Raw genomic sequence first — 144179 nt, forward strand, 5'->3', positions numbered from 1 at the left:
TTCACAAGTTTTGGTATCCTCCAATTAGATGATAAGCTACTTAAAGGCGTGTGCAGTGGCTCGTGCCTTTAATTGTAGCACTTTGGGAGGCTGAGGTGGACAGATAGCTTGAGTCCAGAAGTTTGAGACAAGCCTGGGTAACAAGGCAAAACCCCATCTCTACAAAAAAACAAACAACAACAACAACAACAAAATTAGCCGGGTATGGTGGTGCACGCCTGTAGTCCCAGCTACTTAGGGGGCTGAGGTGGGAGGACTTCTTGGGCCCAGGAAGTGGGGGCTGCAGTGAGCTGAGATCTCGCCACTGCATTCTAACCTGGGCAACAGAGAAAAACCCTGTCTCAAAAAAGTTAAAAAAAAAAAGTATTCCATTTTTCCTGTTTTCCTCCTGCACCTACATGGTAGATGCTCTAAATGTCCTGGTTTTGAAAAGTAACATAGTCAATATCCTTATGACTCAACATATACATTTTAGTGTTCTCTAAAGATTTTTCTAGAACCAATGTATGTTATTTATATAAACATGAATATTCTGCTAGCCCAATAAATCTTTTGGGTGTTTCGTATCAGAACTCATGAGCTGACTGTGTCCAAGCCACAGGACTGCAGATATTCATCCTGTGGGATTTTGACCTCAATGTCATAAACAAAATTTGGATCATTCTTCTTCTGATTTTTCTCAAAAAGTTCATCCATGATGCTCTTCCTTTTGGCAAGCTCCTTGTTATCTGGTAAGTTCAGGTCTTTTTCAGGATCAATGGTTGTTTCTGGTCGAATTTGTCCCATCGTTTCTGCCAAACTCTGCCCCGACAAGTAACCTCGTAAAATACTGGAAAGCTTCTCTAGATGCCTCAGGAATCCTTGTTATGGGTAATTCTCGTGTCATGGGTTATTCTTTAACTGTTCAGCCACTTGGGTGCAACCTGAAAACTTCAAAAACTTTTGAACTGGCAGAATGTGTGAGCGAATTCTCCCCTTAATCTCATTCTCGTAGATGAAGGCACTAGCTGGAGGCTAGAATCAGATCCCATACTTCCCGGCAGTGCACCTCATTCCCACACACACTTCAGAGGATATCAGAAGAAATCTGATGAAAATGCATAAGTTGCATAATGACTTCCTGCCTTGGAAAACTACAGAAAGGGCATCTTCTTCTGCAGACCAACATCTATACTGACAGGAAGGGGTTGCTCCCACCCAACAGCAATGCAAAGAGGAGCACCCAACAGCAATGCAAAGAGGAGCACTTTGAGGCTGGGCAGAGCCTGGTACTGCAGGAAGAGGCAATGGCCACAGTCCGGTGAACTCCCTGGAAGTAGAGGTGGGGCCGGCACAGGGCACCATATGCTGGCTCCCATGATGGCATGTGGGGATTCAGAGTCCTGAAGGGCACTGGTTGAGTTGTTTCCACAGCAACACCCAGGGCTCACCAAAATTCACCCGTTCTAGGTGTATAGCTCAATGAGTTTTGTGACAGTATACAGTACACAGTCACGCAACCACCACTTTCTATATTCAAGAAATAGAACGTGTCCATTCCTGGAAAAAGCCCCTTGTGCCTCTTAGCGGTCCTCCCTTCCCCTCTGCCCCCAGGCAGCCACCGCTCTGCTTTCCATCTCTATAGCTTTGCCTCCCCTGGAGAAGTGAAATCACACAATGAGACACTCTTTCACTTAGCAAAGTACTGCTGTGTGTCAGAATTGTGTTTCTTTTCACCTCTGGGTAATATTCCATTAATGGTTATACCATCATTTGTTTTTCTGCTCCTCAGTTGATAGACATTTGTGTGGTTTCCCATCTCTGGCTATCCTGAAGGAAGCTGCTACAAACATTTTGCATACGATTCTCTGTGTGTTCATTTCCTTTCATTTCTCTTGGATAAATACCTAGGAATAGGCTTGCTGGGTCATGTGTCAGTGCATGTTAAACTTTATAAGCAAATGCATAACTGTAAAAGTTATATAGAGGACACATGGCTATGCACATTTGAATCAAATCAAATAAAAACTTAAAGTCACTTCCTCAGTTGCAGTTACCACAGGTCAGGTGCTACTCACTAGCCACATGCAAATATATGTGGGAGAGCACAGCATGGAATATTTCCATCATCCTGGAAACTTCCATTAGACAGCATTGGTACAGAATTTAATACACTGGGTTTCAGAACAGAAACACTTGTATTGAGTTGGGCAAAGGATATTTCAAAAAGCCATGGATAGCCTTTCTCACTATTGTTTATATGAACAATAAGACCCTTGCCAAGTCTAGTTAAAAGAGGAAGCATCCCATCTTGTGTTAGCTTTGTGGAAAAAAATATTAGGAGCAGTCCAAGGACCAAAGCATCTGACAGCCTGAAGAAGTGATTCTTCATCCCGTTGCAGCTGGCTGTCCATGTGGGGAAACCACCCACAGAGACCCAATTTCCTCCAGACCTTGGCAAATTCCTGTCGACAGCTCTAAGACCCAAGGACTCCATACAATGGAGAGGGGGCTCTGCTCATGGCTGGGAAAATGCCAGGGGCCCCATGACAGGTGACATAATGAAATGATTGGAATCATTATCTCAGAAATAAGCTTTCTCCATTGCTTCTCAGATGGTGTCTTCACTCATCACTGATAAGAAAGGGCATGGAGCCCACCTGAGAGAGTGCAAGTCGCCCATCCACCTTCACACTTTCAAGGCTTCCAGTTCAGCATCCTTGACTCTCTTTATGGATGAAGACCTTAGGATTTGGCAAACAGAATTTTTTTTCTGACCATGGTGCAGATGGGCTTGTTTTACCTTGGCTTTTTCACATGCAGTTCCAATTTCCTGGCAGCTGGGCTATTGGTGAGGAATCGAGACCCAGGACAATCAGAAGCATTGACTGTGGGCATGGCTCAGTTTCTTGTGTGTGGTCTCGCTCAAGAAGGGAAGGCACATCACTACAGAAGGGTTTTTTGTTACCTCTAGGGCAATGTTGTGTTTTGTGAAAGAAAGTATTTTAACCACACATTTGAACAAAGCTGGCAAAACAATAGTTCCTCTTGTGGTCTTAGCCATTAATCTTCTTTTATGTAAGGAGAAAATCAGATGCCTTAATGATGTCATCATTTGGCCTGGAAAAGAACCAATGGACTTAAAGGACCCCATTGTTTCCCTGACACAGTGGTGGAAGAGAAAGAGGCATTTGCTTTTACTGTTCCAGAGAGAAGAGGGCACATCTGCAGCCCACCACCCATAAACACGCTGGAATCTCAACACTGGGAGGATTCGCCAGGAGGGCTTTGTGGACATAGTCCTTATTTCCACAGAGGCTCCCTCATCTGTCATCTGCTTTCTTTTCACCCCCCAAATAAAAAGAGCTCAAATTTGTTTATGGTAAGTCTAGTGGAAAGTCCCTTCCCACAACCCTTCCCTCTGTGGTTCCTTGGTGGAAAAGCAATAAAGCCATCTTCTGAGAGGTCAGGGAAAATGTGGGTGTGTTGTAGATACTTTGCAGGAAGAAGCTGAATGGTGTGATAAGCCCATTTTGTGGGAGGAGCGTAAGGGTTAAGTGCTGCCCTTCCAGGGCAATTCTGCAAAATTAAAATCTCCATGGACTTTCTGAGCAAGGGTTCCTTGGGTAAGGGGTGAGAAAGAGAAGATAGATGTGGCAGAAAAAGAGAGGGACACCAAATCAGACAGGAGACTCCCAGACACCCAACCAGATTTAACTCTGCGTGCACCAAAAGCTGCCTTGGTGGCAAAATGGCAGCTCACAAATGGCCCCATAGTGTGACTATTTATGTTCTATCTCTATGTGCCCTTGCAGAGACGATGTGACCAGCAGGGTTACATAATTGACTTTCAGTAGATTGATTGCAAAAGTGATCCCAATGTTTCACCCTTTCCTCCACTTGTGCCTTTTGCAATGTGACTTTGCACTCTTTCCTTCAAGAGTTGGAGTTCATTTCTGCATTCCTTGAATGGAACTGGTCTTTAGGCTTGCTTTAGCCAACAGAGTAGAGTGGAAGCGACTGAGTTCTGAGCCTAGGCCTCAAGATGTTTTGTACAATTCTGCTCTCTCACTTAGACCCTTGCCTCCACCATGAAAACAAGCCCAGGCTAAGTGGTTGGAGGGAGAGAGACTAAATGTATGTATGGAACAGAGAGCACTGAGTCTTCCTAGCTGAGACCAGGCTAGACCAGCTGTCATCCAGCCAGCTTACAGATGTACCCAGAAGTCCAGTGGAACTTGCCCAGGCAAACTCTAGGCTTGTAAGAAATCATGCATGATTGTTTATTTAAGCCGCTAACTTTTGGGGAGGTTTGTTACATAGCAGCAACTAACTGATAACTCTTTATAAGAGATATTGAGGGTAAAGAGATTATGGATGAGATAAAATCATGATAAAAGCCAAACTACAACAGCACTGGCTTGTGCATAAGCTGTGGATACCATGAAGCAGAGCCCTGGGGTGTGTCCTCCCAGGCTTGGGAACCAGCAGTTAGTGAGCTTGACTATGGCCCGCACCAGGATGGAAGAGGAGAGGGCTTTGGCCCTGGAATCTGACAGGAGCAGCAGGGAGGTCTAACTGCAAGGCACTCGAGCCTCTCCATTCAGCTTGGAAAAGAGCACTTTATTTAGATCCTTGACTCAATCAACTCCCATCTCTAAAGCCAGCACTCAGACTGCTGTGAAAGTGAGCAGTCTCCAGGTTCCCCTCAATCTGCAAACTGGATCATCATTAGCACTGGGCAATTTAAAGTTTACTGTAAGACTAACAACCATTTATTGAAACAGATGCAGACTATTAAACCACACCAATTAGAGAAAAGAGCTGTTAACATTTTGGTGAGCATCCTTCACACATCTCATAGTGTACAAACACACACATAGAGTTTTAATAAATGCAAACCTGAGATTCAAATTTATGCTTATTTTCCTAAAATTGAAAAATTGGGTGGGACTGGTGGCTCATGCCTATAATCCCAGCAATTCCAGAGGTTGAGGTGAAAGGATCACTTTAGCCCAGGAGTTGGAGACCAGACTGGGCAACACAGCAAGACCTCGTCTCTACAAATAACTTAACAAGTTAGCCAGGACCTCGTCGCTATAGATAATTTTTAAATTAGCCAGGAATGGTGACAGGTGCCTGTAGTCTCGAGTACTCAGGAGGCTGAGATGGGAGGATTGCTTGAGCCCAGGAGATTGAGGCTGCAGTGAGCCGTGATTGGGCCACTGCACTCCAGCCTAGTGACAGAGGGGGAGACCCCATCTCAAAAATAATACTAATAAAAATAAATAAAATAAAGTTGCAAAATATCCCATGCTTAATGTAGACAATTCAACCAACAAGAAACATCTAAAGTTAAATATGAACGTTCTCCTCCTCTCTGTAACTGTGAATTTCTTTCAGTGTATTCATTAAAGCATTGTTTCCTTTGTAATTTTGCTGTATGTTCTGTGTTCTAAAACACTCACTTGGTTTTCAGCTGCATCTATTTAACTACCAGTTAGTCCACCAAGTTCTTGTTTAGATTCTTATTACTGTTTTATTGTTTTTAATTTCCAAAAACCTGTTGACTATCTTCTTATTGATCATTTTCACTGCAATCTGTTCTTCTTTCATGAATGCAGTACTGATTCTTAAAATGTTCTACAGATATTAATTAGGCTTATAAAAATGTCTTTTTCTTTCTTGTGTGAACCACATTTCCTTGAAAACCATTTGCTATGCTTGCCGCTTTAAGCCAGTTGGTTTTCCTCAAATGTCTCATGATTCCTGTTGTGGGCTTTTATCTGTCAATGCAGATCTCAGTTTAATCAGTATTGGTAACTGTTGTGAGCATCTTTTGAAAATATGAAAGCCACTGCTTTGATTCTCTAGTTAGGTAGATCCCTGGCGTGCAAGCCTTGGCTGTGTGTTTGAGCGTGGGCTTACCCACGGCTGCAAGGAAAAGGTGAATATTTGCCATTAGAGACGTCTCTTTGGTTTGTATGGATAGAGAAGTAGCTGCTGGACTGGAGATTCTCTTTTGTGAAGGACGAAAGGTAGAAGTTATCTTGGAAGCAGAGTAGGTTAGTGTGTTTGGGGATCGCTTGCAGGGTGTGTTAACAGGCCACTCGCTGGGCACCACCTGCTCAGTTTCTGATTCAGGGAGTCTGGGGAAGGTCCTCAGAATGTGTCTTTCTTGTTTGCTTTTTGTTTGTTTGTTTTTTATTGTGATTTAAGTTCTAGGGTACATGTGCACAATGTGCAGGTTTGTTACATACGTATACATGTGCCATGTTGGTGTGCTGCACCCATTAACTCGACATTTACATTAGGTATATCTTCTAATGCTATCCCTCCCCCTCCCCCCACCCCACAACAGGCCCTGGTGTGTGATGTTCCCCTTCCCATGTCCAAGTGTTCTCATTGTTCAATTCCACCTATGAGTGAGAACATGCGGTGTTTGATTTTTTGTCCTTGCAATAGTTTGCTTTTTTTTTTTTGGAGACAGAGTTTCTCTCTTGTTGCCCAGGCTGGAGTGCAATGGCACGATCTTGGCTCACCACAACCTCTGCCTCCTGGGTTCAAGCAATTCTCCTGCCTCAGCCTCCCGAGTAGCTGGGATTACAGGCGTGTGCCACCATGCCCGGCTAATTTTGTATTTTTAGTAGAGACCGGGTTTCTCCATGTTGGTCAGGCTGGTCTCGAACTCCCGACCTCAGGTGATCCACCCTCCTCGGCTTCCAAAAGTGCTGGAATTACAGGCATGAGCCACCACGCCCAGCCTGTCTTTCTAACACACTTACAGTAGGTGCTGATGCTGCCGGTCCCAGAATGACAATCTGAGAAACACTGATTAGGGGACTGCACTGCTGTGCTAAAAACTTTTTGCTTTTTACTCCTCTGTGCTGAGGTGGTGGCAGGAAGCTGCCCATGGACAGGGCCAGTCGCCTGCATGGCCTTGATGCTCTCATGCAGTCCACAGACCTGCAGCACAGTCCTAGACCTTTCTAGAATCTGGCTGCCGACTCGTAGCCCCAGCCTGCTCCCTGCATTTGAGTTTGAGACGTTTCTGAGATTGTGTAGGAAAAAGTGGTCCACTCACTTTTCCTGCAGCCTCTGATGGCTGTGATTTGTTTCAGCTCTACTAAATTTCATCGCTGCTATCCTTTCTGCTTTGCATCATTCATAGATTTTCTCGAGTTACTGGTTACCCTCTCTTCTGGCACTGTGATGAGCTCCTTCTTTTTACCTTTTCATATGATAATTTCTAAACACACAAAAAGCAGAGAAAATAATATAATAAACTCCTGTGTACCCACCACTACATTTTAAAGGCTTTTGGTTTTTAAATATTTCTTCTGTCATTTAAATAAGATTTGGAGAGGGAGGCCAGTAAACCAAGAGTTCAGTCTGCCATCTGGACCTGGTATCACCCACTCCTTGTCATTTTAAAATATTACCATCTGAGCTTATTTATACATTTCCATTCTCAAAATACCCATCAACCCAGTTATTCGAGCTATGCTGTTTTTTCTAGAAAGTACTGCCCATGTCACACATGCAATTGCATTTCATGAATAGCCACAGATAAGCCCAACATCTGTAGCAATGGAGGCCACATGGATGTGACTAAGCAGAGTCTCCACTGTGGACCCCATGAGGCTTTAAGCCTTGAAGACACACGTGAGCCTCATCATGGATATTAGTAACTGCATTGTGGGAGGATAGTTTGTTCGTTTGTTTGTTTGTTTATAGATTCAACTTCTTCTTGTGTTTAGTCCATGCCTCCAGTTCTACTTTTCTCCTAGCTGCATATCCTTCCACCTGTCTCCAAATGGCAAGCCTCTGCTATACTTGGATAAACTTTCAGGTTATATTTGGATAAACTTTTAGGCATAAGGTGGAGATCAACAACGTTGACTTTCTTGAGAGTTAATGATATAGTTTGGCTGTGTCTCCACCCGAATCTCATCTTGAATTGTAGCTCCCATAATTCCACATGTCATGGGAGGGACCTGGTGGGAGGTAATTGAATCATGGGAACAGGTTTCTCCTGTGCTGTTCTCGTGATAGTGAATAAGTCTCATGAGATCTGATGGTTTTATAAAGGGAGTTCCCCTGCACATGTCCTCTTGTCTGCCACATAAGATGTGACTTTGCTCCTCCTTTGCCTTCCGCCGTGACTGTGAAGCCTCCCAGCCATGTGGAACTGTGAGTCTATTAAACCTCTTTTCCTTATAAATTACCCAGTCTCAGGTATGTCTCCATTAGCAGCATGGAAACAGACTAATAGAGTTAGTGTTGTTCTATATATATGAGAAACATACAGCTGGCAATAAAAATAGGACTTTAGAACAAAGGTTTCCCTACCTACTACTGTGTGCTGTTGGGCACAGTACTTAACCTCCCTAATTCTGGTTTCTCTCATCTGTTTTTTGTTTTTTGTTTTGTTTTGTTTTGTTTTTTGAGATGGAGTTTTGCTCTTATTGCCCAGGCTAGAGTGCAGTGGTGAAATCTCGGCTCACTGCGACCTCCGCCTTCCAGTTTCAAGGGGTTCTCCTGACTCAGCTTCCCAAGTCGCTGGGATTACAGGCACCCGCCACTAAGCCTAGCTAATTTTTTTGTGTTTTTAGTAGAGACCAGGTTTCGCCATGTTGGTCAGGCTGGTCTCAAACTGCTTACCTCGTGATCCACCTGCCTCAGCCTCCCAAAGTGCTGGGATTACAGGCATGAGCCACTGTGCCCGGCCCGCTCTCATCTGTTAAAGAGAAAGTGTCCACTTCATGGAATTATTGGGAGGATCATATATGATGATGTCATAAAATCTTGTGGGGTTCGACCTGGCACACAGTGGGAGCTCAACTCCCGTTAGCCTGGGCTTCCCACTGTGCAGTCACTGCTTTTCTGTGCTGGGTGAGATCGGTGGAGCCCAGGTAGGAATTGGAATTGTTAGGAAATTCTTCATGATGCAGTTGACCAAGGAAAAGGAAGACTTTGAAAGGTGTTTTTTCTGCATATACTGGTCAGAATTCTTTCAATTATAAATAACAGAGACCCAACTCATACTGGCTGAAGCCAACAAAAAGAACAGTGGCTCTGGCGCCTGAACTATCCAGAGGGACAGCTGGGGCCTGGGCTTGCTGGGTGTCAGCCCAGGTCTCTTTCTCTCTCCATTTCTCAGGACTGCTCTTCCTCCATTTTCAAGTAGGAGCTCACACGGTGTTGGGTTTATTTTTGGGCACAATCGATCTCACTGTCTGTGCTCCCTGAGGATCCCAGGATTCCATCAGAATCACAGTCAACAATTCCAGCAGAAACTCAGCTGCTTTTCCTAATAGTTTCAGCAACACCCTGGAGTTGGATGGCATCCCCCAGGCTTGGGCCATGTGCCTGTCTGTGGTGAGAAGAATGGATGCACTTATTAGTCAGGCCTGAGGCACACACCCCCATCCTAGAACTGACCAGCTCAAACCATAGAGACTGAGAGTGAAGGAGGGGCACTTCCCAAATGAAAACTGACATGCTCCAGTCAGCACAAAAAGGAACGGATATAAGGTAGGCAAACCCAGCAGATAAATGCCGCGCTAAAGAAGTGTGTTTTCCTTTGCATGGATATACCTGGCCCTAATTGAGGGTCATTTCGGTGGTAACCATTTCTCACCAGTCAAATATCTGTGTGAGTGTATCTGCGAGGGGAGCTGCCAGGTCAAAGTACCTCTGAATTTTAGATTAGACACATATTGCCAAATTACTCCCAACTCCTGCTCTTTTGAGTCTTAGCACTTTTGGTCTCTCCCTTCCTGACTGTGTTCTGTGATCACCTTGCCGGCTCTAGTGGGGATCTCTCCAAAAGAGTGCCTACTGATACCTCCACCTCGATTCTGTTCCAGGGCTCTGCTCTCCCCTGTTCCTTAAAGGTCAGAATTTGAAGCAGATTCCTATTGAGCTCAAAGCCCTTTCCCACTTCATGCCGAAGGATTGCTTCTCCCACTGCTTTCTGCTCCATCTGATAGATCACATTAGCAGCTAACAGTGGTCCTCAGCATGTGGGCTGGTCTCCAGACCCCGGGGCCCCGCCTGGAAAGCCTTCCCTGGGTGCAGATGGGCAGGGCACACCTGCTCCTGCTGTGGCTCACACATCCCCTCCTTGGCTCCTGTTCCCACTATCCTAGGTCCACACTGCCTGGTGGAGTGTCTGCCAGGCTGTGTATAGAGGGCTGGGAATTCGAAGGAGAAAGAACCTTCTGTGATGGCTACTCCCTGGGAGGCCATCAGCTGCCTCTGTGCCTCTCCTCCCCCTGTGGCCAGGAAGGACAGAGGTAGCCCAGAGGCAACTCAGTGTGCATGTGTGATCCAAGAAATGAGAGGGCACCCAGTGCCAGCCAGCCATTTCAAAGGGCTTCCCCAGCCAGCGACAGGAGTGGGACATATGTGTGAGTGAGTGTGTGTGTGTGGTGTGTGGGGTGTGTGTCTTTTCTCATGCATACACTTCTCCGGTTTTTGTATTCTACATCTTCCCTTCACTCCTCCCCACCTCACTCTCCCGGGCTGCCGGGATCATATCATTCTGTCCATGCGCTCTTTCCTCTCTGTGCTATAAAAAGTGTGTGTGCGCAGTCAAAAGCAGTGGTTTGCTGGTACGTGTTAACCAACCAGCTTCTTGGAGAGAAAAAAAAAAAAAAACTCTGATCAGCATTTGCCTATTTCTGTGGCCAATTTCAAGCTACGAACATGACATCACTCAACGTGGCGCTGGGAAGAAGTGCACACTGGTCGCCAGGGATTAGGATTTCCACCACACAGACGCACAGATGGAAATAATCTCATGGCCATTGATAATGTAAAATAAGCAAGAAGTGATGTCTTTTGGGTTTTATTACTTTGTTTTTAATATAATTTTATTTCCAAGTTTGTATACTTTCATTTTTAATATTGGTTGTGTTTAACAATCGCTTTGCAAAATTCCCAAAAAAGTCGCGTTCGCACCCGTGAGCCGGTAAAGCCAGTACACCACTGAATGGCTCCTGGAGGGAAGCAAAGGCCTGAGATTCATGGATTTTCTGACGCGTTTGTGCTCAACAGCTCCTCTTTTTTCTGTTCAGCCCTTTGCGGTGAGTGACTAGGCCTTGGCTGTGACATCCCACACCCCTATCTCAGCTCTGCACCGTTCCCAGGAGGTGTCCTGATTGTGGGTTATGGAGCCTTCTGGAGTGCTCTAAAATTAATGCCTCTGAGAATTGTTTTGAGTTTTTCCCCCAGAGCAAAACTGGGCCTTGATTCTAACATACAGATCTCTGCATGTTGTCATTACATCTCTTGGGTGCCTGGATCAAGAGCTATCTGTGTGCACTTTTACAAAAGAAAGCTAGAGCCGGCCTCTCTGGCTGCTGGGAATGGACTTACCTGAGACCAGCCTAGAAGCTCCTCAGCAGGGAGTAATTGGTGAAAAGATCCCAAATGAGTCTCTGGAAGGTCTTATTGTCTCACATAAACTCGCTATTTTCAACTTGCAATTAAAGAGCTAGAAGACCTCTTTCCACTGATTAGAGAAAACCTAGTTTTGGGGTTAAATCCAGCCAACCAATTTAAGTCTCCAAATTGGTTCAATTTGTAAATTTCTCAACAGTGGCCAAAATGAAAGTCAACAGTTGTGCGTGTAACACAACCCTCTCCATCCCTGTGGGCGGGCCTGCCGGTGTCAGGTGGTGAGAACTGACTTCCCCACAGTCCCACCTCTGTCCCTTGCTTCAGGATGTGGGCCGCCTGCTGCTCCTCATCCCTGCCTGTTCCATGCCTTCCCCTCTGATGCTTTTCAACACAGCACTCCAAGGAGCGGCTATCTACCAGGGGACACACAAGGGAGGAAACAAATGTGTTACCCCACCAACACTAACACACACACACACACACACACAAAACACAAATTCAGAGTCTGTGTTTTAGGAAACCTTTTAGCCACCCCATTTCTTGCCTTTCTGCCACCTGTTCATATGGATCCTGCACTGGCTGACTTAGCCAGCAGGAGCATCCTGCAGCAAGCTGCCCGTTGCATGTGAAGATGGTTATGCATCCCACATGGCATCTGGATTTGGGTGTGCATCAATCTGAGCAAAATCAATGGACAGTGCTTGGATTCTGACTTCATTTGATCTATTAAATAATTGCATCCCTTGGCACAAGGGTTATGCATGTTAATATACAATGATGTGTTTGCACCACCACCTGAGGAGCAGAGGAGCTGTTTCATGGGGAAACAATGCCAGGATAGGCCCCCCTCCCCATAGCGGGATTTCGCTAAGACCCCCGGCTTTGGCACAGGATGAGTTCCCTGGGAAGGCAGGAGGGGATCGATGCAAAGCCCTGGTGGAGGATGAGTCTCGAGCAGGTAATGAGCCTGAGAGCGTTCTGTTCTCCAGTAATATCCCAGGGGCACTTGGGCAGGCAGGCCACCCTTGAGCGGGGCAGGGTCAGCTCTTACAGTGGACCAGGAGGCATTGAAGGCAGTGCCACACTCCCAAGGTATACCAGCCAGTGATTTGCAACTGGCTCTCCTGAAGAGAAAAACACCCTGATGCGTGGTGTCTGCCAATTCCCTGGCATAAACACTCCCACCATGGCTGATTTCAAACTATCTGTGGACATTCCCTGAATGGCAGAGCTGCGAAGAAAAGTGCATGACCAGCTCGTCCAAGTGAGCTGCACAACACTCACTGACACTCTCCAGAGGGCTGTGCCCAGCCACATGGTCATCCGGGTTTTGGAAATGGTTGGAATGTGAGGACACCAAAGGCCCAAGTGGAGAGTGGAGGGCAGGCAGTGAGGGAGGTTAGGCCAGCCAGATGGCAAGAGGCCCCATGGGGCATTACGTGAACAGCCCTGTAATTCCCGTGTCTTTAGTGATGTCGCCACATTTATAACATGCCGAGGTGACTGCGTTATCGTAGAAAATAAAGGTAATATAGAAAATAGAGGTGACAGTGGCACACGCCTGCAGGCTGGTGTTGAGTCCAAGTTTAAGTATGGATGCAACCATGAGAAGAAAAGAGAGTGTGACAGAACAAAAGGTGTCATTGAGGCACAGCCGAATCGGCTGCACACGTGCTGTGTCATAGGCCTCTTGGAAGCACGTTACATTTTACAAAGACAAGTAACTAAATTCCTTTCTAAAGAGCCCAGACATAAATAACTGGAATTGCATGGATTGGCCGTTTGTTTATGGACTGATATTTTTCAATGATTTTAAAATAAAACTTCCCATAGAAATGCTTCACATTTCTAGAAAGGTAGCTTCTCATGGCCTTTGTCATGTATCCCCAAATTCACCATCTCCGTTGAGCTACAAACGTCTTCCTGGGATTTATGATTCAAGATGACATTTATTGAGCACCTGCTGTCTGTCAGGGGTACTGAACATGTTGATCCATTTAATACCACCACCGGTCAAAGTTGGTACTCTTCTCGTTTTGAGACCTCAGAGGCTTGGGCAGACAAGCAGATCCTCTCTCTGCTCTGAGCCCCAGGAGGCTGCCTGCACAACTGCAGCAACCTGGCCCTTGAACTTGGAGATTCGGCCAAGGGGATTGCCCAGCATGAGAGTAGGGGAGGCTGGGGTCTCTATCTCCTTGGCACCCTTCCTGCAGGTCCCTGTAGAAGCTATGGCCCTTGACCAAAGGCTGCTGCTCTTCTTGCCCTCTTCATCTGCCTCTTCTTCTTCCAGGTGTTGGTAGCTGCCCCCTCCCCTCATCCCACAGTGACCAGCAATGCTGTGAGCAGTCCCAGGGTACTGCTGTGAACCTTGTCATCTCCCTACACCCTGCCCAAACCTTTGTAAATAGGTCCTCCAATGTATACGTTTCCTATTAGAAATACGAATTTAGTACTTAAAAAACAACGTATTGTTTTACAGTTCTGGAGGTCAGAAGTCCAAAATCAGTGTCACTGGGCTGCACCCAAGGTGTGGGCAGGGCTGCTCTCCCTCTGGAGGCTCTTGGGAAGAATCTGTCTCTCACCTCCTCCAGCATCTAGATGCCATTCCTTGGCTCATGACCACATCACTCCAGTCTCCTCCAGGATCACATCACCTCCCCTTCTGTCTGTGGTCAAATCTCCCGCCACCCTCCTCCTTTAAGGACACTTGTGACTGCATTTAGGAACCACCAGGATAATCTAGGGTAATCTCCCCATCTCAAAATCCTTAATTGCATTGGCAGTCTTTGCCACATAAAGGAACATTTACAGATTCCAGGGATTAAGGCCTGATGTCTTTGGAGGTCATTATTCAGTCGACCACATTTATTATTTTAATTTGAGCATGCGATTTGCCTCCTGCTGGGACTTGATTGATGCAGCCTGGGTTACTACGTATGAAAGAACAGGAATTCAAACCATGCAAATAAGTTAATTTTGAGAACTTGCACTTGGTTTTATATGTTAATGACTTCCGAATTCATACCTCTGGTCCATTCCTTTTCTCTGAGTGCCAAGATCATATATCCAATTGACTATTTGATATTCTATTTACATGTTTCATAGGCACCTCGAGCTTGGGATGGCAAAACCAAACAGTTCTCTTTCCTATATCTCACCATGCTTCTCAGCAAATTGCACCATCCCACACTTGTTTGCTCAAGCTGGGAACCTGGACATCAACTCAGTGACCTCCAAGGCTCGGGGACCTCCCCACCACACCCACAGAACCACCCAGTGCTGCTTCCCTGTGGGTTCTTCCTTCACTGCATCACCGTGTCCCTGGAGGCCCTCCCTCCACAACAGATGTAGTATCTCTCTTCTCCCCATCTCTGCTGACACCAGTCTATTCCAAGGCACTAGTCGCTCACCCGGAGTGTAGCAATGGCCTCCTCAGTGACGACTTCCACTCCAGTCTCCTCTCTGGCACACTTGGTGCAGGAGCCACAGGGCCAAATACAACCCAGGCTGACTCACATCACCCCCACGTACAACCCTCCAATACACTTCAATTGCATTCTGGTTTTGCCCACTGCATCTTTTGCTAAGTTCCTTCCCACTTCTGCCCTCTCATTGATGTCTCCTATGCTTGGAATGCTCCTTCCTCCAACTCTTCTCCTATCTGGCTTGGTTATGATGTCTATGTCCTGTGCTTGACACAGTTCTGAACGTAGCAGAAAGCTACTGACTCTACCTCTTGATGGACTGAGCTACGACGTCACCTTGCAAAGGTGAGAACGCCAGGAGACATGAAGGATTGTGGCCGTGGGGAGACTCTACCACGTGGTGGACAATGGTGGAAACCAGGCTGACCCGGGGAAAGTGGCTCATGATCTTAGCAATGTCAAAACCAACATATCCACCACGTCCGAGTTCATCCGGAGCTGGCTGCCTACCCAGCCTGGGTCCCCATGAGAAGTTGTTACCGGTGGAGAGTAGTCTAGGTTCTTGGCATTTTGAACAAATAATTGGACAAAATGCACAAACAAAGCAAAGCAGGAAAAGCAGAGATTTATTTTAAATGAAAACACACTCCACAGGATGGAAATGCGCTGGAACAAGTAGCTCAAGAGCCTCCGTAACAGAATTTTCTGGGGTTTAAATACCCTCTAGGGGTTTCCCATTGGTTCACTTTATGCAAATGACATAGTGGCCCATGACCAGGATGACTGATTGCAGGAGGGTGCCAATCAGAATGAAGAGCAGGCCCACAACCAGTCTGATTGGTTGTGGGAGGGGACCAATCAGAATGAAGAGGAGGCCCACAGCCAGTCTGACTGGTTGCAGGAGGTGACCAATTAGAGGTACTTTCATTTTTCAACTGCCAGGCAGAAAAAGGAGGGATTGAAAACGGAGTAGTCTCTGATTTCCACTCAGCATGATTAGGCCTTAGGTTTCCTGCCTCCATATCCTATTCTCCTGCCTCAAAATGATGAGGCTGCTCCTCCTGGGATTGGAGGAGACTGGTTCACCAGGGAAAAGTCTGTGTCATTTCCCATGTGCCCCTACTCGAGTCATTGGAGGAGTGTTTTAATAAGGGGTTATGAAATTGTGACTGCTTGTCCCAGCATTCTTAGCTTGATGTTGAGATCCCTGCATCCCCTCCAGCGGCGGTGATGGACAGCGGGGAGAAGTAGTACAGATTCCCACTGTATGTCAGAAAAAAAGTCAAACTGGGAATGAGTCACAAAATAAAGATACATGCTGGACGATGCAAAGGCTCCCAGCACGAGCTTAATAAGTGTGGGGGAGCCTTCAAGAATGTGACTGTGATATGAAGCCACAGCCTGAAGCAGCGGCTGAGCACGTATTAAAAGGTCCAGCGTGCCTCCTTAACACTCACAGGGGCGGGCCCCAGGCAGGTCTGGGGCTGGGGAAGTACAGGGGCTGCTCATGGCTGGTGGGGCCCGATGCCCCCGGCTAGAGGACATGTCCTCTTTCTTTTTCCTTTTTTTTTTTTTTTTTTTTTTGAGATGGAGTCTTGCTCTGTCGTCCAGGCTGTAGTGCAGTGGTGCGATGTTGGCTCACCGCAACCTCCGCCTCCCGAGTTCAAGCAATTCTCCCGCCTTAGCCTTCCAAGTAGCTAGTCTTACAGGCGCTTGCCGCCACGCCCAGCTAATTTTTATATTTTTAGTAGAGACAGGGTTTCACCATGTTGGCAAGGCTGGTCTCAAACTCCTGACCTCAGGTGACCCGCTCGCCTCAGCCTCCCAAAGTGCTGGGATCACAGGCGTGAACCACCGCGTGAGACGCCACGCCCGGCCGGGCACGTCTGCTGTCTTGCTGTAATGTTACCATCAAGACCAGGAATAAGTCTTTGGATTTTTTTCCCTGTGGTTGGTCACTAGATGTCACTGCAGGAAAAAATCTGACCAGAAAACAAATGCAAGGGGAGAGATATTAATGTTTTGGAGCTCAAGGAAGTGGTTGCCTTGGCAACAGGGAGCACGTGAAAGAACTTCCTTTTCTGTGGAGTGCGTGCGGCTGCTGAGAGACGTTTCAGTTTGGTGCCCAAAGAGAACATGCCCACGGGAACTGGACGGGAACTGAAGCCAACTCATCCTGAGCCTGAATGAAACAGCAGGAGAAAAAGAGGGAGAGAGGATGGTAGGGGTGCTGCAGGGAGAGGGGGCGGAGAGAGAGAGAGAGAGACAGAGAGATACCAAAAGCACTTTGCACTGCATGAGAGACAACCCTGTGTTGCGTCTGAGCCCAAAATCCAAAGACGCTACTCCAGAATGAGGTTTTTCCGCTCCAGATGCTCGTTATCTTAATTAAGATGCTCTTTGTTAGTAAATTCAACCATATCTGCACAAATCCTCAGAAAGAGGAGAGCCTAGGAGACCCTGCATTCACCCATAAGTGGATTTTCCACGGACAGGGGAACGCCACGAACAGAAACCCGCAGGTAGAGAACCCTTAATAAGGGGAGAAGAAGGCAGGGAGCGGGCGTGGAGGCACAGGCTGGAGACTCCGGCGCTGGTCTCTCCGTGTTCTCTCTTCTGCTTCTTCCACTTTCTGTCTACACCTCTTTATGGAAAGGAGAGAGATTCTACCTCAAGATGTGGAAATGCGAGAGAAAATGGGAGAATGGAAAGCTAAGTGTTTTGATGCTCCACACCACCGTCTTGGGAATTTGATTTAAGTATTGACCAGCTAAGGAACTGCAAACCAGGCCAGTTGGGAAGGCTTGGACATGAAATCCTGTTCCCTGCAGATGCCGCAGCCTTCAGCAGAGTGACCCAGTGGAGGAGGAACCTCAGCCCCTCCCCGTCTCTGCTCTCCCTTTCCTTTCTCCTTTCTCTCCCATTTTCCAAGATGCCAGGGTCCTGGAATTGCCCTCTGACTTTCCAAAAATGTCCATTCCACACAGCTTTTCCTTCCTGCCTCCATCTGAGCTGGTTCCCTGAGCCCCACTGATCTTTGGATATTTGAAAAAACTCACAAGAGCCTAGAGGTGTAACTCATCCAGGGTATTCGTGTTTGAAGGGGCAGCTTCTTGTCCAAATGCATCTCCAATTGCTAGTCTGCATGCAAATAAGAGAGTGAGAAATTGCCAGACGGGACACCAACCAGCACTATCGAAACCAGGCACCCTCTCTCCAGCATGGTCTTGGGCAGGGCCCAGTACAGCAGGGTGGGCTAGATCAGGGAGGTTGGCTACGATCCCCAGCCTCGAATATGGGAGATGATGGAAGCACCCAGAGAGGTTGGTATCTCCTGGATGGTTCTCAAGGGGAGGCCACCAAGGAAACTGTACTCCTGAGAGATCAGAAGAAGTTACAAAAAGACAAAAGACATGGTCTGCTCAAAGCAAAGGTCCAGACTGTTCACCCATCCTGGGGTGCAGTGAATTGACCATATGGAGGCCATGCAGGAGTGATGGGCAGTGGATCCATGAGAGGCAGGAGGAGTTTCTCAGGTGGGGCACCACACACGGGCTCCTCCCAGCAAGAAGGGGCCCAGGAGCAGCCCAGCAAGCCCCTGAGAGCAGGCATCCAGGGTAAGCTCCCCAGTTTGGGGGACCTGACACCTCTTTTTGTCTATCTGTATTTTTATTCTTCTACAAGAAACATTTATTATTCATCTTATTTAACAAATGCAAAAGCATTATTTGGGCATGCTTTGCACACAGCAACATGCTGCTTTCCATCCTATTTCAAGGATCTGCTTTATCACATGCTTTCTTTATTACTAAATCCATATTAAGTACATTGAGTCAAGTGATGCATATTGGCTGTTGTTAAGACAGCATGTTTTAGGCTTTCTGTCAAACATGCATACATGCATGAGAACACAGTATGCACACAGGAGAAGCCTGCAGGCTGGCCATCAGGCCCGGCTCTCCATCTGCCACATTTCAGGGCACCCAGGAAAGAGTCAAACAAGAGAGCTGGCTCCCACCCGCGGGCTTCAGCTCTGCTGCCTCCCTGGCCTTGCAGGAACCTTCTCTCCATCGCGTGGCTGGCTGCTGCTGCCCGAGGCTCTCCACTCCTGCACACAGAGCAGGGACGGCAGTGCCTGGTGACATGCGGCACATGTTCGCCCACATTTGCTGTGAAGAGGAAATGCATCTTTGGATACTTGGCGCCAACTTCACCCATGCTAAAGCAACACGTGCAAATCAGGGAAAGATCCTGCTTTGGGATTATTGGCAAATGTCAATGCACTTGGCAATGCCTGCCTGGAAATATTAGTTCTCAAGCTTGTTTTGGTATGTTCCAGATTGCTCTCAAGGCCTGTATGGGGGCCACTTCCCCCAGCATGGTGGCTGGGCAGGATGTGCTGGCACAGTGTCTACCTGCGGAGAGACTGTCTTTCCACCACTTCCACTGTGGGTTGCTCCTTTCTACCCTGTCAGCACGTCTTGCTTGGCGCCCTGCCCGCTGTAGACCTGGTGACTGATGAGGTGACCCAGGGTCTGCTTTCCCGACCCCACATCAGTGGTTCTAGTGTGGTCTGTGGATCCACCGCGAAAGCACCCAGAGCTGTCAGACATGCAGTCTCAGGCCGCACCTCAGACCCTAGGAGTCTGAACCTGCATCTTAACAGCACCCTCTGAGGAACACCAGGGACACCAGAGGCTGGCACACGGTAGCCACCTATTTTCATGTGGCCCACAAGTAGAGAATGATCTTTACATTTTTTTTAACGATTGGGGAAAAAAAGAAGAAGAATATTTTGTGATATGTGAGAATTATATGAAATTTGAACTGCAATGTCCATCACTAAAGTTTGATTGGAACACAGCCACACTCATGCCTTTATATGTCTCTTGGCTGCTTTCACGCTCCAATGACAGAGCCGAGTAGTTGCAATAGACACCATAGGCAACCACACAGCCGGAGAGATTTACTGTCGGGTCCTTTACCGGAGAAGTTTCCCAACCCTTGACCAGTAGGCTTAGACCCCACAGACTCATCTCACCTTACTTCCCATGATATCCCAACGCTTGTTCTGGGGAAAATTAAAAATAGAGCCTCACTCTTCGGCTAGGTGCGGTGGCTTATGCCTATAATCCCAACACTTTGGGAGGTCGAGGTGGGCAGATAACCTGAGGTCAGGAGTTCAAGACCATCCTGACCAACACGGTGAAACCCCAACTCTACTAAAAATATAAAAATTACAAAGGGGTGGTGGCTCCTGTAGTCTCAGCTGCTCAGGAGGCTGAGGCTGGAGAATCGCTTGAACCCAGGAGGTGGAGGTTGCAGTGAGCCGAGATTGGGCCACTGTACTCCAGCCTGGGCAACAAGAGTGAAACTCCATCTCAAAAGAAAATAATACAGCTTCACTCTTTGACCTGCTTCCCACATCTGGCAACTTGTGTGACTTCCAACCATTTTCCTTGCTCTAACCCTGCACCCTCTCCTTGGACAGTCCAGAACCAAAACTGAAGCCTGTACCAGTTTCTCTCACCTGCCTCAATTTCTTTTCTATGCTCTGCTTGTAGCCTGGCCATCAGGACCACACAGTTGAGTGAGCCACTGGACTCTGTTCCAGTTGTTTCCTTTTTTGTTTTTTGTTTGTTTGTTTTTTGAGACAGAGTCTCGCTCTGTCACCCAGGCTGGAGTGCAGTGGCGTAATCTGGGCCCACTGGAATCTATGCCTTCCAGGTTCAAACAATTCTCCTGCCTCAGCTTCCTAAGAAGCTGGGATTGCAGGCATGAACCACCACACCCAGCTAATTTTTGTATTTTTAGTAGAGACGAGGTTTCGCCATGTTGGCGAGGCTGGTCTTGAACTCCTGACCTCAAGTGATCCTCCTGTCTCAGCCTCCCAAAGTGCTGGGATTACAGGAGTGAGCCATTGTGCCCTGCCTCTGTTCCTGTTTTATCTGTTCTTCGGGATTGCTCATCCGAGTGTCTGGACCAGGCCATCTTTGTGACTCCCGGCAGGTAGGGAGCCCAGCACAGAGAAGGCGCTCAATAACTTGTTTACTGAGTAAACGACAGAGTTAATGGGCCATATGTTGCCTGTTTCTGGGTGCTTTTCCAGTGGGCTCTGCACTGCCCAATGGAATGATTCACTGATGAATCGATTTTCCTTCAGAGATCCAAAATGCCTTGTCGATCTCATTTACCCATTTATTCTCCACAAATATATTAAGCATTGATGCTGTGCTGGTTTCTAGGGTTACAAAGATGAATTAAGATAGAAACCACCCCTTTATCATCTTGCAAATCAGTAGGAGAGGGAGGTACGTTGTAAATAGCCCTGATGCTGGCTCCTTTCTGCTTCTGCAAAGACTTCTCCCCGCTGCCAAGCATTTCTGGGAGTCCACGTGAGGTTCCGAACACATCCACTTCCAAGCTAAGGGATGGGGGCAGGTGTGGTCCTACTGTCACTCGGCTAGGTGTTCCTGGCACCAAGGTCCCTGCTATGGCTCAGGGCTAGGAAGAGCCATTTAGCAGGGCACAGCAGGGGCCTTGCCAGCCCTTGTGATTCAGCAGCTTTCTCCTGGAGGTTACTTGTGCCTGGGCTGCCTGATGGCCTGGAGTGGTGTGTTAGCTGGGCATGGTGGTGCCTGTATACACCCCATCATAGTACACGACATTGGAGAAGCGCTGTTGGGGTCCCAGTATGTCGCAGGGTTCAGCGATTGTTATGGGACGAATTATACTGCCTTAAAATTCATACATGGCAGTCCCAGCCGCCAGGACCTCAGAATGTGACCTTGTTTGGTTAGAGGGTCATTGCAGTTACAATCATCTCAGCTAGGAAGAAGCCATCCCAGAGTAGGGTGGGCCCTAATCCAATGTGACCGGGACCCTCTCCGGAGGACTCAGAGACACACGGGGTAGGGTGGGCCCTAATCCAATGTGACCCGGACCCTCTCCGGAGGTCACAGAGACACACGGGGTAGGGTGGGCCCTAATCCAATGTGACCGGGACCCTCTCCGGAGGACACAGAGACACACGGGGTAGGGTGGGCCCTAATCCAATGTGACCGGGATCCTCTCCGGAGGACACAGAGACTTACCTGAGGCGGGTGGGCCCCTAATCCAATGTGAGCCGGGATCCTCTCGAGGAACTACAGAGACACCACCCGGGGTAGGGTGGGCCCTAATCCAATGTGACCGGGATCCTCTCCGGAGGAGACAGAGACACACGGGGTAGGGTGGGCCCTAATCCAATGTGACCGGGATCCTATCCAGAGGACACAGAGACACACGGGGGATAGAAGAAAGCAGATGTAAAGAGACCCAGGGAGAAGACAGCTGTCGCAAGCCAAGGAAAGCCCTGGAACAGACCCTCCCTCACAGCCTCAGAAGGCACCAACCCCGGAGACACCTTGTAGCTGGACTTGAGTCTCCAGAACTGTGAGAGAATCAATGTCTGTTGTTCAAGTCACCCAGTTTGCAGCACTTTGCGGTAGCCTTAGCAGACTAATCCAACGACACCGCTCACTCAGGTGCACGTGTGGTCCTCTTCCGCCAGGATACTGCTTCAGGAGGAGCCCTTGTAGGCTCAGTTAACTTCCAGGATGCTGTTCTCAGAATCTCTCCTTCTTATGGACAGCCAAAATGCTGTCAGTGGGTCCAGCGCATCCTGCCTGGCTCCTTTCCCCTTAAGGGAAATTCTCTTCCTGTAGACTCTTTGGCCTCCTCTCCACCCACAGGTAGCTATGGAAGTCCATCCATTTGCCCTGTCAGTGGAGGTTAGGCTCATCCCCAGCAGAGGAAACAGCGTGAGCCTTATCCCAGGGTGGCCCTTAGCCCCCGTGCAGAGACAGCCCTGCCCCTTCCAGTCTGCTCCCTCATGCCAAGTCCTGGAAAACAGGCAGCTGAGGGGACAGCTCACACTGACAGCCCTGCCGCAGCACACAAAGGGCAAGCACAGTCAGAATGGAAGTGTGCTCAGGGTGCAGCATGGCACCGAGGAGGATGTGATGGCAAAGCCTCATGGAGGAGGTGGCAGACGAGCAGAAAGGGATTTGCAAGGTGTTTCGGAGGAGGCAAGAGCTGAGGCAGAATGTGCAGGAAAACAGCCCTTGTGGGTTTAAGAGCAGCTCAAGGAGCAGTGAGAGGCATTACAGAGGCTTTAAAGGGGGTTGGGGAAGACTGGATGGGGCCAGGAAGACAGCAGGGCCAGATGGGGAATGGCCACAGGGGTCATGATAAGCAGAGTAGACTCTGCTGCTTTCTCTGGAAACGGAGACCACTAGAGGGCTTGAAGAGGATGCCACATGACCGGAGAGGACTTCAGAAGGAGCGGCCTTGCAGAAACAGCAGTTATTTGAGTGCGCAGTATTGGCTTATGCTGCCAACCTCTTCCCTTTGCTTGGAATGTGTTTCTCCTCCTCAAACAACTGCATGAGCACACAGGCCACACGCACGCGTGCTCTCTCTCTCTCTCCTCACTTTCAGCCTGACAAACACTTTCTATTGTGAGGGCAAGAGTCACACCCTGGGAAAACCTCTTTGAAGTCCAGATTGAGCAGGGAAGTAGCTTCGTCTCTGAGTTTTAGCCTTCCCTCCTGTCAAATGGCATAATTGTCCCTGCTGTCTTGCCTACAGCGTGTTGTAAGGATAAAATCAGGTTAGAATATTGGATAACACCTTCTAAACTGCATTCAATATAAGGAGGGTCAGTGACCATGGTGATGATGATAGTGGTGAAGACGATGGTGAGTTGATGATAATGGTGGTGGTAATGGTGATGATGGTGATGGCGGTGATGGTGATAGTGATGGTAGTGGTGGTGATGGTGGTGATGGCGATGATAATGTTGATGGTGCTGATGGTGATGGTGATGATGATGGTGTTTATGTGATGATGATGATGGCAGTGACGGTGGTGGTGATGGTGATAGTGATGGTGATGATGGTGATGAGTGATGATGATGATGATGGTGGTGGTAATGATGGTAAATAAATTAATAAATGTCATGTCATAAAGTAATGTCGTGTCGTAAAGACATAAATAAATGTCGATATTCGTAATAATAATGTCGCAATGTCGTAAATAAAGTAATCGTATCATGTCGTAATGTCGTAATAAAATGTCGTAATAAATAATAATGTCGTAAAGATAAATTAATCATTAATGTCACTTATTAATGGCATAATAATATCCCTTAATGTCGTGGTAAACAATAAATAATAAAGTAATGTCGTAAATAAATGTCATCGTAATAATAAATGTCGTAAAGATAAATATCGTAATAATGCGTCTTTTCGTAATGTCATCTCGTAAATGTCGTAATGTAAAGTAATATTGATGGTGATAGTGACGACAATGGTGATGATGGTGATGGTGAGGATAATGGTGATGGTGATGATGAATGGTTTATGGTGATGATGATGATGATGATGATGGTGATGGTGACGATGGTGATAGTGATGATGATAGTGATGACGGTGATAGTGATGATGGTGATGGTGGTCATGGTGGTGGTGATGATAATGGTGATGTGGTGGTCGTGGTGACAGTGATCATTGTGATAGTGGTGATGGCGATGGTGACAATGGTGAGGTGATAATGCAGAGGACTGTCTTTTTCTTCCTGCAAGGTGGTTTAGAAACCCTATGGTTTCTATCTTGCTTCATCTCTTGGAGGAGCACTTAATTTGTCATCCAAAGTGAGTCAGTTTGTGAGTGCTATTAACATTTACACCAGGACAATGATGCATGAACAGCCTTCAATTGCATTTTACACTTCACCACTACTGCAACAAACTGGTTGAAGTAGACCTTCAAAAAGTCTAGAGACAGCAGGTACAGTTCAGCTGAGTGCTCAAAATTTTGGCCTGGTTTTAAATTTGGGTTTAAATTACTGAGAAAAGGACTTGGCCAGGGATGTGGGAAGTCAGTGTACCCTACCTTCCAGGCTATTAGAACTTTTGGCTGAACAATGATCATTTGCTGTCCTTGATACTACAGCCAAGAGGAGACTGGTTGGCAAGTGTGGACAGGGAAGCTCTATTTCCCGGATAGTCATGCCCATCAGAGCACAGTGACCCACTGCTCACAAACCCTCTGTCTGTCTTTCAATTGGAGCTTGTGCTTCACACTTGGAGGAACAGTGGGGACTTCTGGGGCACCTCCAACCTGCTGGGCCCTTGAACAGCTGAAGGAGGTCCTCTACTCAGTGGAATTGAGGCAGCGAGCAGGACAGGCCTTCTGTCTTGGTGGGTGAGGCCAAATTAAGCTACTTCTTGCAGCCCCATGCAACCAAGTCATGATATGCTCCCCAGTGACATACTCAGTGTAGCCAGCGGAAATGGAAACTCTGTGCTTATTCTTGTGAATTAAAAAGTGATGAGCAGTCTCCTGTCTTAGTCATATCCCTTTACCTCTGTCCTAGAAATCTGAGACTTGTGACAAGGAAAATGCTGTCACTCAGTCTGCAAAGGTAGCCTAAGACAAATTCTAAGGACCATAAGTTCTGACTCAGCAACTTTGTTTTCCCAAGGGCATTGAATCTTTTAAAGGTTAGCCCTTATAGACTGAATATTTTTGGTTTATTGGAACAAAAGTGAACTTCTGGAATATTCCATACAATCTGTTTTCTAAAACAGGTTCAATCCAAGGAGGAGAATTAAAAACAAATGTCTGATGGCCCGAGGTGAGCCATTAGTTAGGACAAACAAACATCTTGCAAAAATGACAGATGGGAACAGGAGGAGTGTTTCTCTTCCATCCGAGCTGACTCTCCCTGAATGTAGCAGGATAGTCAAAGAAATTGATAGGAATCCTATCTGAAGACAAGCCTGTTGGGCTCTGTGTCAGAAATCCCACCAATCACTTCCCAAGCTCCCCACCCCATCGCTGAAGCCTGGGCCGCAGCATTTACAGTTCAGAATGTTATTAAAATCAAACCAAGCAATTCCTGCCAACCCCCAGGAGGAAAGCTGCAGAGAATGAATAATTCTGCAAAGATCCTGGGCATCTGTGTGCATTAACCATAAAGGCCATTAAAGTTGGAGCAGCAAGGAAAGGGTGTACAAGACTTTGGCCCATAGAAAATGCTGGCTCTCTCCCCTTCGGCCTGTTTGGGAGGTGCCACGACATGGGTCCCTACCCACTGTCTCAGCCTGGGGGACTGCCTTCTCTCTCTTTTGATCACCAGAAAAGAACAAGCAAATTCCTTCTCAGCTATTTCACCAGGACTGCAGCTGTCATTGCCTCAGGCTATTATAACATCCCTAAGCACCCCAGGAGGCTGAGATGAGGCTTGCAGCCAGCGAACAGTGTCAGAGAAGAAGGAGCCCTGTAGCCTGTGCCAATCTGACCCAGATGCAGGTGAAGCTAGGGTATTGATCTGCTTCTGGCCTCAAGTAGGAGCACCAATGATGTTCAGGGACTTCTTTTCTGCTCTGCCTCTCATTTTGCAACCCCCACCAATGATCAACATTCTAGGTTTTGCCATCTTGCAGGAGACAGCCCACGCTGACCTTTGGCATCAGCGTATCTTTATGACATCATGCCTGTTACCTAAGCAACCTGAACCTCAGTTTTCTCATCTGACAAATGGCAATGATCCTCTCCTGTTGCAAGAACAAACTCACTCAGGTTATAGCACAAGAGGCAAGAAAACTCTTGGAAATAAGGGTGGCATGGCCTTGACACTGGGCCATTTTGCCAAGAGAACAAATCACGTTAGGCTCTGAGCAATGGTCCTAGGGTCCTGGGAGCCCACCAGCTGAACTACCAGCCAAGAGGTCTGGAGAATGTCTTCTCATGAGGGGACGTCTACTCATCCTGATCTTGTTGCTGAGTCATCAACATGTAATTCCTCTGGGTGTGTGTGTGTGTGTGTGTGTCTGTCTGTCTGTCTCCATCTGCTCACAGTTTCAGCTGGCAATCCTGATAAAAACCACTCTAACTGGAGTGGACCATCACCACCATGAGGGGACATCTACTCATCCTGATCCTGTTGCTGAGTCATCAACATGTAATCCCTCTGGGTGTGTGTGTGTGTTTGTGTGTGTGTGTGTGTGTGTGTGTGTCTGTCTCCATCTGCTCACAGTTTCAGCTTGCAATCCTGATAAAAACCACTCTAACTGGAGTGGACCATCACCACCACTTCTGTTTGGCAGAGTTTTTTGTGTGAAGCTACATAATAGGGTGTCAGCCAGCCTATAGGTTATCTGTTCTTGGGCCACGTACCTGTCCCTGGTCTAATCAGACTGTAAGCGTCAGGGTCACAAACATAACAGAATGATTGCCTAGGCACAGGTGGTATTTCCTGCCACTCCCTCAGCAAGGAAGCAGGCATGTGGGCTGTGCTTCCCAAATATGTCCAGTCATGAGAATTATTGTGGCTCTATGACACAAATGACCAGGTTCCTGCCCTGGCCTTGATTCTGGCTAAGTCTGGGGTGATCAGAAAAGTCTTAATGTCCAGCAAGTACCCTTCAGAGATTCTTAGCATCCCACACACAGAGCTGGCTTCATAGATATGTGATCGGGGTCATTGCTCAGGGTCCCGACTCAGAAGAGCCCTTGCTTGCCGTTTAACACTCTGGGGATCACTGTCTTAAACTTCTAGATCATTTTCTTTCTGAATTTGTGTTTTGTGAGTAAAGTCTGATGGGACAATGGAGTGCGGTTCCGGGTTCTGGGCCTGCTCACTTATGGTGTTACCATTTCCTTTCTCATGAGGGAAATTGGCCAGCCACTTTTTTTCCATTTTTTGTAGAGGCAGGGATCTCACTTTGTTGCCCAGGCTGGTCTCAAACTCCTGGGCTCAAGCAATCCTCCTGCTTGGCCTCCCAAAGTGCTGGGATAACAGGCAGGAGCCATGCGCCCTGCCCTGACTACTTTAGATAGCACATGGAAGTGGACTCATACAGTGTGTGTCTTTCTGTGGCTGGCTCATTTCACTCAGCTTAGTGTCCTCAAGGCCCATCCATGTGGCAGCATGTGACAGGATTTTCCTCTCTCTTAGGTTGCAGAGTATTCCATTGTGCGTACTTACCACATCTTGCTCAGCCGTTCATCTGCTGATGGGCACTTGGGCTGCTGCTAAATTCTGACTATTATAAATAATGCTGCTGTGAACATAGGTATACAGATACCTCTTTAAGACCCTGCTTCCAGGCCGGGTGCGGTGGCTCAAGCCTGTAATCCCAGCACTTTGGGAGGCCGAGATGGGCGGATCACGAGGTCAGGAGATCGAGACCATGCTGGCTAACACGGTGAAATACAAAAAAAATCTAGCCGGGCGAGGTGGCGTGCGCCTGTAGTCCCAAATACTCGGGAGGCTGAGGCAGGAGAATGCCGTGAACCCAGGAGGCGGAGCTTGCAGTGAGCTGAGATCCGGCCACTGCACTCCAGCCTGGGCGACAGAGCCAGACTCCTTCTCAAAAAAAAAAAAAAAAAAAAAAAAAAAAGACCCTGCTTCCAATGCTTTCAGACATACACCCCGAAGTAGGATTGCGGCATTTGGTGGATCCATGCTGAATTCTTTTAGGAACATCCATATTATTTTCCATGGTGGTGGCACATTTTACAGTCCCACCAAGAGCGCACAGAGATTCGAATTTCTCCACATCCTTGCCAACACTTGCTATTTTCAGGTTTTTGTTTTGTTTGTTTTATAATAGCCATCCTAGTGGGTGGGGTAGTGTCTCATTGCGGTTTTGATTTGCATTTCTCTGATGATGAGTGGCATTGAGCGTCTTTTCAGGTGCTTATTGGCCTTCTGTGTATCCTCTTTGGACAGCCACGGTTTTAAGTATAGAAACTTGGCATAAAAAAGACAAACCCTCACCTTTCCAGGGCACACATCCTGCTAGGTGAAAACGAAACAAGACTAAAGCACCTCTAGGTGTCAGAAGATAATCAATATCCCACAGAACAACAGGGTTGGCAGGGACAATTTTATGCACAAGACCAAGAAACGCTCCTCTAAGGAACAGGTGTCCATGGGGGGGCCTAGAGGCAATGAGAGGGAGCTGTGTGGATTGAGAATTTGGGAGGAGGCGTTCAGGCAGAGGCCAGACCAACTGCTAAGGCCCTGAAGGAGGAGCTGATCTATGTGTCTGGGGACAGAAGATGCCAAGGACTGGGGAGGAGGTTGGGAGGCAGAGGGGTAGGGACTATCTCATGGGCTCATAGGTTCAATGGAAGACTTTGGCTCTAACTGAGCTAGATGGGGATGTAGAAAGAGCTTATCACAATGCCTAGTGGAAAAAGGTGCTTCTCGAATATTAGTGATGATGATGATGATGATGATTTGAGATGGAATCTCACTCTGTCACTGGGCTGGAGTGCAGTGGCACGGCTTACTGCAACCTCTGCCTCCTGTGTTCAAGCAATTCTCCTGCCTCAGCCTCCCGAGTAGCTGGGACTACAGGTGCATGCCACCACACCCAGCTCATTTTTGTATTTTTAGTAGAGACGGGGTTTCACTGTGTTGGCCAGGATGGTCTCAATCTCTTGACCTCGTGATCCACCCACCTTGGCCTCCCAAAGTGCTGGGATTACAGGCATGAGCCACTGCACCCAGCCTAGTGATTATTATTAATGTTAGCCCATTTCACTCATTTAAGAGACAATGTCTTGGCTGCTTTAGTTTTACAGACAATTTAAGGACGGGGTCTGAGAAGAAAACATAGAAACCCCCTTTCCATCTGGGAGCTGGGGTGGAGGGCCCTGGAAGCAGCCCCCTCGTCGCTTCAGAGGTGGCTGATCTGGAATTTGTTCTGCACCTCTGTTATGTGGCTGCCTCCTGGAATTCTTTAAACTCTTCAGGATTCCAGGGGTCTGGCAACAGTTATGCCAGGACATATTCTGGGCCAATGAGTGAGCAATCGAGCCCTGCTTGTGAGATTTTCTTGGCCGTTTCAGCTTCTATTTACATCCACAACCTGAACTGGGAAACTCAGGTTCAGCCCAAGTCTTGGAATGTTTCTGTGTCTTCAGAATAGCGCAGACAGGTTGATATTCCCCACCGCATGGGGGTTGCCTTGTGATGCTGGAGCTGTCCCATAGAGCAGGTTGGCACCTTTTGGCAGGAGAGAGCATAGTTCTTTCTCCAGAGATGAAGTCCTTCATGATGCGAGGGTCAGTCAGCCCTGCCAACCCGTGGGGAGCTGTCTCCACTGCAGCCAATGGTGCCAGGCACATGGGAAGGAAGAGCTGGTCTGGAATTGGAAAGCTCCATCATCCACACCAGGGAAGGGAAGGGAGGAGGAAAGACTGTGTATACAGGCAGGGCCTTCTTTTCTCACCAGCCCTGTGTTGATGAAGCTCCCTCTTTTTTCTAAGAGCATGTAGAGTCATCAGCATGGCTCCTACCATCCTACAGAAGACCTTGCCTGTTGGGAGTTCCTGAAGCGCTGAGATCTGAGGGGAAGGTCACCTGTCAGTCCTGCTGTGAGTGAGTAGAAGCCACAGAGCACAGGCCAGTGAAGGGAGGGCTGTACTTTGTGTGATCAGTGTCATCAACATGGAGCCGGGGTGAGGTGCGTAGTAGATTCCACAGGATGGAGAAAGACGCAGGGGATGTGGTCTCCCATCAGGGAGTGGCAATCTGTAGGGCTACGTGGGTTGTGGGCATCAGGGATCAGTTGGCATTACAAAGAGGGCAAACCAAACCTCGTCCCCAGCCTCTTTGGGCAAAAAGAAGCACAAGAAAACCATCAATCCATTGTATAATCAGAACCACTGTAGAAAGTTCTACTTGAAAGATTACTAAAAGGAATACTTCAGCATAGGAGAGAGTTTATCTTCTCACTTGAAAATTTGTATGCTCCAAAATGATAGGCAGGTACTACATATCTATTGGCTATATTTAAGTTATAGAACAATAATAATTTTAAAAGAATTTTATCATAAAATAATGTGTGCATATCAGGGAAAATTTAGAACATACAAAAAATACAAAGGAAACATTGAAATCACCCCTAACTCTCTACCCAAGACTGTCACTGTTAAGATTTTGATGCTTGTCTTTTATTTTATATACATAATTATAAAATATAATTAGGCTCAAATTATGTGGAGATGTAACATATTTTTCACACTATATTATACAATTTTTTCATGTCATTAGAAAATGTAAAACATTATTTTAAATGACTACATCTTATTCCATTCTATGGATATTTGAACTTATTTGGCAATTCCTCTACTGTTGGACATTTATGTAGTTGTAAATATGTTACTATTATAAATAATGCTTTGATGAATATCCTTGTACAGAAATCTTTGTGCACTTCATTCATTCAAGAAATATTTATAAGCATTTACCAAGCATCCCTCACAGTCTTAGGTACTGATGATCCATTATGGAATAGGACAAAATCCACACTTTCATGGAATTTACATTATAGTAGGGGAGACAAGCCATAAATAAGTGAACAAGTAATGGGATATCAGAATATAAGTGCTTAAACAAATTAAGCAGGGTAATGGGTAAAGAGTGACCATGGAATAGAGGTTATTTTAGGTGCAGTCTTTGGAGAAGGCCTTTAAGGAACTGATGTTTGTGTACAGACTTGCATGATCAGAAGGGGCCATTCACGGCATTTCAGACAAGGGAAACTGGAAGGATAGAGGCCTTAACGAGGAAAGTAGCATGACAGATTGACAAAACCTCAAAAAGACCAGTGTGCTGCCGTCCAAGGAGCAAGAGAGAGGTATCAAGACATGAAGGTCAAGAGGTAGGCACTGGAGACCTTGGTGGGTGCTCTGCATGGTGTGTGCAATGGGAAGCCATTGGAGGTGGGGTCAGAACATGATAGACTTGATTTACATTTAGAATGTATTTTAGATACTGAATTTAAAATCAATTGTGGGGAGCAAGGCTGGAAGTAGATCCCACCTCAATCTGATACCAAAACCATGCAAAGATATCACAAGAAGAGAAAACTACAGACCAATGTTTCCTATGAATATAAATGTAAAATCCTTCAACAAAATGCTAGCAAACCAAATCCAGCAACATATAAAAAGGATGATACACCATGACCAAGTGTGATGCATCTCAGGTATGCAAGGTTGGTTTAACACTCAAAAATCAATTAAGTGTTCTGGAGTCCTGGACATGTTCACTCTGCTTTGCCAAAGTGAATCCCAAGAGACATTGTCCCTGAATGGAAAGATAGAGAAGAACATATGCTTTATGAAGATTTTAGTTTAGTGGTTCATAACCCACTGGGGCCTCATGGTAGTTAGAATGATGAATCACCTTTAAGTCCTAACTTCCTATAAAATTCATATGGATGGATGCAAATGGAAGAATGAATCCAGGTCAAATTTTAGGCACCTTATTCTGCAAGCTCTGTACTTCCCAAAAAATATGAGGGCTAAGTTGTCTGCACTCTGTATCTAAGATGCTCCCAAAAGAATTGCAAGCTACTACTTTACAGGGATGTAGCTTAAACATTTAACTGATGCTTGGCAGGACAAACTATCATCAGCTCTCAAAGGAGATCCTGTAGTTTTAATAAGTTTAGCAGGTTGTGATTTGTTGTTATCTCAAGGAAAAGGAAGGGACAGAACAATCTTTAGGAGGAGGTGCGCTAAGATAAGAATATAGAGCTCTGGCCGGGCGCGGTGGCTCACGCCTGTAATCCCAGCACTTTGGGAGGCCGAGGCGGGCGGATCACAAGGTCAGGAGATCAAGACCACGGTGAAACCCCGTCTCTACTAAAAATACAAAAAATTAGCCGGGCGCGGTTGTGGGCGCCTGTAGTCCCAGCTACTCGGGAGGCTGAGGCAGGAGAATGGCGTGAACCCGGGAGGCGGAGCTTGCAGTGAGCCGAGATCGCGCCACTGCACTCCAGCCTGGGCGACAGAGCGAGACTCTGTCTCAAAAAAAAAAAAAAAAAAAAAAGAATATAGAGCTCTGTGTGGAAGATATGATAGGAGGAGGGATGGTCCAATGGGAAAGACTGTCTTTACTCCTTTAAGATGGCTTTCCAGAAATCCTGCATCATAGATTCAAATCTATTGCCCATCAAAGACCTATTGCCCATTGGGCAATAGGGACAAGATGTGTCAGGAAAACCCCACCCAACTGTGGGTGGTGTATGAGTTGGGTAAAAGTAGGTAGGGCATAAAGCGAAAGACTACGTTGTGGTCTTTCTAGAGTCCACCTGAGTGCTTGCTTGGATAGGAGTTTCTTTTAAAACACACACACACACAGACACACAACAATGACAACGAAGCAAAGCCAAACAAAAACCTCTGCCCCTCCCCACCTCCATCTCTTAAGGAGCCAGTACTAGGCACCTATCCTGCTTTCAATGAGAAGACTGCTGCTATTTGTCTTGGATAATAAGTCAGAATTGTGAAATAGTCTCTGACATTTCGTCTCAGTATTTGATTTTGAGGCCAGTGAGCTGAAAATCATGGGTTTAAAATTAGCTATTAGTAATAGAATCAGTGCTTCCATTAGCTCACTTTGCTAGGTGAGGTTTCCATTCTGTCAAACGATTCCAGAATTCTCCAAGGCTTTTTGAGTTGAGTCCATGTTGCACGATTTCCCTTGTCCACAAGGCAGTGAAGTCATCTCTGACCAGCCTTGCACTATTTTCTTGTCTGTTCTGGCAAAGCAAGGACTATACATCCGCATTTCAACGTGAAGTTCCTGTAAAGAAGGATATTGTCGGAAACGTTCTGCAGGGTTTCCAGGTACCTACAGATTTCTTCCTGCAGAAGCCTTGACAAGGCCTTGTCACCTTGACTCCTGCTTGTCCCACACTTACTCCAGGATTGAAAAGTTTGTTTACTTCTAGTCTTTTCTTTCAGAGTAGGAGCTTGGTCAAAATACCTTGCAATTTTCTAGTAGCATTTGTATTTATTACAAACTCTTTTTTTTTTTTTTTTTTTTTGAGACGGAGTCTCGCCTCTGTCACCCAGGCTGGAGTGCAGTGGCACGATCTTGGCTCACTGCAACCTCCACCTCCCGGGTTCACACCATTCTCTGCCTCAGCCTCCCGAGTAGCTGGGACTGCAGGCACCTGCCACCATGCCCAGCTAATTTTTTGTATTTTTAGTAGAGACGGGGTTTCACCATGTTAGCCATGATGGTCTCGATCTCCTGACCTCGTGATCCACCTGCCTCAGCCTCCCAAAGTGCTGGGATGACAGGCGTGAGCTCCAGGAATCTGAACTGTGAATGAATGTCATGTGATCAAATAAATTTTTCTGTTCTCTCTCAAGAAAAGATAAGCTACCTAAATTTGTATGGTGGGTTAGTCAGCTAAGTTCTTTTCCATAGCTCCAGGAGGCGATGTAAGTAGGGAGAAGAAGAGTGCCAAGGAGAAATTGCTGTTGCCAAAGAGAAGGGAGGAAGAAGAGGATGGAGGAAAGAGGAAAACAAACAAAACCTCAAACAAAACCCAGCTTTGCTAGCACACAGATGGATAATGGGAAGACAGAGATGCAGAGAGCTGGATGTCTCTGGCAATAAGTACACTGGAAAAGCTCATTCAGGCGACATCATCTAAGATCTCTGCTCTGGGTAAAAAGAGAACATCAGCTTGAAAAGCTTAAAATTCTACTGGCAGACACTGTCTGACATGGAAATATCTCTAACCTCAAGATGATTTGCAATTAGCATTCTTTCTAGTGGCACAGTAATTTCCTCACATGATTGCTAAGGAGATTAAATAAGGTAGAGCTTGAGAAAGACCCCATTAAACTGTAATGGGCTATTCAATTGTAGGTATTGTTATTTTCAGAGTCACCAAATAAAATTCGACTTGCATAAAAATATTTACTGCGGTCCTATTAATATGCTGGGGACATTAAATTTGTGATTTAAGTTAATTCTTACAACGACCCTGCAAGGCAGGTATCGGTCCCATAGATTTTTTAAAAAATGAAGATAACTTATAGCGTGTCTATACAAAATGTACTTCAAAGTGTGGGTGATATTTCCTGGGCATACCAAGTGTCTCTCAATGTAATTTCTGAAAACACAAGAAGAACGATAACATAGGGTTTGGATTTAACTAGACTGTGTCACTAAGCCTGGAGTTGAGTGTTAAACACAAATGCAGCTGGCTCTTTTTGGCAATCGGGCAGTGGTGGGTCAGGGTTCATTCCTCCTCCAAGAGGAAAATATAGAAAGATAAGAGTGTGCTGTGAAAAAGAGAGAAAGGGCACCTTTCTCAGGTTATCTGGGCTGCTAGCTACCACCTGACTGGTTGTCATTAGTGAGTGGAAATTGGCCAGATCCTCCCATGGTTTTTGTCAATCACTGGTCAGGAAAAATGGGAAGAGAGGCTCTCAGCGCAGGGTACAGGGGTGTGAGAGAAGATGCAGTGTGGATGAAAAGTACTGGATGGTCCCAGACTCTTCAGAGGAGCTAAAGAGGTGCCCTTCTAGCACCATGAGCCCAGAATATCCTGGGCTGAACAGAAGATACAGAGAGAGGGAGAGAGAGAAAGCAAAGCTGGAAGTACTGTAAAATACAATCACAGGAATAAGGAAGAGAAAATGGAGTTTCTGGGCTTATTGCTGGCCACCCTTTTCTCAAATAGAGAACTGACTTTCAGCACAGCACTGTGATTCCTGGTGCTGAAGACTTGGGCCAAATCCAAGCAGTTTCATTTGTTGGCTGTGTATTGTGGACCAGGAGTGGCTCGAGGCTCTGAGAAGGTGCAGTGGGCGGAACCCAGCGCCTGTCCTCACGTGGTCCCTGGAGGCAGGGGTAAGACGGGTAAGTGGAGGTCGTGAAACTGAAGGACTGTGCTCCAACGAGGAAGATGAAGACTTCGAGGGCCTGTAGCAGCGCAGACTAAGCCCAACACACCGCAGCCTCGAGGTTGGAGAGGGAGCTGAGCAGTTGATCCCCTGCGACCCTGTCCAGCTCTTCCTTTTGTTTGGTTTTATTTTTTAACTTGTATTTTACGTTCAGGGGTACTTGTGCAGTTTTGCTATACAAGTAAATTGACTGTTGGGGGGTGGGGGGCAGGGGCTGATGTACAAAGTATTCTATCACCTGGGTAATAAGCATAGAACCCAATAGGTAGTTTTTCGATCCTTGCCCTCCTCCCACCCTCCACCCACAAGTATGTCCTGACCCCTGTTGTTCCTTCTTTGTGTCCATGTGTACTCTATGTTTAGCTTCCACTTATAAGTGAGAACCTGCAGTATTTGGTTTTCTGTGCCTGCGTTCGTTTGCTTAGGATAATGACAGCTCTTCATTCTAAAAGCAAGGAAGGTCCAAAGAAGACAGACAAATGGCCAACAAACATTTGCCAAGATGCTCAACATCATTAATCATCAGGCAAATGCAAAACGAAGCTGCATGGAGATGACACCTCACACCCGTCAGGATGGTTACTATCAGAAAACAGAAAACCACCAGTGAGGGGGAAGATGCTCAAACCTTTGTGCATTGTTGGTGGGAATGTGAAATGGTACAGCCACTGTGGGAAACGGTGTGGCAATTCCTGAAAAAATAAAAGAATTACCATACGATTTAGCAATTCTATTTCTGGGTATATATATTCAAAAGCATTGAAAGCAGGGTCTTGAAGAGATGTTTGTACACCTGTATTCGTGGCAGCATTCTCTACGATAGCCAAAAGGTGGAAGCAACTCAATGATCCCTCAACGGGTGAATGAATAAACAAAATGAATAAGTCTATAAACAAAAAGGAATATTATTCAGCCTTGAAAAAGGAAGGACATCTTGTCATATACTACAGCATGGATGAACCTTGCGGGCATTATGCTAAGTGAAATGAGCCAGTCACAAAAGGACAAATACCGTATGACTCCACTTCTACCGGGTGCCTGGAGTAATCACATTCCTAGGGACAGAAAATAGAAAGGTGATGGCCAGGGAATGGAGGGAGAAGGAAGTAGGGAGTTAGTATTCAATAGGCACAAAGTTTCAGTTTTGCTAAATCAAAAGAATTCTGTGGCTGGATGATGGTGATGCCTGCACAAGAAGAGAGTATTTAATAGCACTGAACTGTACACTTAAGAGGGTTAAACGATGAATTTTATGTTAGGCTTATCTTGCCACAATAGGAAAAGAATCGAGGGACAAAGGCAGATACTAGAAATTCAGGAAGTTGGAGATGCAGGAGAAAGGTGTCTCTGCTCCCAAGTGACATGGCTTCTCTCCCCTTCTCCAGGGGAAAGCTCCTCCTCCACTGTGGGTTTCCCACCCTCCTGAAATCAGGGGATTAGCTCTCTGGGGACTACTCCTCCACTGTGGGTTTCCCACCCTCCTGAAGTCAGGGGATTAGCTCTCTGGGGACTCTTGTCAAGGTTCACGTTAACCTATTTTTCACGTGGAAAAATATGTTCTCCAAAGAGAAGTGGGACACATGAAATGATTGAGAGGCCCTGGCACTCTCAGCCTGAATACATCACAAAGCCAGTTCTATGCTGATCCCTCCTCTAACCCCTGCTGGGAGCCTGCAGCCTGGGGTTAGGAATGGTGTCCTCATGGATCAGGACAAATCCCCAGATGACCTTTGCCTTAACCTCCTCCACCCCAGCTCTTTGGGGTTGCTGGAGATCTGGGGCTTTCATTACTTAGAGGGAGAAATGAATCCTGCCATTGTATTCTGGTAATAACCTGTCAAGACTCGTGAAAAGCCCTTGCTAGAGGACTTGGGAAACACTGCAATGTTATTATGTGTGAAGAAAGACCACTTCGTTTCTCCTGTGCTGGAGACAGATGTGTTTGTTAACCTTTAGAGGCCCTTAGCACAGAAATACAAGCATGGCACCCTCCTCCTCATCCTCCAAAAGAAATTAAATCATAAAATAGAGGGAAAAAAAAAAAAAAAAACAGAACAAGTATAAGGAAATCCACCAATGGTCTTATTTCTTCCCACAATGACTTCTTAGATAAGCTTTTAAAAATATGTTTAAATTAATAGACTATTGTTGCAGCAGTTTTAGGTTTATAGAAACATTTAGCAAAAAGTACAGCGTTCCTGTCTCTCCCTCAGCACCATTCCCCACAGCTTCCTCTACTGCTAACGTCTTGCATTGGTGCTACATTTGTTACTACTGATGAGACAGTGGTAACACATTATTATTAACTAAAGTCCACAGATCACATTGGGCTTCACACTGTGCGTGGACATTCTGTGGGTTCCGATCAATGCATAAAGACAGACATCCACCATCATAGTATCCTACAGAGTGGTTTCACTGCCCTAAAAATCGTCTGTGCTCCACCTATTAATCTCTCGCTTTCTACCCCCCAGCCAAACCCCTGGTAACCACTGATACTTTTGCTTTCTCCATAGTTTTGCCTTTCCAGAGTGGCCCAGAGTTGGAACCATGCAGTCCGTGGCCTTTTCAGGCTGACTTCTTTCACATAGTAACAAGCGTTTAAGCTTCTGCCATGGCTTTTCACGGATTGATGGCTCATTTCTCTTTATCACTGGATTATAGTCCATTGCATGGATATACCAGTTTGTCGATCTGCTCACCTACTGAAGGACATCCTGGTTGCTTCCAAGTTTCATCCATTATGAGTAAAGCTGCTGTAAACATCTGTGTGTAGATGTTTGTGTGGACACAGGTTTTCAGCTCATTTGGGTAAACACCAAGGAGCATGACTGCTGGATCATGTGGTAAGACTATGTTTACTTTTGTAAGCAAGAGCCAGGTGTCTTCCAAGGTGGCTGTTCCATTTTGCATTCCACCAGCAATGAACAAGTGCCTGCTGCTCCACATCCTCACCCTACCAAATATTTCATTTTGTTTTTTGAGATGCTGTCTCACTCTGTCACCCAGGCAGGAGTGCAATGGCACGATCTCGGCTCACTGCAACTTCCCCCTCCCAGGTTCAAGCTATTCTCCTGCCTTAGCCTCCTGAGTAGCTGGAATTACAGGCACGTGCCACCACGCCTGGCTATTTTTTGTATTTTTAGTAGAGATGGGGTTTCACCATATTAGCCAGGCTGGTCTTGAACTCCTGACTTCAGGTGATCCACCCACCTTGGCCTCCCCAAACGTAAACCTGGCATTACAGGTGTGAGCCACTGCACCCTGCCAGTATCACATGTTTATATCAAAAACATTTTCATTTGTCACAGAGTGAGCTAAGTCGGGCATGACCCTGTGCTTTGGGTAATTCGGCACTGAAGGGGGATACGTGTTGTCCTCTGGAAAACTACTGCTCCATTCTGAGTCATGTTCTGCTTCTCCTGGTTCTCCTGGCTTTAAACACAGGTTGATTCCTTTAGTGGCTTGGAGACGTTGGCACCTGCCTTGTCATTTGTAGAAATAAAATAGTCTTAGTTTCTAAAGTAATTAGGAGTATTAGTATTAGTATTAGTAATTAGTTCCTAATTACTTTAGAAACTAGCTTACTTTTAATAAACTAAAGTATTATTAGTTTCTAAAGTCACGCTGTGACCCAGTGTGATTACAATAACCCATTTCCAGCTGTCCCCAGCTACCCAAAGCCTAGTGGCCAAGGATGATGTTACCATGACGAGTGTGTGCTCCTGTGCACGGTGTCCTCCACGGTGCACATTGAACTGTGTTTCCTCGGATGAGTTCTCTACAGTGGAGTTTTGAAAAGTGCTGTGAGGTGCATTAGTGGACTTTGCAGGGAGGAGCACTGGGCTCTCAACAAGGTCTGGCTTTTCAGTGACAAAGATAATGCTCTCAGACAAGGTAGTTAGGAAGCTCAGAGGGAATGAGGGTTGAGATTCCTTGAGAACATGACAGATTTACTATTATTCATAAAGCAATCCAGCTGGTCAATGGTAAATGTGAGGACTTTTCCATCCTCACAGTGAAATTATGGACCTGAGTTGCTTTGCTGGTGGCACTTCCTACCCCCTTGCCTCCCAAATGCAGTCACTGGAGTCCCAGGACCATGCCTTCCTCCCTGTCTCTCCACAGAGAGGGTCTGAGATGTAGTCTCAACATATGGTGGCTGAATAGTGACTCACGAGGGCAAGAAATTCAGACATGTATTTTCTGCATTTCCCCCCTGAGCTTCTCTATGCTGGTTCACCTTTCTAATTGGCAAACATTTTCTGCATTAAGAGGAAAAAAAAAAAGCTCACCAAGTAAAACACTGAATGCTCAAATATATATTTGGGTTGGTTGTTTAACAGAAGATGTATATGCCAACATCTAGTCTCGTAAAACCTAAAGGTTAAGATCTTTGAACTAAGATTTTTTTTCTTTTGCAGTAGTTTTCAAAGTAGTAAATATAGCTGTTGCCTTAGTCTGTTGCTATAAAGGAATACACAGGGAGGGTGATTTATTTTTTAAAAAAAGATGTTTCTTTGAGTTACAGTTCAGCAGGATGTACAAGAAGCATGGCATCAGCGTCTGCTTCTGCTGAGGGCTTCAGGAAGCTTCCACTCATGATGGAAGGTGAAGGAGGAGCAGGTGTCACGGGGGAGAGAAGAAGGAAGAGAGAGGGGAGGGAAGTGCCAGGTTTTATCCTACAACCAGCCCTTGCAAAAATGAATAGAGCAAGAACTCACTCTTTCCTACGGGAAGGACGCCAAGCCATTCACGAGGGATTCACCATCATCAACACAACCCCTCCCATCAGGCCCCACCTCCAACACTGGGGATCACATTTTTCAACATGAGATTTGGAGGGGATAAATATTCAAACCGTATCACCTGTTATAATTAAAGTGACTTCAACTTGTTAATATTTGATCCATAGTCAGTTTTTAAGATGGTGTTAAATAATTTACATAGTAACTGCTAAGGAGCACAGAAACACAATCAAAATGTGCAGCTTTAACATTAACATATAACATAAGGATCAGCTTCATTATCAAGGGTCAGTCACTCACCCTGAAATAGCACACTGGGGAGGAGGATCTCCATGTCCTGAATAATGTCCTTGGAGTGAAACTTGTGGCTTTGGAGCACTGGGATCAGTCCTCTTGATGTGTTTATTGCCAGCACCTGTGGCCAAATTCAGATTTGCAAAGGAAGAGACATAGCTGAGATTCCCAGCTGTGGTCATCACCTCCACAAAAGATGGGGTTGCAGAATTACAGAATGATGAAGCTGTTCACAGAATCTAGAAGCCACAGGGTCAACCTTCTCCCCTCTGGCAAAACTGCACTTAAATGAGACTAGGAGGAAAGTTGTCTGTTCATTCTTAAGGAGCCTTCAGGGAATAAAATTCCTCAAACTCCCTTGGTAACCAGTCACTCTTAAAATTCTTCTCTGTCATGAGTTTCTTTGGATCTCACGTGTTAAAATAACGATTCATGGGATCACGGGATCCTCTCATAGAAATGTTAAAAGGAACCTTAAGGGTCAACTAGTCTTGCCTCAAACTTGATAGATTAGAGACTCAGGTCCAAAGAGGTTGAAAAATGTGCTGAAATCACACAGCTAATGAGGGGCGGAGCAGAAGGTCTCCCAGGTGCTTCTTTTTTTTTTTTTTTTTTTTTTCCTTAAAATTTAATGGAGTTTAATTGAGAAAAAAAGAAAAGAAATGATTTGCGAATTTGGCAACTTCCAGAATCACAGGAGATTCGGAGTGACTTCAGAGGTGCCTCATGGTCAAAACAAATTTATAGACACAAAAAGGGATGTGACATACAATAATTGGAAGTGAGGTACAGAAACAGTGGGATTGATTATAGCTCAGCATTTGCCTTATTTGAACACAGTCTGAATACTCAGCAGTCTATGAGTGGTTTGATGTATGGCCGCTGGGATTGGCCAACACTCAGCTATTGTTACAAGTGCGTACTACTAGGTTAGGTTTTCAATCGTGTCGGCAGGGACACAACAAAAAAAGAGAATTTCAGGCCAATATCCCTGATGAACATCGATGTGAAAATCCTCAGTAAAATACTGGCAAACCGAATCCAGCAGCACATCAAAAACCTTATCCACAATAATCAAGTCGGCTTCATCCCTGGGATGCAACGTGGGTTCAACATACACAGATCAATAAATGTAATCCATCACATAAACAGAACCAATGACCAAAACCATGTGATTATCTCAGTAGATGCAGAGAAGGCCTTTAATAAAATTCAACACCCCTTCGTGCTAAAAACTCTCAATAAACTAGGTATTGATGGAGCGTATCTCAAAATAATAAGAGCTACTTATGACAAACCCACAGCCAATATCATACTGAATGGGCAAAGGTTTGAAGCGTTCCCTTCGAAAACCAGCACAATACAAGGATGACCTCTCTCACCACTCCCATTCAACATAGTGTTGGAAGTTCTGGCCAGGGCAATTAGGCAAGAGAAAGAAATAAAGGTATTCAAATAGGAAGAGAGGAAGTCAAATTATCTCTTTTTGCAGATGACATGATTGTATATTTAGAAAATCTCATCATCTCAGCCCAAAATCTCCTTAAGCTGAGAAGCAAATTCAGCAAAGTCTCAGGATACAAAATCAATGTGTGAAAATCACAAGCATTCCTATACATCAATAACAGACAAACAGAGAGCCATCATGAATGAACTCCCATTCGCAATTACTACAAAGAGAATAAAATATCTAGGAATACAACTTACAAGGGATGTGAAGGACCTCTTCAAGGAGAACTACAAACCACTGCTCAAGGAAATAAAAGAGGACACTAACAAATGGAAACACATTCCATACTCATGGACAGGAAGAATCAATGTCATAGAAATGGCTGTACTGCCCAAAGTAATTCGTAGATTCAATGCTATCGCCATCAAGCTACAATTGACTTTCTTCACATAATTAGCAAAAGCTACTTTAAATTTCATATGGAACCAAAAAAGACCCGTAGAGCCAAGACAATCCTAATCAAAAAGAACAAAGCTGGGGGCATCAAGCTACCTGACTTCAAACTATACTACAAGGCTACAGTAACCAAAACAGCATGGTACTGGTACCAAAACAGATATAGAGACCAATGGAACAGAACAGAGGCCTCAGAAATAATGCCACACATCTACAACCATCTGATCTTTGACAAACCTGACTAAAACAAGCAATGGGAAAGGATTCCCTATTTAATAAGTGGTGTTGGGAAAGCGGGCTAGCCATATGCAGAAAACCAGGTGCTACTTTCTACTCATTCTTCTCCATCCCCTTCGGAGCTCCCTGATCTGCTCCTCTATGTGTTTATTTTAAGCAATACCGACAAAGAAATGGAGTATCAGAAGCACAGTTCTCCCCTGCCCTATGTGGGGCCTTGAAAATACTCTGACTTGGCCATGTGCTCTGGTTCTCCTGAGCACAGAACCAGGTTCATTCCCTCCTGCTATACATCAATGTGGATTTCATACACATCTGTGTAAGGCTCCCTGAGTGGCAGTAACCCTCTTACCATCATCTAGGTGAACTGACTCAGATGTCAGTGGGTTCCCTACCCCTTGGCTTTAGGACTGACTCATGTTCAGGGCAGGGAGAGCCAAAAACTGAAGTGAATCTCTGACTTCACCTCCTCTTCTTCTCTACCTCCTCTTCCTCCTCCTCCTCTTCCTCCTTCCTCTTCCTCCTCCTTCTCTTCCTCTTCCTCTTACCCCTGTGCCACCGCCATCCTGATTCTTCCCTGCAGCCCTTCAGAGCCAAGCATCTCAGGAACACAGGCACCTCCCTGAAGGCTGCTGGTGTCTAGGTACCATGGCTGAACAGCATCCTTGCTCTCACCACCCTGGCCTGGGGTGAAACATGAGATCATCACTGTGTGTGAATTGGGATGGAGGACATGGTTTCCATGATGCTCTTGCCTGAACCTGTGAATCAAAGCACAGAGGACAGACGGCAATGCAGCTGCATGGCAAACATTTCAACGGATCATTAAAATATGGCATCCTTTTACGTGCATCTTTAATAAGAAGAGGCTTCCTGTCATCACCACTATGATAGTCATTTCTAAGCAAGCTCACAAAGGGTTTTGAAAGATATTTCATTGATATTTCAAGTAACCCTTTTTAAAAACCCTTTAAAAGCCAAAATTAATTCATAACTAAAAATTAATCCATACTTAAGGAGCTTACTCGTGAGAAGACAACAGTGTTTTATTCTGAAGAAAGATATATGTAAGGTTTGACAGCCCTGTCCAAGGGTTCCCAGCATACTGTGTTCTGTGGGGTGAGAGCATCACACATGGGCCTTGACCTGGTCCAATATTTTAAATTAACTGAGCTATTCATCCTGGCCCACATACATCCCTACTGAGCACTCACGATGCTCAAAGGATTGTGTGGGGCTTGATTAGAGCAAGCTGCCTTCAGCCAGGATTTCACAACCAGCAGGGATAAAGCCAGATGCTCACTGTACCTTTGGGTGCAAGCTTTCTGCTCTGAGGCATGCCTGCCACCTCTGCCAGGCCCATTTCAACCTTATGTCCAGGTGGATGTCCAGGTGGATACATATGAGTGAATGGTGCTGTGAAAATGCTGGCCTGTTAGCAGGCACCTGCCACCAGGAAGGTGTGGGGATGCCCAACTTGTAGCTGCCAGGATGCAGGGACCACAGCACTGGGAGCTGGCCACTTGGGAGAAGCAGGCTTGGAGATCCGGATGGCTTGCAACCTCCAACTCCTTCTGACCAAAATCTAAACCCCCTTTGTGAGAATGACTTTGCCTTGGGGAGGCAGTGATGGTCAAAATTGTCACTGAGAAGCGGCAAGGTGTGGCTGAGCATTTTCAGAGTAAAAAGTCCTGATTTAGCCTTAAAAAATCCCAAGTTCTGGATTAGCATGAATATTTTACAACAAATTTCTCTTCTTACCATTCCTGGCTGCTGAGACTACAGAGATGGAGCCCTGAGCTCTGGATGCAAATTCATTTCGTCAACTAATTGGCTGTCTAAGTCACTGTAGATAATCAGAACTGGAAATGAAGACAAAAATAAGGTGCCAACATCGCAAGCAATTAGTTCATCCTTTTTTCTCTCTCTCTCTTTTGAAAAAAGGACATGTGCACATGATACAGAGTTAAATATTAACACCAGAAGCAAATATAATGAGAGGTTAGGATCTCCATTTAATACAAGTGCTTCTCCCAAAGCTAGGTACCCACAGTTGGGGCTGACCCAGTCTTTTCCATTCCTTGATGGGAACTCAATCTGCCTTGATCTTGGTCTGCCTTAGTGGAGTAGAGTTGCTTTCCAACTATGCTACGTGGCTGTCAGGGCCAGTGCCATGGAAATGTGACCCGTGCAGACACACAAGGCTCTGCACGTAGGAGACCTCACACTTGGTTCAAAGTTATGCATCACCATCTTGAAATCCTTAATACATTTCAGAAACCCATCCTAAAAAGTGTTTCCATTTTGCCATAAGCTTTGCAATCTACGTAGCTGGTCCCAGTGACTCGGGTCTTTGTGCAGGGGTGTCCTCTAGAATCCAGTATTTCTGTACTGGGGAGCATCTGGGCTAAACCTGCCATGCAGAGCTAGGTGTCCATTGACACATGACAAAGTGAAACAGAGCCTGGGACTTGACATGAGGTGCCCAGGTGTCCAAGGTGGTCCAGGTGACAACCTGGACAAGCAGCCCTAGGGAACATGACATGAGAATGACATAGTTCATGGAGTAAACAGGAGAAAGACCTTGATATGGTTTGGATCTGTGTCCCTGCCCAAATCTCATGTCAAATTGTAATCCCCAATGTTGGAGGTGGGACCTGGTGGGAGGGGATTGGATCATGGAGGCAGATTTCTCCCTTGGTGCTGTTCTCATGATAGTGAGTGAGTTCATGTAAGAGCTGGTCTTTTACAAATGTGTGGCAATTTCCCTGCCCCCCTCTCCTCCTTCCACTCCAGCCTTGTGAGATGTTCCTGTTTACCCTTCACCTTCCACCATGATTGTTAGTTTCCTGAGGCCTCCCAAGAAGCAGAAACAGAAGCTGCTATGCTTTCTGTACAGCCCGCAGAGCTGTAAGCCAACATAACCTCTTTTCTTTATGAATTACCCTGTCTCAGGTATTTACAGCAGTGCAAGAAGCAACTAACACAGATCTGAAATTAGACCACCGGTGTTTTCTTAAGAAGAGAAGCACAGGAGACAGTGGGAGCCACGTTGCCACCTGGGCATCACAGGCTTTGCTTCTGGGGTCTGCCAGTGACTCACCAGAGGTGGTGGGAGGGTCACCTGCATGCCCAGAGTTGGTTGTGGCTTCAGTTATAATGTGATGTCCCATGAAGAACTCTTCTTTTTTGGGATAGTTTTTATCTCCAGGTCTCTGGAGAGCTCTGAGCATACTGCAGGGAAATGTAGGCTAATGCTGAATCCTTCACACCTGTGGGAATTGTGGGAATGGAGTGTAAACCCCACCTTGAGTTCTGCCTGGGGAGGCTGGGGATGAGATGTGCGTTTGGAGTGGGGGACAGTTCTCTTCTAGACTCCACTCCATAGACTGAGATCTATATAGTGACTTATAAAGGACAGCAGAAGAGAATCAGGCCAAATGTCTCAACTCTGAATAAACAGAGTGCAGCCCAATGCTGTACAGGCTGAGTGTCCCTTATCTGAAATACCTGAGACCAGAGTGTTTCTGATTTTGAACTGTTTTGGATTTTGGAATATTTGCATATACACAATGCGGTATCTTGGGGATGGGACTCGAGTCTAAACACGAAATTCACTTATGTTTTATATGCACCTTACACACATACCCTGAAGGTAAATTTATGGCAGATTTTAATCATTTTGTGCATTTGATTTCATTCTGACTGTGACCTGTCACGAGGCCAGGTGTGAAATTTTCCTCTTGTGGCATTATGTTGGTGCTCACAAAGTTTGGGATTTTGGACTTTGGATTTTCAGAGGAAGCATGCTCAACCTGTATTTCCTTCTGATTAGAAGCCTCTCATACTATTAGGATAAAGTCAGAGGCCATCATAGGAATGCTCCACCCTTGACTGATGTGGAGGTGTGGATCCCAGTTTCTACTCATTTTTCCTTTTGCCTTTTTCTCCTTTTTCTCCCATTTTCCTGGAGAATTTGACATCTCTCCTCTTCCCAACTTCTACTCGTTTTCCTTTTGCCCCTTTTCTCCTCCTCCTCTCCTCTCCTCTCCTCTCCTGGGGAGTCTGACCTCCCTCCCAGCTGCTCCTCTCCCAGTCTCCCCATTGAGCCCAGTTGATGCAGGAACCTCCAGGGGCTGGCTGCAGCCGATTCTCCGCTCAGCCCTAGAGTGGGTTCCCATGGGCACCATGTTGCTACACGAATCCAACAACTGCTATTTCCCATCACACGTAGAATAGAACCAAACCCCGCCACTCGACCCTGGGGACCCCTCAAGACCCAGCCTCTGCCTCCTCCCCACCTCACCCCACAGCGGCTTCCTTGCTTTGGCCACGTGAGCCCACTCTCTGTCCCGAGCTAGCTCCCATGTCAGTCCCCTCTGTCTTCTCCCTCAGCGAGCCCCGCGAGGCCCATTCCCTCCTTCCTGCTCTTGTGCTCAAACGTCGCCCCTTCCCGACCACCCTGTGTAAAACAGCCTCGCACACACATATATGTGTATCTGGCTCTATGTATCTATCACCACCATTTTCCAAAATTAATAATGCAGCGCATCGAAACCATTGAATTGTATGCTTTAAACAGGTCCATTGTAGGCACGGGATTTATGTCTCAGTAAAGCTGTTTAAAAAACAAAGCAAGAATTCTTATCCCCCTGAGGCTCGTGTCAGCTCCATGAGAATGTTTGCATGCTTGGTTCGTCCTTACGGAAAATAGAGAATAGGCGGGTTCCTGGAACCCCTGCGCTGTCTGGGTGGCACATCTCCATCCCCACCCCGCTCCAGCGCTCTGGCCCGGACTTACTGCAACTCTGTCCAGGCGGGGACTCCGCCGGCCAGTCCAGCCTCCCTGGGAGCTGGGTCGTGGGAGGAACCTGGCAGCAGGCACCAACCAACAGACTCTGCATGCTGAGACACAAGCAGCCCATGCCGGCAAGACTATTTTATAAACATGATTTCTTTTCAGCGTTAATCCAGTGGATTAGATACAGCTGTGTTCATTCTGCTGGTTCTTTCATTTCAAAGCTGCTCCAACGCACTTTCATCTTCAAAAGTCCAGTCTGTGGAGGTGGAAGCTGTTCATTTTCATTATTTGCTCCTTCATTGCAATTTGTTCTAGATTTGTTCACTTTCAAGATACCACTTGGGCATCTTCTGTATTTCAAGCGATGATGAAAGAGAAGCATGGATTACATAACGTGGTTTCCAGGCACGCGGAACTGGTGACTTCTTCTGACTTGCACCGTTTGTGTCTTTCCAAAGTTCTCCAGGGAGTTGGCGGAAATGTGCACAAAATGGAAGGGAAGGAGAAATGTGCTCCAAGGGCAGGACAATTGACTGCTGCTCACGGGCTAGGCAAGTCCAGCACGGTCCTTCAGGGAAAAAGCACCTTCTAAAGAGAGTGAGGGAGAATCATCTACAACTCAGCTCATCCTCCCCCGCTCCTCTAAAATGTTACTAAAACCAACAGAGCCACTTTGTACCAGTGTATTTGTACTTATTCTAAAACACTCATTCTGGGAACAAATAGCCATTTCTGGAAAACTTTCCTTTTTTTTTTTTTTTTTTTTTTTGAGATGGAGTCTTGCTTAGTCACCCAGGTTGGAGTACAGTGGCGCGATCTCAGCTCACTGCAACCTCCACCTCCCGGGTTCAAGCGATTCTCCTGCCTCGGCCTCCTGAGTAGCTGGGATTATAGGCGTCTGCCACCATGCCCAGCTAATTTTTGTATTATCAGTAGAGACAGGGTTTTACCATGTTGGCCAAGCTGGTCTCGAACTTCTGATCTCAGGTGATTCACCCGCCTTGGCCTCCCAAAATGCTGGGATTACAGGCGTGAGCCACAGTGCCTGGCTGAACTTTCCATTCTTGACACTTTAATATAATAAATCTCCAATACAACACTCATGAAGACACATTACGCATACCCGTGTGCAGGTGTGCAGACACACACACGCTACCTTCCCATTTCCTTTCCTTTTCCAAGATGGTCTCTGATTCCCAAACCGATCAATCATGATGAGACCACTGGAAGTGGCACTGCACCCAGCTGCATTTCTAATGCAACAAACTGTAAGATGGGTGGCATGAGCCCATGTGACAGATGGAGACACTGTCATACTCAAAGAGCATGAGGATTTTGCCCAAGGCCACCAGGCCATGGATAGGGAGCTTGGATCAGTGTACAGGCCCTATAGCTCACACTCTTTCCATGAAGCTAAAATGCTTTTCTAGTGGGCCAATGAGGGATGAGAACCACACAAGACAATGCACCTACATTCAAAGGGTGCCAGTAAGACACACAGGGTGTCAGTAAGACACAGACACTCAACATTGAGTCCCTCAACATAGAAATTAAAGTTCTGTTACTACATTCCTGTCTTTCATCTCATGTGCACAAAGCAAAGGCACCCTAGATCATTTGAAAATATTAGAAACACTCTGGCATTATGTCATTATCATTCTGCGCCATTGTTTCATCACGGGAACAGAACCACACACACAGACACCAGTCATCAGGAACAAAAGCATTGTTGTCTGGGCTCAGGCAATCATCCTTGACAACAGGATATGCTCTGTCTGATCATCACATAGGCTACTATACAATACAGCATGCATGTGTGTGCATGTGTGTGTGTGCATGTGTGGGTGTGTGCAGTGTTGCTACTAACTGTAACACTCATATGCCTGCTCCCACCATTCCTCTGCTGATGTTTGATTATTGAGGACCTCTGCCAAGAGATAAATCAGTTCTTAAAGGTGCAGCTCTTTTAATTAATACCTGTGGATACAACATTTAGCATGCCTTCTTTCATAAAGACATCCACAATGCACAAAATTTACCCTTCTTCATATCGAAATGTTAGTGAGGAGCTTGGCGAATGTGAATCCAGGTCTCTGAAGTGGTAGCTAAAAGCTCTGTGGCTGTGCATTTGGGTTCAGAGTTGAGCATCAGAGAGCAGACTGCACTCTGGACCTCAGCAGAGATCTGCAGGCAAGTTATGAAAACCTTGTCTGGGCAGCACACACATGGTCTAGAAGAGCACGGCTTTCAAGGGTAGCTCTGGGATCTGGACCTGGATGAGGTTCTCATCAGAGGTCAAAGTTAGAGCCATGGCTGGAGCAAGACAAGGAAAGCAAAGAAGGAAAGCTGAGATGTTTGATGCTTGGCTCTCTCTATAAGAAAAGCTTAACGTTGTGTTTAACTTTTTTTTCCAATTGTTCTCCCTCTCAGTGAATGCCCCAGCAGGCACCTGGGGGTCATCAGTGACCTTTCCTTTCTCCCTGGAACCATCTGTCTGCCTCTCATCTAGTTCTACCAATTTTCCCCCTTCCCAGTGTCTAACAAGTTCACCTCCACGCACCACCACTGCTGCAGCCCTCTCCAGCCTTCCATCAGATCTTGCCTGGACGACTGCAGTGTTTCACCATCTCCTCCACCTGCACTCCCTCATGCTTAACCCAAAGGAGTCTCCCCCTGCCATGGGAGGGATCTTTGGGAAATGCAGCTATCCTCCCAGGAGCTACCTGCAGGAATCACTGTACAGCATCCCACCTGCAGGCTAAAGACACATGCTTTAGACATGGCCTCTGGCCGTGCACAGTTTGGCCCATTGGCCTCCCTGGCTCCATCCTACTATTCTGTTGCACCCTCTCTGCCCCTACCCACTGCTCTCTCACCACAGGGCCTTTGCATAGTCTGCTCATCCTGCCCAGACCCCCTTTTCTCCCTCTTTCCTCAGGTGAATCTTGCTCACCTGCCAAATCTCAGGACAGCTATCAACTCCCAAAGAAAGTTCCCTTACTTCTCTAAATCAAACCCCTGCCTCATGCTTGCATGTGATGCCATGCCTATTCCACTGAGCAGGGAGTAATTGCTATTGTGCATTACTTATGGTTTAGCAATTACTGTTTGTCTCCCAAAGGACCGCTGGCTTCCCCAGGCAAAGGCCATAATTGCAACTGTTATCATCCTATCCCCAGCACTTAGCAAGTGACTAGGACATGGTGAGCCCTGGTGGATGCTTGGTGACTGAAGGAAGGAATCAATGCTGTGTTTTGATTGCCTTGGCTCTAGAACAATGATGACCAGTTTGTGGTGCCAGGCCCTTTGATGGTCAAGCCACCGGTCATCATTCAGAAGTTTGACTCTGCCTGGTACCAAACAGCCACACACGAGTTAGGCCGACAGCTGTCAGCCTCTCTGAAAGGTTTACATTTGCAGCCAAGATACATATCAATCATAAGACTCTGCCTGATAAAAAGAATTTTTTTTTTTTAGAAAAACCTTTTTCCCCAGCCTCTACCCACCCTGTGGGATGACCACTCATATCAGGTAGACGGCAGAGCAGTCAAATGTACTGCTGTCCAAAGCATGGGGATATAGAACCAATATTTCCATAAGAACTGGCATGTATTGGCCAGGCACGGTGGCTCACACCTGTAATCCCAGCACTTTGGGAGGCCGAGGTGGGCGAATCATGAGGTCAGAAGTTCGAGACCAGCCTGACCAACATAGTGAAACCCTGTTTCTACTAAAAATACAAAAATTAGCTGGGCATGGAGGCATATGCCTGTAATCCCAGCTACTCAGGAAGCTGAGGCAGGAGAATCACTTGAACTCAGGAGGCAGAGGTTGCAGTGAGCCAAGATTGCACCATTGCACTCCAGCCTGGGCGACAGAGTGAGACTCCATCTCAAAAAAAAGAAAAAGAAAAAAAAAAGAACTGGCATGTATTTATTGAAATGTGTATTAAAAACATGTACAACTGGCATACCCATCCTGGGACTTTACAGATACTACTGCTTAGAATAAAGCTAAATAAGAAAGAAAAGAAATACATAAAATTCATTTACAAAGTCTGTATATAGAAAAAATAAGCTAAATCAGAGGTTGGCAAACTGTGGCTCAGGCCGAAGCTGACTGAAGCCTGTTTCTGTATTGCCCATAGCTAAGAATACTTTTTCTTTTTAAAAGAGTAAAAATTAAAGAGATAAATAGATTACAGAGACCATGTGGGACACGATGTCAAATACTTACAATACGGCCCTTTTCAGAAAGAGGTACCTGACCCTGAACTAAAGACTCACAGTAGGCAGACGTGGGCAGATGTGACCAGGATGGTGGAGGTGGTGTGTGGGTGGACATTTGGGAAGCACGGTGCTCAAGAAAGTTAGATCAGAAGTCAAGTACGTCTGAATCTAAATCTCTACTACTTTCCAGCTCTGTGACCTTGGATGAATTGTTCAACCTTCCTGAGACTTAGCTTTCCAGTCTGTAAAATGGGAAGAATAATGTCTGCTTCATAAGTGTGAAAATAAATACAATTTAAAAGCTGTTGAAACCCCTCAAACACTTTAAGCCTCGAGAGAGACGCGACTGTGATCTGAGTCACAGACGGTTATCACGTCTGTTTTTCAGATCATAGATTCCCTTGCTTTTTTATTTTTCTTGTTCTGTACAATGACCAGAGAGAGCTGAATGACTTCAGGGGTGAAAACCTCCTGCCTTCTTAATTAATGAGCCCTGTGATAGATTAACTTCCCCTTTTGTTGCCCTGCTTTGCTTAGACCAGATAACGGAAAGCCCATGACTAGTACTTCCTCTGTCAAAAATGTTAAATGTACCGTTCCCAAAAAGAAACACTGCCTAACCAATCAAATTGCTGCAACTGTTAATATACACCAAAGTTGTATGAAAAATGTAATCCTGCTCAAAAAAAAACCAAAAAAACAAAAAAAAACCAAAAAAACCTCCATCTCTGCCTGTTTAAGTGAAACCTTAAGTTTCCCACTTGGAAACATTGACTCCATTTCTTGAAATCGGTGTTTCCCGATGGGCCATCCTCACACTTGGTGTTTGAAGAAAGTCTCTTTATTCATTCCCTCATTTATTGTGCTTAATGCGCCAGTTGGGTCCTCCAAGGGGCAGATGCTGAGATGGAGTGAGGACTCCAGAGGATTGCTGGATTGCTGGGAATTGGCCTCGGTGAGCGATGAGGGAGAGGTGGATTGGACAGGGAGCGCCTGCAGATGCAGTGCAGCTCTGACAAGGTCTCGGCCAACCACACAGGGAGGAGTTCCTGCACTGGGTAGAAACTGCCAGGCTCCAGTGCCCAGCTGTGCTCAGTCAGTGTCTGGGGGCAGCCTGGAAGGAGTGGGGAGGGGGCTGGAGCAGCTACTGGCTGGAGCCCACTGCACCCTTGCAGCTGAATGGCAAGTTTTCTCTTGCAGGGAGATGTCTGCTGTGCTTTCTCACGGACGCTGCAGCCCATCCCTTGCTCCCTGGCCCTCTGCTTCTCCATACATGTGCTGGACCTGCACCTGCAGGGCTCCAGTGGGCTTCTCTTTGTGAGCAGAAGGAGGGTGCCAGTGGTACTCCTTTTCACCCTCCTCCACTATCTGTTGTAAATTCACCTCACCCTGCACCATCCACTCGGCAGGTCTAGGGGGCTTACCTGGTGGTGCGACCCAGACCAGCATCCCAGGAGGAAGAGTTCGGGATCGCATCCCTTCTCAGGCTGGGGCTGCTGCGTGCCTCCATTTGTCATCACAATGGATCAAGAAAACACTAAGAAGTTCACACAAGTGCATCACCTGAGTTCCTCATGGATCCCTCCTGACCCTACTGTGTTCAAAGCAGTCTTGACTCTTCCAAAGACCAGAGCCCATGACCTCTGCCAAGACGGTAAGTCCTCTTTCACCACTGATCCCTGGGTGGAAGGGGTCCACAGTGCTCTGCAGGCAGCTGGAGCTGGTACTTTGGTGGAACTCTTGCAGTTTCACCAGCAACAAAGCACACTTTTGAAAAATAGACTGTTGAGACCCAAAGAGCCCTGACTTGCAGGCCGGGGAGGCAACAGCCTCAGGGTCCAGTCTTTGGAAGTTTGGTGTGTTAGCCTGGGTCCACTAGAGGCTGACGCCCAGACAGCCTGAGACTGACTGCAGGATAAAGGAATGGGAGCCAGAGGTAGAGGGAGTACCTTAGACCAGGGCAGGTCTGACCCCCCAGTGAAGAAGAGAGAAGGAAAGAGGAGCAGGTGGGAATTGTCTCAGACTGCAGCCCAGTTCCAAGAGAGTTCTGGCCAAGCCAAGGGGGAGTTCTCAAAATGGTTACCCGATAGACGTGTCCTGTGGAACATAAAAGAGGGAGGAAGCAAGGCTGAGTAGGAAGAGACTTTCAGCTGTCGTGGAGACCTGACATCTGCGAAAGGATGAGGTGAGGAGACAGCACTGGCTACGGGCAGACTCCTGACCACATGGACACTGCAGATCTGAGGAAGACGCAGAGCCCTCCCGAGCAAGGACTGCTGGCGAGGAGGGGGTCCACACCGGGTGGATGGGCCTAGGCCTCAGTACCTGCAGTGAGCCTGGCCTCAGCCAAAAACCTGGCGTTGACCGGAAGTTGCTAAAGGCTGGAAGTTACCAGCTCACCACCCCTTGAGCAGGCTCTTTTTTAAAAAAATGAGTGCTCACTGCATCTTTTTAAAAATTGATACATAATATTTGTGCGTATTTATGGGATACCTGCATCATTTTGTTACATGCATATAATGTGTTCTCTTTCATATGTGGTAGCTAAAACAGTTCATCTCATGGAGGTAGAGAGTAGACTGATGGTTTCCAGAGGCCGGGGGCAGGGGCAGGGGCAACGGGTGGGCAACAACAGGGTGGTTAATGGGCATAAACCTACATTCAGATAGAGGAGTAAGTTATGTGTTCCACGCCAGGGTCTTCCTTGAAAGGAGGTTCATGTAGCAGCCTCCAGAGCTGCCACACGCCCCATCATATCAGAACCCTTTCCACTTTGTTGCCAACATTAAGTTAAATGACTGCTTATTTTTTCCAAAACCAATAAAAAATGTTAGCTATTTTTAGTCCCTATTTATAAGTATTTATATGGCTTAGGAGAGTTTTCTCAACATGAAACACCAGAGTCAAAAATGTGATCATTTTTAAGGTTCTTGGTACAGTTGCTAATTTTTTCTCACAACATCTGAGCAACTTTGAGTTTCCCCCAGCAACATAGGAGCATGTTTAGCTCCTTAAAAAAATCCAGCCAGGGGTAGTCTAGTTAAAAAACAAACCAACCAGCAAAACTTTCATCATGATAGTGATTGCAACTTGAATGGGATATTTGAATATTATAGGGGTTGAATATTTTTTTCTCATTGTTGTTAAACCAGTAGTGGTTTGTTAAAAATTTGTGAGTCTGTGTCTGTTGAGAGACAGACGCCAAGCTGGGTTCAGCCCCACAAGAAATTCACAAAGGCTCTGCCCCGTGAGGATCCTGGGAGGGTGCTGGGAAGACTGGGGGGCTGCCGGAAGGTAATGAAGGTGTGACCCACGCGAAGGAGGTAGGGAGGGAAGGAAGGAGGAGGGCTTGAGAAACAGCACCCTCAGCTGCAGTGCAGTCTGGTGGAGTCCAGCGAGGCTGTCGGGAAGTCCTGGAGTTAATATTGTCAATCAGAGGAGTCCCACGTACCCCGGGCACAGTCTGCCTCCAGTGAGACAAAGCAGCAAACCGTAAGAAGCCACCTTTGCTCATTTCTGCTTGCCAGCGTCACTTCACAAAGCCCCTGACTCTGAGACGATGTGCAGCTCCCTGGAAAGATGCTTTGAAGACAAAACAGGATAGGGCACACAGCCCCCAGGTCTCTCGCCCAGATCACCCTCTTCCTCAAAAGCTGAATGATGCCTTTTCCTGCACGTCAAGTAATGTCTGAAGGCTTTGTCATTGTGCCTCTGGAAACTATGACCAGGTGTCCTCTTGCACCCAAACCTTGATGTGATTTTGCACGGACTGAACCTTCAGCCCCTGTACATCAACTGTGAGCCACAATGCTGCTTTGGCAGTGGCTGACAGAACCACTCTGAAAGACCTGCCCTTAGGAAGACCTCTGAGCAAAACGAACTTTAATTCTTAAAGATTTCATTTTTGTTTTAGGAGACACTTAGCATCCCTGCCGCCTCCGTCTCTGCCTGGGAACAGCCTGCAACAAGTGTGGCCTCACTGCAAACCAGTGACAGACTTGGTGACCAAATAATGTGGTGACTGAGTGCCCTTGGTCAGTGATTGTCCCCGTGGCTGAAGAGCTGAGAGGCCCATTTCCATGGGCACCACAAAAGTCTTCATAGATAGTGTGGTGCCGACACACCTACAGGTATTTTAGTTTATTTAACTGATTTGTATGAGACTTTCATGTGTTTACTAGTTGTTTGTGTGTAAATCATTTCTAAGATATTTTCCTCAATTTATAGTTTTTTCTTCTGTTTTTATGCAGATTTAATGCAGTCGAACTTTATTTTTCTTCCTTTTCTACATTGCAATATCAACAAATAAGTTGATTCGGTTTGGATTTTTACATTTAATTTTTGAATAGTTCTGGAATGTATTTTAACATCGGGTTTAAAGTTTGGCATACACCGTTTTTAAATTCCAAATCGTCAGCTAATTTTCCCCCAACAGTTGGTTGAACAATTCCTCCCTTGTTTATTGCTTCAAAATGCCACTTTTATCGAATAGTATGTCCTTACACATAAGTTTCTCTGGTAGAAGTTGTGTGTCGTATCTGCTGTTTCCCCAGCATCTCACTTCATACCCAGTGGTAGCTCCACAATCATCTTCCATGACCTGAATGCTCATGTGAGCAGAACACCGCGAAGCACGTTACCTGAGCATCTCATTTGATTCCCACAATCAGCTTACACTGTGGGCTCTTACCGCCTTCATCCTGTAGACGAGGAGTCTGGGGCTCACGGGGGACAGGTGACCTGCACACCTCATCGAGCCAGCAAGTGTCAGCAGTGTCCAGCCGAGAACAGCCGCGACTCTCCTGTCACACCGTTCACATCTCTACACACACAAGTGTCTGCAGCTTCTCCATTCTGTCTCCCAGAGCAGCATGTTCTGCTTTTAGAGACCAGCAGGGCACTCAGGAGTAACTGGTTGGGCAAGTCACATCTTTCCTCCTCCTCTGCCTCCTCCTCCATCTCCTTGTTCTTTCTCAGTGTTTTCCTGAGTGGGAGTGAACTCGACTCCGGTGAGCTGGGCCTAAACAACTGAGCTGTTGAGGTGTCTTCATTCCCCAGGGCTGCTGCAACAAAACACCAGAAACCCGATGGTTTCAAACAACAAACTGATTGTCCCGCAGATGGAGCCTGATTGTCCCGCCAGGAGCCTGCAACCGAGAGGCTGGCAGTGCCACGCTCCCTTTGGGGGTTCCAGGGAAGAACGTGTTCCATTCTCCAGGCTTCTGGAGCTGCAGTCAGTCCCCGGAGCTCCTTGACTAGGAGATGCGCACTCCCACCTCCACCTCCGCCAGGCATGGTGTCCGCCCTGTGCTCCTCTAGGCATCTCTCCTTCTCTTATAAGGACACCAGTCCCATTGGATCAGGGCCCACCCTACTCCAGAATGACCTAATCTGAACCAAATACAGCAAGCCATGATGCTATTTTCAAAGAAAGCCACATTCTGAGAGGTTCCAGGAAGGACAGGAATGTAGGGGGAAAAGCCCTATTCAAACCCTGTATGTGCCATATGGAAACACGGTATGAAATGTATGTAAACCAACTGACCCCGTAGGTCAATTCCTAGTCCTCAATTTCCCACAGAGGGGAGAGGCCTGCACCTTTCTCTCCACCCCACTGTCGTGTGCCTCTCTGCAGGGTGAGACTGAGAGGAGGAGGGAGCCTGTGTGGGCCGCTCAGCTGCTGGGGTTCTCTCTGTTTCCCTCCTCGTGCCTGTAAAGAAGGGAGGGGTCTTCTTCTGTGTCACTGCTTCCCCGTGCTCAGCATGGTGGGCTCGGGCCCCACCTGCCTTCTGGAAGCCCTGGGTAAGCGAGTTTGCTCAGCCAACCCCAACCCTCTCTGGTGTCATTGTCCTGCACTTCTGACAAAGGCCAAGAGGTTTGGAAGCCAGTCCGTGGCCCCAAGTAAAGTTCAGGTCTCCCAGCCAGCTTTAGCAGGAGAAAGACTGATTTATTATGTCTGTATGTCTGAATCCTCTGTCTGCCCGCCAACTGGTTTGGGATTTGACAGTGAACTAAATCGGAGAGGTGGCTGGAAAGGATTGACATGTGCTGGTCAGAATTCACAGGTGGAGAGAGAAGCCTGAGGCTGGGCCAGGGCAGTGGCTTTCAGCATTACTGCTTTAGGAAGCTCAGTCCCTTGACCTTGGTGGTGTCAGAGGGATGGTGCTGGGGCTCCTTAGTGACAGGCGAGGACGCCAGTGTGCCCAGGTCTCACCTTGGCCTGACTTTCCCAGCTCCACCTGGGCCACAGCAGGGACTAGAAAACCAGAAGAGAGTCTCTGTAGCCCAGCCAGGCAGAGCAGGTGGGCAAGCAGATGCTTCTGGGAGTTCTCCCTGGTTCCATAGCCAGGGCAGTATCTATACTAGGAGATATTTTGGTATTTTCCTCTTCATCTTGTCTGACCTTCATCTAAAGTGAAAGGGGGCTTATCCAGTCATGACGTGGCTTCCCCCATTTGCTCTGAAATCCAGAAATGTGTCGTTATGATTCTGGATTTTGGAAATGGGAGCACAGCTTTCCCCATGGGACATAGATTGTATTAAGGAACAAATGGAGCGTGTGAAGAGCCATTTTGGAGAGGGAAATGGAGGAATAAAGTTGAATGACATTCAGGAAAATCTAAAGACCAAAATTATCCTTACCTGAGGTTTACATGTGGGACACGGGTGACATGGGCACCACGAGACCTGGGGCAGCAGCTAGAGAAGTTTCAGGATGATGCTGGAACCAGAAGAGACAACTCCAGGCCCAGCCCACCCCTGCACTGGACCTCCAGGTCTGCAGAGTCCACGCTGAGCACAGGCAGGTTTGGAGAAGAGCAGACGGCAGAAACCTTGGTCCCACCAGGCCACTGGGCATCTCACAATCATCAACAGCAGCTGCTGTTCAGGCATCTGCTGAGCGGGAGTCTCGGGCCAAAATAGATGCTGAGAAGGAGAGACAAAATAACCTCTAGCTGTTAGATTTCACTGGCAGGGGCAAGTGGTGGTGGTAGCTGCAGCATGGCCCCAGGTGCCATTGCTAAGCAGCCCACCCTCAACACAGCACCCAGGTGCCAGGGCATGAGGCTCAAAGAGAAGTGAAAATTGCAAGCCTTTATATATTCAAAATGTGCAAAAAGCAACCCAAATCTAAGACCTGGTGACCAGGGTGTCATTATAACTTCCTAAGTTTTACAAGATAATGGGTATATTTCAGATGTCACTCTCTGATACAGGAAACATCTGTGTTTGACTTTTTGTCTTTGCATCAGACAGCTATTGCTGCAAAAATGCTGTGTAACAAACAGAACCAGAACCTCAGGCTTTATTTTTCATTCACAGAGTCGTGTGCAGGTTGTGGCCCTGCTGGGCTCAGCTGGGATTGACTGGGCTTGGCTCCAGTCTGTGGGCATGGCTTAGGTCCACTCACTGAATCCCCTCATACCTCTCAGAACAGCAGCTAGCAGGGGATGTCACTTTTATGGCAGAAGGGCAAGAAGCCAAGCTAAACCACATGGGTGTGAGTGAGGACTGTTAGCTTCTTGTCTGCTGACTTTCTAGGGGCCAAGAAAGCAAGTCATGTGACAAACCTTTAAATCAACCCAAGATAGATTGTCCTCCACATATTCCACCAGGAGACACCAAGGAATCACATGGAACAAGTTTTGGCTGTATGATCTATTACAGAAAGAGGGTGAAGGTCTGGGACCCTGAATCTAAGCTACCACTATACCACTAAGAGATTTTTTCCAAACCAGTGTAGGGCTGGAGGCTCTGCTTTTGGACACATGGCACTAACGCTTGGCAGGAGTGAAATCAAGAAGAGCTTTCTTTGACCTGCCCTCTGTCTGTCCGCCTTCCTTCAGGTGCGTGAGTCTCTAGGACAGCCTTTGGAAGTATTTCTGCCTTTACCTGGAAGAACCTCTCCTGGCCTTCTTCCTCATCCCAATTCACTCACTTGTCCCAAAGACTTCTCTGACTGGTGAGACTCGAGAGGGGAACAGGCCACTGTGGCTGACCTCAGCTCCCCACTTTGCAGCAAGCACACTAGGGTCAGGTGTGGGTCAGGATGCCCTTCTCCCTCTGTCAGGCAGAGCACCCAGTGGTGATCCAGCCGACAGTCTGACTCTTCTTACTCTGCAGACCTCAATCCTCCTCCATGTGAGTCAGCCCAAGGACTGGCTTGGGATAGAGGCTGACAAGAAGTCCAGTAGGAGCCATAAATCCAAACTGAACTCTCCAATATAAATTTGCCTCTCAGACAACAAACAACAGATGAACAAAATCTCTTGTTGGCTTTAAAACTCAATCTCTATAGCTCCTGTGTCTTATTTCTTAGTAGGTCTTAATTCATAGGAGATTTAGGGCTTATGAATGATTATCCACCTAAGAACCAGCAAGCCCCTCTTCGTTCTTTCTTTTTCCCATTTTTAAATAAAATTTCATTAAATACAGTTTCATTAAAGTATAACACACATGCAGAAAGATGCACATATAATAAGCAAACAGATAAATGGATCTCATAAAGTAAACACACTCATGCAACCAACCCGCAGATCATCAACAGAATGTCACTTAGATGAAGAAGCAGCTGGGTATTTATCCAAAGCAAAAGAAATCTGTATATCAAGGACATAGCTGCATCAAATGTTTATTGCAGCACTATTCGCAATAGCAAAGACATGGACTCAACCTAAGTGTCCATTGACGGACAAAGGGATAAAGAAAATGCGGTATATACGCACAACGGAATACTTTTCAGCCATAAAAAAGAATGAAATCATGTCTTTTGCAGCAACATGGATGAAACTGGAGGTTATTGTTAAGTGAAATAAGCCACACACAGAAAGACAGATGCTTCATGTTCTCGCTCATATACAGAAGCTAAAAAAAAAGAAAAATAGAAAAACAAAACAAAAAAACTATGATTTCATGGAGATAGAGAATAGAATGCTATATTATCTGGCTCATTACAGGAAAAAAGGAGCGGGGTGTGGAGAATAGGATGCCAGATATGAAAGGCTGGGAAGAGGGTGAGAGGGAGAGGGGATAAAAAAAGGTTGATTCGTGGGTACAAACATACAGTTAGATAGAAAAAAATAAGTCCCAATATTTGATAGCAGAATAGAGTGACAATAGCAACCGTATAGTGTATTTCAAAGTAGTTAGAAGAGAGAAATTGAGGCCGGGTGCGGTGGCTCACGCCTGTAATCCCAGCACTATGGGAGGCCAAGGCGGGCAGGTCACAAGGTCAGGAGTTCGAGACCAGCCTGGCCAGCATAGTGAAACCCCGTCTCTACTAAAAATACAAAAAATTAGCCGCGTGTGGTGGTGGGGAATCTGTAATCCCAGCTACTCGGGAGGCTGAGACAAGAGAATCGCTTGGACCTGGGAGGCAGAGGTTGCAGTGAGCTGAGATCACTCCACTGCACTCCAGCCCAGGTGACAGTGCAAGACTCCGCCTTAAAAAAAAAAAAAAAAAAGGAAAAGAGAACTTGAAATGTTATCGACACATAGAAATGATTAATACTCAGGGTGATGGATGCCCCAGATACTCTGACTTGATCATTACACATTCTATGCATAGAACAAATACATGTACATCATAAATATTTTAAAATATTTTATGTCAATTAAAAGAAGAAACAGAACCTTGCCAGCAACCCAGAATTACCCCTCTCATGTCCACTTTTGTTAACTAGCCCCCTTCTCCCATTATTCAGATTCTGAACACCATAGACCAGTTTCGCCTACTTTTGAACTTAACATAAATAGAATCATATAGTATATCTTTGGTGTCTGGCTTCTGATGTCTAAAGTTGTATCTGCAAGCTTCATTTATGTTGTTGTGGTGAATTGTTCTGATTTGTCCATTTCTATGACTGTATGAGATTTTACTGTATTTATCTTTTCTTGATGGACTCTTGGATTGGTTCCACTTTGTTACTGATATGACTATGGCTGCTATGAACATTTCTGTGCATATGTCTTTGGTGAACATTCATATGCATTTCTGCTGGATACCTACCTGAGAGTGGAATTGCTAGGGAATAAGATACAAAGGGGTGTGTGGACATTCAGTTTCCAAACTGGTGGTGCCACTTACACCCCCAGTGGCAGTGTATGAGAGGTTTAACAGCTCCAAATCCTCATCAATGCTGGGTCTTGCCTGTCGTCCTTGTTTGAGCCATTCTGGTGGATGTGTTGCAGCATCTCCTGTGGTTTTCTGTGGCGTTTCCTTGACAACGCATCAAGGTGAGCATCTTCTCGTGCATGGGCCATTTGAATATCCCCTTTGTGAAACACTCAGTCACATCTTCTACCCACTCTCTGCTGGGTTTTCCCTTTTTCTTATTGGTGTGTGAGAGTTCTTTATATTTGCTACAGATGAGTTCTATGCCAGGTATGTATCTTGAAAAGCCTTCTCCTGCTCCGTGCTCTACTCCTTCCCTATCGTCCTTTATTTGAGCTAGCTCTTCACTCCCTGGGAATGACCCATCGTAGGTCTCTCTACACATCCGCTATGGTTTGGCATTCTAGTCCTAACTATAACTCAATACCCTGCCGATTGGTTTGTAGCTGGCTGGATCGCACAGGCATTGCTCCTCCCTCATTAGTTAATGCCCATAGTCCCTGAACATGTATAACTTCTTAAGCGGGACCCTAGTAAGGAAATACATTTTTACTCAGAGATACCCACAATTCCTATCAATCCGCCATCAACCCAGGTGTCTTCAAAGACGCTTCCACTGAAATGACTCTAATTCTATCATGAAAGTCTGGGAATCAATCTGGAACAAGGGTAAGAAGAAAAAACACTTTTCTTCACAGTGAGATCTTCGTCAAGAGGTCCAACTCACCCATGGGACCCTAAGTCACTTGTACAGCAAAGTCAAAATGGGACCAATTCTGGTTCTACTTCCAAGAAAAGAACAAAAGGAGGAAATCATTTCTTTCTTGTTCACATGAGCGGGGTGTCACGTAGGTTTTCCTACTGCACAGCAGGCATTTGGGCAGGGAACATTTGCAACATTGAGGTGGGACAGGGAGCAATGCCAGTCTGCGACCACTGGTGCCTTTTCCATGAGGGTCCACCTGACTCGAACATTGGTTGGGAAGGTGGCAACCAAGACAGCAACACACAGCATTGTGTAAGAAGTGGATGAACACACCACCCCTGGGTGGGCACGGCTGGAGGAGGAGAGCACTCACCGGGGTGTCACCAGAGACCCCAGGAAACACCCTGGAACCTCTGCCCCAGCACAGTTTCAGAAAATCAATCTCAGCTCACGAGGTCTGCAAAGCACCCTTAGCCATGGGTATTCTAACAAAGCCCACAGCCGTTCCCGAGAATTCCAGCTGAAGGGGAATGCCGAGCAGATGTGATAGCTTGGCCTTGGGAATTTCCGAGTCTCTTGTTTCTCTCCCAGGAAGCTCCACCATGCTCTGCCTGAGTCTCGGGTGTCCAGCATTCCTCGCATGACAGGAGGTACAACACCCCAGCCTGATCAAGGACAGAGTGAAAAACGTGGGTGATGCGGCTGGTGCCACCTACAAAGCTGTCTGCAAAACCACGCTTAGTATTAAAAAAAAAAAAACTGACTGAAAATCCGAATATAGCAATACTCTAAGTCCACATGTGATTTTGATGAGAAGGGTTTGCACCTCCTATAAAGCCCTGGAGTAAATAAGCAAACTCATTAGATTGCCAAGTGTGAGAAAGTTTCCTTTGAAGAATTCTCAAAGCAAGTCAATAATTTCTGGATGGAAAACGGGCACTTCCCACCGCCTGCCCATGCGGCCCTGGGGAAATGTGAGTTTTCACAGGATGGAAGCAAGAGTTGAGCAAGCAAGTTAGGGAGTTTGAAGCCCCTGGCAACTCTAAGAAAGTGGAAAACCGAAGCTATTCTGCCCTGGATTTGTGGGCCCCAGGGCCACTGTGGAGATGAAAGGAGAGAGAAGGAAGTCCCTAGGGCACTCAATCAATGAGTTCATTAATGGCACTGCTGAGAAATACAGTGGGGAGGAGGAGAGAAACCTCAAACCTCAGTGGGTGTTGCGGCCATCCTTGGCCAGCCTGCAGACCTGCACCCATGGTTGTTTGTATTGTGTCCAACAGAGCTCTGACTCTCTCAAGTCATCCCCAGCTGACCATCCCTTCTTCCCTGCATCACACATGCAATTCCCTGTAGAGGGGACCTGCATCCCCAGCACTAAGGGCCCCCCAGGGAAGGGGACCCCTGAGCTGTCAGTGCCTGGCACAGCTCACCCTGCCACACATCCAGCCCGGCCTTCATGGCTCCCACCACAAACACTGCCTCAAACCCTCACCAGAAATCCTTCTAGAATGAGGTGCTCTTTAAATCCAGAAGCAACTGGGAATAAATACTTGGTTTTTATATAGGATTTCCAAGTCCCCAGTGAAGAGTCTATTGTGGCATTACAACCTGACATTTACTAGAGTAAAAGAAAAATAAGGAGACCAGATTTCCTTTGTAGATTTTGCACTCAGTAGGAGTTGAGTAGCAGGGAAGAAATTACATTTTTGTATCACCTACTAAATGCCCTCACCCATCCTCTGGGCAGTCTCAGGGGTACCTTGGGCTCTTTCCCATCACTTGGTCTTTGATGTCCCCTCCCTCCCTGCTCCCCTCTGGGTGGTTTCTGAGAGTGAAGGATGAAAATGATACTGCAGCTCCATGGGAAAGGGCAGCTTAGGCCTAGAGTTGCCCTTGGCATGCATGGTCTGGTGGCCCTGGTCTGGCTCTGTCTCTGCCACTGCTGCCCACATCTCTGGCTGTTCTCAGCTGGGTCATGGCCCAGTAGCTCTCTCTGCCAACCAACCGGTGCTATCTCAGCCTCCCTAGTGCATTTTTCCTGAGTCTGACAATGCTGCCCATTGGCTTTAGCTTAGGTGTTTGGCCTGTATCTGCCTATGGGGTCCTTTTCCCTACCCTGGCCACTCCTGGAAACTTCCTGGTCAAACTTCCATGACCCCTGAGTACCCCCACAGGCATGGGCAGGAATTTCTCACTGCCCTCCACACCCGGAAGGAGCCAGGGGCATCCTAAGAGTACTGGTCTTGGATCTTCTGCAGGACCATGCATTCTCCTCCCCAAGTCCTCAGTGGGGAGTGACACGGAAGCCCCTCTGTTTTCGCTTTATCCTCAATCTTTCTCTTAATGTACGTCCTCCATACCGCTTGAACTCCAGCCTCAATTGTGACACATATCTGACTAATTTTTTTCTCCTTCTCCTGCCACTATGTGGGGCAATCGAGAGCACAATGAAAGATCCAAGAGCCAATTGTTAGATTTTCAGGGGTTTTGCAAACTGGTTGTTAAGGCATTATTAAAAAGCAAATCATAAAAATTCACAATTAGATTCATTTTATTAAAAGCAACTGCAATAAATACTTAAACCTTATCACTTCCTAATTATCTTGCTACTGTTTACTATTATTAGTGCTCTTGTCTACGTTCATTGTCTCTTGATGGTGGAAACACTGTTTGACGGTGACCACTGGGAACCTCTTTCCAGGGTTGTGATCTGTCAGGTCACATCGGTAGCTTGGAATTGGCCATGGAGGGAGTACTTACACCATGGACATTGGCCAATGCTATGAACCAGGGCTTGACTTATTGTTTTGTTGATTATTTAGTCTTAAAGATATGATAGAGGAAATGTTAATACTCAATGAAGATTAAACATGAAAGCGTGTTATGTCTGTAGCCATCATATTGTGAATAGCCCAAAAACTTGAGGATATATTCTTTCATTATCAGAAAACTCAGCAATTCAGCAAAGAAGTCACTCACATCATGAACAAGCTAGTGGAGCTTCATTGTTGTTTCATTTCTTTTTTACTTGTTAACATGAATGAAAATATCAACCAACATTTATGTCAGAACTACTCTCATTCAAGAACAGGTTGACTACAGATATTACATAAAAGTTTGGCAGAAAAAAAAATCAATAAACTATTCTGTGAGAATAAATTGGTATAAGAAATTTATAATAATGAGTATTATAGGATTTGGCATTATTTGTAAATATTTGCTGCATATTTTTATAGCAGTAAATTTACAATGAACTTATATCTACATGCATACATTTTAGACATCTAGTTATTAATCCCTCACCAGCACACCACACAACTGGCTAGAATAGTGGGCTGGGTACAAAGAGAGACAAACCAGTTTACCAGTAAGGAAACAAAAATTGAGAAGTATTGTTAAAAGGCTATGTCTAGGTTGGGTGCGGTGGCTCACGCCTGTAATCCCAGCACTTTGGGAGGCTGAGATGGGCGGATCACGAGGTCAGGAGATCAAGACCTTCCTGGCTAATCCGGTGAAAATCCATCTCTACTAAAAATACAAATAATTAGTTGGGTGTGGTGGCGGGCGCCTGTAGTCCCAGCTAGTCAGGAGGCTGAGGCAGGAGAATGGCGTGAACCCAGGAGGCAGAGCTTGTAGTGAGCCGAGATGGGGCCACTGCACTCCAGCCTGGGTGACAGAGCAAGACTCCATCTCAAAACAAAATAATAAAATAAAATAAAATAAAATAGCCTGTCTATTAAAAATCCAGAAAATGTCATGTAAGAGATGACTTCACTCCAAGACTAGTTAGGAACAAAAGCAAAAGCTAAAAAGAGAGAGTACATCTGGGTCTAAGGAAGTATGATTCTATCTCCCTAGCCTACCTTCTTTTACCCCCTCAGACTGGGAGAAGAGAAATTAGAAAGGAGAGGAGAGGGGTACAGTTATACCACATTGTGGCTTTAATTTTCACTTTAATGACTAGGGAAGTCAAGTACCTTTTGCATGTTTATTGGACATTTGGATTTCCTCTTTTGTAAAGTGCCTGTTCAAGTCTTTTGATCATTTTCCCATTGGGTTATCTGTCTTTTGCTGGCCAATTTCTCATTATTTACTCATCTAACTTGAGAATTTTTTTAAAAATTATATTATTTCTATTATCCTTTTAACATAATTTTTTTCCAAAACGTTTTTATCTGGGATATTTCACAGCTTTTTCTGTGAGTCATCAATGTGTGTATTTATATCTCTAAGGATATCTTTTTATTGATTTTAGATGTTTATCCATAATTCTTTTCAATGACAACTTTCTCACTCTCAAATATTTGTCTTCAACATTTATAGACTTAAAGACATGTTTAGTCATTATTATAGTAAAGGCCATTCTTTTCTGTTTCACTGCCATATTTTAGTTTTTTGCATTACAACATATGACTTGTTTATTTGTTTCCTTGTTTACCATATTTTTCCTATCAACAGTCTTCATCTTGTTCATCTCCAGTGTTTAGAACAGTGAACACTGTATAAAGGAAATGGCTTCAAATCCTTATTGAATTAAAGTAACCTGATTTTTGTCTAATAATGGGTTTTCTTTTTCATCTTAAAGCTCGAACATTCCACCAGAATGTCTTGAGAAATTTTCTGTTTGTTTTGCCTTGAATATGGTGAGCTGTTTTCATATTTAGTCATAGTCAATTGCATTATATCTTTGATTACCAATTCTGATCCCATTACAAAGGACGGTATTTCCAGACTCTATTTTCCATGTCTGTTGATTATTTTTAATGTTTTTGTGTTACCTTTAATAAAATTACACAAATAACAGATTTATTCATGCTTTTCATTAAAAGTCAAAAAATAGAAAATTTTAAAAGTGAAATTCTTTCTTCTCCTGTCAGTACTGACAAATTTGTGATTATTTTCCTCGACTATGTAGTAGTCATTGTCAAATGCACATATTATAGAATATTCAACCTCCTCCCAACGGATGGACATTTAAGTGATTACTAGTTTTTCACACTTACAGAGCTGCATTGTATATTTCTGTGAATGTATCATTCTGCGTGTGTGCAAGCATTTCTATAGGATATTTTCCTAGAGGTAGAATTACAAGGCCAAAGAGCGTGTATCTTTAAAATGTTAGCAGATAATGCTAAATGGCTCCTCAAAAATACTATACCAATTTATAGGCCCCAAACTAAAGCGTTTATTTCTTGTACTTTGGTGACCAACATTGGCTAGTATCAATTCTGATAAGCAAAAATGTCATCTTCATTCACATTCTTCTTATTTCTTAATAAATTTCAACTTTTTGAGTGTTTTTCTCTATTTTTATTTTTTATATCATTTGCTTAACTTGCTGAAGGGCCATTTTTTGATTTTAATTTCTTCCAACAATGATGCTATTTGGTTTATTAAATGTTTTATTCTCCCCTTCTACCATCATATTTCTGTTTAACAAGTGACATACTTTTTTTTAATCCCTTTAAGAATAGAAAACCATCCCTTTATAAGATTTTCCTTTGTTCCATGAAGTACATTCATTTCAGGTGAAGATTTTCCTCTTAGTTGTTGTAACAATGATCTTTTTATGTCTCTAGGTCCTTGCTCCTTGTTGTTCTCTGCTTGTCTCATTCTTGAAACATAGATGTTTTGTTTTATTGTTGTATCTTAGGCGTATTGAAGGCCTGCTTGTTTTATTATGAAAACTACCAAACACCACAAAAGCATGTCTACAATGACCCCATGTACCCATCACCCAGATTCCAAATATTATCAGGAAATTGCCATAATTCATTTATTTGTTTTCTTATCTTCCTTCCTTCCCTCCCTCTTTCTCCGTTCCTTCCTTCCCTCTTTCCTTCCTCCTGTCCTTCCTTATTTCTGAAATATTGTAAAGCAAATTCTAGATACCAGATCCTTTCATCCTGACCTTCTTCGGTATGCTTTGCTGTTTTAAAAAATGGGGATTTTCTTATATAATTATGATGCTATTAACACCTAACATAATTAACAATTCTTTGAAATAATCCAATACCCATTTCAAATGTCGCTAAGGACTTCAAAAGTGACTTTTGTAAAGTTGGTTTGAAAAGGTCCACTTTTAAAATGTATTATCACCTGCCTATTTGAGTATTGTGGGCTCTGTGCTGTGCTGGTCTAGGACTAGAAAAGAAATTAAATGGAGGGATGGTCCCTGTCCCCCAATTCCAGCTAATCAGTTGTCCCATCTCTCTGTGTGCTGAGTACATTGCAGAATAGTAGTAAAATTGGTACTAAGTACTTAGGCACAGTTCTTAGAATGAATATTTGATTTACCAGCTTCATTTACTAAGTGGTCTATCAAGCCTTTTCTGTTACAGCTGCCAGGAAGCCCCAGGAAAAGCCCAGCCACATGGCCAGTCTGGCACTTAAGCTGGTGATGTTAAAGGAGCTCTTTTTAAATTTATGTCATATCCACTTAAGAAATTTCTGAAGCCTGGAAAACATTTTCACTGTGGAAAAGGTTAAGAATAAAAAATCAGGCAGAGCAGCATTTTTCTAAGGAGAAAACAATTCAGCAGATCAAAGGGCAGATTATGCAAATTATAGTAATGGATTTGTATTTTCCCCTGGTGATCACAGAAGCCTGTCTGCAGAGAAAAGTGACTATACATCTGGAAATATCTGGATTAAGGACTGACAGTGTCCGTGCAAGTAGAAAGGAATTATCTCCTGTAACCCCCAACCCACCAAGGTCCTCTGAAGATATCACTGCTATCAAAACAGCCTTGCCACAGAGGAGAGCCCTAGCTGGGACTTTCCGTTTTACAGAAGCATGAGCTATGCCCTCAGTTGAGAACTAACAGCTGAAACCAACCACAGTGAAGGCACCAGTGAAGACCAATTCCCAGACCAGGGGTTGAGAACTCAAGACTCATTCTAGGCTCTGCTCCAACCCCCATTTTGGTTTCGAACACGTCCTTCAGATTCTTTCTGGGAGTGCATTCCTGGTGATTCTGCTCCCCATATGTGCTTCCATCGTCATCTAGCAGGTACGATGCCATCATATCTGCAGAACAGAGGGACTATTTACCCATGGCAATACTTTTTATCCACAAAAGTGAGTCTTTGCCCTAATGGGACAAAGCATAAGCTTTTTTTGAGCAAGTCGTAAGTTTTCTCCAAGTCCTGGCTCCCTTTTCTGAACAATAGGAATAGTAGTACCTACCTTCCACATTGTTCTGAATAAGTAAATATTATTGGCTGCTTATTAACAATTCCTGCTTTCCTCATTATTTTGCTTTCATTTAACCTGTAGTACTCATAGCTCTTCTTCATTCTAAAAACAATCTCACAAATCATTTAATTTCCTTACATGCAGGTGCTCTGGAGTTTATTGTCTCTGTGGCCTATAGCGGAGAAGCTGAACCCCCTGGCTGATGTCATGGAGGGGACTTTGTACGTGTCCCTGATCCCACTTCACCAGCCTTGCAAAACCAGGGCCTATCTCAACGTCCACCTCACCTGACTTGGAAGTTTGAAGAACCTCTGTCCCCACGCCTGTTCCGTGCTTTGCCCAGCACACATGGGACAGACAACTGCATTGGTAAGAACCGTCCCTTCTTAATTTGCTTCTCCCAGAGGTTTTAGACTGGGCTGGACCCACAAATTGAGCTTGAGGGTAGCAGGCAGATGTCCCTCAAAGGTTAGAGAGGGGCCGATTGTAGTGTTGGTTCACAACTCTTCTGTCCCTCCCCCCTCCATATGGCTTCCTTTGGGCAAGGTGTGCCTCCCTCCCCCACTGAACTGGGCTTGGCCACATGACTTGCTGTGACCCATGAAATGTGGGCAGGAGCGACTGTGTGTCCACCCTGAACAGCTGCTTTAGGAGGTCTGTGTGGTGACATTGGCTCTCTTGTGCCCCTGCAGTTCCCCTGCTGGTTAGTATCCAAAATTCTCATGTTAAGGAGTTCCCTGCCTTGGTTCAGGTGATAGCTGTCCCTTACACAATGATCTGACCCAAATTCAGCACCAACCCTCCCTTTATCACACCTCTTGGCATGGGTAGGCCCCACTATGACACCTCTGGGGCCATCTGCTGCTTGTAACACAAGCCTGAGGCCACCTGCCGAAGCCCTTTCCCTTCCTGTCTCATCTCTGAGGCCGTAAGTGACCTCATGATTGAGACAAGGCCTTAGATACAATTGCTTTCCCAAAGTCCCATGACATTTCAACACGCGTTGCATCCTTGCAATGGGCCACTCCTTCCCTGGCCTCTGGTAAATGGCAGACCCTCCTTGCAGGGAGCATTCAGTTGTCTGGTGAGTGCCTTTGCCTTCGGAGGTGGGTGCTCTTGAGCAGAAGAGTCTGGTTGTCAGGAGCTGGTCCTGGGAGGTTGGGGCAAGGAGGCAAGGATGACTCTCAAGACACATGGCCACTTCTCTGGTCTGCGTTGAGCTGGCTCCAAGGAGCTCCAGGTGGGGGTCCCTCTAATTCCTGCTCACTTGCCCAGTCCTGATTTTAACACAGCCCTTTCAGAAGTACCAGGCTTCTGATCCTGTTTTTCTGGCACTGAAACAGGAAAGAGGAGTAGGCAGTAGAAGGTGCTAATAGCAGTGGTCCCCAGCCTTTTTGATACCAGTGACTGATTTCATGGAAGACAATTTTTCCACAGACCAGGGAGGTAGGAGGGGGGATAGTTTTGTGGTTTGGGGGTGATTCAAGCCCATTATATTTGTTATGCACTTTATTTCTGTAATTATTACATTGCAATTTATAATGAAATACTTACACAACTCACCATAATGTAGAATCAGTGGGAGCCCTGAGCTTGTTTCCCTGCAACTAGACAGTCCCATCTAGGAGTGATGGGAGACAGTGACAGATCATCAGGCATTAGATTCTTATAAAGAGCATGCAACCTAGATCCCTTGCATGCACAGTTGACTGTAGTGTTGGCACTTTTATTAGAATCTAATGCCATCTGCCGCTGATCTGATAGGAGGCAGAGCTCAAGCAGTAATTCGAGCGATGGTGGGGTGGCTGTAAATACAGATGAAGCTTCACTCACTTGTCCACAGCTCACCTCCTGCTGTGTGGTACCGGTCTGGGGCCTGGGGGTTGAGGACCCCTGTGCTACAGCATAGAACGCCCATGCTGATGCCAAACCACCCAGGTTCAAGGCTACCTCCTCCCCTCACTAGGTGGGTGACCTTGGAAAATGCATGTATCTTCTCTCAGCTCAGTTTTCTCAAGACTTCAGCAGGAATCATGACTAGAGGTAGAGTGAGCACGTGTTTGGGGTTGCTCAGGACTATCCTACATAAACCTCGCACACTCTCGAGTATAGCAGGAGCTGTCAGGAGTCTGTTACACAGTAGAGCTGAAGCCCCTGAAACTTCGCCTGGCACACAGGAAAGGCTATGTTCCTTGCTCAATACTTTCATCATGGAGCTATCAGAGGAGAGGCTGTCCAGGGTAGGATGCACATCCCCCATGGAGACTGGAAGGAGTGCTGCTGTTTCCCCGGCTGCTATGGTGAGGTGCATCCATTACTTCCTGCATAAATCCACATTAAGGGAGTTTTCATTGGGTCTGTGCTTGGAGGTAAGTGGGCAGAAGAGGAACAGATTATTCAGGGCGTGAGAAGGCAGGCCGAGGAGGCTGGGTATCAGGGAGCTTGAGTGGACAAAGAGGCAAGAAGAGAGACAGGCAGATGAGCAGGGCAAGGTGACATACTTTTGTTGGAAATGCCATTGGCTGCCAATGGAAAAGGAGATGAAATGAAAGCCACCCCAAGCTTGCTTCAGAGCTCCACTTCTTTGGTTTGCAAATGTAAAAATTGCCCAACAGGAACTTGTCTCTAAATTGGTGCTTGGTCCTGCTTGGTCCCCAGCCATGAAATAGGACTCATGAAGCATAAGGGTAATATTCTTTCTCAGCCCAGCCAAGCTCACCCTGGGGTAGCAGGGAGGTCAAGGACCACGGGGAAGGGTTTATCCTGTTGAGTTCACCTGCGAGGCAGCTGACTGGGCAAGGGCTTTAGGGACTCTGGGAAACATAATCCTATAATTGGGTTGATCGTTCAAGGACACAGGTGCATCTTTTCTCCCCAAAGGATTGAGCTTGGTTGGAGAGATGAGGCAAATTGGAAAATGAGATGTATGCTTTGTTAGTAAGATTGGTCATTGTTCACCTAGGCAACAGGTCATGAAGATCAAAAACACATGCTCCAGGGTGGAAGGAGGGAGTCCAGACTCCTCACCATCGATTACCAATTAATATTGACAGAACTCTCACCGCGGGCTGGGAGGCGGGTGTAACCAGGGCTTTCTCTAAAATAACACTTTAGTGAGGAAAGGACAGAAGAGTTCGAATATATCTCAAAATGATCTGTAGCTAGTAATAATAATGATACTGATATTTTAATCCTGCAAAGGAAAGATAAAACCTGAGTATCACATAACAATGAAGAAATTGGGTCCACACATGGGAAAAATGCTGCAAAAATAAAGGAAATTAAAATGCAAAAGTCTGGTTGATCAGCCTAACCCTGTGGCCGGGTTCCTGGACTATTCTTTTTTCTCCCGAAATACTTGTGTTGCTTGCATCACTGTGACAATAGAATAAGAATGTGCCACTTTGAGGTAACTCAAAGTCATCTTCACTCTCTGCTCAGTAAGGGGAAAGGCATCCACCGGGGAGTCGGAGGCTCAGTGGAGAGGCTGGGCATTGTCTCCGGTTGAATCCTGACACTGAGGCTCCGGGCAAATTGTTTGCCTCTATGAGGCCTGACTTCCTAATCCCTAAGAAAGTCCCATGAAGCCTTGCAGGGTCTTCTGAAGATGACCCAACAGGAAGCTGAGCCACAGCAGGGCTCATCCCACGCTAGGTCCTTCTTCTCCCGCCTCCGCCTGCATTTTCTGTGTGTGAAGGAAGAACTTATGGGGGAGGGGTTAGTACAAGATTCAGACTCATGGTCTATATGATTTTAGCAAAAACCCCCTAAGAATTTCCCAAGACAAACATAGAATTGGAATTAAAAACATATATGCTCCAAATGTGTCTATTGTTGGCTATTTATTTAATAATAAAATTGTGAACTAAGTTAAAAAGAAGAAAAATAGCCATATCTTTGATTCTGTCTCGTAGTCAACATTTTTCAATACCCAAGAAAACCTTTTTGGTGTTTACCTGCCAATAGTTGATGTGTGGTTTTCAACATTCTCCATACTAAACAAGGCCATTGGGGAATTAAAAAAAAAAAAAAATACAAGTCATTGCCACATGCAATTTTGTCGTTGTCATCCTTTTAACAGTTTTCTTTATGAAAATAAACATTATTCGTGGTCTTGTCCGCACTTGAAACTATTAAATAAATATATACTATACATATATCTCTCACAGAGCTTTCAAGTTCTACCTAGTAGGAACCATCCCCCACCACTTCAGCCCTGGCAGAAGTTTAGGTTGACACTAACTAAGGGGCCTAATTCATAGATTTTGTTAAAGAGTCACTGCTTTATTCAGTGTCTTCACAAAACACACAGTGACAGCACAGAAGCACACAACCACTGTAAAAAACTCTTGATCTTCCCTTTGACCCCTCCCTTCCTTTCCCTGCCATTAAACCTTTCTTGAAGCTAATTTGGAATAGGGAGCCTTGAAAAGCCTTTCAACTTACCCAATAGGTGGTGGAAGTAGGCAACACATTTCTGGGAGAAGTTCTACACTGTGAAGTTATTATATCATGTATCTCGCTTAATTCAGGTGTAACTATAGCAACTGCCTATAATTGGAGATCAGTGAAGAGTAATCTCTCGTGAAAATTAGTTTTGCCTTAGGCCACTTTAATTAAAGTATAAATATTTTGGGGAAGGAACAAGTTAGTTTTTTTAAAAGGGGAGAGTAACGAGGAGAAATTGTGTGTGTCTGTGTGCGCGTGCGTGCACGCGCACGCATCTTCTTTACTTCTCTTTTCTGTCATGGGCCACAAAGCTGGGAAAACTATCAACATAAAATAAAAATGTCTTTGAAAAAGAAACATGTAATAACATTCATTTTTAAATGCATTATTTAAACACATAATACATTTGTTTTCCTCTATATACATGAACTCTAGCTACTACAACGTGTGATACCTGTTTGGAGAGTGAAGTAAAACTCCCATTACTACTGAGGATTGGGAGGCAGTATGGATTCTTCCGGGGGAGGCCTGATTGGGTAACAGACGCCAGCATCATTGTGGATGCCAGTGGTGTTCCAATCCTCTACCGCCAGCAGTTAGCTGCATAATCTTGAGCAAGTTGCCCAACTCTGAACCGAGGTGTCCTCATCCATAAAAGGGAAGTAATACCACCAGCTTCACAGGATTGTTTGTGGATCGAAGATAATGAGTGAAAAGGACTTGGCACGGGATAAAGTCAACACATGTTGGGTTTTAATGTCATCGCTAGACGTTTTATCAGCGAGGCAGAGCTGACGGGACGCTCAGGATGGATTGCTTGGAGACTTGGGTCCTGAGACTCACTCTTCCAGGAACCAGTGAGGAAATCTCTTCCCCTGTCGTGCTGCCGCTCCCTCACTTACAGTCTCAGGAGATCCGACTAGATCTCATTTAAAATTCATCCAATCCCCCAGTCCTGTGCTTCCGATTCAGCCTCCACTAAATACTCCTTGCCATTGTCTCATTTACTTTTTGGAAGGGCCCAATAAAGTGGAGATCAGCGAATCTATTTGTCCCAGGCAAGGACACTGGGGTTCACAGAGGGTCTCAGAGCCAGACTGGGGAGGAGCTGAGTGTTGGTCCTACCGACTCACATCTTTCTAATCCTCCTGAGTTCAGAGTAAGTGCAAGGAAATTCAATCAGAGGCACGCTGTATACCTCATCAAGCTGAGGCCACGCCCCAGAGTCCAGATGGGTCCCTGAGCTCAGAGCCCATTGATCAGCTTCTCCCAAGGGATCTCCTTTGCCCTGTGTTCACCAAGCAGTCATCTGAGTGTCCTCTCAGCAGCCGGCTGTTAATTAGCCTGGAAATGACAGCCTGGACACTGATGTAAGGTTATGATTCCCAAGCTTCCCGCTGGAGCTGTGAATGATGACCCTGTGAATACATTTACCAGTATTTGTATGGAGGAATTCGGATTCATTTCAGATTTTTTTTTTAAAGTCAAAATACTGTGTAAAAAGAAAACACATGCCCCTTCAACCCCCAACATAATTGAACGTTTAAAGGGCCTGGGTGGTTCCATTTATTAGAATCACATGGGGAGAATGTATTGAATCTGTTAAATGTACGATTCTCTTAAATGGATAATTCTATTAAAAGAAGGGGAGGAAAATCTTTCTCACGAAACTTCTAATTTAAGTTCAACAATTCTGTAATATTTAGTGAGAATGTAGAGTGCATAGGGAAAATTAAGGCAAATTATTGCCACAGATTTTACACCATAGATTTGAGGAATGGGTTGGGTGCCCCATTTGCCTATGGTGGTGCCAGCTTTGCCTGTCGCCCAGGCAACCCTGGGAATGTGCAGAGTGACCTAGGGCTTGGAGGGGCACATCACTTCAGGGTCTTGGGGAAGACTAGCAAACAAACAGGTTTTTCTTGAAGGATAAGCAAAACTTACAGGGTGAAGAAATGAAAGGTTGGCCTTTAAGACCGTGGCCATAACACAGAGGTCAAGGCTTTTAGCCCTCAGGCGGACGGGGTCTGGTAAAATGAACTGACAAGCTGGCCTGCTGGGTTCTTCAGGAAACAGACTTAGACCCAGGAACATGTCAGTGATGACATCTGAGAAGGAAAAAGAGATGGCACACAGCTCCCCTGCCCCTACAAAGGGCTTCCCATTGATGGAGGCCCACACTGGTAGACAGGGCTGGGCCCTTTTACCGCAACTCCCCACCCCAGACCCAGCCTACACAGTCTGGGACCTCCCTGAGAAGAGTAGGACCTGGATTCAAAAGCCAAGAGTGGACTTTGAAGGAGCCGACAGGTGGAGGCTCCAGGCGACCACCTCCGGTTGAAGGCAGCGCTGAGTGACACCTCTGTGCCAGCCATAGTGAGATCCAGCAGTGACAGGAGTGAAGGCTTATAGAGGGCAGGGTATGTCTCCTGCTGAGCACGTTTCCTTCATTATTTCATTCAATCCTCAGGGGAACCCAGTAAGGGAAGTGCCGTTAGGATGATTCCCGTTTTCCAGGTGAGGGACATGGCTCAGGAAGGTAAGGTTAACTCAGAACCAAGAGGCTGGCATGCAGCAGGAGCAGTAGCAACCCCAGTCCTCCACATGCGGAGCTGGTGGTCTTAACAGGATGCAGGTGCCAGGAAAGGCAGACCAGGGCCAAGCCACTGAGGCAGGAGACTTGGTCAGAGGGCTGTGACAGCCCAGCCCAGAGCAGGGGCAGGGTCAGCTAAAGAAGAAAGGATGGTTTTGAAAAAGCTTCCAAGGGCAAACTTGCATGGTGTTGTCCCCACACAGATGCATTGGGTTAGAAAGATGTAACTGGAGTATGCTGAGATGACAGGCATGCTAAGCTTTGACACCGCTCCTTTCACCCATTTCAGCAGCCTGTATGAAAAGACATCACCACATCTAGATTCCTCATTTTCTTGAATTGTTTGTTTGTTTGTTTTGTTCTGAGACAGTCTCACTCTGTCGTACAGGCTGGAGTGCAGTGGTGTGATCTCGGCTCACTGCAACCTCCGCCTTCCAGGTTCAAGAGACACTTCTGCCTCAGTCTCCCAAGTACCTGGGATTACAAGCACCCACCACCATGCCTGGCTAATATTTGTATTTGTAGTAGAGACGTGGGGTCTCACCATGTTGGCCAGGCTGGTCTCAAACTCCTGACCTCAGGTGATCCACCCGCCTCAGCCTCCCAAAGTGCTGGGATTACAGGCGTGAGCCACCATGCTTGGCCATAATCTGCTTAAATTCTATTCACAACACTTCTATTTTACTTATTTAACTTACTGAATAGGTCATACATTCACAAGTTTCTAAGGGCAAAAGTATCAAGGTATATATACAGGAAAAAAAAAAAATCTCCCTTTTCTCTGATTCCATCTAATTAGTTCCTGCCGTGCACTATACCCAAAGCATCTATCCAGTGTTATCAAACATTTTTGATGTTTTCTTCTAGAGCTTTTAAATGTACATGGAAGCAAAGATGAAAAACATACCCATCCTTTTGCCCACAAGTTAAAGCGTTCTACATATGTAATTCTAATTTTTCCATATTAGTACGTAAAGGCCTATCTCACACTTTTAAACAGCACCATCTATTCCACAGATTGGAGGTAATACATTTGATTTATCTATTGATGAATATGTACTTGGGTTTTTTTGTTATTAAGAATACTACCACTATTGTGTAGCACACCAGCACGGCACATGTACACCTACGTAACAAACCTGCACGTTGTGCACATGTACCCTGGAACTTAAAGTATAATTCAAAAATAAAAATAAAGTATGAGCTACAAAAAAAAAAAAAAGAGAGAGAGAGAGAGAGAGAATATTACCACTATAAAAAACGTATTCTTGGCCAAGCATAGTGGCTCACGCCTGTAATCCCAGCACTTTGGGAGGCCAGGGCGGGAGGATCACTTATCATTTGAGCCCAGGAGTTTGAGACCACCCTGGGCAACATGGCAAAACCCCATCTACAAAAAGTACAAAAATTAGCTGGACTCAATGGCTCTTGCCTGTAGTCCCAGCTACTCAGGAGATTGAGGTGGGAGAATCACCTCGGCCTAGGAAGTTGAAGCTGCAGTGAGCTGTGATCACGCCACTGCACTCCTGCGTGGGTGATGGGAGTGAGACCTTGTCTCAAAAAAAATAAATAAATAAATAATTCTTTATTTGAAAAGTTTTAGTTTGCCGTCTATCTGTGGTGATACCATCTTTCTAATTCCAAATATTATATGTTTTAATTTGTTTCTTTAATTTGTTCAAGGGAACTTGGTGACATTTCCCCAAAACAACTCTATTTTGTTAATCTTTTCAAAGAGCTGGATCTTCACTCTATTATTTCTATGCATTTTATTTCTAACTTAATTGTGTTCTTCTATCATGATTAATACCTGATTTTGCTTATTTTTGTTTTTATGTACTTCTTGAGTTGAATATTTCTCGTTAATCCTTAAAAGTATTTCTTCTCTAATAGTAAAGGCTTTTAAAGTTTTGGATTTGAATTGACAACACTATTTATAGTTTTGATTTGTATGTTTGATTTGTATTTTTCTCATTATTATTAATTTCCAACCCATTTGTAAATTTACTTTAACAATAAATTGATTTACTTTTTGACTCAAAACTGTTTTGAAAGAGTGCTTTCAAAATGTCGCAGTATACTTATAATTTATGTCTCATTATTTGTTTGCAGCCTATTTTTAGATTTAATACAAATGATTAAATAATGAGATGTGTAAGTTCTACTTTGAGGTAAGTAATCAAGTTTTCCTTTAGCCTACATATAGCCAAATTTTATAAATATTCCCTGGTTATTTGAGGGGGATAAGCCTCTACTAGTATCTGTTAGTAGGGTACAAAAGTCATTGTATCTATTAAAATAAACATGTTAATTGAAACGTTCATATCCTTTTTTCTTTCTTTCTTGTTTCTGTCAAATTCTGAATTGGTGCATTAATGTCTTGCATTGTTACTGTGTCTTGATAATTTCTCCTAGCAATTTTAACAATTTGCAGTTATCCATATTTCGATGCTATGTTGTTTGTGCATCAAAAGGTTTATGACTTAACTTACAGCATAGCATTTCTATGGAGTATAAAAATAAGGGCTAAAGAGCTGCATTTGCTTTTTCTTATTTCTAGAACAGGCCAGGGCACAACCTCTGACTCTCATGTAATCTCTTTAACCATCAAATTTGACCAAACTACACATGGTGCCCAGATATCAATTTGCTCAGTAATTTCACTGATGACTCAGAAACTCAGCCAGTGTCTTTTCCCGAATGTAATCCAGTCCTTTCATGGAGCTCATTATCTCTTCCAAGATATTAGTTTACATTTTTTTAAATGACAGGGTCACCGTAACAACATAAGCATGGTCTAATTTGTACCCAGACATGAGTTTCTACTCTTGGCAAGATTTGCCCTTTTTCTTCCAAAAAAAGTTTACTGTAAAGATTAAAAACTCAACCACAGTTGGGTTAGTTTCTAAAGAGGTCAAGTCAAATTGCAAAATAAACATTTTGCCTTGCTACACAAAGTTTTGTCCAGCACAGTAGGAAAGAAATTTAAACACGTTTCCATTTGGAGAAGTAATTAAAGGGATTTTTTTCCCTTTTGATATCACTTTTCCAGCAAAACCTTTTTTAAAGTATCTTTATACATACACTTTCACACACTTGAGCTACCATTCCATAGCCACAAACTCCTGGAAGTGGAATTCTTCTATCAAAGAATGAGAAACTTAAAATGTTGATGTATAATTTTAACAGGGCTGGGCACAGTGGCTCACACCTTGAATCCCAGCACTTTAGGAGGCCGAGGCGGGCGGATCATGAGGTCAGGAGATCAAGACCATCCTGGCTAACACGGTGAAACCCTGTCTCTACTAAAAAATACAAAAAATTAGCCGGGTGTGGTGGTGGGTGCCTGTAGTCCCAGCTACTCGGGAGGCTGAGGCAGGAGAATGGCATGAACCCGGGAGTGGAGCTTGCATTGAGCGGAGATTGCGCCACTGCACTCCAGCCTGGGTGACAGAGCGAGACTCTGTCTCAAAAAAAATAATAATAAAATTAAATTAAACGAAAAAAAGAAAAAAAAACACAAGACTGAGAATTTAAATAATAACTAATAATGCAACCAAGAAAAGAAAACACGGCCGGGCGTGGTGACTCACGCCTGTAATCCCAGCACTTTGCGAGGCCGAGGCGGGCGGATCACATGGGCAGGAGAGTAAGACCACCCTGGTTAACACGATGAAACCCCGTCTCTACTAAAAATACAAAAAAATTAGCCGGGTGTGGTGGTGGGTGCCTGTAGTCCCAGCTACTCGGGAGGCTGAGGCAGGAGAATGGCATGAACCCGGGAGGCGGAGCTTGCAGTGAGCTTAGATCATGCCACTGTGCTCCAGCCTGGGCAACAGAGCGAGACTCTGTCTCAAAGAAAAAAAAAAAAAATTTTAAAGGATCTTTGAAACACTTATCTCAGTCTACACATTTAGTGTGCAACCGTATCTATCTCCCCCTACCCTCACTACACCAGACAACCTCAATTTCATGTTTGCAATTTGGCAGAAAAAATATTTCCCCACTTTAATTGCATTTCTTTCATTGATAGTAAGTTTAAACATTTTCCTAAATTTAATAGCCATTTGTATTTCCTCCATTAATTGCTTGTTCATTCTCATTGCCCATTTTTCTCTTGGGTTTTCTTTCTTATTTATCTTTAAGAGCTGTGTGTAGAAATATTAATCTTTTGTCATATTGATGATATTTTTAAAACATTCTATATTCCATCCTTGTGCATGTATGATCTTGGCTGAGTTTCTTCCCAATCATCTCAGTATAAAGACACTGCAAAGTAGGTTGGTATTGTTCTTCTTATTTATACTTGATAAGAACAGAACCTCGAAGTTAAGTGGATGCAAATGGACTTAAAAACCAGTATTATATTCTGAAGTTCCATTCATTTGTCATCATCAGTCCCCCAAGGGCTTGCTGCACACGTTTTCAGGATACCTGTGGTTGCTGCTAGTATGGCTCCATACAGTTCTAACATACAAAATGAAAATTTCATTTCATAAATGAAAGTTCAACCAACTTTCATTTCATTTCAGAGAAATCTACTGTCCCCCAAACCCATAACAACCCTTATCCTAATCTAGGACCAACTTAGTTTAAGGTCCTGCCTCCTTAAATTCATGGAGTGTCAGTTTTCAAGTATACCCATCTATGTTCAATCTTAAAGGAAAATCTATTATTTTGTTTTGGTTTGGTTTGCATTCGAGAAACCAGAGAACACTGAGTTCTGTGGATGGAGACGAGACGGTCCTGCGGCAAGTCTGCCTTCCATTTGGTATTTGCCATGAACACTGGGGAGCTCTGATCATAATCACAGAACCTTCACTGCAAATTTCCCTCCAGAGAATGAGGTTGACCAGAATCGCATATCATGTTATTAACAGTCTCTAGCTGATGCCAGCCTGCTGAACTGTTTCAGAGAGGAACCAGGAAAAGCTGAAACACAGCAGTGTCTTGTTTCCCTGCCACAGCATAAAACCAGCATCTCTCTTTTAGAACCACTACTCTTTGGTGAGTAGACATTTGTGGACAGGGGGCAAACTGCCTAGCCTGGTCATAAAAGCCACTGCCAATAAGCTAGTATAATTACAGGGTGGCAGAATCGTCTAACACAGCAGCATGCCTAGGCCACGGACGGTCTTTGTTCCAGTGCCGTGTCTGTGGCCATCCCTGTCCAGGCTCCAGCTGTAGGTGGGTTTGGACTGTTCACCATGAGCAATTTCTAGACCACTGAAGCTCTCGTTTACTTTTTATTTGTTTCACTCTGGGCTTTAGAGACTCTCGAAAGTGGCCACAGTCCAGCAAGGTCAACTTTGGGCAACTCAAATTTCTGTACAGTGAATGCCTTGAGTGCAGGGAGGAACTGCTCCCTAACACAGTGGGTGCCTGAGAAGGGTTTGTTGAATTCAGCCGACTCTGCATAAGGTTTTCTTAAGAGGTAACACCATCAATTCATGAGTTAGAGAGGAATACGGGGACCAGGGCAGAGATGGAGGAGTAAAGCAAGCGAATCTACAGTCAGAGCACTGGCTTGAGACACTGACTATCCTCACAGTGCGATCTTGGGCAAGACGCCTCCACTTCCCTCTGTATCCCAGTTTCTTCATCGGTAACAGAACCCACACTGCATGGTACTGTGAGGATTAAACTGAATAACACATTCAGGGCCTTACTGTGCCTAGAAAAATCAAAGAAATCAGCTGCTGTCATCACTGTCAGTTCAGTGCCCTCCCCCTCGCTGGGGTGCATCGCCTGCTGAGTCAGCCCAGCCATGTCAGGTGCTCCACCTGCTTCTGCCTTCCTGCTCCTCTCCTGGCCCAGCTCCCTTCAGCCCTAGTTTCAGGGGTGATCAGACCACCTCTGTGTGTTGCTTACGATTCAATGATGAATACTGTTTGTGAATTCAAATTATGCAAATTTGAAATTATATCTATTTTTAAATTAATATAACTTAACTATATGCAGATATTTGGAATAATACAACGCCTTAAAGCCCAAACGTCAAGAATCACCTAATTTCAAGGCTGGCGAGCTGCAGGACTTTGAAACCACATCTTTGCCATTGCGGCGAGGCGGTGCTGTGTGAGCTGGTGGACAGCCGTGCCTGGATTCCTCTGCCCACGTCACTCTTGGATTAGGCAGATTTGAATTATTCCACAGCTCAGGAGTGCATCCTTTTCACAGAGTCTTCTTCCCAGTGTGTGTCACGACAGCTACGCTATGCTTCTATTCCTGCCACCAAGGCTATTTGGTACAGTTCAACAAACTCACTGAACAACTACTTTGCACCAGGTACTCTCCTAGTTGCTAGAGATGCAATAAGAAGTGAGACACATTCCCCTGAGAAGCATATGCTCCAAGGCCGAGAACAGCCCATAAATACATGCCAATGTAATGCGACAAGTGATAGCAGGAAGCCTGCAAGTGGGTGTGCAGAGGCTGGCCCAGAGGGCTGCAAATGCTTCCTGGAGAAAATAACCCAAGATTTTAAGGACCAAAAGAGATTAGCCAGGTGAAAAGCAGGGGAGAAGAGGGAGAGGTGAGAAAAGAATTCAAGGCAGGTCTGATGAAAACACACACATTTTCCTATTCTTAGACTCAACACAGAATACTTACTCTGTGGTCACCAAAAGGCACTGTGAGGATTTGTCCCCACCAGCAACCCATTGTCCAGCAGATACCAGCTGGGTGTCCTCTAATCCAATTCGGTTCTGACATGATCTACCTACAGACAGCATCAGGTCCCACAGGCGGAGGGCTCAGTCTCACAAGACTGCCCCCTACTTCAGATGCCAACCACAGGTAGTAGGTTGTCACCTGTGCTTCTGACTGACAAAGTATAAACCGGGGGTTTCCACAACACCCTCCTCAGGTTCAATTAATCTGCTAGAGTGCTCCACAGATCTCAGGGAAACACCTTCCTTATGTTTATACATTTAGCATAAAGGGTATTACAAAGAGCACAGATGAACCGTCGGATGGAAGAGGTGGGCATGGCGGCGTGGGAGAGAGGGCAGGGAGTTTCCAAGGCACCCCCCTCCAGGCGCCTTCCCACGTTCAGCTATACAGAAGCTCTCTGAACCCAGTTTTGGGGGCTATATGTAGACTTTGTTACGCAGGCATGATGGATTAAATCATCAGCCATTGGTGATCAACTCAACCTCAGTCCCTCACCTCTCCCCAGATGCCAGGGGTAAGGGAGCAGGTTTGAAAGTTCCAATCCTCTAATTGCATGGTGGTTCCCCTCACAGGCAGCCCCCCAATCCTGACGCTGTCCAGGAGTCCATCAAGGACACTTCATTAGGACAAAAGATGCTTCTGTCACTCAGGAAATTCCAAAGGATTAGGAGCTCTGTGTCAGGAACCAGGGTAAAAGCCAAACATTAGAACAAAAGATTCTCCTGGTGCCCCCATCGACAAGGGTTTTAGGAACTCTGTCAGGAGCAGACAAAGTGACAGGTTCTCCCTCTGCGGCCCAGGCTGGAGTGCAGTCGTGCAGCTGCAGCTCACTGCAGTCTCAACCTCCCAGAGCTCAGGTGATCCTCTCACCTCAGCCTCCCTAGTAGCTGGGACTACAGGCACATGCCACCACGCCCAGCTAATTTTTGTATTTGTTGTAGAGACAGGGTTTCACCATATTGTCCAGGCTGGCCATGTCAAGGGCACCTTGTCCTTGGGCAGCTAAAGCTCTTCCCAAAGTGAATCTCAGGCCAATCTCATTGGCCAAACCAGGCATCCTCAAGCTGCTTTCAGCCCACTCCTGTGAAGCTTGAGCAGCCTCTGTACTCAGGAGCTCTGGTGGATGGTGCCCCCAACCCCTCGGGCTCCTACCCCAACCCACAAGTCTTTCAGCCACGGCTGGAAAGACTCTAATCTTCTCATCCCTGGAGTTTCCTGTCTCCTGGCTGACAGATCTCAGTGAAGCCTCCTTGCTTCTCACTGATTTTGTGAAGAACATGCTGGGAAGAACCTTCTGTCCCATCTCAGTGCAAATCACTGTTTTCAGCACTGGCAAAGCCCTCCCTCCAAAATCCACACTGACCTCTGCTGTCCTTTTCTGTTTTCTTCTTGCAAACTCAGTAAATCAAGTATATTTTCAGCTCCCACTATATGAGCTGAAATACTGCCTTCCAAGGTCCAAGTTTTTTGTTTTTTTTTGTGTGTTTGTTTGTTTTAAGATGTTTAGCCCTCTCTTTCCTCTTACATGTAGGTTCATCTTAAGAAAATATACCTAAAAGCAGAAATCGCTGAGCATTGGTCTTTAGGCAGCTGCTGCGTTCTGTCCCACAGTGTGTCCCTGAGTGGGAGTTTCCTCTGCTGGTCCTGGCTACCCAGGACTCACGTGAGCTCTTCCAGAGTCATGCAGCTTTCTTGAACTTCAGGATCCCCCACTGCAAAATAAAGACTGCAACCCTATGTCACAGAATTCATTTGAAGATAACATCCATAAAGCATGTAGCATAGTGCTTGCCACATAGCATAAGCAATGAGAATTGTGATGATTATAAATGATATTATTATTTTTGCATCTTTAAAAAATATGAGGCCAGGCACAGTGGTTCATGCCTTTAATCCCAGCACTGTCGGAGGCTGAAGCGGGTGGTTTGCTTGAACCCAGGAGTTTGAGACCAGCTCAGGAAACATAGTGAAACCTCATCTCCACAAAAAAATACAAAAATTAGCCACGCGTGAGTGCGCATGCCTGTAGCCCAGTTATTCAGGAGGCTGAGGTGGGAGGATCACCTGAGCCCAGGGAGGTCAAGGCTGCAGGGAGCTGTAATTGTACCACTGCACTCCAGCCTGGGCGACAGAGTGAGGCTCTGTCTCAAAATAAATAAATAAATAAAAATTTAAAAATATGAAATGCTTCTATTTACAACCTCTTCTTTTTTATACAGTGCAGATAATTTTTTACAAGGTTCTGAAGACTCATTAAAAGAGTCACAGTGATGCTGGTCAATATGGAACTCCCTTTTCTCACCATGAGAAGTCCAGTTTGACTACCTCAGTTACCACCCAGTGTTGAACATTCTCATGTAGCCTATTTGAAATGGAAAGTGCTGTACTTTATTTTTAGCATATTTATTTGTAGGTTGTACTAGAAGACCCCCGTAGGCATTTCTGGCCCTGAGTCCTCATTGGGGACAACCAGCAGATCCCACTGGTTCTGGGCTTGCATTTAATATGACATCCCCACAAGCCAACTGCAGGTGACAATCAATGTATTCCTTCGGGAAGTTTATCAGTGCTTTCAGATTAGCAAAACAAAGCCATTTCCTATTTGTTTTAGAGTGTTTACATCTACATATACAATTGCCATCAGTCTCTGAAATTAACCCCACAGATTTCCTCTCAAGGAAACCAAGGTGAGGAGAGAGACGTGTGAAGGGCCACGAAGCTGGGAAGGAAGGATTGAGGTGAGGTGGTTTCTGCTCTCCCACACTCTAGCAAGGTGTTGTCAGTGTGATGCTGTGGTTGACAGCAGGTGAAGGTGCTCTCTGCTGTACCTGACTCGATCCCCTGGCAGTAGCTCTGGGTGTCTCTGGGGTTGGACACTGGACCTAAACTAGACCAGTTTTTGCCTCGGGAGTGTGAAGTGAAATTCTGTGTGGGCAACCAGCAGGCGGCTGGCAATGTGCCTTTCAGAGCTGAGGGCGAGTGTCTGTGCCCTATCCAGGTGCCCAAGGAAGCAAAGGAAGGCTGTCTACGAAGAGAAAGCAAATGAGGCCAATGGCCCAGAGAAGAGCCATGGCGAGTCCTCCAAGCCTTCCTCATCCTGTATCCAACTCACTCCCATTCTTGGCTCCTGGAGACACTCCAGAACCCATATGTCATATAACCCCACCTTTTCCTTAATCTATTTGATTTACTTCTAATCCGTATAACTTAAGAGCCTTCTACTTTTTCCTTAGTCGACTTAGCCTTCATTTCTGTTGCTCATAATTTAAGAATCTTGACAAAGACTATGAGTTCCACATGATTTGCATGCCCAAACCTCAAATTTAATGAAGATTTTTTATTTTTATTTATTTATTATTATTATTATTTTGAGACAGAGTCTCACTCTGTTGCCCAGGCTGGAGTGCACTGGTGCCATCTCTGCTTTCTCCAACCTCTGCCTCCCGGGTTCAAGCAATTCTCTTGCCTCAGCCACCCAAGTAGTTGGGATTACAGGCACCCACCATCATGCCCAGCTAATTTTTGTACTTTTTGGTAAAGAAGAGGTTTCATCATGTTAGCCAGGTTGATCTCGAACTACTTGACCTCAAGTGATCCACCTGCCTTGGCTTCCCAAAGTGCTGGGATTACAGGCATGAGCTACTGCGCCCAGCCTACGAAGACTTCAAATGTCTGTTTGGAGATGAGGAACATTTGAGGATACAACAAACAGTCCAGGCTTAGCTGATTCCATTGCTGCAAAGAATTTTCCACAGCAAGAATTACAAAACTAATCATTCCCTTTTCCCTGTGGCACAAAAGTGCAGATACCTAACATTTAGTAAATGATCATTAAGAAAGAAAAATGGGCTCTCAGATGGCACTGCCCCTGGCATATACAAGAAAACAAACAAAAGCAGATCTTATGAGTGAAGCAAAGCTTTAATTACACACAACTAAACATATAGTACTCAGTTTTCTAAAATTATCTGATTTCAGGTTTGTAGCAGAGACCTGAAGTTGAGGCTGGTGGGAGGACTAACCTTTCTCCGTGAGGGTTCATAGGAGGCAAAGATGAGAGGAAGGAAGAAGCTTAAAGAAAGAATGGGAGGAGACAAAAGACTAGGGTGGGAGAAAGGGAACCCAGGAAGCAGCAGAGGAACAAACGGAGGGGAAGAAACAGAGGTTCCCACAACACCCACGTCCTGGAACCCTCCACGGAACCTCGGAAGCAAACCCTGCTTTCATTTCATCTCTTTTCTTCTCTCTCTCTTTTTCTGTTTCTTTTCCTCTCCCTTCTTTCCTTCCTTCTTTTCTATTTTTTCCTTCTTCAGAGTCTCAAGCAAGAGTTGGTAACTCTTTATCCGAAGGAATTATGATAAGGTTTTGAGCTCTGGGAATGTGGGATGTTTCAGAAGCACAAGTAATTTATTATCTATTCTCCAAACAAAGCAATAATTAGATCACTTCTGATAACTAATATCATGTTTTCAGAAGCCCTGAGTAGATGATAAGCTAATATTTGTACAGTTGACCTTAAAAATGTGGCAGCTAAGAAGCTCTTGGAGAGATGCCCAGAAAGGCACTAATTAGTAAAGTATTTAGCAATGAGATGTGGAAAGGAAATTTCAGAATTCTTTTAAAAATGTTTTCAGTTTTGTAAATCACTATGCTAGAGTAACTGTAGAATTATCCTTTGACAGTATAATTACATTTTAATTGTATAGCAATTATGTGTTCAATAGTAATCAAGGGGAAATTCAGTAGCCAATCGGCTTTTACCACTGTGAAATGCACAGACGTTGTTGTTCACAGGGTAGACTTCTGTTTTCCCTTGGCCCTCTGAATCTTTCCGGCGTACTTGCGCATTGACAAACACGGTGAGGACTCTCTCCAAGGCGTGAGAATGCTCAGATACTCCCAAAGAACCGGCCACTGTCTATTAAAAACCTAGCTAGAGGCTATTTTATGAAATGTTCTGCTGACAATTATAGGAAAATATTCTTCCTTGTGCAATCAGCTCCCATGGGACAATCAAGCCTACAGAGAAAAAAAGAAAGCATCTTGTAGGGGACTGGGGTGGGTGCGGGAGCCTCAGCCAAGATTCCCCTTGGATGGTCCCACTTAGAACTGTTCCTCCTTTCTTTCTGCTCTAAATGTTAAGTAATTCAGACTAGAAACCACAATCTGGCACTAATGAGCAATAAAACAGTCCTTAATCCCAAAGATCTGTGCATTATTTTTCCCCTATTTTTTACATTTTGTGACTTACGGATCTGCTGTCTGGGCTGTGAGGACTGTAAAAACTATTATGTTGTCCTTGTTCACTGTAAAGTGTTTTCCAAAACGCTGTCTAAAATACTAAGTGTTTTATCTCTGTTATCATTGTTAACCCCTGCAGCGCTGCTCACTGTGTCTACTGTGGTAGTTGTGGTATGTGGATAAATTGGAAGCTATTTAGAAAACTAGAGTCTTTTAAAAATTGATCTGGATAGGTATGATGATAAATCAAATACGAACTGATCTATATTCGTACGGGGGAGACAAGCAAGTCATTTATGGACTTATGGGCAGGACCAAGCTAAACTCCAAGAGATGCCGGGGAAGGGGAAGGAATTCGCTGAGGGGGTCTAGTTGAACTTGACCGCCAGGGTGATTTTAGCAGGCTCGGAGGAGGGACCATCCCAGTGTCACGTAAAATGTTTAACAAGCCAGCTGTGGGGGAGAGGAAGTGCAGTGATTGCCACTTTCTGTGGTGTAAATGCTCTTGACATGGCCATTTCAAAACTATTAGCATGACACCACTGAATGCTCAATAGGAGAGAGAGATGCACCCAATTTCCTTTCACAATTCTCTCTCTTTCTCATTTCTGAATTGAGAGTAAAGGGAGACTCTGTATCCTCCTACATATTTTAGAGCACGCTGATACTGGAGGCATAGCCCAGCAGGGTCTATAGGGTGGGGGCGGCTGGGCTGGGGGCTGCACCTCCTGCGAGTGCTGACTGTGGTGGTGGCGCTGGTGCTGCCTGGCATCCCTTTTCTACACTGAACTCTTTTCATCAACTCTGCTCAAATCAGCCAGAGCAGGTGGTGGAGCTGCCCTGACTCGGAGCAGGAGGGCGGTTTTCAGGTTTCTACAGCCAGCTTCTCGCCACACAAGGCAGTGTGGGGTGGCTACCTTGGCAGCCGCAAAGTCAGGAGAGAGAGGATACCCTGTTTCCTCTGCAGTGGAACTCGGTCTGGATATCACCATGAGATGACAATGGGTCACTGCTGGACCCACCTCGGATCCAGCCTGGGATCCAGTCTCGCCCTCCACATCCTGACTGAGCGGTCCCCACCTCCCTGGGCCTCTTTCCTTATGTCTCCAGTGTGGTACTAACGGGTGCAGGATGATTGTGGAGAGGCAGGTCTGCGGAGGGTACTTCTCACGCGGCTGGTGCACGGCCAGTGCCTGGGTGGACTCAGCCCCTCTCCCCAGAATGTTCCTGTGATTCCTGTGTTTTGCTAAGCACAGTAGTGTCTCACACCATCTCACAGCTCTTTGGAGAGAAACAGTATTTTTATCCTATAACACAAACTCTGTTTTACAAAGGCCAGTTTTAAGATTTTGCAGGGGAGTCATGGATCCCCCAAAAGCCTGCTCGTGTTCTCTAGGTGTCTGTGGAGCCTGGGTGAGTCCATTCTGCAGGGAGTCAATGAGATCTGGGTAGGTAACTGCAACCAGACATGTCTGAAATCTCCCCACCATCTGGCCTTCCCCAGGGAGGGGGATAGCATTGGTTGCACGATTGTTAAACGTGTCTGTCACGCGAGGGAAACACGGAGGCGCCTAGAGGTTGTGTGACTTGCCAACTTTAAGGCCTAGAGCCGAGTGCAGCCTGGGTTCTGTGTCCCCTGGCTTGAAAGTCTGTGCCATTTCATCTACAGTAGCAGAAGATCAGCAGGACTTTTCCAGACTTGTGTGTGGGGTGGGTAGGGAGTGGGGGACTACTGCGGGAAAGAGTGCTTCCTCATGCCCAGAGAATGAGATTATAAACCAGGGGATTTTTAATGAAAACTGATGAGGTAATACGCCACAAGGATCTTGAGATTATTCATAATCTTTGCCTAATTCTGCTTCCAGGAATCCATCGATGGGACTCAACCTGAGATACAGTCAAAGCTGTAACTTCAACACTGTTTATTTCAGCTTCATTTATAAAAGCAGAAATTGGAAGTAACACAGTGTAAAGGGTGAAGATGATTGAAAAATTACAATGCATCTCTTGTATGAAAATCCATGTTTTCAATGGCATGAAAACATTCTCAACAGTCAATGTTTAGTGAAAAAATGACATAAAACTTATTCAGTGCACCAATTTTCTGTGAAATGAAAACGTTAAGAATGATTCTTTCTGGCTACAGGGGTCATTGCGATGTACAGCATTTTCCAAAATCTCTGCAATGAGATTTTGTAAAGAATCTACAAAATTTTCTAATGCACATTTTGATGTATTAAAACAAAAAGAATGTGTATAGCAATTCATCTAAATAGTCTCGATTTCACTACTAAAAACAAAATGTTTTGATAAGATTACATTAAAAGCCAAAAAAAAAAAAACCACACAAAGAACTCCAACAAGACCCACAACACAATGCTTAAATATGATGGGAATAAAACAGTGGAAAGCAAAAAGGAGGCAGACATCTAATATTGATAGAAGATGAAATTGAAATTCAGTTGTACAGTACTGTGAGAAACCTTGTCATTTTGTATAGAATTAAACAGGAAAGGTCATCTTCAGATGTGTACTAGGGCACTATGTTGGCCACAAGCCTGGAGTTGAGAATTAGGTGTGAATTTGAACTCTTAACAGTGACCTGCTCACCTGTAACCCCAGCACTTTGAGAGGCCGAGGTAGGCAGATCACCTGAGGTCAGGAGTTCAAGACCAGCCTGGCCAACATGGTGAAACTCCATCTCTACTAAAAATACAAAAATTAGCCGGGCATGGTGGCAGGTACCTGTAGTCCCAGCTATTTGGGACGCTGAGGCAGGATAATCGCTTGAAGCCAGGAGGCGGAGGTTGTAGTGAGCCCAGATCACACCATTGCACTCCAGCCTGGGCAACAAGAGCGAGACTCCATCTCAAAACAACAACAACAACAAAAAACCAGTGACCTCCTACCAGCCAGTCTGGGGACACCAGCACCTCTCTGCACCGTTTTCTTCATCCCTAAAAGCAGAAATACCATTAGTGACCCCACAAGGTCGTGGAATTAAATGGATTGTATGTGAAGGCACTCACACAGTAACGGGTATAAATAGCTGCTCAATAATTTTCTTTTTCCATGCACTGAGCAACGTGGCAACAAAATATGTAAAGAAGAATTTATTAGACATACGAGAGAAATAGACAGAAATACAATCATTACATGAGATTATGACTCGCTGCCGTCTAAATTCAGACAACAGCAACCACTCAAATTGCTGCCTGGGGATCAGGAGGGATACAAAAGGGCTTTGTAAACTATGAGGCAGCATAAAAGTGTTAGCTGTTTTGCAAGACGCAAAATAATATTTATGGGAAGTGATTATATTTTTTCCAAGGTCATAAAGAAATGCTCAATAAATTTTAAAGTAGAAATGTTCCAGTCCATATTTATGACCTCAATATGATACATTGTAATACTAGTTGTTTATATTCAAAGTAGAGAAATTTTATCTTCTCCAACATTTTGAAGTGCTCCCTGAACTAATACTTACCAAACAAATCAAATAATTTAATAGTAAATTATTGGGAAAATAAAACACTATATATTGAAATAAAATTATAATAATAAATTATGCCTGAAAAAACGGAATTGACGATTAGAATTTAAATACAAGATTAATGTATGAGCTTTGATGTAATAAAAAATCACAAAAAAGGATATTCAAAAGATTTGGTATTTAAAAATGTTTAAAATATATAAATGAGGACAGGCTACGATAACTACTACCAGAAAATGTCAGAGTCCATAAAGAACTTACAGAAATTGATTAGAAAAAATTAAACTCAACAGATTTGTGGAAAAGAGAAACTATTTTAACCCATACAGCACTACTTCATTATTAGCTAACAGATGCAAAGATGAACAAGAATATTTTATTTAATAGTGTGAAAGTTGTCAGAATCAAAATGGAGTCACTAACGTTAAGACCACGCTGAGAAGTAGAGACAGGGAAGGCCGTGAAGAGAAGGTTCTCATACCTGTGTGCCTGATCACACAAAAAACAAAAAAAAAACCCACAACGTTACACAAAGACTGTCACAACCTCTCTCAAAAAATACTTCTGCAATGATATCTGCCCAGCCACTGCCTGTCCAGCCTTGGAATGGCATCGCCCTTGTTATGGATCTTTGTCACCAAGGATACTTGTTTCAAAATAATTACATAATCCTCCACATTTTTTTCCTGTGAAAACCTTCGCCTCTTTACCTTCCCGAACACACACGTAGTTTACTATGGCATTGCATATAGTAATGCTCTATTCTCAAATAAAACATCTCTTTTTTTAGACAGCCTCTCTCTGTTTGTTATTTAGGTTGACAATCTTCATATATTCTCCCATGCGCTGGGGAATGTTCCAAGCACTGATATGTTCATACCTTTCACCCTCACAACAATGCTCTAAGGTAGACAGTGTCATTGTTGCCATTTTACAGATGGGGAAACGAGTCACAGGGAGGTGGAAAGACTCATCCACGGTCACAGCCACAAAGTGGCAAAGCTAGGATTCAAGGCCAGGGTCTGTTTTCTGCTGTTCATTTTATTACACAACCATGATTGATGAAAACAAAGGTGTATCCATAAATATGGGAAGGCACCAAGATTTATAGCGGTTAAAACAATAGAAACTGCCAACAACGTAGTGATGCTGAAATAGATAAGTTGCATTAACTGTAGAACTTTTATACTGTCACTGAATTTAAATCATGCCAACTTTGAGCAAACTAAAAATACAAAGTTAAGTGAAAAGAACATAACCTGCATTCATGTTATGCTTGCAACCATGTAAAACATGTACGCATAAAGATGAGGACAGGAAGGATGCGTGGAAAGGAAAACAGGCTCAGTGCGCTGTTGTAGGCAGTGTTGTTAGTTTCAGGCTACTCAGTTTAAAAAGCAGTAACTAGGCCGGGTGTGGTGGCTCACACATGTAATCTCAGCACTTTGGGAGGCCGAGGCGGGCAGATCACGAGGTCAGGAGATCAAGACCATCCTGTCTAACACGGTGAAACTCCGTCTCTACTAAAAATACAAAATATTAGCTGGGCGTGGTGGCGGGCACCTGTAGTCCCAGCTACTCGGGAGGCTGAGGCAGGAGAATCGCTTGAACAAGGGAGGCAGAGGCCATAGTGAGTCAAGATCATGCCACTGCACTCTAACCTGGTGGCAGAGCAAGACTCCGTCTCAAAAAAGAAAAAAAAAAAGTGAATGAAGCAGAACGCTGAGATTACTCCAGTTCCTTGGTGATAGTAACAGTATCAGGGGTGGTTCACACTGGTGTGGCACTTTGTCGTTTTCAAAGTAGTGTCATGTGTACGCTGGGCTTCCGTTTGCACCTTCTGAAGTTTCAGAGCTGTATTCACCTTATTTAATTTGAGCTCTGTTGAAGGCGAGGTTGAGAGAAATGTCCAGTAACAACACAAAGCCACGCTCCACGTCCAGTACGGAGCTCTCAGCTCTCCTGGGTCCTCTCCTCTCATCCCACAAGAGCACCTTGAGTGGGTGCATTAGGATGCAGATGTTATAGATGTGGGAAGTGAAGATGGGGGAATTTAGGTAATACTCCTGATATCGCACAGCCAGTGAAAGGAAAAATCAGGAGTTGAGCATCTGGGTCTGCATCCACATCCAGCACGCTTAGCACTGAGGCAGGGGTTCTCACAGTGTGACCCCTGCACCAGCAGCATCAGCACCATTTGGTAACTTGTTAGAGGTGCAGATTCTGGGGCCTCCCCTGACGCTGCTGTATCAGATCTGCTGGAGGCGGAGCTCTGCCTTTTTGCAAGCTCTGGGACGATCCTAATGCTCTCATCTGTGTGTGCAAAGCTGTAGCTATCAATGGCTGCTAACTGGTGGATGATGACTTGAACACAGGTGTTTTGATCTCTAATTCCAAACTCTTTCAATGGATTATATCAGCTGTTCTCAGTCCCATCTGAACATTGAATCATGTGGAGAGTTTAAAAGCAACTCGTCAACAATAAAAACAAAACACACAAAGAAAGAAACAAACACATTCTCCAGGCCCCATCCCAAGACTATTAAGTCAGAGTTGCTTGGGGTGGTGCCAGGAGCTGCCTTTGTTTAGAGCTCCCAGATGCCAGGCAGCTGTTTCCCCTGACTGTCTGATAATCCTTGGCAATCGGTTTCCATCTAAGTGCCAGGCCTTGAAAAGCAGACTGCAAGCTCTAAGCTCTGTGCATGGGGGGCTGCTGGCTGTGTGGCCACTGGAAGGATTAGTCTCCACTGCAGGTGATGGCCCAGGCTGCATCTCTGGGGACACTCCCAAGTTGTACTCTTTTTTTTTTTTTTTTGAGACAGAGTTTCACTCTTGTTGCCCAGGCTGGAGGGCAATGCCATGATCTCGGCTCACTGCAACCTCCGCCTCCTGGGTTCAAGCAATTCTCCTGCCTCAGCCTCCCGAGTACCTGGAATTACAGGCATGCGCCACCAAGCCCAGCTAATTTTTTTGTATTTTTAGTAGAGACGTGGTTTCTCCATGTTGGTCAAACTGGTCTCGAACTCCCGACCTCAGGTGATCTGGCCACCTTGGCCTCCCAAAGTGCTGGGATTACAGGCATGAGCCACCACGCCCGGCCCCATGTTGTACTCTTAATGTTCTCTAAGTGTTTGTGCCCTAAGGTGAACATGCTGAGCGTTCATCTCTGACTGACCAGAGTCAGAACCTTCTTGTCTAGAAGGTTCTCCTAGTCTCCTTCCTGCAGGAGGTGTTGGGAGTCAAGTGAGGAACAAGCCTGGGGCCTGGGTGTCTGAACCACCTGCATAAAACCTTGTCGTGGAGCTTATAGGGGCTGAGGCATGTATCGGATTGCTTCTCTGCTTTCCCTGTTTAGGTTCACCTGCTTATACAATTTTATTGCTGTTCTCTCTTCTTTCATTATATCCTTGAGGGTTTATGCTTTTTAAAAAACAAGCAAACAAACAAAACACCTTTTTGTTGTTTTAGTGATATTTCGGGAATAAGGGTGACACAATGGATGTGTTAAGTCTGCCACTTCTAACCAGAAATCTGTACAAAATTTCCTATGAGCCTTTGTCCAGACACACTGCCCTTGTTCTCTGGAGAAGCAGCTTCCTTCTGTCCTCGTATGCTTGCATCGTTCCTTCTTGCCTCCCTCTCTGCCGGAAATGCTCTTCCCTCTGCATTCTGATGGCTTAATTCCTCTCAACCTTTGGTGTTCAGTACCAGATCTGTCCCCTTATTGTAGCTTTCCCTGTAGCCCCTGGAGCTGTGCTTGAGTCACACTGTAGTGTGGTCTGATTATGTGATTGATGTCAGTCTTCCCAACTAAACCGTAGGTTCATGAGGCCACAAACCTGGCTGATTGTGTGTGCCATCGTATCCATCTCCTCTACCCAATGCAGATTTTTGAATAAATAAATGAATGAATAGGCAGGTGGGGGCTTGAAGGCCTCCTGATTTTGGCAGTAGCATAATGTAATGTGAACTGGCTTCACAGGCCGGTGAAGTTGACACATCCCGAAACTCTCTCAGCAACGCAAGAACAATTCACAGCTACCTTGATCGACAAAAACCGAAAGCAAATGAAACCAGGCTTTTACTGAAAATATCTGCAAGACCAGAAATACATGGGTAATTAACACCTTCCCCTTACACTCCTATTTAATATTTAATTTCTACTATTAGCATCCTAGAAGAAGCAGAAGCTAGGTCACCTGCATTGGGTCCATTCTTTTACTTCTTATCAAAAACCTGGCCATCTGACGCGTTAGGATCTCAGTAGAAAACGAAACAAAATCCACAGGGCGTTGGTGAGTTGATTTTTATGGCAAACTTTAGGAACTTTCAGTAAAAGCCATAAAACAAATGAAGCAGAAGATATCATGGATGGAAAAAATGCCCCCTCTTGTCCTGATGCATTTCTGGATGGTTGAACATTATTCCCTGAGTTGAATTTCCTTGAATAAGGGAATTCTGTTTAGGAAATGGGAGATGCAAGGTAAATCCCCATTCATGGACATGGACTGTGAAGGATTCCTCAGTCTGCTCTCATGTCAGGTGAGCACAGCCCCAGGGCAGGGTCTCTCCTGCCAGTCCTCCTCTGGGTTCCTGCCCCTGCCTAAGCCCCACCCCCAGACATTCTGAGTCTGGCCCGAGCCCTGACAAAGGTTTCCTATTATTCTACCTAGCAACTGCGGGCCGTCAGGACAAGAATCCAGAAACCTGACATTTTACATCAGTAGGACATAAGGAGCATGTGTTGGTTATCTATTGTTGCATAACAAATTGCCGTCTAACTTTGTGTTTGAAAACAACACGCATGCATCTCGTGGTTTCTGTGAATCAGAAGCCTTGGCACAGCTGTACTGGCTCCTCGACGTCATGGTCACTCGCAACATCATGGTCACTCGACGTCATGGTCACTCGACGTCATGGTCATCATCATCAGCCAGGTGTTTCACAGCTCACAGTGGACTGGGGAAGAGCCTGCTTCCCAGCTCGTGTGGTTGTTGGTGTGATTGTTGGTGTGATACCTGTGTTTTGCCTGTCCCTATGTGGTGCCTGTGGCTTGTGCACTCCCTGGCCTACCTCTGAAGTCTTGGCCTGGGAATGTTTTGCAGCACGTGCCCATGGCTACTGTCTGAAGGCCACCATCAGCTCCTATCTGGCCTCTGCAACAGAGCCGTGTGCTCCATCAAGGCGTGTGAGCTGAAGAGACAAGAGTCTGGCAGCAGATCAATGTCAAGGGTGCTACCCTGTGAGGTGATCTAATCCCATCATCTTCACCACATCCTATTGGCCAGCAGCAGTCACTAGGTTCAGTTCACACTCAAATGGCGGGGCAGGAATACCACCTTTCTGCATCCTCCTGGAGGTGGAGTTGACTAGGGAGTGTCAGGTCACCCATGGCAGCCAACCTGGGCATCAAGAGGCCACTCATACTGTCTTGGTTTCCTGGAGCTGCCCTAACAAAGTCCCACAAACTAGGTGACTCAAACAACAGAAATTTTTCATCTCACAGTTCTGGAGGTCAGAAGGCCAACATCGGACAGGGTTTGTTCTTCCTAAGGGCTGCGTAGGAGAATCTGGTATCCATGGGCCTTTCTCTGTCTTGTACGTCTTCACATCCTCTTCCCTCTATTTCTGTCTCTGTGTCCAAATTTTCCCTGTTTTTAAGGCCAACAGTCATATTGGATTAGGGCACACCCCAATGACCTAATGACCATCTGAACTTGTTCTTCTGCAAAGAGCCTATTTTCAAATAAGTTCACATTCACACACTCTGAGGGTAGGACCTTGGAATCTTTTAGGGGGACAAGATTCAACCTGTAGCAAGTGCTAACACAGTTCTGTTTTTTTTTTTTTTTCTCCCTGACATAAACCATCCCTACCTAGGGTTTTGGCTTTTTCAAGTTAAGCCACTGCTTTGAAGGTTCTTTGTTTTTTTTGTTGTTTTTTGTTTTTTCAAAATATTTAACATTTTTAAAAATTAGGGTGAGCTTCGCATGACAAAGTCAGCCATTGAAAAGTGAGCAATTCCGTGACGTTTAGCACAGTTGCAGTGTTGTACAACCACCACCTCTGTCTAATTCCAAAACATTTCCATCACCCTGAAAGGAAACTCTGTCCCATTAGGCAGTTGCTCCCCATCCCCCCGCCCCAGCACCTCGCAACCACCTAGGCCATTGCTATTGAGGGGTTGTTTAAAGTCCACTGAGCTGATGTAGCCCTCACTCTGCACCCCATCCACATGGACCCAGACAAAGCTGTTACCTTCTTTTCAGAGGCGAGGAGACTGAGTTAAGGGGACATTAAGTCATTTGTCTCTGCAAGGTGGAGGTGCCATCAGAACCCAGCCATCTGGCTTCCCAGTCCACACCCCTCACTCCTCCTCTACAGCCTGTTCCACCCAGCCTTGAGTGAGCCGTAGAGCAGTGACTTCCGCTGAGACCAGCGATCCCTCCTTCTGCAAGTGAAGGACAGTGTCCTTGCTGTCTCTCTGCCCTGGTCGTTATGCCCACCTCCTCTCTCCTCCTCGGCCTGCTGTGAGGATTTCTTCCAGGCTGCTGGGAGGGAGAGCGCTTGTAGGAACTCCCTCTGTGCATCCCGTCAAGGGCATCTGCAGGTGCTGCCTGTCCTCACGGTCGCTTCTCACTGCATCTCCCCTCCGCCCCAGCCTGTCTGGGTGTCTCCCGCTGTTCCCTGTGCCCTGCACCTCACCACGGGGTGCCTGTGTCTACCACTGCACTGATACTCTAGAATTTTCCACAGCCTTTGCTAAAATAACATGTGCTAACACTCCAGGCTGGAAAAACCCTACTAGAAATTACCATGGGGGGAGCAAATTGCAAGCCCCATATTCAGGTCTGCAAGAAAAATCACTTTTATTTCGTAAAAGTAATGGAACTGAAGCCAGGCAAAGAGGGAAGGGGCAGTACCAGGGCAGGGTGAGGTTGGAGCGGTCATCAGCTCATCCTTGTCCCAGGCCCATGGTCTCTTCCCCGCCAGACTCTGGCTGGGCACCCTCAACCCTGGGGTCTCCTAATCACATGCCCTCTGAAATCAGCCACATCGAGGTCACTGACAAGGAGCCCAGTCAAGACCTCACGGCTGGCAGAGCCCAGAAAACTCGTTCCCTCCTCCCCAGTGAAGCTCGTTCCCTCCTCCCCAGTGAAACTCGTTCCCTCCTCCCCAGTGAAACTCGTTCCCTCCTCCCCAGTCTATTGGGATTGCCTTTGGTCTGACCAGTTCTCTCTCCTTCTTTCCCCAGACGCACACAGTGTCATTTCATGCCCTTCAACGCCTACATCCAATTTCCATAACCAATTGTGTGTTTGGAAACCTGCATTAGGAATCCCCCCTCTGAACCTTCTAGAAGGCCTGAACATTCCACACTGGTGGCTCTCGGCTTGAACAGGCAGAAGGATTAAGGAAATACAGGGGAGGAAAAACAGCAATTCAAATCTCAAATGTTATTCTGCCACACTGGAGAATGATTTTATGGGCTGCGTATGGTGGCTCATGCCCGTAATCCCAACACTTTGGGAGGCCCGGGCAGGCAGTCTCATTCGAGACCAGTGTGGGCAACATGGCAAACCCCAGCTCTACAAAAAATACAAAAATTAGCTGGGTGTGGTGGTACACACCTGTAGTCCCAACTACTTGAGAGGCTGAGGTGGGAAGATCGCTTGAGCCCAGGAGATCGAGGCTGTAGTAAGCTGTGATCATGCCACTGCACTCCAGCCTGGGTGACAGAGCCAGATCCTGTCTCAAAAAAAAAAAAAAAAAAAAAGAATGATCATATGGAATTTTCAGGAATCTTCTCAATGTAGGCTCCAGAGAGAAGGTTTTAGACAGGACACACTGCTCTGACTTAAACTCCACTTCCTAAAGCATTGACGTTGTGCTTTGGAAATGACAAAAGAAACTTAGAGACAGCATACTTCCTCGGAGCTCAGTGCACCCCTCCATAAATAAAAGCAATGGTGATGAGAAGGAAATGAAATAAAAAATTGAGAGCTGAAAGGCACCTTGGAGATCACCTAGCCCGAAATTCTTGTCACGGATGAAGTCAAGGTCCTGAAAAATGAGACGATTTGTCCAAGCTGCCAGCTAGTTGGAGCTGTGCAGACCCCACGCCTGCCCACTGGGCCTTTAAAACCCAGGCCTCAGGGAGAAGCTCCCTCAGGTCCCCAGATACGCTGTCTGCACACCCACTGGGGAGAAGGAGGCAGCAAAGAAATGATGCTGTCCACAGAACAAACAGCAGCATCTCCTGCTGCCTGACAGCATCCGTTACAGAAGGATATTTCCAGCCGTGTATACGAGCATTTCACAACACGGACTGCTTTTCAAAGGCAAATTTTACAAAATGCCAGTCTGTGAGAAGTTAATACTGGGTTTTCAGAAAAAGAGGAAACCAGAATAGCTGAATATTTCTGCTCTCTTAAAAACCACAGAACCCACAGTAGCAACCAATGTGACAGAAAAAGGCTCTCCGCCAAACAGGGTGGAGGGGGAGACCCTTCCCTTTATAACCAAGACAGAGACCAATCCTCACCAGAAGTGAAAGGTACCTCTCCCAAGAACGGGCTGTTCCCACGGTCACAGAACACACTCATTTTCCACAAGACAAATGGGGCGACCATCAGCCTTCGGTTTATGTAATAATGCAGCTCAGTGTTGATGAGGCTTTGCAACAAAGGGTAATTTAAAATGAGAGCACGGTTAAGTATGATGTCATCCCAAGAACTACTCGCTTAGCTGTGACAATAGACAAGTGACAACAAGAAATGGCATCTATTTACTAAAAGCTAAGCGGAGAGTTTGTTTTGTCTTGTTTATCAAGCTTTAGATGAAATCCAGCCTTGTAAGAGATGGAAAATATCTCAGGAGCCACAGACTTACTTCAGCCTCCTACTGGGATGGTTTTGGTTGCAGCTGAGTTGTCCCAGCCAGCGTCTCAGCTGTGGTTTCAGTGGCTGGAAGAGAGGAATCCCACATGATGGCCCTTGTGGCTGAGAAGCACCAACGTCTTCCAGCCCTACAGATGATGAGCTCAATTTATGAGCTGATTACGATGGCCAAAGGAGATCCAATGGATATTTTGGGAAACGGCTCATAAAACGCATTCGGATAAACTAGAAATAAACTCAAAGGTTCCAGGAATCACATTTTTGGAAGCACTAGCAGGAGGAGGGGAAGCTGAGCTGACATTTTGCACTTCTAATTATATCTCACATTGTGTTTTTCTCTGCACCTCTTTTTTCATACCAACAGTAAGTATAATTGCTGAACTGCTCTCAGATAGAATACTGCTTTTTTTTTTTTTTTTTTTTTTTTTTTTTGAGATAAGGTTTTGCTCTGTTGCTCAGGCTGCAGTACAGTGGTGCAATCATGGGTTCACTGTAACTTTGAACTCCTGGGCTCAAGCAATCCTCCTGCCTCAGCCTCCCGAAGCTCAGGGATTACAGGCATGAACCACCTTGCTGGCCAATGCAGCTTTTTTTTTTTTTTTTAAATCACAAAGGGACTCCAAGAGCATTTTATTCAGGTTGGACTATAAACTAATCTTGAAGAGCAAGGTCCCTAACCTTTTAGGAACCAAGGACCAGTTTCATGGAAGACAAATTTTCCATGGACCTGGTGCGGAGGAGGGGCAGATGGTTCCAGAATGATTCAGGTACATTACAGTTATTGTGCACTTTATTTCTGTTATTATTACATTGTAATATATAGTGAAATAATTATACAACTCACCGTAATATAGAATCAGTGGGAGCCCTGAGCTTGTTTTCCTGCAGCTAGATGGTCCCCTCTGGGCGTGATGGGAGATAGATCATGAGGCATTAGATTCTCATAAGGAGCATGCAACCTAGACCCCTTGCACGTGCAGTTCACAATAGGGTTCTTGCTCCTATGAGAATCTAATGTCGCCGCTGATCAGAATGAAGGCAGAGCTCGGGCAGTAATGTGAGCAATGGGGAGCGGCTGTAAATACAGATGAAGATTCGCTGGATCTCCCACTGCTCACCTCCTGCTGTGTAGTCATTCCTAACAGGCCATTGACCGGAACCAGTCCATGGCCCGGAAGCTGGGGACCCCTGTTGAAGAGTCCTCTTCTAAGCGCCAGTTTAAAGTTGCAACCTTGGTGGTAAAAATTAAAAGTTTGGGACAGTTAATAAAATTCTTTTTCTAAATCTTTCCTGAAGAAAAATTTTCCCATACTCAGCCACTCCACATAGTCAGGGAATTCACTTCTGACAGTAACCCTGAGCAATGATAGATTACAGAAGAAAAAAGCATGTGATTATCTCAATTGATATAGAAGTATTTAGTATTGCTCAACAGTACTAATGAAAAAATTCTTAACAAACTGGGAGAAGAACTGAACTCCCTTAATTTGATCATGCTTTATGCCTAAACACTTGCAGCCAATCTTATTCCTGATGAAGAAACTTTGGAAACATTTTTTGCTAAGATAATAAGACAAGAGTGCTAATTTTTATTGGTTCTCCTGAAGATGTTGTCAGAGGCTCTGGTCAAAAGTACAAAGAAAGAAAACAAACAAAGAGCATGAGAATGAAAGAGGAATAGATAAAAACCATCATCACTGAATGATTATCTACCTAGAAAACTTGGCTCCACAAAGTATTAGAGTTAAAAAGATTGGCCATTCGATTTCTGATTACTTGGTTAACCTTCAAAAACCAATAGCATTTCTCTCTCTGTTATTCAGCAACAAGAACAAAAAAAATGTTTTTTTAAAAGCAGTAGTCCATTCACAGGAGCAATGCATTCATAAGTATTATAAAATTAGCTTAACCAATAATATACAATGTTTGTGTTGTGAAACGTCAAAACTATGGTGAAGGAAACAGAAGAGGATATAAATAAATGGAGAGATGTTCTACTTTTGGCTGAGATGATGTAATGTTATAAAGATGTCTTTTATCACCAAACTATATATAAATTCAATGCAATTCCAATCAAAATTTCAGATCTTTTTTAAGAAACTCATTAACTTACTTTAAAATTACATAGAGAAATAAAAGTCCAACATTTAAGTCAATCTCACAAAGAAGAATCAGGGGATTTGCCTCAACAGATATTAAGACATATTTCAAGATCACAGGAATGTGGCATTTGCTGCAGAATGGACATCTGGATGAGGGAGACAGATAAACAGCTCAGGAAGAGGAAATGCTATGAGAATTTAGTGCATGTGAATGACACATATCTATGGACAATGGACAAATTCATCAGATGATCTTGGGAAAACTGGCTCACTATCTAAAGCAAAGTTACATTGGGTGCCTATACCAAACCACATTTGATAGTGGACTGTATTTAGATTAAAAACCAAATGGGACAGGTAAAATTATAAAGTTAATAGAAGAAAATGTAGCATGATATTTTTGTGATTTGGGTTGGAAAAATGCTTCTGGAACAAAACTCTAAGAGCACACATTGTATGGCAAAATTGATCAATTTGAATACATTAAAATTCAAGATTGGTATTCAAGGAAGAGCACGATGGACAAAGTTATTAGATAAAAATTACTATGTCAAAAACTGACAAGGAATACACCTGTGTAATATACAAGGGATTCTTACAGACCTTCTAGGAAAATGTATCAATAAACAACAAAATGGCAAAATATCGACAAGGACATGATAACGAGAAAACTCAAAAAGCTAAAAACATATGATGATTATTCAAATTCATCAATTTGCATCAGGAAAATGCAAATCCAAACAACTATAAGAAATCACTCTACAACTGAAGATGAGCATAAACGAAAAGCTGAAAATATATGGTCACAGGCCCTCTGATGTCCTGGAGAGAGGACAGAGTACACCAGCCATTTTGAATGATCTGGCATTACTGACAAATTACATAATAGCATACCACCTGAGGCAGAAAAATTCTGTTCCTGGGTGGAGATCACAAAGAGATACAGTACAGATGTATAAGGAAGCATGCATAAAGATATTCATTATGGCAGTATTTTTGGGGGCAGGCTGCCGGAAGCACCCGTGTGTGTGTGTGTGTGTGTGTGTGTGTGTTTGTGTGTGTTTCCTGACATATCATGCATCAATGAAGGGGGACAAAAAGAAAAAGAATTACAAGAATATTTACTAATATGAATGAATCTTCCAAATAAACATGGATGCTAGTGAGAAATGAGAAACCAAATGAGATGTATATGAATATACATCATGATACCATTCATATAGAGTCGGCCCTCCTTATCCACGGATTCCACATCTGTGGATTCAAATAACTGCAGATTGAAAATATTCAGTAAAAAAAGGTGACTGCATTGAACATATTCAGATTTTTTTTTCTTGTCATTATTCTGTAAACAGTAAAATATAACAACCATTTACATACCATTTACATTGTGTTAGGCATTATAAGGAATCTAGAGATGATTTAAAGCAGGGGAGTCTAATCTTTTGGATTCCCTGGGTCACACTGGAAGAATTGTCTTGTGCCTTGCATAAAATATACTAATGATAGCAGATGAGCCAAACAAATTAAAAATCGCAAAAAATCTCATAATTTTTTTTTTTTTTTGAGGTGGAGTCTCGCTCTGTCACCCAGGCTGGAATGCAGTGGAGCAATCTCGGCTCACTGCAACCACCACATCCCAGGTTCAAGCAATTCTCCTGCCTCAGCCTCCTGAGTAGCTGGGATTACAGGCACGTGCCACCACGCCCAGCTAATTTTTGTATTTTTAGTAGGGAAGGGTTTCACTATGTTGGTCAGTCTGGTCTCGAACTCCTGACCTTGTGATCCGCCCGCCTCGGCCTCCCAAAGTGCTGAAATTACAGGCGCGAGCCACCACGCCAGGCCCAAAAATCTCATAATGTTTTAAGAAAGTTTACAAATTTGTGCTGGGTCTCATTAAAAGCTGTCCTGGGCTGCATTCAGACTGTGAGCTGCAAGTTGAACAAGCTTGGTTTAAAGTACATAGGAGGCTGTGTGTAGGTTGTATGCAAATACCTCACCATTTTATATCAAGGACTTGAGCATCCTCAGATTTTGGTATGCGCAGGGGGTCCTGGAACCAATCCTCTGAGGATACTGAGGGACAACTGTATTAAAAATGTATTCAGAGAATTCACTTTCCGACATATTCTGATTAGGTCATTTCAGGCCCAACATTTCCACTAAGAAAAACTTTAAAAGTTGAAAAACATACAGACAACATTTGTATGAAGAAGGATCTAGAAGATGAATAAAGCCAAGAGAGGTGAGCCCTGCATTTGTGTTGCATTTGTCCTTTTCCGAAAGGAAAGACCGAAGGCCCTCCTTTTCAGTGTCCCTGCTGTGTGGGGGTACCAAAACTGGGTTCTGGGCTCAGTCATGGGAAGGGGCCCTTGTGAACATACCAGGGTCTCAAATGGGACCCTGAAGACTGCTCCCTAGCAAGAAAAGTGAAGAGACAATAGGCTAGCTCACAAAAGGACTGCTATCCAGCATTCAGCCATCTGAACACCTTGACCCATTGATGTGATATGCTGCTTTCCAGAAGCAAATAAATAAATACATCTCGTTGTTAGGAGATAACATTATTAAAAGCTTAAGGATACCATTTGGCTTTCCCTTAGTGCAGGTCTACCTATGATCTTTTCTGTCAGATTTTGTTAATCTGGAAGACAAATCTTATTTGTCTTTTCACTTTTAAGAGATATTTATTCTATTTCAAGAGGCTCCACTTCCACATGGACCTTTATACCTATCCCTTCTGTCTCTTTTTTTTTTTTTTTCATATTTTTGACCCTTTAACATCTACAAGCTTAGTCTGGATATTTTCTTCTGATCTGTCTTCCAATTTGCTCATTCTCTCTTCACAGTATCTAATCTGCCCTTCAGCTATGCGTACAGAATTCTAGTTGGCAGTTATTCAGACTTTCAAGGTGTTCCATTGTCTTCTGGCTTTTTTGGACACGTTAGAAGCAGTCTTGTTTTCTGTTGAGAAGTTAGCAGTCTTATTTTTGCTTATTTGAAGGAAGTTTGTCTTAATATCTGGCTGCCTTCATTCTTAAGGCAGAAGTAATGCTCTCATACAGAATTCATAAATGCAAGAGGGAATGTAGAGCAATAAAAAGGGTGAATAGGTGGGTAAATACAAATGAATATTGACTACATAAGAAAAAATAATGTCTTGTGGTTTTGAAATAGGTATAGAATAAAATATAGGACAACAGTAGGACATAGTGGTGAAAGTAGGAAATAAAGTTGGAGTATTCCATGGTCCTTACATTGTTTCAGAAGCATTAAAAATATTCATTTATATTAGACACTAAAAAGTTAAGGATGTGTGTAGAAATCTCTAGGGTAACTTTGCAGTACAAGAGTGTATAAGTCACAAACTAATAGACGAGAGAAAGAAAATTTTAAAAATACTTAAATAATCAAAAAAAGGAAAGAAAAAGGATCATGGAACAAGTGGAACAAATAGAAATCCAATAGTAAGAGGTAGAGTTAAAATAAAACATATTAGTAATTTACTGCCTGTAGTCAAACTAAAAACTACAATTAAAAAATTAGATAGTACAAAGATGTTGAAGAGAAAGGGAGGGGTGAATAGGCAGAGCATGCAGGATTTTTAAGGCAGTGAAACTATTCTGTATGATACTGTAATAGGGGATACATGTCATTATGCGTTTGTCAAAACTCATGGAATTTACCACACAAAGAGTGAGCTCTATTGTAGCCTATAGACATTAGTTAATAATAATGTATTTATATTAGCTCATCGATTATAACAAATACACTACACTAATGCAAGATGTTAACGAGAGAGGATGGGGGCACTGAGGGGATACAGAAGAACTCTATGTACTTCCCACTCAATTCTTCCATAAACCTAAAACTTCCCCAAAGAATAAAATTTACTGATTTTTTTAAAGACAGTACTGTCAAACAGGATAAAATAGCAAATCCAAACTATATGTTTCTTACAGGAAACACATTTAATAAAAAAAAAAATAGAGAAATATTTAAATTAAAAGGATGGGAAAAGATACACCATCCAAGCACCAATCAAAAGTAAGCTGGTGCAAGTGCAGTGGTTCATGCCTATAATCCCAACACTTTGGGAGGCTAAAGCAGGAGGATTGCTTGAGGCCAGGAGTTTGAGATCAGCCTGGGCAACATAGCGAGACTCTGTCTCTACAAAAAATATTTTCAAAACATTAGTTGGATGTGGTGGCACACACCTGTAATGCCAGCCACTTAGGAGGCTGAGGTGCCACTGCATTCTAGCCTTGGCCACAGAGTGAGACTCTGTCTCTCAAAATAAATAAATAAATAAGTAAATAAATAAGCAAGCTGGCATAGTTACCCTAATGTCAGACAAAATAAACCATAATACAAGAAGCATTACTTGAGAAATGTGGGGATATTTCATAATGAGGAAAGTGTGGTCCATTAGGAAGATGTAAGAATTCTAAATTTGCATTACTAAATAGCATAGATTCCAAATATTAAAAGAAAAAATTGACAGACTAAAAGGAGATGTACACAATCAGCTTGGAACACTAAAACACGTTGCTTGGTACCTAATAGAACAATCAGACACATCCTTCTTTAATCTATAGATATTGATTTGAACAGTATTCCTAACAAATTGTATCTAATTCCTCCTAGCAACTGCAGAATATATATTCTTTTTGAGTTCATGTAGAACATTTTCTAAAATTGACAATTAGCTGGTCCAAGTTCAAATTTTTAAATGAATTAACTCATATAATACATGAATTAATGAGTTTTCTGTCCACAGTGAATTTAGTCTAGAAAACAGTTATGAAAATAAAACTAAGTTATTCTAATTTTGTTAAATAAGCCATAGAATTCTAAATAATCCACCAGTCAAAAAAAAAAGAAATTAAAATTGAAATCAGAAAATATTTTAAATTGAATGGAGATGAAAACACTACAGATGGAACTTATGGGATACAACTGAAGATGTGCTTAGCAGGAAATTAATAGCCTTAATTGCGTGTATTGGAAAATAAGGTTTCATATGAGGACACAAAGGCAGAAGAATGATATAATGGACTTTGGGGACCCAGGGGAAAGGGACAGGAGAAGGGTGAGAGATAAAAGACTACATATCGGGAACAGTGTACACTGCTTGGGTGATGGGTGTACCAAAATATCAGAAATCACTACTAAAGAACTTATCCATGCAACCCAAAACCACTTGTACCCTCAAAACTATTGAAATTTTCAGAAAACTTTAAAAACGAAAGTAAGGGTTAAAATCAGTGCTGACAACACACCTGGAAAAGTTTTAAGGAGAACAAACTAAGTCCCAAGAAAGTAGAAAGAAGGAAGTAATTTTTAAAAGTGTAAACAGCCAAATAGAAAATTAAATGGGCAATAGAGAATTGATAAAACCAAAGTTAGTTTACTGATAAAACTGATAAACCTTGACCAATACTATTTCAGAAAGGAGAGAGAGAGGGGAGAGAGGAAGGGAGAAAGGGCACAAACACACATGCACACACACATGCGCACACACGCACACGTCATAAAGTGGAGGACATCACTACAGGTTCTTCAGACATTTAAAATATCTTTAAAAAATATTGTAAAATAACTTTACACCAATACATTTAAAAATTTAGAAAAAAATGAAAAACTTCCAGGGGAAAAAAACTTAAAACCACCCAAATCCGTATAAGGTAGAAAAATATAAACTTTCTATTTACCTAAAAAATTTAATCCATAATTTAAAAATTATCTACAAAGAAAACTGTATTCCCACATGGGTTCACCAGTGAATTCTTCCAAATTATTTAAGGAAGAAATAGTACTGTTCGTCTACAAATTCTTCCAGAAAACAGAAAAAGGGAAACACTTTTTAATTCATAGACAAATCCAGCATAACTTTGATACCAAAATCTGACAAGGGCATAACAAAGAAGGAATATTACAGATCCATCTCACTCAAGTATATAGATGTACAAATGCTTTAAAAAATGTGTTCAGATCAAATCTAGTCGTTTTCAGAAGGATAATGTATCATGGCCCAGTCGTGTTTATTCCAGGAATGTATTTAAAAATCTAGCAGAGGCCAGGCATGGTGGCTCACGCCTGTAATCCCAGCACTTTGAAAGGCCTCACTGTTCAGCCCCCATTTATAAGTGAGAACATGCAGTGTTTGGTTTTCTGTTCCTGTGTTAGTCGCTGAGGATAATGGCTTGCAGCTCCATCCATGTCTCTGCAAAGGACATGATCCTGTTCCTTTCTATGGCTGCGTAGTACTCCATGGTGTATATGTACCGTATTTCTTTATCCAGTCTATCATTGATAGTCATTTGCATTGACTTCATGTCTTTGCTATTGTGAATAGTGCTGCAGTGAACATATGGAAGCATGTATCTTTGTAATAGAATGATTTATATTCCTTTGGGTATATATCCAGTGATGGGATTGCTGGGTCAAATGGTATTTCTGGTTCTAGATCTTTGAGGAATCGCCACACTGTCTTCCACAATAGTTGAACTAATTTACTAATTTACATTCCTACCAACTGTGTAAAAGCATTCCTATTTCTCCACAGCCTCACCAGCATCTGTTGTTTCTTGACTTTTTAGTAATTGCCATTCTGACTGGCATGCGATGGTATCTTTTTGTGGTTTTGATTTGCATTTCTGTAATGATCAGTGATGCTGAGCTTTTTTCATATGTTTCTTGGCCACATAAATGCCTTCTTTTGAGAAGTGTCCAGTCATGTCCTTTGCCCGCTTTTTAAAGGGGTTGTTTTTTGTTTGTATACAACAATGAAAACTAACCTACATGCATCAAGATGCATGACTCTCAGAAATACATTGTTGACCAAAAGAAGCCAGCCACCAAATAATGTGTATTGTATTATTTCAGTTACATGAAATGTCAAGACAGGCAAATTGACCTTTTGATATTGGAGATCAGGATTGCAGTTACATTTGGGAACAAAGCAGGACAGAGCAATTGGGGGAATCCACGAGGGGGCTGCTAGGGTGGGTAACGTTCTACTTCTCAACCTGGTGCTTATCACTCCATAAAAATTTATTGAACTACACTTAAGATTTTTATAACAACAGACTGGAGCAAGATACTTGCATTCCACATGTAGACGATGGAGTAGTATCTAGAATATACATTTAAAATAACCCTAAAAAATCAATTTGAAAAAATATCAACAACTAAAGTGCAAAAAGAAAAAAGAAACAGACATTTCAGGAGAGAAAATGCAATAAAATAAAAGAATATAAAAATGTGAAGTGATGTCCAACTTTAAAAATGCACACGAAACAAAATGGGACATTTTTTCAGAAATGCATATAAACAAGAAAAGAAATGTTAAATTCATTTAAATCATTACCTATTAAAGGAGAGGAATGGGGAATTTGAAATGGGGATAAAAGTATAGTAAAACAGGCACTTTTCATGAATCCCTAACAAAAATGGGTCATGACCAGAGAAGTGTTATTAACTCAGTGGTCCTTCTTTGAAGTTAAAAAGAAATGAAATGATAAACCAAAGACTCACCTTATCTGCACAGTCTGAGCATCTAGCTGTAACAGATTCTTCAAACGTCAATAACTCAGTTTTCACATCTACCACATCTCATGCTCATGAACTTTTGTTCTGCCCTCTCGATTCCCAAAAAGTTACATCTTACTTTAGTGAGTGCAATTCTTCATTTATTTCCAATTCTCCTCTTCCTAAAAACGACATGACATGATTTACAAACTACTCATGATACAAAAGATAAGAAAAAGTACTTGAGGAAGTTAGAGTGATTGTAAAATATGTACAGGAAGAGAATACAGATTGCCCCAAAATACCACATAGTGAGTTGATGAAGTTGGTCACTAATTTGACTCTGAGGTTTGGGCAAAGAAAAGAGGAAAAGCTGTCACTTCACCCACAATAAAAATCTAACAGTTGTGACCGGGCTCAGTGGCTCACGACTGTAATTCCAGCACTTTGGGAGTCCGAGGAGAGTGGATCACCTGAGGTCAGGAGTTCAAGAGCAGCCTGACCAACATGGAGAAACCTACTAAAAATACAACATTAGCTGGGCATGTTGGTGCATGCCTGTAATCTCAGCTACTTGGGAAGCTGAGGCAGGAGAATTGTTTGAACCTGGGAGGCAGAGGTTGCAGTGAGCCGAGATCACGCCATTGCACTCCAACCCCGGGCAAAAAGAGCGAAAAAACAAAACAAAACAAAACAAAAAACTAACAGTTATTCAAGGCCAGTCCAACCATGCTTTTCAGTAGTTAGTTCTAACTGTGAGAGGGAAATACGGAATTTTTAAAAATCACCATTTGGAACTATATATTGTTGAATCTTCCTTTTCATTCCTTGATGATATCTTGAATAGCATCCAAAACTTTCCAGTTGCTTTGAGTATAAGAACTCAATCCAGTTTAAAGCCTCATTTCCAGCATGATTTACATCTCCTCTTCTCCCTGGAGCAAATGTTTGAGCTCAGGCTCTGTTTGGATTGGAGGAGAGGATGACGACAGGCCTTCTCTCCTTTCTCAGAAGTGCTGCTGTGGGGAGGAGGAAGCGGCACTCTCCACCCAGCTGCTGGGCTGGCGTCCCGTGGATGACCGTCTCTACCTCTGCAGCTCTGCCTGTCACCATAACTGTCAGGACCTTCCATAAACCTAAACGTTTATCTGAAACAGGTCTCAATCAATTTAGAAAGTTTATTTTGCCAAGGTAAAGGACGTGCCCAGGGCACAGCCTCAGGAAGTCCTTCTTGATGACATGTGCCCAAGGAGATCGGGGCACAGCTTGATTTTATACATTTTAGGGAGACATGAGACATCAATCGATATATGTAAGATGTACATTGGTTTGGTCTGGAAAGGCAGGACTACTTAAAGCGGCGAATGGGTTTCCAGGTCATAGGTAGATAAGAGACAAATGGGACAAATGGTTGCATTCTTTTGAGGTTCTGATTAGCCTCTCACTGAATACCCAATTTTTTTCTTTTTTCTTTTTCTATTTATTTATTTAGAGACAGAGAGTTGCTCTGTCACCAGGCTGGAGTACAGTGGCACGATCTTGGCTTACTGCAAACTCCACCTCCTGGGTTCAAGTGATTCTCCTGCCTCAGCCTCAAGTAGCTGGGGCTATAGGTGCACACCATCACGCCCGGCTAATTTTTTGTATTTTAGTAGAGACAGGGTTTCACCATGTTGGCCAGGCTGATCTTGATCTCCTGACATTGTGATTCGCCTGCCTCAGCTTCCCAAAATGAATACCCAATTTATAGGAATAGTCACTTATGCTCCAGTCTGGCTTAGTCAAGCAACAGGGCCGAGGAAGCAATCCAGATACGTCTTTGTCTCCCATGAGCAGAGGGACGACTTTGAGTTCCGTCAGTCCTTTTTCCACAAGGAATTTCCTTGTGGGCAAATTGTGAGCGAGGTTGTAGCTTCTTGATCTTTGTAGCTACCTTCTTTAGGAACAGAATGGGAGACAGGTTTGCCTGAGGCAGCTCCCAGCTTGACTTTTCCCTTTGGTTTAGTGATTTGGGGATCCAGGCATTTATTTTTCTTTTACACTTCCTAGAGGCGGGAACATGAGTCTCCCTCTCTTAGGGTTCCAAGGCTTCCCTGCACATCAACCCCCCTTGCAGGAGAGCTGGCCCCATTCAGCACCTTCCACACTCCCTGCTATCTCCCCACAGCCCCTGCTGGGTTCCCCTCAGCCCATGGGCTGTCCCATGGGTGGGCAAGAGCACTGAGGTGCGGTAAACTTTTAACAATCAGTCTCCCAAAACAGTATGCATATATACACACATGCATATAGTTATTATAGCATGCATATAGTTACTATAAACTTTACTAATAAAAGAAATGTGTCACACAGTTTACAAATCATCAAATATATGATACTCTTTATTATAGAATTTATAACATAGAATTTAGAATTTATATTAGAATTCTATATATAATACAGAATTTAGAATATATGTTATAGAATATATCATATAGAATTTATAATAAAGAGTATTAAATAAAAGCCAATTGATTGACAGGATGCTGCCTCAATTTCTGGGGAACTCTTGTATCCATAGCCAACCTAGGGTTCAATTCACAAACAAGTGTAGTTTTCAGACAAATGTTGGTTGGCTGGGCATGGTGGCTCACACCTGTAATCCCAGCAATTTGGGAGGCCGAGGCAGGTGGATCACTTGAGGCCAGGAGTTCAAGACCAGCCTGACCAACCTGGTGAGATCCCATCTCTACTAAAAAAAATACAAAAAAATAATAATAATAATTAACCAGGCATGGTGGCACATACCTGTAATCTCAGCTACTCAGGAAGCCGAGGCACGAGACTTGCTTGAACCCAGGAGGTAGAGGTTGCAGTGAGCCGAGATCACACCAGTGCACTCTAGCCTGGGTGACAGAGTGAGACTCTATCTCAAAAAGAAAAGCAAAATGTTGGTTGATATTTTTCCTCATGTTAAAGCATCAGACAAAAAGAAAGCAATGAAGCTGTGTTCTGAAACCGAACTTATTTGTCAATAGTCTGAGCACCCTTTCTGCTGAGTCAGATAATACTTTTAAACACTGCAAAAATATTTCCTCAATTGTTTGTGCTACTTATAATGACTATAGACACGCCACACTTTCTCATTTAATCTTCACTATTAGCATTAACTCCATTAATTTATTAAGTCTAGACCAGCAGTCCCCAACCTTTTTGGCACCAGGGACCAGTTTCATGGAAGACAATTTTTCCACAGCCCAGCAGTGGGGGAAATGGTTTCAGGATGAAACTGTTCCACCTCAGATCATTGGGCATTAGATTCTCATAAGGAGCACATAACCTAGATCCTTCGAAAATGCAGTTCACAATAGGGTTCCCGCTCCTATGAGAATCTAATGTCACTGCTGATCTGACAGAAGGCGGAGCTCAGGCAGTAATGAGAGCAATGGGGAGCTGCTATAAATACAGATGAAGCTTCGCTGACTCCCCCATCCACACAGACAGGTACCAGTCTGTGGCCCAGGGATTGGGGATCCCTGGTCTAGATAATCAACAAAACAGTAAATTAAGCCCTGGTTTGTAGCATTTGACAATTGCCATGGTGTAAATCCTCCCACCATAGCCAGTATCAGAGTAGCAACCTGACAGTAGTAAATGTGTAGCTAAGAGAGAAGCATGGTCACACACCGTTATGTAGGATTGCTACCATGGGGCTAGGCAACATCCATCATTAGGCATCAATAATAATAAAATGTGGTGAAATAATTATAAAATGAGTTTTGTGCATTTATCACCTCTGCTTTTAATATAATTTGTTTTATTGTAAATTTACATAATTTAATTTTTAATTCTGGCTAGACTTAACAACTGGCTCACAATATTCCTGAAATTTTCACAGTTGACTCTCATGAGCTGATGCAAACCAGATCCACCACCACTGGATGAAGGGCCTGAATGAGATGCACGCCGGTGTGCAGCCCTTCCTATGCCCCTTCTCCAGGCCCTGGTCCTGTCCACAGCCCTGCTACCAACAGGGCCTGAGGGCATACTGAGGCCTTGCAATGCTCCATCCAGAACTGATTGGATCAGGTAGAATACACATGATCTAAGAGGACTCATCCATAGACAGACTGAATCAGAGTCTCTGTTCCTCTGGATTAGAATGAAGATGCAGAGAAAGTGGCCAGCAGGTAGCAGAAGAGCAAAGAGACACCTGGAATGAAACTGAGTTTGTCGATGATGAAATGCCAGCCCTAGAAAGAAGTGTCACAGATGATCTTTGCTGAGGTCTAAAACAGCAAAGATCACCACAGCTTACAGTAAATAGCCATACCATTCATTTCGACTAACCTGATATTGCCTGTACACAATTGTGGACAAGAGCAAGATGCTTCCACCCTCCTTGAGGATTGCCCATGGCACGGTCCTGATGGAAACGATGGTCAGTTTGATTGACATATGGGTCCTGTGTCTTATTCTAAGGATCATACACAGAGAGTGATTGTACACACTTAGCAGCGACTGAAATACATGCAGCTCAAGGATAGGGTCAGTGAGGAGTCAACGAGACCATGCCCCCGCAAAGAGCCTTCAATGAAACGCTAGTGAAATATCAGGAAAAGCAGGCCCACAAAGACTCATTCAATTGCTGAAAATGTGATCCAGGTTAATTTCAGGTAGCCCACATGTTTCTTTTGTTCTGTAGCAGAAAGTGTACATCATGCCAATTCCAGCCCTGATGGAGAGAGGATATTTGACCGTGGTGTCATTTGACTGAATGAATAAATCTAGAGTTAGTTTTGTGCAAACCAAAAAGAGGTGAACGTCTTTGTGTATTTGCTTCCTGAAACTGCTTTCTTTGTACTAATTTAACTAAAGGGAACTATACAATCCCAGGTTAGAGAAATTATCTGAATAGAAAGTAAATAGAGGTCGGTGTTGACTTTTATAAGATACATATCCATTTCCTTCTCTGTAAAATGAAGATACCTCCCAGGGATGTTGTCAAACTCATATAAGATCCTGGGTCCATCCATTCATTCATTCAGTCATTTACTCATTCAATATACTGATGTGACAAAAAGCCGTTTTAAGGTGTTGGGATCCTTTCAAGGATATGAAAACATTCTGTAAACTATAAAGCATGACGCCTATACAAGTCACTGTTCCTTCTCATTGCTTTACATGCAGGCAGTTTATAAAGAGCATGATTAGAGAATAAAAGGCAGCTTAGAAGATAGTTGTACAAAATTGCATGAATCCATGACACAGGATCTAAAGAAAATATGCCTGGTTTGAAAGCAGCTCAGTCTGAAGCAGCGTCCTTCCTTGAGCCCCCACACTGAAGGTCTTGAGTCTTAAAACATCAATATAAGCACTTTCCAAATGCTTACCATTCTAAGGCCAATGTATGAGAAAACCAAGATTTGCTTTGGAAAAAAAGGTTGATGAATTGAAAGACATGCTAATTCCAGATATAACCTGCAGCTATCGCCAATGGAGAGAGATGTGAAATCTCAGAGAATAAGCCCAGCAAAAGCCAAAATGAAGATCCTTTGACAGTCTATGTGACTATGTAAGAAATTACAAATGTATCTATTAAATTGCTAAACAATGCTAAGGCTACACAGTAAGCTTTAAGATACAAGCACATATTTAATTTCAGATCCATGAGTTTTCTATTCATACGTATTTTAATCTTTTAGAACTCCTGAGAAAATGAAGTAAACATGCTCTTTTAAAAATAAATTCTGAAGTTTGAAAATAAAAGCAGATCATTTTCTTTGGGTAAAGAACGACAGTTTCTAAGACATTGAAATGTAAACTTTGGAATCATAGTTTTAAAGAGCAGAGAATCAAACAAAATATATGTGAAAGAAAAGCACTTTGAAATGCAAATTATATTCCAATATTAATTTGCTAGTATCACTCACTTATTTACTTGTCAGAACAACTTTTCCAGTCAGGAGACTTTCATGCCGGATTGTGACTTACAACGATGTCCGATTTGATGTATTGGTGGAATCAATACGACAGAATCAGCAAAGGTAAAGTACATGATTTAATCATGCCACAGCTTGGTGAGTAAATTCACTCTCTTATGACATGCATAATTTACAACTGCAAGTTTAATAACTGCAGTTCTCCGCATCAAGCACTTTGACAACAATTTCTAACAACAAGCAATTTCTATGATATTCCTATACAGCCTGGAGTTTACTAACCAGCTCTCCTTTGAAGATCAATATTCATGCAAACGCCAAAATCCTGCAGGAAATTTCCCCACCCCTTTTGTTAAAAAGACTCAGAACTTTGATGGCAACATAGAGAACACGCACATATTTAATTTAAATTTTATGGTTTCTATTTATAAATATTCTCTCACCTCTCTTATTTTCCTAAACCAGGGGATGTTGTTAACCAAAGGCTTCGCATTCTCGAAAGCATTTGTGAATGTCCTGAGGGGCTTCTTTTTGAGTTGTGTTGAAACTTATGGCCTACGTTTATACAATTTCTAGACGAAGGCTCAATTATGACATTCGAGGTTGATAAGTCTTATTCCCTATACAATCTTATGATGCGGGCGTCCAAGCCATTGGAATAGTTTGGTGTGATGAGCCTGGCCTGCCTGAGAGCCATTGAATCTACAGCTGTGCCTCATAGACATTCACTTCTCTGCTTGTTCAACTGCTGTTTCCCCCTTCCTTCCCCTCAATCTTCTCACATCTTGCTTTGTTTTTGTCTTCCTTATCTCTACCACACATTACATATGGCAGAATACAAAAGCAGTGGACTCCAAACTCTCAGAGTCCTGGCTTAGTCAATGAGTCTCTGGGAGGCCTCGAGGACCTTTTGTTTGGATCTCATTATTTGCTGTAGTTCCGGTCTATAAAGTCACTGCGAACACTGAACTCGTGCATCCTGAACCATTGCTCCTAAGGAAAACACAAAATTAGGTTCCTGTGAATCTCTGGTTATAACACTTTCCTCAACCAATCAATACACAACCTTGTTTTGTGTGTGTTTCTGCGTAAAGACACCTTTTTAAATATAGATTGTTGATTCATTAACGCTGAACTCACAGCCAACAGAGTTATAATGAATGCCTGAGCAGGGTTTACCTAACACACGTGTTTTTTCCGCAAGACATGTAACAGCCTTCTTGTGCTATGAACATGGAAAGCTCTCCAGCACTACCCTTGGGGGTCATTTTAAAGAGCAATATCACCAACCAAAAGGACAAAAATGTTAAAAACAGGGCACTTGATAGACTGAAAAGGACACTTGTTTCCCGTAGGAGAGCTGAAACAAGAAAACAGTGTTGCTTTGTCTGACCTTAGCTGGAAAATGTGCACGGGAAGATTCAAATTGGTCATTCCCCTGTCCATGTCTACTGGTGATCACAAGAGTGCCGAGTGTTCACTTTCGGGTCACACATAAATGTAAGTAAGGCCAATTCACAAATACAGAATTGGCAAATAATGAGGATCTACAGCTATATTTTGTTTCTCCTCTTTGGCCTCAGCATCCTTATTTGCAAAATATATTAGAAGAGGAGGGAGCAGGGTCCCTTAAACCATGTTCCAGGGACCCTAGAGATGAGTTCCCAGGAGCTGGGATGCCCACTCCTTCCTTTCTTCCCACGGCAGCCCCTCCTTCTGTTGCAGAGCTGCTTTCCCCCACTTGAGGTGCATGTTGCTGCTGAACATGGATCTGCTGCACACGTCACCAGCCAGAGCTGGGCATTTGCTCAATTGGAGCCAATCTATGAATCTTGTCTCTCCCTCTCCCACCTTGACACTAGCCCACGGGGGCAGGAATGGCTGCACAGGAACCAAGAGGGACCCTGGGAAGGAAAGCCACTGTTGTTTTGTCTGGGTGGTAGTGCAAGGACACTGTGAGCCTTGCACTGCTGTCTCCTGCCTGGGAATGACGCCATCATGGAGGAAAACAGAGCCAAGAGATTGGGTGAGGGAGGAGGAAAGAGGAAGCAATGCAGGCTGACAACAGGGTCAGTTAACTCTTCAGTCTGCTCAATGAATACATTTAAAAGAATATGCTGGGCTGGGTGTGGTGGCTCACACCTGTAATCCCAACACTTTGGGAGACCAAGGTGGGAAGACTGCTTGAGCCCAGAAGTTAGAGACCAGTTTGAGCAACATGGTGAAACCCTGTCTCTGCAAAAATTAGCTGGGCCTGTGTGCCTATAGCCCTAGCTACTCGGGAGGCTGGGGTGGGAGGATTCCTTGAGTCCGGGAGGTCAAGGATACAGAGAGCCATGATTGCACCACTGTATTCCAGCCTGGGCAAAGAACAAGACCCTGTCTCAAAAAAAAAGAATATTCGATTACTCTGAGATGGATTTCCACCACATGGGGAAGGCAAAACACCCTATTTTCTCACAGAGGCTGGACAAGTTGGAATTCTTGTAGGTGATCTGTATGATTTCTCTTCATATTTTTACATTTTGCCTTTTTTCTCCCCATAGTCCTCCTGTTCTCCTTTACTCGCCCATAAGGTGGGATTGCAGAAGTTACTCCATTATTTGTCATTTTTTGGTAACCAAGTTTCATCCCTATTTTTCTTATTTTGAAAAGCAGAGGGATAAATGTTTTCTTTACCTTTTGTATTAAAACCATAGGAAACTAATTTATCCTTGAAAGTCATGTTTGATTTTCCCCCACACCACCACCGCCATAGGCAATTGATTGTCCTTTACTTTTTAAACAGACACACAGCATCTATTTACCCGTGATTGAAAAAGAAAAACAATTCGGTAGCTCTGCAGTGCAGTCAGGGTGGGCTCAGGAAAGGAGCAGGGGCCACGTGGTGGGACAGCGTGATTCCAGCGCCTCGGCATGTCTCAAGGAACAGATGACTGTTGTTCGCCCCGGCTGGCTTCTGACTCATCCTTCCTGTAACTCTCGCTCTTTTGATTCCCGCGTGGCATCCTCCGGACTATGTCTTTCTGATACAGAAGCCGCCGGATCTGGCACAGAGCTCAGCAGCTACTGTTCCCATAGACTTCCCTGGAGCCGTCACAAGACATGATTTATTGAGTGGAGAGCCGTCCCTCTCAAATCACTCCAGCATTTCTCAGCCAAAGACTTTTCCCCATCCACCAGCACTGTTTGACATCATCTTTTTGACCTTCGGACCTGGAAGATATGTGCTCATCCTCAGAAGATACGAGTACTGGGTCTAACATTCACTTTCTCCTTTTTATTCTCTGACATGCTTCTCACTGTTCTTCGTCTACGTTCTTCTCACCATAGAATGTAGAACGTAGATCCGTAGAACATAGAACGTCTGTGTAGACGTAGAATGGTGGCTACCATCTGCTGAGCTTGTACTGTGTGTGTGTGGCAAGTTAGATATGTCAATTCAGTAAATTATCACAAACCACATAAAATGTAGGTATTTTTTCACGGTTTATAGATTAAGGTACTGAAACTCAGAGAGGTCAGGTGACTTGCCCAGGGTCACACAGCTAGAGATGACAGAGCTGGAATTGGAACCCAGACCTGTCTGACTCCAAAGCACACAGGTTATCACTACTCCACAGGTGCCCTCTGCGGTGGACCACAGGGAGAACAATTGCTCCTTTGCTTTGAAGAAAGAGGAAGGAAAATTCTTGTAGGCTTGCAAAGAATTAATCTACATTTCCCCCCCAAAGAGGGAGATTCCTTAACCGAAATTGTCCTCGTTGTCAGCCTGGCTCAGCTACTTGGCTTCCAGAGATACCAAATTGAGTGTGCACATTCTCAAATGGGTCTCTTGTTTTTATTTTGTGCAGCAGTCAGGGAGGGGAACTCTTGGCAAGGAGCCCCACTGTGACAGTAGCCTGGGTATTGGAGTGATAGCAACAGAGTTCAAACCTGTGCTGCCCAACACAGCAGCCACTCGCCCCGTGGGGCCACTGGCCACTGGGAAGGGGGCATATTCAAGCCAAGCTGTGTTGCCAGGGTAACGTACCCACCAGATCCCAAGGATTTCGTATGAAAAAGAGAATGCAAACTCTCTCCTCAATAAATTCTTTATATTGATTTTATGTTGAAATGATATGTTGAATATATCAAGCTAAATAAAAATAGCATTAAAATTAATTCCACCTGCACAGCAGGAGGTGAGTGGCAGTCATCGAGCATGACCACCTGAGCTCCGCCTCCTGTCAGATCAGTAGTGCCATTAGATTCTCATAGGAGCGCAAACCCTCTGTGAACGACACACATGAGGACCTAGGCTGCACGCTCTTTAGGAGAATCTAACTGATGCCTGATGATCTGAGGTGGAATAGTTTCCTCCCAAAACCATCCTTGTCCCCCTACCATCCATGGAAAAACCATCTTCCATGAAACCGGTCCCTGGTGCCAAAAAGGCTGGGGACTGCTGGCTTAGAGGGTTACAAGCTGTGGGAAGGGAAAAATTCAGAAGACAGAACCCTCGGGATAGAACAGGGTGATTTTTATGAAATCTTTAACTACCCAGATGGGTACTAAATTTATAATACTCATAACGCTGCTGTGATGAAGAATCTGTAGCAAGCTAGAATGAAATACATGCTTAACGTCGGAGCCTAATTAAGGCTGTAAAATAATGGAATCGATGGCGTGGCCTGGAAGTCTGTGCTGGTATTCTCCAGTAGCCCCTGCAGATCCAGCCTCCCCATCTCCACCCTGAGTCTGCTCCAGCAGGCAGCGTGGGCTTGGCCAGCTGGAGGCCCTGGCAGGAGATCAAAGGGCAGGAAGGGAGAGGGGCCAGGGTGTCAACTCGCTTGGCCCTGCGTTGCTGAGCCAGGGTTTGGTGTGGCTGCCACCCGTCCCCATCCACTGTCAGATGGTCTCTCCTAGAGCCACAGCTGGCTCTCCAAACCAACTCCTCCATTCAGCCCAGGGAGCTTCATCACACCTTGCTGCCTTCCTGAATCCAGCCCACTGTTCTCTCACCACTGATCTCAAAAGGTTGAGCGAGCCAGCCAGTCCCAGCCTATCCCCAGCATCACCCCCAGTGGACCTGAAGCCTAAGGTGAAAGTACACATTTTGCCTGTGGGGTAAATTAAACTATGCCCCAAACAAGCCAGAGAAAAAGCAAAGGCAAACCAAGAACCCAGCAAGCATGGACTTCGGAGCAGCCAGAGAGAGTCCCGTGCAGAGCCCAGGAGGGTGAGTGTGGGAAGAAGAGGGAGGGTGCTTCTCAGCCTAGCACACTTGGGTCTCAACTGCACCAGCTCTGGCTATCTGCGGGACCATTTGCATGTGACCCACCTGCCCAGGCCTCGTTTTCCTCATTTGTAGGATGGACAGTGTCACCTGACACTTTTGGGAGAAGTGGCCCATGCATACCTGGCCCAGAGCAGAGAGATTGCTGAGATCCACTTTATGGCTCATTGATGCCAATGGGCAGATAAGATAACCCTGGGGAACATCAGCCCTGGTGCGCCTTGGTGCCCAGTCCTAGGAGTCAGGAGAAGCAGGTGGGAACATCAGCCCTGGTGCTCTTTGGTGCCCGATCCTAGGAGTCAGGAGAAGCAGGTGGGAACATCAGCCCCTGGCGCTCCTTGGTGCCCGATCCCAGGAGTCAGGAGAAGCAGATGGGACCTGCTCCCTCATCCACAGCCAGCCTCCCTCCCCACCCAGCACTCGAGCAGGGGCAAGCCACTGGATATCCTCCCTTGCTCTCCTCCACCAGCTCCTGGGGTGAAAGGGAAAGATGAATATCAAGTGTCAGGCATGCACATTGGCCATCTGAGCTCAGGGAGGCTGCAACTACTGGGACAGGTGCTCACTGGCACCTTGCTGGCCCCCACTGCCAAGCAGGGTACCGTCAGCCAGCTCGCTCCTCGCAGGGTACTGCCTCTTCTCCAGCAGCCTGGAGTCCCCCACTTCCCAGCCCCATCGTCCTCATCCCAAGCCTGATCCTATTGTGTCCTGTGACTCCTTGTCCCTTGTTGGGCACCTGCATCTGTCCTCCCTCCTCAGCCTCCCATGCCCTCTGCATCCTGCACTCCTGCTGAACGAATGACCCAGGTCTCCACTTCCCATCAGAACATCCTCTGTAACACATCCCTTACTGGCAGGCGTCACTCCCTGAGCTCACCATTTCCCTGAAGCCATGCTACATGGCTGCTGCTTAATGTCTCAGAGGCCCCTTCTCTCAGGGTTGAGACCTGGGGTTTGCACCCCCTCTGCCTTGACACATCCATCCCAATACTCCTCCAGCCTCTTCCTCCCACTTGCTCATGGCCAGATGAGGATGGGAAGTGGCACCACTGGGCATTTGATTGAAAGCAGCAAAGACTCGATGACTCCCTTCCCACACTGCTGCCATCAGCTTGGTGGACTTTGACTGCAACCCCGCCAACAACCCCCAGTCTCCCGGCTTCCCTGAGCCTCTCACCTCTGATGATCTTTCCTACCTCATCTCTCACTTTCAACAGATGACCTCAACTCCTACTTCACAGAGAAGACAGAAACTAGGAGCTGGGACCTCCTTCACCTTCCTGCTGCAAACCCACAGACTCCGCTGCATCTCCCCTCTGCTGCTTCCCCTTCTTTCCTGTCACCGTAGAGGAGGCGTCTGTGCTCTGGGACTGGCCTTCCCACCAGCCCTCCACCTTCCGGAGCTCATACACCCAGTCTCCTTTCTCCTGTGTCTCCAGCCTTTCTCACTGCACTCTCTCCTCCATTGCTTTCATCAGCATATTCTGCTCAAATGTCTCTGATCTTGAAACAAAGTTGGCCATGGACCCAGTTCCTGCTCCAGCCCTGGCTGTATTTCCTGTGTCTTCCCTTCCAACCTCTCCTGCCACATCCAAGGCCTCTCCCCGCCATCAACTCCGCTCTCATAGTCCCCCAAATTCACCAAGTTTTCCAGCTCACGCCTTTCACATTTTTTCTTCCCTCTTCCTGAAATGCCCTCCCTGCTCCTCCTGTAGCTAGTGCCCTCCTTGACGTGTTCTCCCATGAATGCCTCCGCCTCCTCCCAGCCCAAGCCAGGGTTCCCCTGTGTCTCTCATCAAAACAGTGTGGAGCCTGGATGTTCTGCTCTGTTGGACCCAAGTCCCCCAGTCTCCCAGGCCTCATCCGAAGTGGCTCAAGCCCAGGCCATCCCATAGGAAGCCGTGGAGGGTCACCTGACTGTAGGGTATTGCCGGAGGCCCTCGTGTGTCCTGAGCCCTCCAGGCTGCTTTCTGCTGTGGTCTCACTGCTGGGCACTGTCTGAGATTTGGAGGCTTTCCCCCGCCAGCCTGCCTCCAGCCCCCTGAAGCAACACGAGGCTCAGAGGTGTTGAAGACAGATGAGAAACTCTTCAAATTGGACAGCAGATCCCAGCATTCCAAAATGCCTTCCTTCTTCATCAGAGGAAATTCCTCATGCCCACATCCAGCTCTGCTTTAGGGACGCCTCTTTCCCCATCCCTCCTCTCCTCCCATCCTGGAGTCACCCCTCCTGCCTGCGAACCCCGATCTCCTCAAACGCAGGTGATTTTCACCCTTCCTTGTTCAAAGACAGGCACCTTCTAAGGTATTGGAGGATAGCATTTCAGCATGTGAATTTCGGTGGATGCAATTCAGCCTACGACAGACATCCTGTCTTTCTCTCCTGTGGCTTCAAATACCGGTTGTGCCACTTTCTAATTGTTCATCCCTGGGCAAATCTTTTAACCTCCTGAACCTCGAATCTCACATCTTCCAGATGTAGGTAATGACAGCCACCCAACTGGGCACAGGCAAGGATTAAGTGAGGTGATCCAGGTGAAACGCCCCACAGAGTTCACGTAAGTTCCCTTCTCTCTGATCCTTTCTTCCCCTCTCTGTGTCTGCAGACGTGAGCCCCCGCTTTGAGTTTGCACAAGAGCGGTGTTCATTGTAATGACGATGGCAGGTTACTAAGACACACACACTGTCCTCCGATCTTTAACCTAACGGATGACCCCGTCAGCCTCCTTGAGGTTTGGGTCCAGAATTGGAGACTCTCAAAGGGAAGTTGCTACAGTTTATGATGGCAAGAAATCTGTTTACATTCTGAGTCTAAAGAGGAAAACATAGGCATTCTTTCAACTTCCTGTTACACAATGCTTCATACCAAAACTTCTTGCCCCCTCTGAAGTCACTGAAGGGTTACAGAGAGACCTCCTAGTTGTTCCTCTGCTTTTCCACTGCTCGGCTACTCTTTTAAAGATGGCTTTTCTATGTTTTCAGGTTTTTTCTTCTCCTCTTGGCTAAATATATATCCATAATTAACAGATTGTCACTTAGAAGATTTATATTTATCATCATTATTTATGTTCATTCCTCTTCTGCTTTTATAAACTAAGAAATGACAAATTTTTTTCCACTGGTTAAAAACTACTTTAAAACTTTATTTCAACCATCATTTAACTTTTGAAATTTTTTACCCTATTTTCTCCAATTCTCCTGCTTTGTTTTTAGTTTTCTTTAAATGGACAGAGGACTTTGTGAAAATCAAAATATCGTTTTATAAATAACTCAGTTTCTCCTCCACCCTTAACCAATGAATGGAAGGAACTACGTAGTATAGTTTGTCTGCTTCTCAGAAGCTAATTTCTCTATCTGATGTGTTTAATCTTATTTCTGACTTTTAATAATCCATTCTTTCCAGGCTCATAAAAACTTCATTAGTTCAATACGTTTCTTTTTATCTTGTTGTTGTTTTCCAATACAGAATCTCACTCTGTCTCCCAGGCTGAAGTACACTGGCATGATCTCGGGTCACTGCAACCTCCACTTCGCAGGCTCAAGTGATTCTCATGCCCCAGCCTCCCAAGTAGCTAGGACTGCAGGCACGCACCAGTGTACCTGGCTAATTTTTGTATTTTTAGTATAGATGGGTTTCTGCCAGTTAGCCAGGTTGGTCTTGAACTCCTGGCCTCAAGTGATCCACCTGCCTTGGCCTCCCAAAGTGCTGGGATTACAGGTGTGAGCCACTGCGCCCTGCCTACATTTCTTTTTCAATGCCCCACCTTGGAAGCACCATAGTAGTTTTCTCCTTGCATGGGTGAGTCCAGTTTTGGTCATTGCTAAGTGGATACACCTGCTGAATAATCACTCGATCTTTCCAATGGCACCCACCAAAGACTCATCTTAAGATCTTGTAAAAGATGCATCCTGCGGAACTTGGTACTACTAGGGTTCCAGTAGTCTACAAAATGCCTTACTATCCAAATTAAACATTTTTCTTTGCCACAGAGTATGTCAACAATCCATTCATTCACAGTCAAATATTGTAAACTTTTTAAGGTATATAGCACCTTACTTTTTCTCCAGAAAGAGTGAGAAGATAATATTCAACTAAAAACATGAAAACTCAGCTTAGAAATGGAGAAATATCTTCCTAGTCCTGGGTTAATCCAGCAAGGTAAATCAGAGAATTGAAAAATAGGACATTTGGGAGTTTTGCCCATGACTTGAGCAATTCTCTGTCTGCCAGAGTGGAATTTGGAGGGTGTGGTACTCGTGTGTGGCTGGTCTCGGCATGATGGGGGGGTGGGGATATGCCTTCACAACAGCCAACGGGGGGCTCTCCACAACTCCAAGTCCAGAAACTTGTAATCTAGTTTTGACAGTCAAAAGGTTTAAGTGAATGGATGATTAAATGAATAATAGCCTGATAGAACAAGACTCACATGTCTCTATGAGGTTTGGGTCCAGAATTGGAGACTCTCAAAGGGAATTAGAGACTCTCAAAGCGAAGCTGCTACAGTTTATGATGCATAAACTGTATCATGTGGGCCTTGACTTTCATTACAGAGTCCTAGAGTCTATATTTTCTCCCACTGTGGGGGACAAAGAAACTGAGACTGAAACAGTTCTACAACTTGCTGATGTCACACACTGTTTTCCAACCCCTGGGTTGTTTTTTTTTTTTTTTTCAACAACTGTATTCCATTTCTGAGTCAAACGGAGTGCAGACGAGAACACGGATCCTGGTTCTCTCGCTGGAGCAGAAGCTCCTATTCCACCCACATCAACCCTTTCTTCATCTGTACGATGGGATAATGTGCCCTTCCCCCTACCTCACTAGAGATAGAGGAGGGGGATCCTCTAATGAGACAGCAGGGAGAATTTGAAAAAGTAAACCAACATTTAATGCCAGCTGCTGCTATTATTTTACCAGCAGCTTCTTCTTTTGTGCCAACTTAAAGCTACTTAAAGTGATATTTCCTTCCTACTTTTGATACAATTGGGTCTTTATTAGGAGCACTTCCTCCTGGGAGAAGAAAGAATTCCTCTGAATTCTTTGTTTCATGTTGAAAAACCTGAGCACTGGAAAGAATATAGCTTGGCCAGTGAGGATTAACTTCTAGAGATGTTATACCATAACGTGGAATGCCAGAGAAATTGTAAAACAAAAGCCGTGGGTGTCTGCGACACTGCCACAACCTCAGTGGCCAGCCACAGAAAGAGAAAGAGCCTTGGAGGAAGTTAGATTTTGGTTACAGGTAACCACAAAGAATTAGTTGTCACACATTGCCACATGGGTTGTAATACATCTATTAATCTATTAAGAAGAAGATTTTCTTTGGAGTTTGTGAGTCATTGTTCAGAATCTTAGTTCTGCTTGAGAACGTGTGAACTGAAATGATCTATTTCTGTATTGTTCCTTTTTTCTCTTTTCTATCTTCATTTAATTTTTAAATTTATTTTATTTGTTTCATTCTTAAACCTCTGTAAGAACGGAGCCCATGAGAGGAATTTTCTTTACTTCATTCCTAAGCTTTCAGATTCTTTTGTCTTAGCTTATTGCTGCCAACTATTAGTTTGGAATTCCATAAGAATTGTGTAGCCCCTGAATCCATTTCTCACCCATCAGATTGGCAAAAATTTACAAGCTTGACAATACACTCTGTTGACAAAGTTGTGGAGAAACAAACATTCCTACCATGCATTGCTAGTGGGAAGGCAATATAAATATTCATCTTATTCAAAGAGATCCCTGCAGAAATGCCCCAAATAATGTTTCATGAAGTATTTGGGCACCCTGTGTGGTGCAGCCAAGTTAACGCAGAAAATTAATTATCACAACTATGACACTTAATCATAGCTGATTTATGATTGTTGTGACCCCTGTGAAAAAAATTTGGCAATATCCAAAAGATCTACCTCATGCATCTGGGCTTTGACTCAGCAAGTCCTAGGAATTTACCCCAAGATTTACCTCCAACAATATGGAAATACGGATGCACAAGGTTATTCACTGAAGCATTGTTTGTAATGGCAAGACATTGGAAACTACCAAAATGTCCAAGCAAAAACAAATCTATTGAACCCAGGAAATTGGCTCAGTAAACTCTGGCACGTACATACAATGGAATAATAAGCAGTTGTACAAAGAATGAGGCACATGCATGCATTTCCTCATTCTTTCAGCTGAGAGAGCCTAGAAACAATGACACTCCAGGAGCAATGAGCACTCCCTACCGCCAGCTCTTAGTTTCCAATCCCACTATTCAGTGAAAGGAATCAGGGCTCCTTGGAGAAATGGCTGATTCTAGGACTGGGACAGGAAATACACAAGACAAGCCTGGAACTTCTTATAGTACCAGAAGGCAAAGAAACTCAAAAACAACACACACATGCACACACACGCACATGCATGCACACACACACACACTACAACAACAGAACACATCAAAGGGACCCAGGAGCCAATGGAAAGAGCTCCCAAGGACCCAAGCTGGGATAATTTGAGAAGCAAATATAGTGATATTGGACTATAACCCAAGTATAAAATAAATGTCCATGAATTCATAAAGGTACAAATAAAAGATTGAATGGATAAATAAAGTGCCGGGCACGGTGGCCCACGCCTCTAATCCCAGAACTTTGGGAGGCCGAGGTGGGTGGATCACTTGAGGCCAGGACTTCGAGACCAGCCTGACCAACATGGAGAAACCCTGTCTCTACTAAAACTACAAAATTACATTACCTGGGCATGGTGGCACACACTTGTAATCCCAGCTACTTGGGAGCCTGGGGCAGGAGAATCGCTTGAACCTGGGAGGTGGAGGTTGCAGTGAGCCGGGATTGTGCCATTGCACTCCAGCCTGGGCAACAAGGGTGAAACTCTGGCTAAATAAATAAATAAATAATAAAGGAATATAGACAAATCGTCTGAGATGAATTCCAAATGATTTGTATAAATATTCTGCCCTCAAGTGGGAGAAGCGTAACTCCCCACTTCTTAAGTATGAGACACACCTGGTGATTTCCTTCTAAAGAGTCCAGTATTAAAACGAGAGGTGGGGAGTAACTTGACAGTGGAGAAACCTGGCAAACACTACCTCAAGCCACGTGATCAAGGTTAGCATCATCAATGATAAGTTATGTTGATCCAGTGTACCCTTGATTTGATGTGAAGAGAATATCGCTTATCTGTGTAGTGTCCTCCTGGAAACTCATAACCCCAGTCTAATCATGAGAAAAACATCAGGATGATACCAACTGAGGTCGGGCATGGTGGCCCATGCCTATAATCTCAGCACTTTAGGAGGCCGAGGCGGGCGAATCACTTGAGGTCAGGAGTTCAAGACCAGCCTGGCCAACATGGTGAAACCCCGTCAGTACAAAAACTACAAAAATTAACCAGGCGTGGTGGTGGTGCCTGTAATCCCAGCTTGGAGGCTGAGGCAACTTGAACCCAGGAGGCGGAGATTGCAGTGAGCCAAGATCACGCCACTGCACTCTAGCCTGGGAGATAGAGGGAGACTTTGTCTCAAATAAATAAATAAATAAATAATAATAATACCAGTTGAAGGGCATTTTATAAAATAACCTAACCAGTATTCATCAGTCAAAGTCCCAGCCAAGATGAATATACAGAGGCCTGATGAGTAAATGTAATGTGATATCCTAGATGAGATCCCAGAAAAGAAAAAGGACCTTGAGTGAAAACTAAAGAGATATGACTAAGGTATGTACCTTAGTAAATAACAAAGTGTTGATATGGGTTCATTCATTGTGACAAATGTACCATCCTAATGTAAGATGTTAATAATAGCTGTGATAATTAATTTTCTGTGTCAACTTGCCTGGACCACACAGGGTGTCCAGATACTTGATCAAGCATTATTTGGAGCATCCCTGCAGGGATCTCTTTGAGTAAGACAAATATTTAAATCAGCAGCCATTGAGTAGAGCAGACTGCTCTCCGTAATGCAGATGGGCCTCATTTAATCAATGGAAAGCCTGAATAAAATTTAAAAAATGCTCCCCTAAGCAAGAGAAGTTTTCTCCAGGAGAGGTCTTTGGACTCGAACTGGGACATTGGTTTCTCCTGCCTTTGGGCTCAAACTGAAACATTGACTCTTCCTGGGTCTTGAGCCTGCTGGCCCTTTGGAGTAGAACTACACCATTGGTTCTCTTGAGTCTCCAGCTTCCTCCTGTCCCACCCTGCAGATTTGGGGACTTTTCAGCCTCTGTAAGTGTGAGCCAATTTCCTTATAATAAATCTCTTTCTAGACATGTACATACTATTAGTTCTGTTTCTCTGGAGAACCCTGAGTATTACAATAGGGAAAACTGGGTGTAGGTGTATAGGAACTCTCTGTATTGTCTTTGTAAGTTTTCTATAAATTTAAACTATTTTAAAATGTAAACATTTTTTAAAGCCCAGAAAAAATAAATTTAAAAACAAAAGAATTAGGAAGTTCTCTATAAATTAATATGGAAGTAGTTCTAGAAGACATTATTAAATGGGGAAGAAAAATAGCATCTAGGGAGAATTTTTTTTGTTTTTGTTTTTTTGTTTTTGAGACGGAATCTCACTCTGTCGCCCAGGCTGGAGTGCAACAGTGCAATCTCGGCTCACTGCAAGCTCTGCCTCCCGGGTTCATGCCATTCTCCTGCCTCAGCCTCCTGAGTAGCTGGGACTACAGGCGCCCGCCACCACGCCCGGTTAATTTTTTCTATTTTTTAGTAGAGACGGGGTTTCACTGTGTTAGCCCAGATGGTCTCGATCTCCTGACCTCGTGATCTGCCCACCTCGGTCTCCCAAAGTGCTGGGATTACAGGCATGAGCCACCACGCCCGGCCATTTAGGGGGGAATTTATAGCACAATGCCAATATTAGATAAAGAGAAAAGTCTCAAATCAATGATGTCAGTTTCCACCTAAAGAAACTAGAAAAAATAACAAATTAAACCCCAAAAAAATAAAGATCAGAAAGGAATCAAAGAAATTTTTCAAAGTTTTAAATGAAAATAAAAATAAAGAAAATACAGCCAAAGCTACTTGTTGAAGAATATCAATAACATTGGTAAACCTCTGGGCAGAGTACTCCGGAAAAAAAGAGAGAGAAGCCATAATCTCCTGACATTAGTAATGAACAAGATGACACCACTACATATTCTACAGAAATGAAGAGGATAATCATTGAATATCATTTAACAACTCTATACCTATGATACTGACAACTTAAACAAAGTGGACAAATTCCTTGAAAGATACAGGCTATGGAAGTTCACTCAAGAAGAAAGAAATAACCTGAATAGCCCTATACCAATCTTTAAAAATGAATTTGTAGTTTAAAATCCCCCCTCCAAAAAAAAAATCCCCAGGCCTGATAGCTTTACTGGTGGATTATACCAAATATTTAAGAAAGAAATAATACTAACTCCAAACAAACTCTTCCAGAAAACTGAAAAGGAAAGAACACTTCTGAACTCATTATATGAAGCAAGCATTGCCCTGATGCCAAAATTAGTCAAAGATATTACAAGAGAAGAAAACTATGTATCATTATGTCTCATGAACATAAATGTAAAAATTTGAAACAAAATTTTAGCAAACAGAATCCAACAATACAAAAAACAATAATACATTATAACCAGTGCACTTCCTGGGGAAGCAAGGTTATTCAACATTTGAAAATCTATCAATGTGTTCACCATATTAACAGATTAAAAAAGAAAAATCCATATTATCATCTCAACAGACACAGAAAAATCCAACTCTCAGTAAAGCAGCACTAGAGGGGAATTTCCTCAATCTGACAAAGAACATCTATGAAAAATCCATGTTAACACCACACTAAGCAGTAAAGGACTGACTGTTTTCTCTCTAAGATCAGGAAAAAAGTAAGGGATGTCTATTCTTATCACCTCTATTTCTGAAAATTCTAGCCAGAGTAATAACACAATAAAAAGAAATAAAAGTTATCCTGATGGAAAAGGGAGAATTAATATTGTCTTTATTCCACTATGATATGATTATCTATATATATAAAAGCAAATGGAATCTACAGAAAAGCTACTAAAACTAATAAGTAATTTAGTTTGAGATGTATACAAGATCAATATGTGAAAAAAGTAGTTGTATGTCTAGGACCAAATGATATGAAATTCTAAAACTATCAATTACATTAGCATCAAAAATATAAAATACTCTGGGATACATTAGTCAAAAGATGTACAAGACCTGTATGTACTAAAGTATACAAACATTGCTGAAACAATTAAAGAAAACCCAAATAAATAGAGAGATATACCTCACCTATGGGTTGGAAGGCTTCATATTGTATGATGACAATTTCCCTCTATTCTATAGAATCGATGCTATCCCAATCCAAATCCTAGCAGGATTTATAGTAGAAACTGTCAAGCTAATTCTAAAATTTGGATGTAAATGAAAAGAAGAGGACCTAGAATATCCAAAACAACTTTAAAAAGAAGAGCAAAATTGGAAGACTAACACTTTCTGGTTTCAAGACTGATTATAGATCTACAGAAATCAAGACAGTGCAGTATTAGCATAAAGATAAAAAAATAGATCAATGGGAAGGAATGGGAAGTACAGAAATAGATCCACACATATATGTGGGCGGTGATTTTTGTAATATGTGCAAAGGCAATTCAGTAGAGAAGGAACAGTCTTTTCATTAACAAAGCTGGAATAATTGGATATCCATATGTTTAAAAAGTGAACAAACACCTCACAAAAAGATATACAGATGGCAAAGATGCATATGAAAAGAGACTCAAAATCATATGTCATTAGAGAATTGCAAATTAAAACAACGAGACACCACTACACACCTATTAGAATGCCTAAAATTCAAAATACCAATGATATCAAATGCTGGTGAGAATGTGGAGCAATAGGAACTCTCATTCATTGCTCATGGAATGCAAAATGGTACAGCCACTTTAGAAGACAGCTTGGCAGTTTCTAACAAAGCTAAACATAGTCATATCATCTCATCCAGCAATCGCATTCCTAAGTATTTACACAAGTAACTTGAAAACTTATGTCCCCACAACAACCTGCACACAAACATTCATAGCAGCGTTAATCATAATCTTCAAAAAACGAGAAGCAATGTAAATGTCCTTTATTAGGTGAAGAACTAAACAAACTGCAATACATTCATACAATGGAATATTATTGAGCAGTAAAAAGAAATGTGCTAACAAGTCATGGAAAGAGATGAAGGAAACTTAAATACACACTGCTAAGTAAAAGAAGCCAATCTGAAAAGTCTACATACTGTATGATATTAACTAAATGACATTCTGGAAAAGGCAAAACTATAGAGACAGTAAAAAGGTCAGCAGTTGCTAGGGTCTGGGCAGTGGAAGAATAAATAGATGAAGTGCAGGCTGTTTTTAGGGTGGCAGAACTACCTGAGTCACACTGTGTTGGTGGATACATAACATGATGCATTTGTCAAACCCCATAAAACTGTACAATACAAACAGTGAAGCTTAATATAAACTACGGACACTAATTAATAATAATGCATCAATACAGATTCTTTAATTGCAGCCAATATACTACACTAATGCAAGATGTTAATAATATGGGAAACCGTGTGAGAGGGAGAAGGGGTATATGAGAACTCGCTACTCGCTATACTGTCTGCTGAGTGTTCTGTAAATCTAAAGTTGTTCTGAAACATAAAGTCTATTGATTTTTAAAAAGTTTTAAGAAATCAGGCTGACCGTAAGTAATGTGTGTGGCCATAGTGTCAACTTATTAATTTATAATAGTGAATAGTTGTTACATTGAACACTATAATGAATCATAAAATAACTATCAGGAGCATTCTCTCTCTAGGGAGAACTTCATGATAAGTCGACTAAAATAGAAAGGGAGGGAGGGAGGAGGGAGGGAGGGAGGGAGGAGGGAGGGAGGGAGGAAGGAAGGAAAGAAGGAAGGAAGGAAGGAAGGAAGGAAGGAAGGAAGGAAGGAAGGAAGGGAGGGAAGGAAAGAAGGAAGGAAGGAAGGAAGGAAGGAAAGAGAGAAAGAAGGAAAGAAGGAAGGAAGGAAGGAAAGGAAGGGAAGGAAAGAAGGAAGGAAGGGAAGGAAGGAAAGGAAGGAAGGAAGGAAAGAGAGAAAGAAGGAAAGAAGGAAGGAAGGAAGGAAAGGAAGGAAGGGAAGGAAAGAAGGAAGGAAGGAAGGAGAGTCTGGTCCCTGGGAGTCTGGGGCCTCCTCCTGCTGCTCCCTTGGCAAGCTATGCTCATGCCATTCTGCGGTCATTCAGCCAGAAGACACTCCACAAAACCAAGCCTAGTGGGATGAAGAGGATGCAAATTTCCAGGGTCTTCATGCACCACTGTGATAAACCCGAAGGCCCAAAAGAGCCACCCTACCAGGTGGGTATGGGCCAGGGACAAGATGTTTTTTAATTTGGGATTTTCCTACCCTGAGGTCCGCAGACCTTAACTTCACAGAGACCAAGAATGTGTTTAGAAATTCATTACAAAAAGCACGCCTGAGTGAATGTGACTATGTCTGGAGAGAGTTCTACAGCTCCCTTTAGATTTTCACGGGGGGTTTTTAACATCCCCACACTTAGCCCTGCTTTGTTCCTAGACTGGTAGACAATAACCAAATCCCTTACTCATAGATCCATTCTGTAATGACAACAACCATGAAAACTGTGCACAGGTGAGCAAGAGCACTCAATGGAAGCATGGGAAAGCAGGAAAGGACCACAAGTTCTTTCTGGGCCTTTTCCTGAATGCAGAAAAGTGATGTGGAACTATGTACATAATTATTGAGTAAAGAGAGTGTGGTTGGTTTGTGGATGCAGATACTAAAAAGAAGCCTCAGCATATCACACAACTCTCCCCACTCACCTTGTACGCAGGCTTTGCTATGTCCTTACTCCATCATGAGCACCTTTTTCTAGAACTGAGAATTGAGTTTTAGTATTCTGAACTCAGCTTTTCTTACTGTTAATTCCTGCTAAGATTTTTTTTGAGACAGGGTCTCGCTTTGTCACCCAGGTTGGAGTGCAGTGGTGTGATCTCGACTCACTGCAACCCCCATCTCCCAGGCTCAAGTGATTCTCATGCCTCAGCCTCCTGAATAGCTGGGATTATAGATGTGCACCACCACATCCGGCTAATTTTAGTATTTTTTAGTAGAGACGGGGTTTCGCCATGTTGGCCAGGCTGGTCTCAAACTCCAAAACTCAAGTCATCTGCCCACCTCAGCCTCCCAAAGTGCTGGGATTACAGGTATGAGCCACTGCACCCATCCTGTGTTATAGATTTTTTTTAATCTGGGATGTTTTGTGAACATTGTAGTGCTTTTAACTCTAGAACATCTTTGGGAGGCCACTCTTTTCTGAGACAGGTATACATTTCAGAAAAAGGATTAACCATTTTCTAGGCAAGATACACTTGGGATAAAACCATGGCAAAGCATTGTCTAGACACATGAGTCACTTTCCCTTGCTCACAGATCTTAAGGAGCCTGGCCCATTTTATTTCTTCAGCTTTGCTGACAAAACTCAACTTTGCTGTGTCTCTATTCACTCACCTTGTGGAGCAGGCTTTCTTTCCCAGTTGATCTTGTGCCAAGCATGACTAATTAAGAGTCTCAGCAGGATTTACTGCTGATCATATTTCACATTTGCTCCTGGAACTCCAGTATGATAACAAGGATATTTGCTTTGCATACTAATTTGTGTAGCCAATGATTAACTCTGTGTTGTATACAAGTGTGTGTCAGAATCAGGGCTGGGTCTCATGCTCTTAAAGTGGGAAGAGCTTGATAACCTTCCTTCAACATATCCAGGGAATTCAGGGTTTGGATGACATTGCTCAAAGGCTGAGCAAGCTCCTCAATTTGTTATCCATGGCTGTGTAACAAATTATCACAAATTTAGTAGCTTAAAACAACACACATTTATCTCACAGTTCTGTGGGTCAGGAGTCTGGGCAGGAGTCCTGGAATGGCTTAGCTTGGTCCTCTGCTCAAGGACTTACAAGGCTGCAATCAAAGAGTCATCCATGGCTGAGGTCTCACCTGAAAGCTCAATGGGGGCCTGACATGTTATTGGCAGGAATCAATTTCTTACAGGTTGTTGGACTGAGGGCCTCAGTTTCTTGCTGGCTGTTGCCTGGAAGCTGCTCTCACAGTCTTACCACATGGGCTTCTCCAGATGGTTCTTCATCAAAGCCAGCAAAGAAGAATTTATATAGAGCAGAAGTACTAGCAAGACCAAGGTTACAATCTCTCATAACCTAGTCACAGAAGTGACATCCTCTCATTTTAGCTATATTCTACTGGCTAGAAGCAAGTCACAAGGTCCAGCCCACACTCAAGAGAAGAGGCTTACTGCGGGGTGTGACGATCAAGAGGAGAGAATCATTATGGTCCATCTTAGAGTCTGCCTGCCACACCCTCCAAAGTCATATCTATTTGTAGTTTCTTTACAAAGAACCTGCAAAGTTCCAAGTTCTTAAAACTTGCCTATGGACCAGGATGGCTCTGTCCAGGGTCAGGATGCAAGAAATAGCAACAAGGGTTGCAGCAATCACAAAAATGAGCCACTGAGATCTCCTGCTGTAGGAGCATGGTTGACTTGCAGCCCCAGATGCTACCTCTCTGGATCCACCACTGTATTCTCATAGAGGCTACACTTCCTGTGGGTTGCTCCCAGTCCATGCCTGAGCACTGTGGGTATGCTAATGAAAGCCCATTCCTGTCATTCAGTCCAGGCCTGAGCACTGTGGGTGTACTAATGAAAGCCCATTCCTGTCATTCAGTGACTGTAGCCCAGGCTGTGTCTCTGCTGGCATTGCAAATTTCTGAAAGAAGTAACTCTTGGATTGTGTCTTCATTGACCCTAGCAACTGGGGCCTGGGGAAAGCTGAGAGGCTATGGCAGAAGCTCTTCTCTGTGGGGTTACCTGTACAGTTTTTTTCATAAGCCAAGTGGGAAGGGAAAATGCCTTACCATGGGGCTGCAAACTTTAAAGTATCAGGACAATCTTGCTTCTGGCTCCTCTCCAGTTTCTCATATTCAGTAACTTCCCCAAGACCCACCCCCATCCTCTGTCAACATAGCCTTAAGCAGCTAGTACCAGGCTGAGCATATCCTCTCTCTATGGTGACCACGGGTATCTCTCTTCCTCGGGTGCAATGACTCCACACCAGGCTTGCTCATTTTCAAGTGCATAATCTTCAGTGGGTCGTCAAAATACAGGGCCAGCCTGGAATCACTGGCATCCTGGCCTGTAGCAGGGGGCATACCCTAGCCTAACAGGCATATCCAAATTCCTGTTCCATTGACACAGGTCCGGAACCACCAGGCCTGACCTCAGGATGAAAGGGTCTCTTTAGTAGCTAACATAAGGGACAAGAGAGCCTTGGCATAGGCATGGTATGTAGGGTTTCACTGTAAGGGTGACTTTGTTTGTCACCATTTCTTGCATCCCAAGATTGTGCAAACTGGAGGAATTGGTTACAATAGCATTCTTCAGCTTTGAGTTAATATAACTAGATCTCCAGGTTCAACAATGCAACTGATTCTCTTACTCATGATCTTGGATAACATGCTGGAACATATGGCCCATGCTCTTCCATGCTATCTGCTAGCCATCCTCCAGAAAAAGGACTGTTTAGGGGCTGCAGCAGATGTACTTATGTTACAGGCTCCAATTCCAACCTCTAGCACACAGCTTTAATCCAAACCAAGGCTTTCAGACCAAGAGTCTAATATGTCTGACTTGGCCTCTTTTTATAATTTCACTGTCAAAAGTAATTTTTTTAGCCCAACTCAGAATTGAAATAATTAAGGATTTCTAACAAATTCCATACTTGAATAACTTGAAAAACAAATTATATTCTTTTATTATAAAACAAAAGGGGGAAAAACATTCTAAGAATTTTAAAGAAATTGACTAACAAGATGTCAGCTCTTCTATTTTGGCTTCACTTATAAGGAATATAACTTATCTTATAAAACCTGAGTAATGATTCCGAAAAAACTTGCGCATTCATTCAGCAAATATTTATTAACCTGTACCAGGCTCTGTTCTAGGCACTGGGGATACAGTGGCAGGAAAAGGAAAAAAGGCAGCAAAATCATAAAATCCAAAAATCACAGAAATGAAAATTTGGTGTGGACTCAATTATAAACCTAAAGTTATATTTGGAGATGTCAAAAGGACTTGCTAATATATAATAACATTTCCTTAAGATACTTTTTAGATTGCAGTAATTATATTTTTGATAATTCAAGAGACTTCTAAAGATCACGTACACTAGGAAGGGTCTTGATGTGGTTTGGCTCTGTGTCCCCACCCAAATCTCATCTCGAATTGTAAATCTCATCTCTCCAGGGAGAGATTTGGCGGGAGGTGACTGGATCAGGGCGGCAGTTTCCCCCATGCTGTTCTTGTGATGACGAGTGAGTTCTCACAAGATCTGATGGTGTAAACATATTTGGCAGTTTCCCCTCCCCCTCACTCTTCTGCCAACATGTAAGACATGCCTTGTTTCCCTTTTGCCTTCTGCCATGTTCGTAAGTTTCCTGAGGCCTCCCCATCCATGCTGAACTGTAAGTCAATTACACCTCTTTCCTTCATAAATTACCCAGTCTTGAGTAGTTCTTTATAGCAGTGTGAACATGGACTAATATAGGTTTACTATGCTCATATTCTTATTTCCTGTTAAATATTCTATGCAAAATTAACTTTCCACCTACCTCTCCATTTTATTTCCAAGTAAAACAAGTAAGGCTGAAAATATCAGGATAGTGTTAAGGCGTTGCTAACACCGTCTTTGCAGACATGGCCCAGATGCCTCAGATCTTTAAGCTCTCTGAGTTAGCACCAGAGTCAACAAACTCAGGAGCTTGCTGTGCTGCCCCGTTTGGCAACTGTGGTTCCTGCTGAAAACCCGGAGTGATAAAATGCGTTTCATCCATCTGACACATTGGCAGAAACTGTGGGCTGGCAGAGCTCCCCTCTGTTTCCCACGTCTTTTGCTCTTGCCAGCCTCCACTATGGAGGCCATAAGCAGGTCTGCCTTCATGGGCACCAAACCAGTACATCACAGAGTCATGCCCTCAGAAGGGGATCCCACCCTGGGGTTTAATCCTCTGTGGTCATCATCTTAAAATTCTTAATAATGTTCTCTTTTAATGTGTGTTTTATGAGTGAAGTCCGAGGACAATGGAAGGTGTGACCATAGCTTAAGAGCCTGGGCCCACAGACTGCCCTGCCTCCCGCCACCTCCCTATGTCCTCCCGTCACCAATTCTCAGCATTTTCTCTCCCACCTCCACCCAGCAACTGCAACCAAGCACCTGGGCACAGGCAGGGGAAGGACTAGGCAGGTGCACTTCCCACACTGAGTCAGGGTGCACGTGGAGTGTCTGTACTTCCTTCGTGAGTGTCCCTATCTCCAAGGGGGCACAACATTAAATAGCAAATTAAAACACCATTGCAGATGGAGAAAGACCACTGAAGAAACAAAAACTTTGCCTTTGCCCTTAAAAAAAAAAAAAAAGAAAAGAGGGAGAGACAGGTCTCATGCTGTTGCCCAGGCTGGAGTACAGTGGCATGATCATGGCTCATGGCAGCCTCAAATTTTTGGCCTCAAGCAATCCTCCCACCTCAGCCTCCCAAGTAGCTGGGACTCCAGGTGCATGCCACCAAGCTCAACTAATATTTATTTATTTTATAGAAACGGGGTTTCACTATGTTGCCCAGGCTGGTCTCAGATTCCTGGGCTCCAGCAGTTCTCCCACCTCATCCTCCCAAAGTTCTGGGATTACCGTCAGGAGCCATTGCGCCTGGCCTCCTTTGCTTTTTGAATAAGAGGCCCTGGATTTTCATTTGGCATTGGGTCCTACAAATTATGTGATCAACCCTGGCCATCCGCACTGAGGTTCTAAATCCCAGCCTCCCTCACAACTTAGAGGTGGCTCTGTGAGCTCCATGTGGCCCGCAGAGCCAAGCTGCCAAATGTTGCTCCTGGAGAGCTAGGAATGTTCATGTCTTACTCATTGCTGATTTTCTACTGTAGAACAAAGAGCAGATGTTCAGTAAAATTTGGTAGAATGAATTAACTAAGTTGTACATGTTATATATTTGTGTGCTTGCTAACTGTATTATTCAAGAGCTTGTACCATTTTTTCTGTTGGATGTGTCTGATCATGAGACTGTGGTGTTATCTTTTAACATGATAAGCTTTCATCAGGTTCTCCTTTTAATTCTCATTATACTTTCTATATTAGACAGCTATGATCAGTATAAAAGTTTATATGCAAAGTGTTTTTGAATTGCATCTTTTATTAACATAAAAATCCCTTTCCATCCTTTTTTTTTTTTTTCTCTTTTTATGAGACAAAGTCTCACTCTGTTGCCAGGCTGGAGTGCAGTGGCACAATCTCAGCTCACTGCAACCTCTGCCTCCCAGGTTCAAGCTATTCTTCTGTCTCAGCCTCCCGAGTAGCCGGAACCACAGGCGTGCTCCACCACACCCAGCTAATTTTTGTATTTTTTAGTAGAGACGGGGTTTCACCCTGTTGGCCAGGATGGTCTCGATCTCTTGACCTCGTAATTCACCCACCTCAGCCTCTCAAAGTGCTGGTATTACAGGCGTGAGCCACTGCGCTCAGCCCTTTCCATCCTTTTAATGACTTTTGCCTTAAATTTATTTTGATGCCAGTATTGCACAATACTTAAAATTCAAAGTAGACTGTATCAAAGTAGAGTGTATATATATATGTATGTATATATGCACACCCATGTGTACATTTTGGCTCATATATCTTTGCCCATCTTTACTGGTAACTTCTTTGTGCTTTTGGTGGGTCTCTTATGAATGAAATAGAGCTGAATTTTTATTTTTTTTAACCCAGTGTGAAATTCTATCTTCCAACAAGGCAATTTATCCAGTTTGCATTTACTATGGATGTATTTTTGTGTGCTTCCTATTTTCTGGGTTTTGAAAAATTGCCTTATTTTCCTTTTCTAACTGTTGAATTGCTAAAGTGTTTTGATATGGAACTTGACCAGTTTTATCTACAGCTTTATGAAAGCGCTAGGTCCTCTATCTATTTTCATAACTTAATTTTTTTACAAGTATGTATACAAATTCCATCTTTCTCTTTTGATGTAAAGAACCAAATAGCAATAGCCTCCTCTTTTTTCCAGACAAGGTCTTTGTCACTCTTTTATTTTCTTGTTTTCTCCATCTACCATACTCCTTGCCTGCCCTAGGCCCAGGTTCCATGGAAATGCTCTGATTTTTCCTTCAAGACTGACCTTTCTTTATGGAGAACCCCTCCTTAAAAACTGTATTAATGGTATCACTACATTATCGAAAGTTACTTATTTAACAATTAGATGGGTTTCCTTGTTTTTCCTGTTTCTTTTATATTCCATCTCCCCTTTTGTGAGGTTTTCATTCTGATTTATTTTTCATTCTGCTCTACTACCTTCTTGAATAATCTTTTCTTATGAGAATAACTGTGGAATACTTTCTGAGCTCTTAAATATTTGAAAATAACTGGGCCTTCCACGTAAAGAATAATTAGACTGGGAATAAAATTCCAAGGTCGCCATTTTTTCCTTAGAACCTTGTAAAAATCACTGGCCTTTCATTTTGTGTTGCAACTGAGAAGCTTAATGAAAATTTGATTTCTTTCCTTCTAAACTATCTCTTTTCTACTAACTGAAATCAAGTAGGATTGTCTCTCTATACTGGAAATGCAGGCTATGACCGGGGGGATGTTTCTTTCAATAATTCTCACTGGAGACTTTTTTTCATGGACATTGCAGCTCCTGGGTCTCTCCCTTATATTATTACAATCTTTTCTTTGATACATTTTCATGGCCTTTTAGAATTTCTCCACTTACTCTTCTATATCCTTAGTTTGGTTTTGAACACTGCCTACCCTGCCCTACACTCGCTCTATTGAGACTTTATCCTACTTGTACTAGGTCCCGTTCATGGGTGTGTTTTGGTGACCAGGAAGCTTGCACACATGATTAATCAGTTTCCTCACTTACCTCAGTGGGCAACTGAACTGATCCCTATAGGCATCAATGTAGACTTCATCTGCAATTTTGTAAATCAAGGGGCAGTCTTGCCTGGCAGTGAGGCGGGTGGCTACAGGGTTCATCTGTGAGGCCACCCTCCTCTCAGAACTTCTATACTGAACTTGGGGAGTTGGGAGAGATAGGCCAGGAGAAAGCTTGCCTTTCTGATGTGTAGGTGGGCTGGGAAGAGGGCATCAGGACCTTGTGCTAGGGAACAATAATAGGTGTGTTTGAGGCAGTTGTGTAATCAAGGTCTCAGCTGCACCTGGTTTGCTACCTATCCTAAGTTAAGAAAGTAGATGGGGTAAATGTTTTCATCTGCAGTTTTTATGTAGGTATTTCATAGAATTCTGGAGGCTTTTTTCCTATTGCCAGCCAACCACAACCATCCCAGCCATTCCTCCAGCTTCCAGTGAAGAGGTTTAGGTGCCTGGGACCACCTAGAGCTGGAATCGCGGGAGGACAGCATGAAGACGTTGCGCTAGGGCTATGCCGTATTGTCCCTTTGCTCTTCAATGTATTTGCTCACTGAAACTATGGTTAGTGGAAGCAACTGCCCTTCTTTTCCTTCTGACCCCCTTAACAAATCCTCGCAATGGACTGCTATGACAAAGCCCCACCCCCCCTTCCTTTACTTAGCAAAAACTCTGGACATTAACATCAAGATTGTTAGTCTCTAGTATGGGACATGGAGACTGTTCTCAAACTGAACCTCTCCCTCTCCTCCTTTGCCCCCTCCACTGCCCCAACCTTGGTAAAAGGCTTGGTTCTCCTGGACTGGAGGTTGTCTGGGGGGCTAAGCTCTTATCTCTTAGGCACCTCTTTTATTTATGGAACACATTTACTGTTTTACATCATTCATTTCTTCATTGGGCAAGTGATGGACACTTTCCATCAGATGACAAATGGCCAGGGCATGTGCTGCAGTACTCCAGTTCCGTACCCCTGGCAGACATCACTAATCAATCATGGTTTATTTGATCTGACTCAAAACGCAGCCTTGGCTGTATTCGTTTTCTTTTTTCTTTTTTATTTTTTATTAGACTGTATTCATTTTCTATTACTGAGATAACTACCACAAACCTAATGTGAACCACATAAATGTATTAGCTACAGCTCTGTGAGTTTAAAGTCTAATACAGATCTCATCTGGTTAAAATCTAGGTGTTGACAGGCTGTGCTCCCATCTAGAGACTCCAGGGGGAATTCCCTGCTTACTCTAGCTATTGGCAGAATTGAATTCCATGCTGTTGTAAGTCTGAAGTCACCATCTCCTTGTTGGTTCTTAGCTGGTGGCTGCCTTTCTCACCCTGAGGTCTCTCTCTGGTCCCTGCACATAACCCCCTATAGCTCAGCATCGGAGGGTGGAGTCTGTCTCATGCTGCCATCTCTCTGACCTCTTTTACCTCCTCTCCCACTTTTAAGGACTCATGTGATTACATTGGTCTACCTGGATAATCCAAGAAAGCTCTCCCCATCTCCAAGTCCTTATCCTTAAGAACGTCTGCAAAGTCCTTTTTGCTATGTCAGGTAACGTAGTCACAAGGTCCAGCTTGTGGACAGCTGGGAGCCATTATCCTGCCTACCACACACCAACGGCAGATCCTTTTCAATGTGCACTGCAGGGGTCACTGCAAATTGAATGATGCTGGAACTTGAAACGAAATCTACCAGACATATTTTGAATATATAAATGAGTATGTCCAACTCATCTCTATATGAAGATTGTTCTTAGAGTAAATTATAAGATTGACACTTCCAGGAAAGAAGACAGTAATTAGCTGGCCCTTGTCACCACTACACAGTGTCTTTCTGGGTTAAATCTGAGCCTCCTTGACTGTTGCCACCCCGACTGGGAGCATTTGACTCCCACAGCATCAGCTGCAGCTGCCAAGCTCCACTGACATCACTCGACTTCCAGCCACTTAAGGATTCTGAGGCCACAGCTACCTGACATCAAAACAACCCATCCCATTCAAAAATAATCAGCAAAACAATTAAAAACAAAGCAGCTGTTTGAGCAAGTGTGGTTTTTTATCCTTTAACTGGTTGTTTTATCCACTGACAGCCTAGAAAGCGCCTTC

General features: G+C 44.4%; 2 long non-coding RNA genes and 1 pseudogene across 4 annotated transcripts; 2 read left to right on the forward strand and 1 right to left on the reverse strand.

Moving 5' to 3' along the window:
* Positions 1 to 328: 328 nt before the first annotated feature.
* On the reverse strand, positions 329 to 3318 carry LOC110740953 (annotated as a pseudogene).
* A 20974-nt stretch (positions 3319 to 24292) lies between these two features.
* Positions 24293 to 37172, forward strand: LOC110740954. 3 transcript variants are annotated; one of them, XR_002516315.2, is made up of 4 exons: positions 24293 to 26656; positions 30143 to 30339; positions 31373 to 31539; positions 36019 to 37172. It is a non-coding gene; the product is annotated as an uncharacterized LOC110740954 (long non-coding RNA). The 3 variants fall into 3 exon arrangements; XR_002516314.2 differs by lacking the exon at positions 36019 to 37172 and having other exon boundaries at positions 31373 to 31804; XR_002516316.2 differs by lacking the exon at positions 36019 to 37172 and having other exon boundaries at positions 30143 to 30250; positions 31373 to 31804.
* Positions 37173 to 53381: 16209 nt separating this feature from the next.
* Positions 53382 to 70042, forward strand: LOC116269213. The gene is made up of 4 exons (XR_004176670.1): positions 53382 to 53462; positions 55722 to 55938; positions 69232 to 69641; positions 69971 to 70042. It is a non-coding gene; the product is annotated as an uncharacterized LOC116269213 (long non-coding RNA).
* Positions 70043 to 144179: the final 74137 nt, after the last annotated feature.

Source organism: Papio anubis, chromosome 10 (genome assembly GCF_008728515.1).
Source record: "Papio anubis isolate 15944 chromosome 10, Panubis1.0, whole genome shotgun sequence".
Classification (NCBI taxonomy): domain Eukaryota; kingdom Metazoa; phylum Chordata; class Mammalia; order Primates; family Cercopithecidae; genus Papio; species Papio anubis.